The sequence below is a fragment of the Delphinapterus leucas genome, chromosome 3 (assembly GCF_059928025.1).
Source record: "Delphinapterus leucas isolate spDelLeu-1000000601 "Yukka" chromosome 3, BTC_Dleu_Yukka2, whole genome shotgun sequence".
NCBI classification, from domain to species: domain Eukaryota; kingdom Metazoa; phylum Chordata; class Mammalia; order Artiodactyla; family Monodontidae; genus Delphinapterus; species Delphinapterus leucas.
Window position 1 is genome coordinate 43,593,712 of NC_143131.1, and position 144,179 is coordinate 43,737,890.

General features: G+C 42.6%; 1 protein-coding gene across 1 annotated transcript; it reads right to left on the reverse strand.

Moving 5' to 3' along the window:
• Positions 1–18,961: 18,961 nt before the first annotated feature.
• Positions 18,962–83,576, reverse strand: LOC149749551 (chondroitin sulfate proteoglycan 4-like). The gene is given in 22 exon segments (XM_089908564.1): positions 18,962–20,707; positions 20,709–20,890; positions 20,893–21,881; positions 21,883–22,501; positions 23,153–23,336; positions 38,132–38,304; positions 46,585–46,657; positions 46,659–46,717; positions 50,228–50,426; positions 62,148–62,324; positions 66,833–67,003; positions 67,006–67,311; positions 68,709–68,957; positions 68,959–69,231; positions 69,233–69,829; positions 69,831–71,380; positions 71,383–71,977; positions 71,979–72,094; positions 72,097–72,271; positions 72,608–72,811; positions 83,258–83,372; positions 83,518–83,576. Coding segments are annotated over 22 exon segments (7,194 nt in total). The 3' UTR covers positions 18,962–20,578.
• Between the last annotated feature and the right edge of the window lie 60,603 nt (positions 83,577–144,179).

The following is a 144,179-nucleotide window of genomic DNA, read 5'->3' on the forward strand; positions in this document are numbered from 1 at the left end:
GCATATGTCCTTCATCCCTGAAGAGGGATCTGAGCCACACATCTCAACATCCCTATAAGCACTCATTAGTTACATGACCTTGAGCAAGTTACTCACCCTCTTTATCTATATGTTACAAATGAGAAAAACGAGGTACTATCAGAGTATCTACTTCGTAGAGTGTGACAGTTAAATGAGTTAGCACATGTAAGACACTTATTAAGTACTTGCTACATGCCTGGTACTGTCCTAAGTGTTAGTTATCACACGCCTCTCAAAAAACTGCACAAGAAGAGGAATGTTCACGTTTGGGGATTAATTGGGACTGTGGAGTCTTATGGAAGACCAGAAAAGGGGGGATGCCCCCTCAAGAACCTATCTGTGGCCCAGCCTATTGTTAGAGGTCCAGGCTCTCAGCCAAAATGCTTAGCATGAAGGACTTCAAAGCAGTTCACATTCATTCCTAAGGTTAAAACCATGAAAGCTCGAGGAAGTAATTTTACCTAAAATGTCCTTTTTAATGCTTCTGCATGTGATCAACTCTGATCTCTCTCCGATATCATAGAGAAAATGTTCTCTCTCTTTTAAGGAAGGGTTTTCAGAGCCCTGTCTTTTGAATTTAACCCCCAGATTCTCTGGATTCTTCAAGGTACAGGAAGAGTGTGTCAGATCCCCTGCAGGGACCCCCAGCCCCATCCCTGCAGGGCTGGGAGAGACATTGCTCAGGAGGGGATTTGTTCCAGGTGTGGACCTAGTTGGCAGAGGCTTCGCTGGGATCTGCACTTGGCGTGGGCCATTTGCTTAGGAACAGAATTATCATTAATGACAAAACATCTGAGGCCAGAGAACATGGGACCTGCAGAAACAAAAGGCAAAGGCTGTGTTGGGATGAGTGTTCTACCTTCCTTGTTGAAGTGAGACTGATAACTGGAAAGGTAATGGGATCTTTCCTTCTAAGGCTGGGAGGATATCCCCTGTATCTTCTATGAACTATCCCTATAGCTCTGTGAACTAGCCTCTACTTCTCCTCTTTAAAATGTGCATGGCAATGCCTATCTCTAATTGACTTGCTATAAAGAAACTAGGGTTCCTGTCCTGGACTCGCCTTCTTGCTGCCTGGATCTGAGACTATGTTGTTACTCTGAAAAGTCACCCAGCTTTTCTCATCCACGGTCTATTTTGCCATCAGGGCAGGTCAGACAGAAATTTGTTCGACATGGAAACCTCCAGTTATTTTCCTTCCTTCTAACCAATAAACCTTTTTTATCCCCCTGCCCAGACCCAACCACTATTTTCGCCTCCCCTCCTCCAAACCATTCTGCCCCTACCCCCTCCTTGATTATGTGCCAATGTTGGTTTCAACTTCCTGCACATTTCAGTAGAAGTAGAACAGTTGTTTTCAATAACATTCCACAGCATAGGCAAGCATTTCTGAAAGCGGCTTCCTAGTTTTCAATTGACTGTTGCAATAGCAGCCTCAGAGAAGAAAACTCTTTCCAGGAAGAATGCAAACCTCACTGACTCAGAAAGCAATTTGAGGCTTCTTTTTCCATTGCACACAAAAAAAAAAAATTATTGGGGGCTTTCCTGTGCTCATAAGGAGGGGTTTCTCAGCAAAGCACTCCATGTAGAAGGAAGTCCATCAGAGGTCAGGATGGAGGGGACATAAGATAGATTTCTGGCCTCCAGAGCTGGGCGGAAACCCAAGAAAAGCAGGAGTGAAGGCCCAGGTCTTTCATTACTGGACTGTGTAAAATGCAGGCCAAAGTGGGGCCCTCACAGTTTGCAAAACCAAGCTGCTCCTTCATCTGTAATATGAGAAGAACTTTGGAGCCGCTGGCCTAGAGTGACAGGAGAAAATGAGAAGAAGGCAGAGTTTTGAGGTGAAAGAGCATGATAATACAAGTCCGGAAAGTGGGATGCTAGGCCAGGCTTGGCCACAAACCATCTGTCTGTCTTGTGCTGGATACCTGCCTTGTGTTTCTGAAGATCCATTCCCCACCCTCTCCACCCTGCTGTCTGTCCTGGGAGGCTGCTCTCTATGGTCTAAATCGAGGGCAACCCGGCCCTCTGGCTTCCCACTGGGTTCAGTGGATGGCAGCCACTGGCAGGAGGTTAGAAGGGAGGAGGGTGGGATGGGGTGTTCGTTGGCCTCTTCTCACCACGACACAGCACTTTCTCCACCCCTAGGAACCACTCCTTCCTTTGTCCTTTCTGCCTGAGGGGCTGTGATGGCTCCCTGCGGTTGCAAGCCCTGGGACTACTGAGCCATACTTATTCTTCCTGAACCCTGCCCACATCTCTTAGAGTCCGTTATTAAACACTTCTCAGTGACCTAGCTTGGGTGTGCGTTCTGGGACCCTGAAGATTATACTCCCAAATTCATCTTTATGATGTTTTTAGAGGCAGGGACTCTGAATCTCCCAGGGCCCCTCAGTATAGTCTCATAGAGGAGAATGATAGATGAAAGCAGTGACTTTTTGTCCTTCAACTTGAAAACTGAGGCCCAGAGAAGTAAATCATTTATCTGGTCTACCTCTCTTAAACCATATTCTGAAGGGGACCTTGGCAGCCACTGGGGAGGGGACGGAGAGGCTGAGAAGGTGATGTGATAAGCCCCCCCCCACCAATGTTTCAATAACAGCTCTATTTTATCTGCTTCGCAAAATTTTAGGCAGAAACTCCAAAATATTCGAGAACAAAGATCACTGAAGAGCACTGTGTATTAGCAGAAGAGCCCATATGTAGACTTTGAAATGAATGCAACCTTGCGTGCTATTTTAGCAGTAGAACCCTTAATCCAAGAGGAGTCAAAGGAAAGTGAAGCAGGAGCGTTTTGCAGTGCCAGCCCATCATACTCCCGTTTTAGAATTCAGTCCTCCTTAGAGCTCTTACAAAGAGGTGACAAGATGATTATGGTTTTTACCAAGTAATTCCATCCCACGGCTGGCTGCAGCTAATTTAATTCAAGTGGACACCTGGCCCAGGGAGAATGAATTTATAAGCTAGGCTGAGAAAATGAGTTGTTTTCTCTTGAGAATTTGAGCCAGGCACCCCCAATTGTAGTTGGATGATGTTATGCCCTGGCGCTACAGTCACGTAGCCTGGAGGCAAAGGAGAGGGTCAGGCCACCTAGAGGCTTTGGTTAGTTGAAACCATGAGGAAAGTAAAACTAAGAACCTTGTAGCAGAAGCCAGTCCACTGCCAAGGGAATAGAGCAGGCCACAGAGAGCATCTCTCTTGTTTTCACCATGTGGTCTCTTGTCTCAGTTTGTAATATCTCTGTAGACCCTATCATGCTGGGTATTTTTCCTGCCATTGGGTCCTAAGATTTCTCTCTGAATTTTTACTAACAAATGCCGTTTTCTTGTGCTAGATTGAGAATTGGATAGATGCATACATACATATGTACATACATACAAACATACATACATACATACATAAATGAAGGAGAAAGAACAAATCTTCCTTACAGAAGAATTCCAAATACGTGAACACATGCCCCCTCCAGCAGATGGAACTTAACTTCCCTTTCTCCAAGTATGAGCTGGACTTAGTGACTCCCTTCTAACAAATAGAGTATGGAAAAGGAAATATAGTAGCTTCACAGTGGAGAAACCTGGCAGACAGTACTTTAACGAGCCCATCAGTGTTAATATCACCAGTGCTAAGTCATGTGGATATCATGTACCCCCTGATATTTAACACTTGAAGGAAAGAGACACTTCACCTCTGTAGTGTTTTTCCCCCAAACGCGTAATTCCAGTCAAATAATGAGAAAACATCAGATAAGTCCAACTTAAGGAACATTTTATAAAATAACTGACCAGTTCTCTTAGAAAACAAGGAAAGACTATGAGAAACTGTCACAGATGACAGGAGACCCAGGAGACATGATAACCAAAAGGAAAGTGGTATCCTGATTTGGATCCTGGAAGAGAAAAGAGATCTTAGTGGAAAAGTTGGTGAAATCCAAATAAAGTATGTAGTTTAGATAATAGCGTCGTTCCAACTCTAGTGTCTTAGTTTTGACAAAATACCATAGCTATATAAGGTGTTAACATTAGGACAAGCTGGCTGAGATGATATGAGGATTCTCTCTACAATCTCTGTAGCGTTTTTGTAAATCTATAACTACTTCAGAAAAAAAATGAAAAAGATGACTGAGAAGCTCATTGAATCTCCAGGAACACCAGAGAGTCAGATGTGGTGGCTACAGAGCCAGGAACTTTTGCCAAGCCCACATGGCAGAACTGGGCCAACAAAGACTCCACAGCCCCCTCTGGCCACAGACACTGCAGGTTCTTCAACCCACACCATAACACCAGGCCCTCTTCTCTCTTGCTGCTGCTACCACAGTCTGCCCAGAACGGAGTCCAGACAGCCCCTGCCTCCTCCCATTGCTGGCTACACTTGTACAACCACTGCAGGGAGGTTGGGACTTGAGTACCTGAAATTTTAGCTTCCATCCCTGGAGGGGGCTCTACTTCTTAAAATGGGAGATTTCCCAGACATAAGAAGGATGTTCCAATGCTCGGTGGCCAGAAAGAAGGACATATATCCATTGCAGTGATTGAGGTCAGCTAATTGGAGTGGTCAGACAGGGCCCCTTGGAAGAAATAGAATATAGATAAGGCATTATTATAGTGAAACCGAATTTGGAATAAAGCTCAATAGCATCTGGCACTCAGCCCTGTGGCCATGGTGTGGTTCTGACAAATAGAAAGGCATCATTCTCATGCAAACACTGTATTGAACAAGCAGTACATAGAGTGTCAGCAGAAAACAACTTCATGTTTGTCTTCCACAGTCCCCCCACTGTCAGCTCTGAGGGGCCATGTCTGCTGAGTTTTACGCCCAGGGTAGGAGAAGTCTTCAAGAATTTTCTGGTCACTCTTGAGTAATACACACAACTGTAGGGTCACTTCAAGTCATAAATCACAATTTAAGATTAGCATTAAAATGTCGAGCCTTATGGAATAGTCAAAATTTCAAATCTGCTTTTAAGTTGTGGCTTCTCCCCCTCCTACAGTTTGGGTCTGAAGTCAAGGAAGGAAAGGGTCTGTCTTCTCTCATATCTGTCCTTCCTCTGGCTTTTATGGTTTCAACCCCTCAAGAGCTGAAGTACAGTCAGGGTGAGTAGGCAAGGGGAGCAGAAAAGTTTCTACTTCCCTGGTACTGTCATAAAGTTTAGAAGTTGTGATCTTATTTCCCCACATGTTTAAAGTTGACTTTTTTCACGGGCTGTGACATGGTTCTTCAGAGATCTTAGAGGTTTCTCACCTGCACTTTCTTGGAGGGCAAATGCAACTCTTTTCTGACTGGTCACTTCCTTTTCTCCTCATTCCGTAGAAATCCAGTTTCCCTCCACTCAGGTCTTAGGTCTCCATGCCTCTCTAGACCACTGTCTCAAACAAGATAACCACATGCTAGCTTGCTCTCTGGATCCACATCTGGTCCACAAGAAACACTCATGGGCCAATCTTCCGTGACTTATGATAGGGTTACATCCTGATAAATCCATTATAAGTTGAAAATATTGTAAGTCGAAAATGCATTTAACCTATGGAACATCATAGCTTAGCCTAGCTTACCTTAGTGCTCAGAACACTTACGTTAGCCTGCAGTTGGACAAAATCACCTAACACGAAGCCTATCTTATATTAAAGTGTTGAAATCATGTAATTTATTGAATACTGTACTGAAAGTGAAAAGCAGAATGGTTGTATGGGTACAGGATGGTTATATGCATATTGGTTGTTTACCCTTGTGATCACATGGCCAACTGGGAGCTGCAGCTCGCTGCCACTGCCCAGTATCATGAGAGAATATGTACCACATATTGCTGACCTGGGAAAAGATCAAAATTCAAAATCAGAAGTATGGTTTCTACTGAATGAGTATCACTTTTGCACCATTATCAAGTCTAAAACTCATAAGTCAAACTATGATAAGTCCGGGACTATCTGTAGTCTCTGGAAATCTTGTACCTCTCCTTTTAACCAACCATGAAGGCAACTAGTAGGTCTCTCTCTCACCCTTTAGATTATTCTGTGCTCCTCAGATGCAGGAGACATATATTAAGCTCTCTAAGTAGATCCCTTGAAGCTCCTTTCCATAAGCTTGAAAGTTCAGATACTCCTAGATCTTCCTTTGAAGGTAAAGGTTGTGTAGAACTCATGGCAAAAGAACAGCTTTCTCTCAAATTCTTCTTCACCCATTTCCAACTTCTGACTATTTTCCACCCAAAATGCCAAGGAAGAGTTTAAGAGTCATCTAGCCTGTTTTCTATCACTTCTTTTGAAAAGATTTTATTGTGGTGAAACCCCTTACTTTGAACTGTGATATTGATTGTCTTGGTGTTTCAACTGAATGTTCCATTTTAGTATCCTGTGATCTTGAATCCATCCTCAAAGCAAACAAAGGTTGCCTTCCTCCTGGTTCTCCCAGCTTGCTAGAACATCCTAACCTTCAACAATCATGTGGGGTGAGCTGGGGAAGGGGCAGCAGCAGACACAGCCCTCTAGTGTAGAACGGTATATGGTCAACTTCTCCAGCATTGTTCTCGTGGTTACTCCTGTCCCAGAGGTCTACTCAAATAACAGTTACCTTTCCAAATGTGATCTGTGCACTAAAGCAAGACAAATATTTCAGCTTCTCCCTTACAGACTCAAACATTTTAAATGCCCAAATACATTCTATTTTTATTTCACAATAAAACAAACCTTCCTAGATAAAAATTGTTTGATGTCTATTCAATACACAGTCTTCTTTTGGAGCTCATGGCCCTGAAATGAGAGGCTTATAGCGAGAGTACTAATACCAATAGAATGCAAAAATCCTCCAAAATACTGACAAAATAAACACAGAAATCTATCTATCTATCTATCTATATATATATGTAGGATTATATATATAAAGGATTATATACCATGACCAAGTGGGATTGGTTGGTTAAATATCTAAAAATCAATTAATGTAATACACTATATCAGTAGAATAAAGGACAAAAATCACATGATCATCTCAATAGATACAGGAAAACATCTGACAAAACTCAATATCCCTTCATAATAAAAACATTCAACAAACTAGGAATAGAAGGGCGCTTCCTCAACCTGATAAAGGGCATCTACAAAAACCCTAAAGCTAGCAATATACTTAATGGCAAGAGAGTGAAACTTTCTCCCTAAGATCAAGAACAAGTTAAGGAAATCCACTCTCACCACTCATATTCAATATTGTACCGGAAGTTATAGTAAGGGTAATTAGGCAGGAAGGTGAAATAAAAGGAAAATAGATTGGAAAAGTAAAATCATCTGCATTTGCAAGTGAAATAATGTCTTATGTAGAAAATCCTAAGGAAGCCATTGAGAAACAATTAAAATTAAAAGATTTCAACAAAGTTGCAGGTTACAAAATCAATGTACAAAAATCAGTTGTATTTCTGTACATTACAAAATTAAGAAACAAAAATGAAAATTAAGAAGACAATTTCATTTACAATAGCTTCACAAAGAATAAAATACTTAGGAATAAATTGAACCAAGGAAGTACAAGACTTCTAGGTTGAAAACAACAAAACATTGTTGGAAGAAATTTTAAAAGACCTAAATAAGTGGAAAGACATCCTATGTTCATGGATCAGAAGACTTGTTAAGACGTAATAGTCCCCAAATTTATCTACAGATTCAATGAGATCTCTATCAAAATCTTTGCTGCATTCTTTGCAGAAATTGACAAGCTGATTTTGAAGTTCATATGAAAATTAAAGAAGCCCAAAATAGGCAAACCAATCTTTTTCTTTTTATAAATATCTTTACTGGAGTATAATTGATTTACAGTGTTGTGTTAGTTTCTGCTGTACAACAAAGTGAATCAGCTATAGGTATACATATATCCCCATCTCCTCCCTCTTGAGCCTCCCTCCCACCCACCCTATCCCACCCTTCTAGGTCATCACAAAGCTTTGAGCTGATCTCCCTGTGCTATGCAACAGCTTCCCACTAGCCATCCATTTTGCATTTGGTAGTGTATATATGTGCATACTACTCTCTCACTTTGTCCCAGCTTCCCCTGCTTCATTCCCTGTGTCCTCAAGTCCGTTCTCTATGTCTGCATCTTTATTCCTGCCCTGCAACTAGATTCATCAGTACAGTTTTTTGAGATTCCATATATGTGCATTAGAATACGGTATTTGTTTTTTCTTTCTGACTTACTTCACTCTGTATGACAGACTCTAGCTCCATCCACCTCACTACAAATAACTTAATTTCTTTCCTTTTTATGGCTGAGTAATATTCCATTGTATATATGTGCCACGTCTTCTTTATCCTTTCATCTGTCGATGGACATTTAGGTTGCTTCCATGTCCTGGCTATTGAAAATAGTGCTGCAATGAATATTGTGGTACATGTATTTTTTAAATTATGGTTTCTCAGGATATATGCCCGGTAGTGGGATTGCTGGGTCATATGGTAGTTCTATTTTTAGTTTTTTAAGGAACCTCCATACTGTTCTCCATAGTGGCTATATCAATTTACATTCCCACTAACAGTGCTGGAGGGTTCCCTTTTCTCCACACCCTCACCAGCATTTATTGTTTGTAGATTTTTAGGTGATGGCCATTCTGATCAGTGTGAGGTGATACCTCATTGTGGTTTTGATTTGCATTTCTCTAATGATTAGTGATGTTGAGCATCCTTTCATGTGTTTGTTGGCAATCTGTATGTCTTCTTTGGAGAAATGTCTATTTAGGTCTTCTGTCCATTTTTGGATTGGGTTGTTTGTTTTTTGATATTGAGGTGCATGAGCTGCTTGTATATTTTGGAGATTAATCTTTTGTCAGTTACTTCATTTGCAAATATTTTCTCCCATTCTGAGGGTTGTCCTTTCATCTTGTTTATGGTTTCCTTTGCTGTGCAAAAGCTTTTAAGTTCCATTAGGTCCCATTTGTTTATTTTTGATTTTATTGCCATTACTCTAGGAGGTGGGTCAAAAAAGATCTTGCTGTCATTTATGTCATATAGTGCTGTGCCTGTGTTTTCATTTATAGTGTCAGACCTTACATTTAGGTTTTTAATCCATTTTGAGTTTATTTTTGTGTATGGTGTTAGGAAGTGTTCTAATTTCATTCTTTTACATGTAGCTGTCCAGTTTTCCCAGCACCACTTATTGAAAAGGCTGCCATTGTATATTCTTGCCTCCTTTGTCAAAGAGAAGGTGACCATATGTGTGTGGGTTTATCTCTGGGCTTTTGATCCTGTTCCATTTATCTATATTTCTGTTTTTGTGCCAGTACCATACTTTCTTGATTACTGTAGCTTTGTAGTATAGTCTGAAGTAAGGGAGCCTGATTCCTCCAGCTCCATTTTTCTTTCTCAAGATTGCTTTGGCTATTCGGGGTCTTTTGTGTCCATACAAATTGTAAAATTGTTTGTTCTAGTTCTGTGAAAAATGCCATTGGTAATTTGATAGGGATTGCATCGAATCTGTAGATTGCTTTGCATAGTAGTCATTTTCACAATGTTGATTCTTCCAGTCCAAGAACATGGTATATCTTTCAATTTGTTTGTATCATCTTTGATTTCTTTCATCAGTGTCTTATAATTTTCTGCATACAGGTCCTTTGCCTCCTTAGGTAAGCTTATTCCTAGGTATTTTCTTCTTTTAGTTGCAATGGTAAATGAGAGTGTTTCCTTAATTTCTCTTTCTGATTTTTCATCGTTAGTGTATAGGAATGTAAGAGATTTCTGTGCATTAATTTTGTATCCTGCTACTTTACCAAATTCATTGATTAGCTCTAGTAGTTTTCTGGTGGCATCTTTAGGATTTTCTATGTATAGTATCATGTCATCTGCAAACAGTGACAGTTTTACTTCTTCTTTTCCAATTTGGATTCCTTTTATTTCTTTTTCTTCTCTGATTGCCGTGGCTAAAACATCCAAAACTATGTTGAATAATAGTCATGAGAGTGGGCACCCTTGTCTTGTTCCTGATCTTAGAGGAAATAGTTTCAGTTTTTCACCATTGAGAATGATGTTGTCTGTGGGCTTATCATATATGGCATTTATTATGTTGAAGTAAATTCCCTCTGTGCCTACTTTCTGGAGGGTTTTTATCATAAATCGGTGTTGAATTTTGTCAAAAGCTTTTTCTGCATCTATTGAGATGATCACATGCTTTTTATCCTTCAGTTTCTTAATATAGTGTATCATATTGATTGCATATATTGAAGAATCCTTGCATTCCTGGGATAAACCCCACTTGATCATGGTGTATGATCCTTTTAATGTGCTGTTGGATTCAGTTTGCTAGTATTTTGTAGAGGATTTTTGCATCTATGCTCATCAGTGATATTGGCCTGTAATTTTCTTTTTTTGTGACATCTTTGTCTGGTTTTGGTATCAGGGTGATTGTCACTTCATAGAATGAGTTTGGGAGTGTTCCTCCCTCTGCTATATTTTGGAAGAGTTTAGAAGGATAGGTGTTAGCTTTTCTCTAAATGTTTGCTATAATTCACCTGTGAAGCCATCTGGCCCTGGGCTTTTTTTTGTTGGAAGATTTTTAATCACAGTTTCAATTTCAGTGCTTGTGTTTGGTCTGTTCATGTTTTCTATTTCTTCCTGGTTCAGTCTTGGGAGGTTGTACTTTTCTAAGAATGTGTCCATTTCTTCCAGGTTGTCCATTTTATTAGCATATAGTTGCTTGTATATGCCCAGCATGATCCTTTGTATTTCTGCAGTGTCAGTTGTTACTTCTCCTTTTTCATTTCTAATTCTGTTGATTTGAGTCTTCTCCCATTTTTCCGTGATGAGTCTGGCTAATGGTTTATCAATTTTGTTTATCTTCTCAAAGAACCAGCTTTTAGTTTTATTGATCTTTGTTATTGTTTTCTTTGTTTCTTTTTCATTTATTTCTGATCTGATCATTATGATTTCTTTCCTTCTGCTAACTTTGGGGTTTTTTTGTTCTTCTTTCTTTAATTGTTTTAGGTGTAAGGTTGGGTTGTTTATTTGAGATTTTTCTTGTTATTTGAGGTAGGATTGTATTGCTATATATTTCCCTCTTAGAACTGCTTTTGCTGCATCCCATAGGTTTTGGGTCGTCGTGTTTTCATTGTCATTTGTTTCTAGGTATTATTTGATTTCCTCTTTGATTTCTTCAGTTATCTCTTGGTCGTTTTGTAGTGTATTGTTTAACCTCCATGTGTTTGTATTTTTTACAATTTTTTTCCTGTAATTGATATCTAGTCTCATAGTGTTGTGGTTGGATAAGATGATTGATATGATTTAAATTTTCTTAAATTTATGAAGGCTTGATTTGTGACCCAAGATGTGATCTATCCTGGAGAATCTTCCGTGTGTACTTGAGAAGAAAGTGTATTCTGTTGTTTTTGGGTGGAATGTCCCATAAATATCAATTAAGTTCATCTGGTCTAATGTGTCATTTAAAGCTTGTTTTCTTATTTATTTTGTTTGGATGATCTGTCCATATAAGTGGGGGTGTTATAGTTGTCTACTATTATTGTATTACTGTTGATTTTCCCTTTTATGGCTGTATTTGCTGTATATAATGATGTGCTCCTATGTTGGCTACATACATATTTACAATTGTTATATCTTCTTCTTGGATTGATCCCTTGATCATTATATAGTGTCCTTCCTTGTCTCTTTATTTTAAAGTCTAATAATAATCTTTATTTTAAAGTCTATTTTGCCTGATATGAGTATTGTTACTCCAGATTTCTTTTGATTTCCATTTGCATGGAATGTCTTTTTCCATCCCTTCACTTTCAGTCTGTATGTGTCCCTATGTCTGAAGTGGGTCTCTTATAGACAGCATATGTACATGTCTTGTTTTTGTATCCCTTCAGCCAGTCTGTGTCTTTTGGTTGGGGCATTTAATCAATTTACATTTAAGGTAATTATTGATACGCATGTTCCTATTACCATTTTCTTAATTGTTTTGGGTTTGTTTTTGTAAGTCTTTTCCTTCTCTTGTGTTTCCCAATTAGAGAAGTTCCTTTAGCATTTGTTGTAAAGCTGGTTTGGTGGTGCTGAATTCTCTTAAGTTTTGCTTGTCTGTAAAGCTTTTGATTTCTCCATCAAATCTGAATGAGATCCTTGCTGGGTAGAGTAATGTTGGTTGTAGGTTTTCCTTTTCATCACTTTAAAAATATCTTGCCACTGCCTTCTGACCTGTAGAGTTTCTGCGGAAAGATCAGCTGTTAACCTTACAGTGATTCCCCTGTATGTTATCTGTAGGCAAACCAATCTTGAAAAAGAAGGGTAAACTTGGAGAACTCACTTCCCAATTTCAAAACTTACTACAAAACTATAGTAATCAAGACACGATGGCACTGGCATAAGAATAGATATAAATATCAATAAGTTAGAACAGAGAGTATGGAAATAACCTCTTATATTCAACTCACTTTTGACAAGGGAGCAAAGATAATTAAATGGGGAGATAATAGTCTCTTCAACAAATGGTACTAAGACAAATACATATCTACATGCTGTAGAATGAAGTTGGACCTCTACTTCACACCATATACACCATGTATAAAAATGAACTCAAAAGGAGTCAAAGATCTAATTTGAAGACCTAAAACTATAAAACTCTTACAAAAAAGCAGAGGCATTAATGTTCATGATTTTGGATTAGGACATATTTTCTTAGATACTGCATCAGAGGTACAAGTGACAAAAGAAAAAATAGATAAATTAGACATCATCAAAATTAAAACCTTTGAGTTTCATAGCACATCATCAAGAAAGTAAAAAGACAATCCACAGAATGGGAGAAAAATTTTGTATATCACATATCTGATAAGGATTACTATCCATAATATATAAATATCTCTTATAACTCAAGAATAAAAAGACAAATAATGCAATTAACAAAGGATCTGAATAGACATTTCTCTAAAGAAGATATACAAATGGCCAATGAGTAAATGGAAAGATGTTCAACATCATTAGTCATCAGGGAAATGCAGATCAAAATCACAATGAGGGAACTCCCTGGCAGTCCAGTGGTTAGTACTTGGCGCTTTCACTGCCAGGGCCTGGGCCCAGGTTTGATCACTGGCCAGTGAACTAAGATCCTGCAAGCCACATGGCACAGTCAAAAACAACAAACAAGCAAAAAACACAATGAGATACCACTTCATACCCTCTAGGATGGCTAAAATCAAAAGGACAAATAATAAGTGTTGCTGAGGATGTAGAAAAATTGGAACCCTCACACATTGCTAGTGAGAATGTAAAATGTGGCAGCCACTTTGGAAAACAGTCTGGCAGTTTCCCAGAAGGTTAAACATAGAATTACCATATTACCCAGCAATTCCACTTCTAGGTATATATCCAAGAGAAATGAAAACATATAGCCACACAAAAACGGGTTCATGAATATTCATAGTATCATTTTTCACAATAGCCAAAAAACATGGAAACGACCCAAATGTCCATTAGCTGATGCGTGGATAAATAAATGTGGTATACCCATACAGTGAAATATTATACAGCCACAAAAAGGAACTGATACTTGCTACAACATGATGACCCTTGCAAATATTATGCTAAGTGAAAGAAGCCAGTCTCAAAAGACCAAATATTGTATGATTCTATCTATATGAAATGTCCAGAATAGGCAAATCCATAGAGACAGAAAGTATATTAGTAGTTGCTTAGGACTGAGGGACTTGGGGGTAAATGAAGAGTGACTGCCAATGGGTACAGGGCTTTTCTTTTTTTTTAATTTTTATTTATTTATTTATTTATTTTTGGCTGCTTTGGGTCTTCGTTGCTGCACACAGGCTTCCTCTAGTTGCAGCGAGCGGGGGCTATTCTTTGTTGCGGTACGCGGGCTTCTCATTGCAGTGGCTTCTCTTGTTGCAGAGCACGGGCTCTAGGTGTGTGGGCTCCAGTAGTTGTGGCACACAGGCTCAGTAGTTGTGGCTCACGGGCTCTACAGCGCAGGCTCAGCAGTTGTGGCGCACAGGCTTAATTGCTCCGCGGCATGTGGGATCTTCCTGAACCAGGGCTCTAACCCATGTCCCCTGCATTGGCAGGCGGATTCTTAACCACTGCGCCATCAGGGAAGCCCCCAGGGCTTCTTTTTGAGGTGATGAAAATATTCTAAAATTGAGCATAGTGATGGCTGTACAGCTCTGTAAATATACTATTGAACTATATGCTTTGAATGAATTGTATGGTATGTAAATAATATCTCAATAAAGCTGTAATTTATTTTTAAAGTGCTGATGTAGTCTTTGCTATGCAAAAATACAAGCAATGCTGAGATGAAATGCAGAGGAGTCTTTTTAAAATATTACAAAATGCATTAAATCTTGGACTTGCTAAAAGTTGTGGTGAACAAGTTATTGTTTCTGGGACCTAACATGACCGGCAGACTAACCGTAATTAAGAGTAAAGGGATTTTCAACTAGAAGGTGGTTTGGGAAAAGCCTAGTTTCTCAGCATGGTGCCAAAATGGCCAAGGCTCCCACCAGCACAAGGCCTCCTGGCTCCCACCTGCAGACCTGAGCTGCTGCCGATAAAGGGTCCTGCAAGGAGTGGTCCCTAGAGGCAAGTAATCCAGAGGCTAACTGTGTGCCTAAGACTCATGCAAAAACCAAGAGCCCCAGGGTCCATAGTCCTGGAGCACACAATACTAGGAGAATGTGAACTATTATTTTAGCCTAGGTTTCCTCCAAAGCAAAGGCTCCTCTGTGAGATAGACAGGGATAATAAATAGGACTGGAAGTGTCCATACCTATGTTTTTATGCTCAATCTTCTGGACACTCTGAGAAGCCTCACAGAATGCATTTTACAACTGTTTACCCATGGGATGAAAGGGGGAAGTATTTATTTGTCAGCTCCACTTTGCCACTGGCTAAGGGCTGTTTTGTGGGGAGTTAACTCTCCCTACTTCCGGGGTGTGCAACCAAAAGTTCCCACAGGCATGCTGTGAAGACACAGGGGCCCAGGGTAGAAGGCACAAGGCACACCATACACTCATTTATAGCTGTGAACACACCTGGAACTGGTAGCCTCAGCCATAGTTAGAGGAGGAAGCCAGTATCAGAGAATTTGAAACAATGCTTAAGAGGTGTCTGATGCAACTATCAACTAAGTTCTGTGAGGTCTCAGAATCAGGTACAGAATTTTCAGGGTCCAACATGAAAATGTGGGGTGTTTGTTCCAAAATTATTAGAATTTCCAGGTGGTGACAGCAGAGCATAAGCAAAGCCAAGGGTCCTTCTGAGAGTGGACCCTGTGTGACTGCACTGGTTGTACATGGCCATGAAGCTGGCCTCGTGTGGACTCTAAAGTAGCAAATTACCCTCACCCTCACTCCTACACACACACACACACACACACACACACACACACACACCACGTACTCCTGACTACATCTCCATAAGACACATTGACATTGAGGGGCTGAGTTCCCTCTTCTCTGCCTCTCCTTCGGCTCTGACCACACATCCATAGGCAAGGCAGGGGGGTTCCTGACCCTGCTGGTGTGTGCTAAGGTTTTTCCAGGCCAAGGTCAAGTCTGGAAAAAGGAGAGAATTTTTCATAAAGCTGCTTATTTTTTCCATAAGTTTCTTTATTATAAGATTCCTTCCTTACCTTAGAAATCATGGTGATCGTAAGCAGTACTTTTTTTTTTTTCTGCCAAGGAAGGATATTAATTTTTTTTCAGTGTCGGTCCTTTGCCAATTTTGGACTTGAAAATTACTGGCTCATGAATGTCTGAAGATACTGGGTTGGGAGGAAGAAGAGGAGGTAGGTGTTCAGAATCAAGAGGCTGGTCGATGTAGGGATTGGAGGCCACTTGGATAGGCAGAGAGCAGTGCGGGCATTTGATCAGCAGCTCAGCGCCCCCTACAAGATAGAGAACCATCGATACCTCCAAGCTCAAGTCTGCCCCATGTGAGTGTTCCTGGCGCGCTCTTTCCTTCATCCATTTTCTTGCCAAGGCTCTGTGTAAGGATGAAGGGGAAAGCCCTGCCTGTAGGTAGAGTATGAGCATTTGGGAAGCTCCTCTTCTTAAAAATATGAGCCTCTGGTTTACTCAAGTGACTTACTGTGTTAATTCTTTTAAAGTGCATTAAAACCCTAGGTAAGAAAATTCCTCTGTAGCACTTTGTATAGTGCCTGATGCATTGAAAATACTGTACACATATGATGATATTAACATCCAGTGATTATATCACTAAATCCTAACAAAACCCAAAGAGACAGGTGCTAATATTATCCCCATTTTTTGGCTGAGGAAACTAAAGTTCAGAGAGACTGAATAAGTTACTCAAAGTTACACTGCTTGGGAACAGAGGGCCAGGATCCAAAACAGACCCAGAGTCTATTGTTTAACCACACTGCCATGTCACTTCTTCTGAGAATATACAAGGTCGGGCTGAGAAGTGTGGAGGTCGATGGGCCAGTGAGCTTCCTGATTCTTGCTGCACCACTGGGTAGGCAGCATTTACCTAAGAGTGCTTCAAGTAAAAACACAAAGCCCTTTCTTAACCTCTGTCTCCTTTTGTCCTCTTTCTGTACCCTCTTTTCTCCTGGCATTCCTTGTGTGATTCTGGAGGAGCCAATAGAGGAAACAGACCAAAGAGCTCCTTTCAGGACAAAATCTTGCATCTTCAATATCTAGAAGCAGTATCAACTATCTAGCATCTCACATACAGTAGGTGAATAATAAATGTTTGCAGATCACTACGAGAAGGCAGCCTCTTCCTGGTCCCCATGAAACAGTTAGTGGTGTTCCTGAGCAGGCTAGCAAAGTCTCCAGAGTTCAGCATGCCACACAGTGGGCTCCATGCCCACTTTTATTCCCACATCTCTCCCTACGCAGGTCCAAATCAAACCTCATTATTAATTACAACACCTCTGAAAGATGCAGGAGGTGTGTAGTGTAGCCCCATCCCCAAATTCAGGGAATGTCATCTGATATATTCCATCACGTCCCATTACCTACCACCCGCTCTCCAGATGTGTCCACTTCAGCCTCAGAAATCTGAAGAACAGCTTCTGTGTCATCTCGATTTTACCTAATTAATGCACGACTCTAAGGAAGCACCCCCAAGTGTCTGAGCAGGATCTCTGAAAGGTTAGAATCTGCCAAAGTCTCCAGATATGGAAAAACATTAGACCCTCCACTCCGAGCCCACCCCAAAGTATACCTTCTCTTAAGCAAAATCAGCTACTCTTCTGATAGTACCCCTTAGTATCCACTTATTAAATCACCAGTCATTTGTTAAGAAGCACTGAATTCATTATGAATTCAGAATTGAGACTATGCAGTTATAGCTCTACATATGGGAGAAACCATTTCGGACTGATTTTCAATTTCCAACACTAAACAAGGCTTTGCCAAAATGTTTTATTTCATGTTTTATTTGAGCGAGCACCAAATGATAGGCATTGTTGCCTTTTAAATTGAACGCATATGCAAATCGGTAGACTATCCCAGATCCTCTGGAAGAAATCTGCCCAAGCTCCATATGAATTACATGATTAATGAGTGATTCTTGGCATCTGGGTCTCACACTGATGTTCTTGCTGTAGCAGGCACACTCATAAACAATGTGAATTATCATTTTAAAGCATTTGTGTGTGTCTCATTCCAATATGGACACCAAATTTATTGGCCTGGAGTTGCAGATTTAACAGGAAAAAGAGGAAGGAAATCAGACTTTTTTGTTTGGCCAGGCTGGTAGTCCTAGCTCCAGAGATTTTATGGCTGAAGCAAGGAAGAGGCCAACATGGTCACAAAGCCAAGTATGTCTGGCTCTTCCCCAAAGAACAGGTATTCTCCTTGCCCAGTCAAGGGAGAGCAAAGGCCCACTTACCAGATGCAAAGATGCTCCTCAGCCTTCTCTCTCTGTGTATAAGCTCAAGCACCGCCATTCTGCTTCTTCTGAGTGCCCAACTGCTTGGCACAGGCCCAAGAACAATTCTGAGTTGCACAGTGATCAAGCCAACCTTGGGTTAAGACTCTCATTCCTCCTCCTTTCTAAAGGGATCAAATACAAAAAACACTTGAGGGGGCTATATAAAATCGAGGAATCCAGAAATGCAGGAGGGAATCACTTTTGGAACAGGAGTAGAGAAGTCTTCTTCAGCAACAGTTGTCCATGGCCAGGGATGGTGGCAACAGTTGTCTGTGGCATTACATCCAAGGATCTAAGACAAGGGTAGTTGTCTCTAGGCCCACATAGGCTATGCTTCCATTTATTCTGTAGACTGTGAAATCTGTTTCCACAAAGAACATTTAAAATTGGGTTGGGAGAGAAAAGCAACCTAGAAGAGCAGAAAGGGAGAAGGTGAGAAAAAGGCCTTTTCCATATGGAACACATCAGGGGCATCAGAATTTTGGGGACACTTTGACCTCATCTTTACCTTTGTAAATATCCTACCCTGCTTTTTTTCTTTTTCTCCTGATGTGCTCCACCTGTTAACACAAGGCAAATATTTTTCCTTAGGCAAGGAATATAAAGAAATGAGTCTGTTCAAGTTTTGTTTGATTTTTAATACCTTCTCTAAAAAATGTTCATGTTTACCATTAGCCAATAACAATTTCAAACATACTACGGAATGTTCACCCTTCCATTCTGTTTTTAGAATACAATTTTTTGCCTAGACGTGGTAATGGGTTTACTAATCCTTCACTGGGTATACAAGAAAACTCTACATCATGGCTTTAACGAGAGTTTCTCAACCTTAGCATTATTGACATTTGGGGCCAGGTAATTCTTTGCCATGGGGGCTGTCTTGTACAGATACTTAGCAGCATCCTTGGCCTGTCCTCATTAGATGCCAGCAGCACCAGCTGTGAAATCCAAAAATGTCTCCTGACATTGCCAAATGCCCCTTAGGGGGAAGTTCCTCCCCCCACACTAGAAACACTGGCTTTAAGAAAATCATTAAAATATGAAAAGGAGATATTAAAGTAGATGCCAATTTGAAAGATTAAATAATTTCCCAAGTATTTCAATACTTGAAGAGTAGATTCTACACATTGCCTAATTGCCATTTCCCAGCCTTCCCTAATTACATGGTGGGCTGATTCATTGATCTCTGACCTGGCAGAATCCTCTCTCAGCCCCAGAAGAGATGTCAGTTATGTGAATCCCATTTCCCTTTGCCAATGGTTGGTCAAAGGATGGGAATCATGTTGCTCAGTTCTAGACAATGAGATGAAAAAGTGGGGGAAATATTTGGGAAGGCCTCAAGACTTTAAAAAATAGTAATAAATAATAATAAATAAGATCCTCTCTAAGAAAAAGTCTCTCCTTTTCCCCCACTAGGATTTCTGCCTTTGAGTGGGACTGTATTGCTTGGAGCTTCAGCAGCCATCTCACAATCACAAGGAGCTAAACAAAAGGATGAAATGCCAATAGCTTGAGGAAGGTAAGGCAGAAAGAACAAAACGGCTTCAGTTCTCAACATCTTTGAACTGTTGAACCAGCCTTGGAATGTCCACCTCAGGCTGCTTGTTCGTAGAAATAATTGAACACTTTTATTGCTTAGCTAAACCAATGATTGGCAAACTATGGTCTGTGGGTAACATTTAGGAAATAAGAATTGTGTTTACATTTTTAAAAGGTTGTTTAAAAATTTTTAAAAAGCAACCATATGTGTCCCACAAAACCTAAAATATTTTTACTATATGGTCCTGCACAGAGCAAGTTTGCCAATCTGCAACCTAAACCCCACTCGTGGCAGATGTCTTGTGATTTGCTACCCAAAGCATTCCTAACTAATAGAAGTACTGATGTCACCATTTTACAATGACAGAAACTGAAGCTGAGTCGGCCAATGGTAGGCTCGACTAGACAAGTCAAATACAAATTTGCCATTATTTCAGTTCATTGTAAAGTGAAACCAAATTGAGGTATCACAAAAGCATTAAACCTATTCTTTAGGGCTTCAAATAATATTTGTACTATAGGCTTGATGTTACAAATCAGAATAGACACAGCCTCTTGATGAAACTCAATGTATTCAATGAATACTTGCAAAGGGGGCCAGGCTATCGTACTATCTGGAGCACCAAGGCATTTCTTGCATTAAGAAGTCAAAGCTAGAGACTCCAAGGGGGAAAAGTCGTTACAGAAGAACACTAGAAACAAACTCACTGATATGACACATTACCTCTCCTACTTGCAGAAACAGCTCTTTACTTCCTCGTTGAATCACTCCGAGTGAATCCTCAGTGAAAAACAGTCAAAGCCTTCCTCCACTAACTCTAGCTCCCATGTTAATCTGCAGTCGGGCCAGCATGTTCTGTCACACCTTGGTAAAGGGTTTAAATAGTGGCAAAATCTTACGTACACTCAGAGCATCAGGTCCAGAAGAGGGTACACAAAGCTCATTGTGGACAGCCCATAACATGAGTGTTGTATAAAAGTTACAGTAAACACCTGCCAACACCTAACCATGGAGCTACTACAGAACACCAAGGGATGGCAGGGCTGGGCTTTTCTCAGTTGATCCAACCAGCATTTCTTTGTCTTTGTATCCCAGTACCTGACACACAGCAGGTGGTCAGTAAGGAACAAGCACCCTCAATCTACACCCAGTACTGGCTGTGCTTCAATGCTGGGTTGGTTTGTCGACAGAGCTTGACCATGTCAGGATCCAGATTCACACATGTCTCCCAAGGAACACATTTTTCCACTGGCTCAATGACTGGAGATTTTTTCCATGTGCTCGCATTGTTGGGCCCTGAAAAGACTGACCAGAGGACTGTTGGAGCTTTTTAGAAGAGCCATCACTGTGACAGTGGGAACAGCTATGCTCCTTTCCGGCCTAGGACCTGGGGGTGTGGGTTCCAATGGTATGATTATCAGAAGGAGGCTGCCCTCCCTGGGCTGGGTGGGTGCCCAGGGCTGGCTTTGGTGGCATCTGGTAGCCAAATGACTCTGGTGGGAGAGGCCTTGACATCCAGAGTGGGCTCTTCACCACTGTGTCGTCCCCAGGGATCTGCTTCCTGCCATCTGGTCTGGGTCAGCTTCCCCAGAGTTCCTGTCTGTGCTGTAGGTCCTGAGGAAATCACAAGCTTTTCCTGAGAGAGACCTGAAGTCACAAGGTTATCTGCAGTGACTAGTAAAGAAACATCAGGGGTAAAGGTCTGCAAAAGAAAGGGGTCAGGCGGCACTATGGTGAAGGGGAGACAACCTGTCGCTGGCTGTATGTGGGCTGCCCTGAGCAGGAACGTGAAGGAGTCATTCAGCCTATCGGTGCCGGTTAGACTGGCGCGTGGCTCGAGCATCAACAGTCCTTGGTCAACATCCTTCTGAGTGAACAGAGTTGTGTCTTCCATTGCGGTGCCCCGGGCCACTCTTCGTACAAGTCTGCCATGGACAGGGGGTTCTGTCACTTCAGATGTGGGATCACTGTTAGTCCTGTTAGCAAGCTCAGTAGCATCAAGGTCCTTCCTTCTCAGCTGATGGGCCACTCTGTTGGCAATTGTCAGATCTGACATAACCTGCAGGAAAGGCTGCACCCTGCTGTGCGGTGTTTGTCCTGATGTAAACAGCGAGAACCGTAGCTGGTCCTCTGAGGCAGTGAGGTGTGTCATGTGGTAAGAGAGCTTTCCTGAATTCAGATCCTCCTGTCCAAAGCTGATGACCACCTGGTTTTCGACGAGCAGATACCCATGTTGGAGGGGCCGTGTTATCTTGTACGTGATTTGGGGGCTTCTCCCATTGGTCACTGCTGATAGGTGAGCACTGGTGATGGGAACGGTTGTCTGGCCTTGTGGGAGAAGTAGGTCAGTGAGGTTCACGAGGATGATGGAGATGGGGATGACATCCAGGTGGAAGAGCTTGTAGAGTGGGCGGTGTTGGCCATCAGTCACACTGAAGTAAAACTCCGGAGAATGGGCTTCCACCTCGTATGAACCACACCTGAGAGTTATCAATGTGGGCTTGTGTGAAATGCTGAACAGGTATGTGTGGACGGTGAGCCATTGCCAAAAAACCATTATTAGGTTTACGGATGATCATATATCTGATCTCCTCTGGAGGACTGTCTGGATCTTCCACTTTTAGGTTTTCAGGTCCTAAAACCAACCTATTGCCCTGCAGAACTTTCAACCGAAGCCCTTTTGTCCTTAATTCTTGTGCCTTGTCATTTATAGGAGTGATGGTGATGTTAAACATCTCTTCAAGAAAGTCAGCCTCTGGCTTAGTGGTGGACTTGCTCTTTTGGTTGGGCCAAACGGCGAAGGTAAAACTGTCAGCTCGTGATTCAGAGTCATCGTGAAGGTATGTGATTCCAAGTTTATTAATTACATACTGAGAGAAATTGGGTTTGCTTTTGGTAATATTCCTCTCTCCAACCATAATAGTTCCATGGTGAGGAAGAGATGTAACTTGGAACCAAGTTTCATATGAAGAACGCTGAGGTTTGGGCAATTTAAATAAGAGGTTGGAAGCATCCGACTTAGATTGGCCAATGAGAACTTTGTCTCCTTCCTTGACAACAGCTCCTGTTAAAAACAAACGTAAAGACCAAAGTGACATCTCGTTAGAATTTTCAAATGACAGCTGTAACACTTTTTCTCCCTCAGATTTGCCTGTCCTAGTGGATAATTCACAATACCTTGGTATCTGAATTAGCACTGCTACCCAAAGCATACGAAAAAAGTAAATTTTAAATACACACGCCCACACTGTTAAGTCAACATTTCACGTAAGAGAGTTTTAAAACCTTGAGATTCACTTATAACGTGTTCATCTCCTAACTTACCTACTACCGCACTTTCTCTTGCCATGGAAACAGGTGCAGCTTTCAATACCCCTTTCCTTTTAAGAACTTGCCCTATTTGTTATTTTCATTTTCCATCAACAGTTTTCAGTCATGGGCATGGTGAAGTCCCCATTTGGAGGTACAAATAAGAATTCTGTAAAGCTAATTTGCCATCCTTCCCCACTACATCTATTGAGGCATATGAGAGGAGAGAGCAGAGGCCCAGAGAAAGAGCACACATAAAGAAATAACAAATTCTTATAGCCATATAAGTTTTATTTCAAAGGTGGATACATTGGCATTGACGATTAAAAAGGAAAAGATGTATTTCCAAATTGTCCCTACTTTAATAATTAGAGATAAGGTACTGACTATATCATGGTGGAATTACCTGTATTTGCGAGCAGACGACTCTGCCGACCAGGCTCATTAATTTCATATGAAATAGTTATAGGAAACTCCTCAGGGCCTAGAGCTGCTGGTGGGGAGGACACTGTGAACATGAAAGAGTCTTCTGCAGTCCAGCCTGTATTTTCCCGGTCTACATGCTGGTATAATACCAGCTGCTCACTGACCTGGCCAGATAGTAAGAAAAATCAGCCCCTGGTTTGAGGGATAATACGAGAATTAACGTATATCCTAATTGGAGGAGATACATGTCTTTTCAGGGTTTACTCTACCCCTCCTCAAACTTCTGCACATTTCCATGCAAATTCAGGAACATTAAAAGTGTGCTTATTGGTCAAACCTAAGTGATTCTATTACCAAAATGATCTACTTATCAGAGAAAGAAAAGTACATTGATTCTGAGATGACTAATGCCTAAGGTATATATATTATAAAAAGTTTATAATGAACCTTCACTTCCATGTCAGCATCGTAACTACCAGCTCCCAACCAATCTTGCTTCACATGTACTCCTACCCACGTTTCTGCCCACGAGATTATTTTGAAGCAAATCACAGACATCATGTCATTTCATCTGTAAATGCTCTAGTATTAGTAAAAGATGACTTTTTTCAAATATTCAGTTAGTGTTCAAATATCTCTCGTGGTCTAGTACATGTCTTTTTTTTTTTTTTTTTTTTTTTTAACATAGTTGCTTTGAGTCAGGATCCTAAATCCACACCTCACATTTGTTTGGTACTTCTCATTGGTTTCTTTTCATCTATAGGTTCCCTTTCTCTAATTTTTTTTCTTGTAATTTATCTGCTGAAGAACTTGGGTTGTTTGTCTTTTGAGTTTCCTACATTCTGGATTTTGCTGATTGCATCCATATGGTGTTGTTTGGCATGTTCCTCTGGTCCCTATATTTCCTATATACTACCGGTTAAATCTAGAGGCTTAATAAGAATCAGGTTCAATTTTTTGGTAAGAATGTTTTACACGTTGTATTGTATATTTCCTCTTGCATTGCATCGCAAGGCAAAATAATGCTGGGCTGCTGCTCTTTAGGATGTGTTAAGATTGATAAGTGGCTTCAAGTGCTGCCATCCAGCTATCTTAAGGTTCCCCATAAGCCTATCAACTAATAGCTTTACATACTCATTGATACAATTGCCTAAACTCATTATTTTTGCAGTGGCAAAACACTGATATTATTTATCTTATCATTCCTTCTTCATTCTTATCTGTAATTCTTCTATTTATAAAGAACTTTCTCTTATCAGCTATTTGGTTGCGCAGTACATGCAGGAAAGACAGGATTAAGCGTTTGATTCTTTCCCTTTATATATCATTTTTCAGAAGGTGAGTTCCCTGGCTCCAATCTCCAAACATTGTTCTCTTTGTTTAAGAATCATCAACTCATGAATTTTAATATACGATGTATTTCATTCCATTGCAAGTATTATTTTCATTGATTTTCAAACTGCCCCACCTGGCTTAAGATATTTTTCAAGATGTAATCCAAGTCCCTAATGCCTGTGGCCTATCAGTGTCCTTTTTATCTCATCGGATGGAGATGGGTTCTACCCAGTGTTGTGTTGTCCAGATACCATGTGGGCAGTCCTTCCCTCAACAGCAGTGATTGAACGTTCTAAAACTGCAACCACAGAAGGGAAGGCTAGAGAGAAAATATTCGACCCTTAATTCCTATAGGTCACATCTTTTTCTGACCTGCTATCTGTTATAATATCTGAACTTACAGGTAGGTTCTGGCGAAATACTTGCGTGTCCACGTCAAACGTGCCGAGGATAAGTTATCACGTAATTTAGAGAGAAGTTGAGTTTGTTTCATCAGCCAGTATCGGAAATACGGCCCTTCATATCCACAGGTTCCATATCCACAGAGTCAACCAACCGCAGATCAAAAATATTTGGAAAAACAATTCCATAAAGTTCCAAAAAGCAAAAGTGGAATTTGCCACATGCTGGCAAGGACTTACATACCGTTTATATTGTATTAGGTATTGTAAGTAATCTAGAAATGATTTAAAGTATACAGAAGGTTATATGCAAATACTATTCCATTTTACATATGGGACTTCAGCATCCTCGGATATTGGTACCCATGGCGGTGGGGGAGGAGGGGGCGGTTCTCCTGGAGCCAATCCCCTGCAGATATGTAGCGATGACTGTACTGTATTAATTAACAGAGGTTTGGTGATGCATTGCTCTGACTCTCTGCTTGTTACAGTGGATGTATCTAGAACCAGAAAGGCTTTTGACTAGTGAGTTTCATGGAAGAAAAGATCTGAAAAGATCTATGTTCCCAGAGTGGCCAAAACTGTTGTTGAGGAGAATTTTTTGTTTCTTATCCTATTCAAGGATAAAGCAAGGAAGTGCTGTCACTTGGGGATTTTAAGTGGGGAGAAGAATATATCATCTCTCAATATTTCCTAATAGAAAAAGCAAGGTTACTCGTGAGAAATTGGAGTTTCTCCAAAGATAGTAATTTCTGGTACTAACTAGTAACTTAATTCCCCAGAAGCTCCTGGGGAATAAAGTCAGTTTTATTTAGTAGATCTACCATTTCTATTCCTAGCTTAAGATTTATGACAAAAGATCAATCATAAATATATTCCTCCTCCTAGAAGCAGGTGACTGTGCCATGGATTTCAGACCAGAGGATGGTTCCTTAAAGGTTCCCATTATACTTAAGAGTCATAATATTATAAGGCAAAAGAGATCCAGTTTCTTAATATTAAAAGTAACAGCGTCTATTAACCAGGAGGGAAGGTTTTCTTGGATGCAGGTCATTCGTGCTCATTGCTCCTTTGGTGTTAAGTGAAAATTAGCTTCCCTAAAAAAATATAACAAGTTATTAGAATAATCTAAGGTCTTCTGATATCTACTGTAAGGAGAATGATTGTCCCAGGGAGAGAATGGTTCTCATAGATGGGAAGAGTGGTGATGAAGGTCAGAAATCTTCTGAAGGAAGTAACTGGGGAAGAGTCTTAAACATAGTTTTGTATTTCAGGAGCCTAGTGGAGGAGAGATCTGTTTTAGGTTCTGTTTTTGAAAAGTCATTTTAAGAGTGAGAAATTGTGGAAAACAAAGTGACTTACTTCACATGGGAGAGTGTGAGAGAGAAATGAATTAGATTCACCTTGAGTGTCTGAGCTTTAAGACCAGATAGCAGGTGATTGAAAGTGCTGAGCTAGAAGTCAAAGGGAGTAAGGGCGCCTTTGGAATGTCAACTTGCCAGTCATGCCCTGAAAGAGGTTTGAGGTGAGTAGAGTCTCTAATGTTTAGAAAACAGCTTTAACTTCACCAGCTTTAAGAGTCAGGTTTTATGGTGTGTGTGTGTGTGTGTGTGTGTGTGTGTGTGTGTGTGTGTGTGTGTGTGTACTGGGAGAGGGCCAGGAAAGGGAAAATAATAAGACCAAGACTTTATGAGAAAAAAGTATAGGGTCAACCTGAGGAGAGAAGGTTCTCAGAGAAGATTAGGAATTATTTGTTACCTTAAATAGAAAGCAGCCTTAGGAACAACTTCCAACAGCTCTGCCTATTTCCACTGTGTTAAATATAGACAGATAAGCCACTTAGCAAAATACCTGGGCTCTGGGATTAAGGAGAGGGGAGAGGGGTGTTTTTATTTCCTATGGATTTAGATTAGCTCAGATATTTTCTCTTTTACAGAGTCTTTCTGGAATGTCATTAGCAATTCAATGGGGCAGAATTCCAATGTAGAAGGAAAAACAGAAAACTAGAAAAATCACCATTTGGCAACCAAGTAGTAATAAATGCCTCAGGCAAGAATCCTAAAATGGCTGCTAAAACTAGTGAGCTAAATTGTGATCAGAAACAGGATGTTTAGATAGCTCTAAAGTATCTCCTCACAGATACTTATAGAATTCAAAGGGGAAAATACAACCTTCACGGTGGAGAAACCTAAAGGACAGCACTTGACCAACTGATGAAAGAAATCACTGTCAGTGACAGGGCAAAGAGAGCACCAGTGCCTCCTGACAGGAAGCTCTGGGAAGAACCCAGCCTCTCTCAGGGCTTTCCCGCCCCAAATGCATAACCTGAATTATGAGGAAACATCAGATAAAACCAAACTAAGAGGGCTTCCCTGGTGGCGCAGTGGTTGAGAGTCCGCCTGCCGATGCAGGGGACACGGGTTCGTGCCCCGGTTCGGGAGGATCCCACATGCCACGAAGCGGCTGGGCCCGTGAGCCATGGCCGCTGAGCCTGCGCGTCCGGAGCCTGTGCTCCGCAGCGGGAGAGGCCACAACAGTGAGAGGCCCGCGTACTGAAAAAAAAAAAAAAAACACCAAACTGAGAGACTTCCTACAAATAACTGGCCTGTTCTCTTCAGTAAATGGTAAGGTCACAAAAGTCAACACGACTGCGGAATGGATCCAGATTAAAGGAGACAAAGGCTCCTGAGAACTAAATGCTATGTTTTTTTTTTGTTTGCGGTACGCGGGCCTCTCACTATTGTGGCCTCTCCCATTGGGGAGCACAGGCTCCGGACGCGCAGGCTCAGCGGCCATGGCTCACGGGCCCAGCCGCTCCGCGGCATGTGGGATCTTCCCGGACCAGGGCACGAACCCGTGTCCCCTGCATCGCCAGGCAGACTCTCAACCACTGCGCCACCAGGGAAGCCCCTAAATGCTGTGTTTTATGCTATGGGTTTTTCCTTTGCTATAGAGGACATTCACTGAAACAACTTGTGAAATTTGACTAAGGTCTATAGATTATAAAATAGCATTGTATCAGTGTTAATTTCATGCTGCTGAAAATTATACTGTGGATATATAGCAGAATGGCCCCTTGTTTTTAGGAACGATACAGAGCTAAATATAAATGTACTAAGTATAGAGGTAAATAAATATAAATATATTACTAAATACAGTAGTAAGAGGGCATCATGTTTGCAACTGGCTCTCAAAATTTCAAGTTGTGTGTGTGTGTGTAGGGAGAATGATAAAGCTAAGTTAGATAAAAGTCAGTAAATGCTAACATTTGGTGAATATGGATGAATAGTATAAGAGAATTTTTTGTATTCTTTTGCGACTGTTCTGAGTCTGAAATTGTTTCAAAATAAGAAGTTAAAATAATAATTTAAAAAAGTAAATCCCATGGTGTTTTACTATACCAACTTCAAGAACGGACCAATAGTCCCTTTTCTCTGATGACTCAGTACATGCAGAATGGGAGAAGGAACCCACGAATGCCTTGGGCACTATGAAATCAGGAAGTGGTTATTGCCTATCCCAACATGGTCCACTCTTTACGACCTCCAGCTTGGTCCATTTCTCTAGGACTTTAATGAGGCCGTATTCCTACCTGACTTATGAATGGGTGGATATGTGGTTCCAAGTCCTAGACCTTCTCAGAGTAGTGCTTTTACTAGAAGGGATAATATGATAACATCCCTTGGATCGTCCCTTGATTCCTATAGAACCACAAAGAAAAACATTTGTCTGAGGCTAAAGAGACATATTTGGCTCTCAGATGGCCAGGGACCCTATTGACTTTTGTGTGATGGGTCAAAGTTTACAGCTGAGAGGCTACTGAGATGCTCAGAGAAGTTGGGATTCCAGGTAATTCCGATGCTGAAAGCTCAGCCTCTCTGCACTGGTGCTGAAATGAGTCTCAGAGAAAGAGTTTTGGGTGAAGCAGAAAAGAATAGCTTTATTGCTTTGCCAGGCAAAGGGGGACCCAGCAGGCTCCTGCCCTCGAAAACTATGTGTCCTAACCTGGGAGGATTTGATGAAGAGTTTTATAGCAATAGTTCAAGGGTGGGGTTGCTGACAGGATTAGGGTGTGTGCAGGGCCTGTGATGCCTTAATCTTGTCTCTGGTGGGCTCGTCTCCTAATCTGGATGAGCTTCTCTGGTCCCATTAATCTCACCTCAGGTGGTTTCTTGGCTGCTCCTCCCTTGATTAGCAACTGTTCGAATCTGCCCTTTGGAACTCAGGGAAGGTCATGGAGGCTGGAGTCTTGCCTACAAGAAACAGGGGACAAAAAAGGCTTCCGTGCTCAGGGGCCCCAAGGGTCCTTCTCGGTTTCAATTCCTCTCCCTCCACTCAATGGCAGGGTTAGCTGGGAGCAGAGATGGGACCAGAACCCAGATCTTCAGGCTTGTAGATAAGAGCTCTTTCTTTAGCGCACATTACTGGGGCCATTTTGGCTCCAACTGCTTGAATTACTACCATTCTTCCTCCAAGAAGGAAAAGGACATTCATTAATATAAAAATCTAAGTATAGGAGTGTAGTAGAATTTGAACCTTGGATTGATCAGACCTAAAGTCAAATACAAATGCTACCAACTGTCAGCTCTGTGGCTTTTATGCAAGTCATTTAATCTCACTGAGCCTCCATTTATGCACTAAAATATAGAATAATATCTCACTTGTAGATATGCATTTGACCTAATTGGTCTGTTGCCATATCAATGTTCAAAATGGCAGGCCTCGGGCATTTCTAGGTCTTTCAAGAAAGGATCTAAGTCCTCACTAACCAATTCCTTACAGTTGGAAAGCTATATTCATTTTTACAGTGAATCATGGCATGAGAATATTAAGCAATCAGAAAGTTCTGAAATATGCCTAATAAAATAAATATTTTCCCACAAAACAAAGGACTTTGTAGGCTGGAATCCTGGCGCATAGGTCAGAAGCTTACTTACAGTTGCTTTGTAAATGGGTATTAGTTCACCGTTCTACATCTGGCATTTCAATAAATATTTGTTTAATGAATAAATAAACTACTTGAAAAGTACTTTACAAAATTTAATTATAAAGTATACATTTACATCCTGAACTGTAGAAATAAGGCAATCCAAGACATTTCTTACCCATTTGTTTAACAAAACACACTGACAATACCTAACTTTAATTGTGCTCTGCTAGGCACATTATGTAACTCGTTTTATTTAATTTTGTTTTAGGCAAGAATTGTTGTGTCCATTGACATATTTTTTAAAAAACCTGAGGCTCAGAAAATTTAAATAATTCACTCTAGCCAATAGGTGCAAGAACCCAGTTTTTAATCTAGTCCTGTGTGACTCCAGAGTTTATACTTTTTCCACTGCACTGTACCTATGTGTGGAAAGCTCAGTGAGACTGTGGTCAACCAGAAATTCACAAGACATGCTCTCCAACCCCACGGAGTCTAGTAATGGGGAAAGTCAGTTGGTAGGTATGACTAGGGCAGACAAATGCCATTGTAGTCTGGCCTGTCTAGGACACAGTCACTATTGGCCAGAGCTTTTAAGGATTCAAAGAAATAGCTCCGCATATAGTATCTATTACAAATGGCAAGTTAAGGGAAGGTTGTATTCCAGTTCTTCACAACTGCCATTGTAGATCAGGTAGACTTTCTCATAGGACATTGAGGGAAAGAGGGTAGGAATGAGGGGAAAGGAGTTTCCATCTGGCTCCAGGCTGAGGACAATTCCTGTCTAAAAGTACATGTGGTCAGAACTGAGTGTTGGAGAATAAAATTGTCAAGCTTGGCCAAAATGCGGGGCTAGAAAGCTCTGGATTATATCTTCATTCCAGGGGTCTTTCTAAATATAACCCCCCATAATCCTGGTAAGAAAACCAGAACATGAGTCCTTTACACTGATCTATCCCAGAGCGGGGCCTAAAAGTCAATCACAGTTTTGAAATTCCCACTGGAGAAGAGAGTAACCAAATTATCTTAGGGTCAACTGGGTGAAAAGGGAGGGAGAAGGAGGGACACGCAGTCCACTCGCTTGATTCTCCACAACGTGATGGCTTTGCCAAAGGGCCAAGTCTCTAGCAGGACAATAATTGGCCAGAAGGAGCAAGGGAAAGAGAGCTGGCCAAAAAATCTCTATCTTGGGCAGATAATCATGGGGAAAGGAGACTACAGAAAGCCAAACAGTTCAAAAAGATAAAGTCTCTGAGGTTCTGTGTAGGTTAACCAAAAAGTCCTAAAGGCTAAGATTTGGAAAACAACAAGCTCCTGTGCTCCTGAACGATGAGCTCAGAGAAATGACTCCTTTCTATGTGCCCTTTCTTGTTTCCACCAGGACTGGTACCACTATGTTTGCAGAGAGCAGCCGGGCCTGGAGAGTTCAAGGTTCCCAGAAGAGGTTAGAAGTCCGGGGCAGTCCAGCGTGCCACAGGTTAGAGGGTGCCCAGGTATCAGGCTAAACAAAATGGGACTGGGGTAAGTCCCAGGAATAATTCCCCTTAGTGGAAATGGATAGAAGAGGCATTTTAGGAAACTTAAGTTCCTAAATGGTGATATCTGGAAATCTCCAGCTAGAAATGGGCAATTGAAAACCAGGTCCAAATAATTATCCATGCCCCTCCATACTGGGTCAGTCTCTGCATAAAAATATTAGAACAAAAAGCTTTTCAAGGAGCCTAGCAATATATCCGTCTACAGCCCCACCTGGCAGAGAGGTCCAAATCCACATTTATGTGAAAGTAGATATAGATTCTCGTAGGCTTTATACCATTACAAGCATGGAGCTCTTTAAAAACTACCAAGTGAGATCATGTAAGAGGTGATTCATTATAAAAGAGTATGGGACACCTTGCTTTTGTTATATATAAATGTAGTAGGCTAAAAATGTCCATCAAAGATATCAGGTCTGAATCCCTCGAACCTGTGAATGTTACCTTACATGCCAAAGACTTTGCAGATGTGATTAAGATTGGTTCCTAAGATTGGAAGAGTATCCTGGGTTATCCAGGTGGGCCCTGACTGCAATCACATACATCCTTTACAAGAGGGAGGCAGAGAGATACACGATACAGACAGAAAAGGAGAAGGCGATGTGACCATGGAGGCAGACATTGGCATGATGGGGCCACATGCCAGGAGATGCTGGCAGCTACCAAAAGCTGGCAGAGGGAAGAAGGAAGAAGGAGTTCTCCCCTAGAGCCTCCAGAGGGAGCATGGCCCTGCTGACACCTTGATTTCAGCCCAGGGAAATGGAGTTCCAACTTCTGGCCTCCAGAACTATGAGATAGTACATTTCTGCTGTTTTAAGCCACCAAGTTTGTGGTAATTTATTACAGCAGCCTTAGGAAATTACTACAAGGAGCAAGGATAAACCACACTCACTGAAATGGGATTTGGTTCTATCTGCTTCTTCAAAGAAAGAGCCAGCAGTTTAAGAGAAAGAAACATTGTTGGGTATTCAAAGCCATTGGACTAGGACACATCAGCCAATTTTGTTTGAACAATGAATAGGTAACTAAGTGACAGTGCAATACACTAATTTCTACACATGGAAAAATATGCTAGCACATAATTCAGTGAACTGTAAGGGCCGAAACAAAACTGCCAAAACAAAAACCTAGTGGAAAATGTTCAAAATGACTACTGAGTCTAGCTGCCATTGAGCTTGTCACTGAAGAGACCCCAAGAAAGCGGGGACGTGGGGCAGGAGTGATCACTAACACAAAGAAACTTATCCTTCTCTGTTCAGAAAAGTAAAGGGCCAAAGTTTAATGATCCCATTGCACTCTCCATTAAGTTGTGATAAATCAGCTTCTGTCCTATGGGAAATGTGTTTGCAATTTCTTAAAATGTACGTGTTGTCTTCAGAATCTAGAAGAGGGGGTAATTAGACAAAATTCATAACCCAGAATCGATTATATTATTTTCTAAATGTGACCCTGGAAACCTATATCTGTGTTGCAGCAGCAGGCAGAGACGAAGATGGATGATCTACCCACAACAGCACAATGGCTAAAATGCAATTACTGGCTTTATGGAAAAGCAAAACGGCCAGGCGTCATAAACCTCAAAACCAGAACACTTTGCTTTTTAATGATTCTAAATTATCTAAACAACTGCTGGAATAAAAATCACTCAATTAGCCTTGTGCTCTACAAGGAAGAGATTAGTGCTTTAGAGAATTCAGTGTATGTGCTTTGTTCATACATTCTTTGAAATGAACAATAATTTCTCTAAATTTGTAAAAAGCTTTCATTTCATTTTAAAATTTGATGATTCACCTTCTCTGTGTATTTGTATGTTTAATTCTTCAGGATATAAGATTTTCAGCACAATTTTTTGTGGTTTAGCTTTTTCCCTTTTAGGCAGATGTAATATTATGGTGAAAAACAAGATGTTACATGTTTATCTTGGTAGGTTGATATGGTATGGTTTGAAAATCATGAATTTATTCCAGGTTAAGAAAGTAGTTTGAGCTATAACATAACAAATGTTTTCCCCACAATTACTTTGCTAAAGGATGATATTAAGCATAATGGAGAACATCTAGATTTCTTTCACAAGCTATAACCATCCAGATCCACTGATTAAAATGGTCATTTTTGACAGAAACAGACTCATAGGCATAGAGAAAAGACTTGTGGTTGCCAAGGGGAAGTGGGGGAGGGAGAAGGATGGACTGGGAGTTTGGGGTTGGTAGATGCAAACTATTACGTTTAGAACAGATAAACAACAAGATCCTAATGTATAGCACAGGGAACTATATTGAATATTCTGTGATAAATCATAATGGAAAAGAATATAAAAAAAGAACGTATATATGTGTACAACTGAGTCACTTTGCTGTACAGCAGAGATTGGTGCAACGCTGTAAATCAACTATACTTCAATAAGAAAAATAATTATGATTAAATATGAAAACAGCTAGAGCGGAAAAAAAAATGGTCATTTTTGTTTATCCATCAAAAGCAAAAAGGGGTATAGGTTTTATGTGCAAATGATATGGTGTTCTTGCCTCCCCCAGCTGAGGGTGGTAGAGAGCTGGAAAGAAGTTAGTCCTTTAAGGTAAAGTGAAAGAGGACTCAACCATCAGGTGCCTAAAGCACTCTCCCCCTTGGACACTTGGCACGTTATGGGCTGGAACTGACACTTGAAATTAAAAAACTGATCTAGAAAAGCTAAAAAGCAATTGAAGCCATCTGATTACATGAGCGTGGCTGAACAGCTCTGAGCGCCTTTTACAATGAAAATTGTTTCCTCTGTTAATATCTCTTCTCACCAACTAGACTAAAGAGGACTAGTCAAAGCACATAATGTGTGTTCAATAAATGTCCTTGTTAAGTAATTTCAGAAAAAATGTCTTCATCATCTTCACTGCCTCCAAAACCTGCCCCACCCTTTCTTTTACTTCCCAAAATGTTCTGGAGCTGCTGGGGAGGAAACTGAGCCATCATAAAATGGCTGAGAGTTTGACCAAGGCCCTGTTTGACACAGGCCATAAAACTGCAGATTTTAGGAAAAGATTCGCATTCCATTTGCATGTGAAGAAGGAGACAGGACCTGAAAAGAGGGAAGTCAGGGAGATAATAATTTTCTTCTTCTTCCCAAGTCGCAAATTAAAATGTGCCTTCTGAACACACAAGCTAAACGGAATTGGAATGCCTTCAGGTGAACATCAATTGTACTGAATTTATTGATGATGCCCTAGTCTTTTTCAATATGAATTTTCTGCTTTACTGTTTTCTAATTTTATTTTTACGATAAATGCGTGATATTTTGGTACTCAAAAAACCACACACACTAAAAGAGCCAGAGTTAGCATTTGCGTTTATATCCCTGCAGAGTTTCCTCTGCACATTCTCCTCTCCCCACATTACTGATGTTCTTCATGACTACTGAAGTGGAAGGGAAGACAGGGTATTTCAATGAAATTTATTCATAGAAGTTTAGAAATTTAGCCAAACATATCCTGCAAAAGCACCTCAACTTTGTACAGCAGCTCTCAGCTGCTCTGGTGCGGAGTCCTGCCACGGGGTCTTCCTTGCCCTGACCCTCTGGGGTGGGATATTTGGAGCTGCCCCAGCCCCAGGCCTCATTGTGTCTCCAGCCTGTGCTCAGCCCCAGGATGAAGTACTGCTGAATCCAGGCATGAGGCCACCTGACATTTTCCTCAGCCACCTCCTCTTGTCATCACTCAAGGAAATGTATTCCAGAACACCAGGGACTCTCCAACAAAGGGAAACAGTAAGCAGGTTACAGGGTGAAGTAAATGTCGTTTTCTTCTAATGACCTCATTTCCATTCATTAAATTACTGCAGCACATTAGGGTAAACACAGCAGCCAATTCCAGTGTCCCAGAAAATTGCCTGCCCCGTGAAACTAGTCCTTTGGCTACTATGAGAGGAAAAGAATCTCTCACATTTTCAAGGGCAAAAAGATAATCACAACAGCCTTAGCTACTATTTATTTAACATCTGCTGCATGTGGGGCTGTGTGCTAAACGTTTTGTATTCACTTTCTGTGTTAATTCATTATGGCCAAGAGGAAAGTAGCCGAGACCCTGAGTTCAAATTCTGACTCTGCCACTTCTCAGCTGTGTAGCGGCGGGTGAGTTGCTTAACTTCCCTGTGCTTTAGGATCCAGGCCTGTAAAGTGACATAATGAGTAGTATAGAACAAAGCTTAGAATGGCGCCTGGGACATTCGGAATGTTCAAAATGATTTCAATTGTCATTACTACTATTTTCCCCCTTTTACAGATGAGGAAACTGAGGATTAAAAGATATGTCATTTGCCATAACTCACAGAGTTAATGCAGATCTTCTGACCTTAGAGGCCAGCCAAGGCACTGTCCTCAGTCATCAATGGTCAGCAGTGGATCAATGAGCAGCAACAGGGCGCCCAATTCCTAAATTATATTCTCTCTCCACACTCACACACCAAAGGCAGAGAGCGTGGGCTGCCGTGCTGAATTCCTACAGACTCGAAGAAATATATCTTAGACGCTGCTTTGGGGAGACAGGAATTGTCACATCCAGGAATGCACTTGCATAAACGGCCTGATATACAGTCTGATGCCTCGTATACCACAAAAGGGGCTCTCCTCTGTGTCCTGAGTCAGAGCACTGGGCCAGGCCGCTGGCACGGCATGCTTTGGAGAGGAAAGGGCTGTGTGTGTGGCGAGAAGGGCTGCTTTCCTGGTCCACTCGAGAAGGAGAACACACTCCTCTCTCACCACGCCTGGCTTGTGACATTGCCCAGGCTGTGCCTCCACACTGGAGCCTGCCCCTGCCTCCACGAGGACCGACAGTGGGTTCTAATGCCCCTCATCCCAGACACCCCTCTGCAGGCCCTTTACAGCCCTGAGCCCCAAGGCAACACATCACCCACTGCCACCTGCCATTGATGATATATTTTCTTGACACTCGCCTCTTGGTTCGTCAAGTAGAAGGAATAATGAGAGGAAAAAGAAAACCTTAAAATAATTGGATTCCAATCAATCAAGACTTTGCCTGCCCTATGACCTTATAACTAGCTAGGGGCTTTAATTCCTGCTGACAAATGTGTTGTCTGTGAGGGAGGTTTGTTTTTACAGGAAAATGTACTCTCAATGTATCATCAACTATTTTGTGATTACCAGGCTAGCCCACCGTGGTGGACTGTTCTATTGTTTCAGTGTCTCCTCCCTATGAGATGGTTCTCCTTCCCTACACCACTGACACCAGGCTTGCTCACGTGACATTCTTTAGTCAATGAGACGTGAGCACAGTGATACGTGGCACTTCCGAGCATAAACATGTGGGGTTGTCGCATGCTTCCACCATCACTTCTTTTCCCCCTGCTGCAAATACAGCAATGCCCAAGAGACGGGTTGCTCCTTCAACGTGGACCCTGGAATAAGGGACAGATGGAACCCACAGGCCATGTACAACATATGTGAGAAATAAGCTTTTGCTATTGTAAGCCGTTGAGACTGGGGAGTTGTTTGGTACTGCAGTGTAACCTAGTGGATCTCGGCTACCATATCCACTAAAGCCTATTTAGACCATATTAATCTAAAATATTATACATTTGCAATGAAAAGTAGTGGAAACTAACGCTCGAAATGATCATCATCAAAAAATACATATTTTTTTAAAGAACTAGGGCTAGACGTAAGGCATCTTAATATGACTGACATCATTCTTGCTAGTATTCAAAATGTAAGCTGAACCTGGGCAGGTTTTGATGCCTTTGGGCACATTAAGCTCCCACACACAATGCAGTTTTCACCCTAATCCCTTTTTTCTTCCTCCAGAGTTCGTCTGTGAGCTAGAGAATTTATACTTCCTCTTTTCAGTGTCACTTTCAGAACTTCTGCTAACCTCACGATCCGTTCCCTTAAATGCACCCCAGACAAAGGCGATAGCAGAGCAAAAGCTAAATTCAATTCTGCCACATCACCCTGGAGAAAAATGGCTCAACGGTTAAAGGGCCGACATGGGGTTTACTCCGGCTATTTCCTCTAAACTTGACTTTGGATTTTTTATTCCTTAGTCATGTAAAGCTATAGACAGATCAGCTGTCAGATCCCTGTACACACAGTTTAAGAATGGAAAAAGAAAGCTGAATGGCAAGCAAGAAAAGTTATATGCAGGAAGATGGTTTGGAAACATAGACATTTAGAAAATGAAATCACATAGACGCAAACACGAGTCAGTCAGATTCCTAGGATGCAAAAGTAAAAAATAAATAAATAAAAAAAATAAAAAGACTTGAAGGCTTATGCATATAAAGAGGGCATGTGGATGGTGGCAGTGGTAAAGCACCAGTGAAGTTGGAAACAGATGGCTCTGGGTGCAGCTTAAATACACACCCTCTCCTTATATATGCACATATTTATATAAGCACAGCAATACATGAAATTATGTATATAATTTTACATATTAAGCATAAATGGACAGACATATCCTGTAGGATTTACTCCTGCAACTCTGCTTTGGGTTTCCTTTTAAATTCATCTTTAGTGATAAAAGGATCCCTTCTTATTTATTAGACACAGCGTTTGAATTTGCTTGGTGCTTTCTGACAATTGTGTTCCATCCTGTGCTCACTACAAAGTGTCCGGTTTTAAAACCAGCACAGCGGGAATGAGTAACTGCCTGGGCAAATGGGCACGTCTGCTTGGCTTCACAGGATGAGGACAAGCGAGGGGTCCGCCCTGTAGAGACGCCCAGCCCTGCCCAGCTGCACGGACAGATGTCAGGACTCACCAGATGCTGCGTAAACATGGAAACATCCTCTGTGCTGTTGTCATAATTGACTCGCACCAACCTCCCGAGTCTAGGGGAACTTACAACTGTAAAGGTTATAGTTCTGTTTCCTGCACTGTCCATGTCATTGGTCACAGCTCTCAGGTCACGAGCTGAAAGGGGCTTTATGGGACCTAAGTGAAGACTGAAACATGCATGTAAGTATAAAGCATATGAAGGCTATGGTTAATGAAATGATCTCTACAGACCCCTGAAAACTGGAAAACACGTAGTTATGTACGGGGGGCTGGCTAGCTCGAACTTGAAATTGGGCTGTGAGGGGCCAACAGATCCATGCGGCTGCTGTTTGTGGATGTGCTTTGCTATGGGGGCCAGAGATGAAGGAGGAAAACCCCATGAAAAGAGCCCCTCAGCCCCCGCAGTCCTGCATGTCTAACTGATCTCGAGAGAAAGAAAGCAATGCCAGGCGAGTGACACCCAGCTCGGCTCTGAGCACAGGAAGGGGGCGCCGGCTAAACTTGGGAGGACAGACGCGTCCTGGCCTGACAGTGGCTGCAGGTGATCGATGGAGTGTCCATCTGTGGATGCCTGGGGGAGAGGTTGGCTCTGAAACAAATGGTGGCGGTCTCCAGAGGAGCCCCCAGATGTGCAGGTTGCATGGACAACGTGGGGAGGGAAGGGCCTGTGTGGATGTTAAGAAGAACCAGTGAGTGGTCAGTGTGCTAATGTGATCTCATTGATAACTAAGGGCCAGAGTGACTTGGGGACATTCAGGTTAGCGCAGTGCTTCTCAAATACTCTGTAGTGAAGGATCAGTGTTTCCCACCAAATCCATTGTGGACCAATAATTTTATAAAATACAATAAAATGTCACAACAATGTCAAATTGCTATAAAATTTTCTGAACACCTCCTTTCATTTCCCATTCTTATCAGTTCACAGACTAGAGGTCCATGGACCACAATTTGAGGAATATAGGGCTAGAGTTTCTATCGCTTTACTTTGCATGGGTTTAGGGAATATCCCCAACCTGATACGGTGGCAGATCTGAGAGAGATTTACAGTCATCCTGGCCCAATCTCACCTTCTCTTTTCTGTTTTAGCCCTTGCTAAAGGGCTTTAGCATTAGGTCTTGCACAGGGGCCTTGCACTAGCTCTTGGAGTCGGCACTTTATAAATTGTCTATGAAGTTGAGCCAATCACCCAATAACTAAGCCTCCTAAATGACATTCATTTTGCTTTCCCGACTGAACCATTATAGCCTTGGAGAGTGAGGGCCACCGACTGCAGTATTTAAACCACATCAAGTGCTTAAAGGCAGGACCTTGACGACAGCTAATACACGAGGAAGCCAGCTTTCAGTAAGATTTTCAAACATGCAAAGATTGTTCTGAGCCTTTCATTTAGAGGTTCCCTTTAAAATACCTGACAACAAAACCAAAAATAACAAGTAGGACTACATCTACTCAGCAAAGGAAACCATCAACAAAATGAAAAGGCAACCTATGGAATGGGAGAAAATATTTGCAAACCACATATCTGATAAAGGGTTAATATCCAAAATATACAAGGATCTCATACAACTTAGTAGCAAAAAACCCCAAATAACCCAATTTTAAAATGGGCAAATGACTTAAATAGACATTTTTTTCCAAAGAAGACTTACAAATAGGCAACAGGCACATGAAAAGGTGCTCATCAACGCTAATCGTCAGGGAAATGCAAGTCAGAACCACAGTGAGCTATCACCTCACACCTGTTAAGATGTCCATTATCAAAAAGACATGAAAGAACAAATGCTAGTGAGGGATGTGGAGAAAAGGGAACCCTTGCGCACTGTTGGTGGGAATGTAAATTAGTGCAGCCTTATAGAAAATAGTATGGAGGTTTCTCAAGAAATTAAAAGTAGAACTACCATATGATCCAGAAATCCCACTTCTGGGTATATATTCAAAGGAAACAAAATGATGATCTCAAAGAGAAATCTGTACTCCCATGTTTATTGCAGCATCACTCAAAATAGTCAAGGTATGGAAACAACCTAAATGTCAACCAGTGGATGAATGGATCGAGAAAATGTTGTAAAATGTGATACACACACACACACACACACACACACACACACACACACACGATGGAATATTATTCAGCCTTAAAAAAGAAGGAAATCTTGTCATTTGCAACAACATGGATGAAGCTAGAGGGCACCAGCCTAAGTGAAACAAGGCAGACAGAGAAAGACAAATACTGCATGGTATTACTTACATGTGGAATCTTTTTAAAAAAAAGTCAAACTCATGAAAACAGAGATTGGAAAGTGGTTGCCATAGGGCTGGGGGTGAAGGAAATGATGAGAGTTTGCTAAAAGGGTATAAACTTTCAGTTATAAGATAAATAAGGTCTGAGGATCTAATGTATAACATGGTGATTACAGTTAACATTGTATTGTATAATTGAAATTTGCGAAGAGACTAGAACTGAAAAGAAAAAAGTAAATATGTGAAGTGATGAATGTATTCATTAACTGGGTGAGGGGGAATCTTTTCATAATGTATACATAAATCAAATCATCAGGTTGTATATTTCAGATATCTTACAATTTTATTTGTCAATTATACCTCTATAAAGCTGAAAAACAAAAGACAAAGTAAAATAAAAGATAAAATAAAATACCGGAGCTCCTGAGATAGGCACTAGGTCCTGGGGCTCCTGAGGGGTAGGCAGGAGTACCTGGACATATCAGCCTCAGGAACACAGTTCTGCCCCAGATTCAGGACTGCCTTGGTACAACCTTGGTTGTCACACACACACAAAGATGCTTTAACTCCCTCCCACATTTCTCTTAGTTCTCGCTGCTGAAAGTTTTGCGGTCACTGCCACCTTCTAGCTTCTGGAGCTGGGGACCCAGGATGTGAGGTCACCCCGGGGAGGCCAAGAGGAATTATTCTGTATGCTCAGTCAACATTACAGAAAGTCATAACTGAGGCCCACTCTCTGCTGCTTGCCAAGGTGGCCCCCACCTGTCAAGTGGATTATACCTCTTTTGTGTGCAGTTTCTGGGCTCCCCTTCCTCCAACTTCTCATCTTCAGTTTTGCTTTGGAACTTTTCCCCACCGTGCCTCCTTAATTATTTCCTTCTTATAAAGGACTCTTTACTTTTCATTTATTCCTTCACCTCAAGGATTACCTTTGGCAGGTGTGTGTGTGGGGTAGGTGGGAGGGACTCTTTAAAAGAATCATTTCATTATCTTATTTAGCCTTTTGGGGTAGAGGCCACCAGAGATGTTCCAGGCCAAGAGTACTTTTCTCTCAGCCAGGCTATATTAATCCCTCATTCCTTTGTCGAGCTTCCTAACCCAGTAGAGTGTCTAGTTGCTAGTCAGCAATCACCTGGAGCATGCTCAGTCAGAAAGGCTAGCTGGCCCCATGTTGCCACTGCTCCATGAGCATCTCTTGCCACACAGCCCAGTTTACCAAGAGCCATCATTTCCCCCCCCCAACCCCATCTCCTTTCATCCAAGCATTGATATTTTCATCCATGAGCTTCAAGCACTTAATTTGGGAAAGGATTCACGAAGGTCCCACCTAAATCTATATTCCACAGAAGAACTGTCCTACAAGGAGTGTGGTAATAAAAGGACTCTAAGCATATCTGTTTGGCAAGCTCTCACTCCATATGTAACTCTTGGAGATTTGAAGAGCAAATCAGCACGTTAAAGACTCTAAGTCTTGGAGTAAAGACATCTTTTTCACCCTTCTTTTAGGTACACCTATTGTGTTTATTTCATGAAAAACAACCACCACCATAACAGCAAGAGTTTCATGGTCACCAGGCTAGGAGGTCTTGTGCATCTCTTCAACAGACATTATCAAGTGCCTCGTATGTGACAAGCCCTAGAATAAGGAGTAGAGATATACCAGGAAATAGCACAAACACAGTCCTGTCTTTTTTTTTGGATGTCATGGTAATCCTAAGAAGTCTGTATTTGTTTCCTCATCACTAAGAAGGGATGATAAGGCTCGGAGACATTAAGCAACTTGCCTAATGGTCAAACGTAGGTCTCACTGACTCTGAAATTAGTATTATTAAAAAGTTGACACTATATTGCCTACACTATATTACTTTGAGCTCAGTGCTGAAATGATATCTGAGTTAGGAAATGTGAGGAATCATGCAAGTAATCTGATAGATTCTGCTCTCCACCTTCCAGACACAGCCTGCCTCTTCCCTGGGCTTCACATCTGCATTTATGCTGTCTTCTCTGGTATGCTCACCCCTCTTTGTTGTCACGCATCATAATGCTACTCACTCTGCAGGGGCAGCCTAAGACCCATCTGGCCAACAAGATCTCCCTCAGCATTGCAGTCTATGGGAAATTTTCCTCCCCTGAACTCAAGTAGCTCACCCAGTCTGTGCCCTCACTGGACACTTAGCATAATATATTTTGCATGATTAGTGTACTCTCGAGTATAAGTCTCTTATTTCCCTACTTAGTAAGCCTTTAATTTTTTCCTTCAAGATTGACAATCTTTTCTTATAGCTCTCAGTTACCTCCTGCTAAGCCTTACAATATTCAATCCAGTGTTTCAACACCATCTGACTAAAAGGTTTCATAAATCTCTGCTCTAAACCCTTTAGCAACACGCTGTGACTTCCTTCTGCTTTCTTCTCTCCCTCAATTCCCACCACGGAGGATAGATGGCCCATTGGTGAGACATGATTCCCTCTATATCATAACCAAACCCCAAGGGGATTGAAGTCACACAGTTTGCTATGAATACCCTTCGCTAATCGGTTACTTAACTCTAGGTCTGTGTAAGCTTATATTCTAGACTAGGTTGACAGAACTCTCAAGGTCAACCCCTCCTCAACACTCTATGTGAAAGAGCCAAGTGCAACTTGGATACACAGAAAGACTAGGACCTAAGGCCATAGTTTGTTCCATCACTAAAGATAAACAAACACATTCAATGGTGGCATTCAAGGTGAAAAAAATTGGTTACAGAATTCCTTTCCGGGGAATAAATTTTCCTGAAAGAAATAGAATATATATATAAACACACACACGCATACACACAAATATATATGCACATATATATGTATGTGTTTTTATACAAAATAACAAAATGAAAATACACATCGAGTGAATTTCTTAGTTCACACGCACAAAAAGTTTGTTTAGAACTATAGTTCTTCCTGCTTTAAAATAACTGGGTTAAAGAGTGACTTTCAAATTTGGCAGGGCATACAAGCTATGACTAACCTTAAAACATTCACCCACTAAGTATCCTTATCACTACCTTGTCTAACGCTACAAATTCTTACAAGTCTAGAGCCAGGGCCATTTTTTAGGGCAGTATATGCAAAGGAGGCAGTAGCATGGCTGCTGGGCTGGTGGGGAAAGCCCAATGGGCATGGGATCACTGAAGGTGAAAAAAAAGCTGGCTAATTCTGGGTTGCAGTATTTCCATAATCCAAGAAAGTAAAACACACAAAATTTCCGTATAATCATTGTTGTTTATTAAATTGCTATGTATCTTTTCCTGGTTGTGTATATCAGTCCATCAATAACATTAAGAAGGAGACAAACTAAATAGCCGCCATGATGGCCTCATTCTCAGGGAACTGATATTCTAAAATAGAGACAGCCCTGGGACACAGGCACGTACAGAAAGGACAGGAGTTGTGATCTGAGCACAGGGTTTGGGGTTGGCATCGGCACTCGGCCTTGGGGCTTAGGATTCCTATTAGTTACATGACTTTGAAACTGTCCAAGCCTCAGTGTTTTTTATGTGCCAAATACAGATGATCAAAACTTGGTTTTCAACACATTATTTTGTTTAAATCCTTCTAACAACTCAGTTCAGTAGATAAAAAATATAAAACACTATAAAAACATAAATATCAATAGTATTTGAATATCTATTCTAGAATAGGAATAGATTTTCTCCTATTATAGTTCTATCAAATCCATAGCTCTATAAAAAGAAATAGATTTTCCCTGATATTTCAGAACATATAGGTCAACTCGAGTCTGACAAGAGCAGCAACAGTGGACAGCTGACAGCTGGAGTCACCCCAGAGGTGGGACACAGAGTGCCTCCCATCCCCCCACCAAGGGGCTGGCTCATAGATGAGGGCGGCAGAGGTCACTCAGGGTCTGCTCCCAGCAGGACCTGACGTGGGGGGTCCTGAGGGAAGAAGACTGGGGCATCTGTCGTCATCATCCCTGCAGCTTCACACAGCATCAGGGACCAACATCCTGGGGAGGCTGCTGGGCCAGACTGAGCAAGGCTCAACTGTGTCCTGGAGACAGGATGAGGAGATGTGGTCTTCAGAAGCATGTCCACACCTACGAATTCTGACACAGAGCAGAGGGGGCCACTGCTACTTGGGGGTGTTAGGGTAGGAAGAATGCCAAGAACAACTGGACCAAGTGACCCATAGTGTCCATCCCATCTCTAAAATCTGTGGCTCTATTGTTCTCATTCCACACTCATCCAACCTCAGACCAAATGTAAGAACCACCTGATGGAAACATACAATAAAAATCCATTTTCCTTCCTACTGGCCAGGAGCTGGAGTTGGAAATAAGTCACAGTCTGGGGATAAAAGGCGACACAGAAACCAAGAATAACAGACCTAACCAGCTAGAGGGAGCTGGAAAATGAAATAGCTCACTTTGGAATCTGAGGATAACATGCAAGTTCTAGTGGAGCGTTCTTGGATACAAGATACAGGGAGGCCAGGGCAGGGCAGATACAGCGCATGCTGGGAAGGGAAATGAGATGGTGGCTCAGGGCTGAGTCCAAATATTAAACACAGGCTAAGAAAACTATATGTTTTGCATAGTTCCCCAAAGGTGACAACTATGTTTTGCATAGTTCCACAAAGGTGACAACACATTTTTCTTGCTAAACTAATATTCAGTAAAGCAGGTGCCAGAAACTCAAAACTTTCTAAGCTGTAGCGGCTGTAACTCCCCTTTAATCTAATAAAACTGTCTTCAATTACTAAACCAGAGTTTAGCCAGAATAGATGAAAGGTATTTAATCTTTTGCAGCAACCAGATTTACTCTGATTTTAGACCCTCTTTTTAATAGATTGCTGTATTTTTCAGAATTTTAGGGTGCAGTAGTTTGCTTATTTTTTAAAACACTAAATGGCACCCTAATTGCCTTGAAAAACCCGATAGAAGCATCACACTTATTCTCAGAGAAAAATTATGGAACATAAAAAGGCTTCAGAAGAGAAGAATCTGGGTTAACATATCTTCAATCGGATTTTGATAAGGTTTCTTTTTGTGAGCTCAAATGCTTAAAGCACCTAAAAATTTCAAAATTTCTCCTTAAAATTCTTGTTTTTTTTTTTTTAAGTTACAAACAGTAACCTTTTTCTCTAGGGTTACAATAGAGGTATGTAAGCTTTATCTATTTCCTGGTTGCATAGCCAAGTTATATCATCTCTTTAAGCCACAAATTCTGACAACTTGCTGTGACTATATCACCTATTTCGCATAGATGTAAGGATTAAAAGACTAGTACAATGCTAGCCCCATGGATCTCCGTCCTGGCTATACTTCAGAACCACCTGGGACTTAAAAAAAATAATGATGGCCAGGACCCATTCCAAAGACTCCCATTCAATTGGTGTATGGTGAGGCTGAGACACTGGTATTTTTTAAATCTTCCCAGAGCTTGAGAACAACTGGCTAGAGTAACCGTGGAGTGGCCATAATTAATAAAATGATTAGTGTCTTTTTCCATCTATATTTGACTGAAAATGTATATCAATTAAACAAGTTACAATGCACAGGTTTTTTTTAAAAAACTGAAATATAAAATTTTATTATTTCCTGTGCCATCTACCTCAGTGCCTTTTTTGTGAAATAACAAGTTTTAATTTTTTTCCTCCTTTTTCATTACCCCTGCCATTGGGTAAATCTTTTTCTATTCCTGCAGTGAGGGTACTGAGCCAGAGATTCTACCTTAGATCTTTCCATTCTTGGCAAAAAGCAGTCCAAAGGCTTCAGGGCCCCGAAGCAGGAACTCAGTGAAATCCTGATGGTCCCCCTGATACACAGGGTTTTTATATTCAAAAATGAAAACCCCAAGATCTAGATGGTCAGGACAGAGCCTGGCTCTCCTGCTTCTTTAAGGACCCTAAGGAGAGAGCAGGAAGAAAGTGCACATGGAAATAAAGATTCCTCCCCCCATTGCCCTTCACCAACACGCCCTCTTCTGAGGAACAGGAGATAGGAGAGAGAGGGGTGGGGAAGACCCAGCCTTGCTTTTGCTAAATTCTTGCAAAGAGACAGTTCTTTCTGGGACTTTGTCACTGTTGTTGATATCACTCTATAGTAAAAGATGACACTTTATACCATTCAGGTAGAACTTTCTAAATAAATTGAAAAACACTTAAACCCAAACACTCAATGAAGTTAAAATCTTACCTGGAGAGATGCTCAGTCCTCTGTTTACTTCTAGGCTAATGATCAGAGCTCGAGCTGTGATACTAAAAATTTTATCGTGGTGCAAAGTTCAACCCATCAGTAACCTGAAAATTAAAGCCTCCTGACATTGCTCCTCTAAAAGAAGAAATTACATTCTGGTCAATTTGGTTGTTTTGCAAAAGCCACCCACTTCCACGTTCTCTCCCACCTGATCCTCCTGCAAGGTGACCCCTATCAATTTGAGAGAATGTTAACAGTCACTGAGCTCACCAAATCAAATATTGCCAAAACACAAAGTTAAAAGAACATCGATAAAGGTCTAAAATGCATATTCCTGCCTCACGCCCTCCTGAGAGTAATAAAAGAAAGCAAAGATGTTACCTCCAAGAAATTTTTTTAAAAATTTAAAACATGTTCATCACCTGCATTTTATTATTTTGGCATCAACTTATACCAATAAAAGTAATACATGCATGCAATGTACACACACACACAGCCCTTAGCAATTTCTGAACTACTGATAACACTTACTTGATAATAAGAAAAATGAAAACTAGAGGGAAGTAAATAACACTTAGCCCCTCCCCCCAAATAATTTCCCATTATTCATCTATCTCAAACTAGCTGTTTCCTGCGAAGAGGGGAAAGAGAAAAGTGGAGAAAGACTCAGCCCCAGTTTTGTTAAATTCCTGCAAGAAGAGAATTCTACTCCCACACTTCTGTCCAGGGATCAATTAATGATATCAGAAAAGTTCTAAATTAACTTATGTGTGAAACAGAAGTTGAGTCGGACCCCTCTATTGATCCCATTCCCGGGAGTGCTTTACCAATCTGACTCCCAAAGCACCAGGCAGGATCACCACGCAGACAGCCTGATGATCACAATCCCCTCACCCTTTGAAATTGTTCATCTAGCATAAATCTGCAGGCCCACAGGTCTCTGCATCATGTAATGGGTAGAAATGTCCTCTTTGTTGCCCTCAGGGACATGTGGCAGGGAACAAAGGAGGCATGGTTCACTCTGCAATTACCTACTACTCCCGTAATAACATGATTTAATAAAGGGCTGCTTGATGGCTTAACGGTCTCTCAAGTCTCTGTTATCTAAGCAAACCCAGGGAGTTCTGATTCCTCACCAAAAAAAGGTTACAGCCTTTAAAATTTTTTTTCCAAAACACTCAAGAGTCATATTTTTAAAAACAGCAAAAAAAAAAAACCCCACAAAAAAAACAGAGAAAGAGAATTCTGGGTCTGCCTAATTCAGAGCAGAGGCCCACAACGAAATGTTATTTTTCTTTGTCTGCTCGTTTTGACTAGAAATAGCACTTTGAAAATTGTATTTAATTAAATGTGAAATTAGGGAGAGAATGCTTTCTGCCATTAGGCACTTTGAACATTTCATGAATCTGGAAACAAAATAGAAATGGAATCGGAAGGAATTATATCAAAACAAATACTAGAATAGTGTACTGGGTATGTCCTAACTATCATACTAATTATGACCAAAGAGCGGGGAGGAGGGAAACATGAAAGCAGCTGTGGCCTGTGGATTTTCTATTGTACAACCTCAGATCTTCCTGACTTGACTGTACTTTCAGAAGGGCAACCTGAAATCACTTAGCTCCACCACTTCTCGGCTCTATCGACCTACTTAGGTTGTTATGTGGAATAATGAATTAGATTAATGGCAGAGCACTTTGCAAATATAAATGCTAAGAGAGACTAATTAAACCTAAGCCTTTGTTTGGGGCTGCTGATGGACAGATGTAGCAGGGAGAACCAGCTGGTTTCAGCAAGAGACTCATCCGCAGCTGGGCTCCAGCCACTTTGAAGGCTATTATTGCCTCCAAGTCCATTTACAAAATGTAATGATTCACTCTCAAAGAGCTTGACTATAATCCTCCTTCCTGCTTTTTAAGGAGAAATTATTTTCTCTACTTGCCAAAAGCAAATATTGACCTGGTAGTTTAACAAATAAATCAATCCAGAGAGCTAATTTATATCTTAATCCTTCACTGCAAAGGGTAACTTCAGTTCTTCAACCTACCCTAGCCTTCAATGGGTGGCAGTTAGTGGAGAAAGCCCAGCTTTACGGTCAGACCAACTTATATCTTTCTGAGCCTCAGTTTCTTCATCTCTAAAACAGGATCATCACTTCCGCTCGCACAGAGAACTTCTGCAGGTTAAATGAAATGGATCATGTGATTGCACCTTCTGCAGTGCCTAGCATGTGTCAGAGGGTCAATAACTCCTTTCCATTGCAAACTGCATCGTTTTAGAAATTCCAAACCTCCCCTGTGCAAGTCTCTAGAGTAGTTCTCACCATTTTGAAAATAAGTTAATCCTTTCATAGAGATAAAAAACTTCCTAGTCCCTTGCCTAATAATACCTGGGTTTTTAGTATCTACTAATCAAAACCACACATAATTGGCAAAAACATCCTGTCACTTCAATGCCCCTTTAAATAAGTTGTATTTTACTAATGAGCGCATCTGCACGCAATTAAAAAATAAAAACATACATATGTGGAAAAGATCATTCAGTCTAGAAATAATGCTTTGGTACATATGTGGGTGGATTTAGGATCTTGTTGCAATAAAACTAATCCCCAACAGGTCCCCAGGCTACAGGTTTTGGTACCACTAGATGACAGCAGTCACACAGTAAATGATTTTCAGATTATCTGGGGATTCTTTGTACTTAACTGCAAAGATAATCAGGAAATTACTACATTTGAATTTAGAAGATTTTAATCTTTATTTTCTTTACTGTATTTTCAAAGAAGATAATTAAAAATGGCTGGAAAGATATGGCTTTTAGCTTTCCCATCATGTGGCCCCAGCTCACGCTCCCCCCCATTTCCTCCTGCAGGCTGGGAATGGGTAGCTCCCTCTCTGCGACCACTGACAAGGGTAGCCTGGAAACAAAGGTAGGTTAGATCACCCCTTCTGCAGATTTACAGTGGCTATTTGGCCTACTGATTTACTGATGACCAGAAAGAAGAAAACAAAGTCTTTTAATGTCAGGGTCTCTTAAATTTACAGTTATATTTATTCATTCATTCGTGTGTTCATTCATTTAACAAATAACATTTGTTGTGTTCACTAATGTATCCCTCACATTTGGAACATTACCTGGCACATAATAGGTATTCAATATGATTTCATTCTTTCAATAAGTTTGTATTAAGCACCTACTATGTTCCAGTCACTGTGCTGAGGATATAAGCGCAAACAAAAGAAAGAGCCTATTCTTCTAGCCCTTGTACTCTAGTGGGGAAGACAGACAGGAAACAAATGAACAAATCAATCTATACTGCAATGTCAGGTAGCCAGGGTAAGGGATAGTGGGTGACGGAAGAGATGCTATTTTAGTGTGTGGTCAGGAAAAGGCTCTCTGAGAAGCATATATATGAGCGCAGGCCTTACACGACAGAGTGAGTAAGCCACGTGTGAGTTACAGGTACCCTCTAATGTTTGCCATTATGGACCTCACCAAACTGTGTCACTTTTTAAAAAATTATAGAGCTTGCAAAGTTTTTAGATGGCTTGTGGTTTTCCTTCAGCAGCTATTAGGTTTGACTACATGTTAACCTCTGATTGAAACACATTTTAGTTTCATGTTGTTTTTCTCAGTGACATACCAGTGTGTACAAACACTAGCTGACCCTCATTGATTTGAGCCTGGGTGAAGTTCTGCATGCTTAGGCCAGGAAAGGACTTGAGAGCCAAATGCCCATTGCTGGGTGGAGAGACCAAGTAGGCAAGGTCCTGCGGGGAGGAGTCCCCATCTTCTGAACAGAGCTCACCGCTGGTAATCTCAGTGACAGAATTCACCCACACCTTAAAAAGAAGAGAATCACAGATCTTGAAAGGACCAATTCCAATCATATAACACTAGTAAACTGAATAGCTATGAGACCCTGGCCCCTTGCACAAAGATTTAAAAACTGAAGCCATTCACCGACTTTTTAAAGCATGAAGATTCTTAATTCAAAACAGACACATAATTAAATGCCAGATGAAACGCAGGGCATGTTGTAGTGTTTATTAGATTTATAAGGTTTACGAGGTTTCAATAAAAAATAGGATTCATCGTTATTTATTCAAAATTAATTATTTACACTGCATATGCATTTATATAAAGTATAAAAGCAATAAAAGCTGATGGTTACTAAGTACCTTCTGTGTGGCTGGCATGTGCTAATACTCTGTGTGGAATCTCAATCACAGAACCTACCTCAAAGGGTCGATTTAAGGATTTCTATTCATTAAGAAGCGAATGATTTCATCAGCTTTTAAATATTTGAGGGCAAAGCACACACTGCACATTTTTTATTATTCTCCTTTATCCTACCTGTCTTGCAGGAAAACAAATATCTGGTCCCTACGGCCTTATAATGTTTGCTGTGCTGGTAGCTCACTGCAATTCTTTCTGATTAATAGTCTCTATTTTTCCAGTTACATTCAAAATCTATTCCCATTATTCAACAATTCATCATTTTTTGAGCATCTACTACATTCCAGGCAATGTTCTGGGGTTTGCAATACGTCAGTAAAACAGAGTCTTGTCCTTGTGGAGCATACATTCCAGCAGGAGAGCAGAAGGGAATACAGGGAAACAAAGAACAGAAATAATGAAGAAATGAATTACATAGTCCGTTAGAGGGTCACAGGCACTGTGAAAAAAAATTTTAAATGAAGCAAAATGAGGCACTCAGGAGTGGGAGAGTGTTAGATAGGAGGCTCGTCGGAGGAAACGTGGAAGGAGGCGAGCGGGGAGCCCCGTGGGCGTGTGGGGAAGAACATGAGGCAGATAGAACAGCCCTACGGTGGGAGCAGGCCTCAGCTGTCTGAGGAGCAGCAAAGAGGTCAGGGTGGTGGGACCAGAACAAGCAAGATGAAGAGTAGGAGGCGGCGGGTCAAACACAACCTGGAAGGTCAAATCCCACAGGCCCTTGAAGGCCACCAGAAGAGCATGGGCTTCACTTGAGTGCAACAGGGGATCATTGTGGGGCTTTAGGTGAGGTGTAACTTGGTCTGGCTTAAGTCTTAACAGATCCCTGTGGCTTCTGTGTCAAGGACAGACTCTGGAAGGCCAAGGGTAAAAGCAGGACGACAGTTAGGAGGCGACTGCAATGATCCTGGAGAGAGATGAAAGAAGAGGTGGGGGGAGCTGGAGAGGAGGTAAGAAGCGGGGAAATTCTGGGTGTGTGTTGGCCACAGAGCCAACAGTTTCTGACGAGCTAGGTGTGGTGAGGGGCAGAGGAAGGAAAGGCGGTGAGAAGAACCTGGTTTGCGTCTCAGCAGCTAGAAGGATGGAGCCACCGTCAGCCGAAACGAGGGCAGCTGCGGGTGGAGTGGATCTGGCAGTAAGAGCAGGAGTTCAGTTTTGAACATGCTGAGTCTAAAGTGCTTGTTGAGACGTCACACCAGGTCTGATGGAATTAGGCTGTTTCGAGTTTTTCTCTAATCCTGCAGTCACGTGATATTTCACCAAAACTAAAGATGGCGGCTTTATCACTAACTAGATTTTCTCATTTCTCTCTGTATTTATAAACGTCCTCCCCCCAGAAATTCTGTGCACATTCCCAAGCTCATGTGTCATTCTTTGCTCTCTGACTAGACCCTGATCATCTTCTACGCTTGTTACCAACTTGCTTAAAAATTCAATCCTAAGCAATTTACTAGGTAATCACTCTGGTCTAGGGGGCTGTTCTTCTCAGTAGAAAAGGCAGTTTATAAAATAACTTACCTGTAACTAAACAGAATTTGAGATAGGGAGATTAGAAAGTACATAGGATTCCTACATTTACCTACCAGACATGACATGCCACTTCACCTATGAAGCCCTGGGCACATTTCTCAATTTCTCTGTGCCTCAATTTCCTCAATAGTGAACTAGGAATAATAGAATTATTATGTATAATGAGTAAGTTAAGATCTGCAAGTGCTTAGGAAAAGCTTTATCTGGCACATAGTAAGCATTCAATAAATATTACCTTTGTGTTACCCATCTTCTTCATCAGATTTGGCTCTGAGCATAGATGTGATTCCTTCACATTACTTAAAAGTCATTTGGAGTTTAATGACTACCACTTTCTTTTTTTTAATATTTATTTATTTGGCTGTGTTGGGTCTTAGTTGCGGTGCACGGGCTTCTCTCTGGTTGCGGTGTGCAGGCTCTCTAGTTGTGGCACGCGGCCTTAGTTGTCCCGTGGCATGTGGGATCTTAGTCCCCTGACCAGGGATCAAACCCATGTCCCCTGCATTGGAAGGCAGATTCTTAACCACTGGACCACCAGGGAAGACCCTGATTACCACTTTTAAGGCTATTCTTTTTTTTAACTTTTTTTTAATTGGAGTATAGTTGATTTACAATATTAACTTAATTTCAGGTGTACAGCAAAGTGATTCAGTTTTATATATATATATAGTTTTTCAGATTATTTTCCATTATAGGTTATTACAAGATATTGAATATAGTTCCCTGTGCTACATAGTAAATCCTTGTTGCTTATCTATTTTACATATAGTAGTGTGTATCTGTTAATCACATACTCCTAATTTATCCCTCTCCCCATCCCTTTCCCCTTTGGTAACCATAAATTGGCTATTCTATAATAAGTACTGTACATTTTGTTTAATCCCACAGCATTCCTCCATAATTTGAGGTAAATAGTTTATCCATTTAATGATTGTGTTGTCAATGGATGCTCCTATATCTTGGCATTTGGAATATGCCCACTGAGGATTTTTCAGCCCTAAACTCTAAGGACATCAATATTTTAATAGCTACCAGAAATGTTAATCAACCTAATGTTCAAATTATAAAGTTTGGTCTTCAGTTAATCCATGGAAAGCCTATAGTTTCTATAAAATACACAAGTTGGACTGCTTAACAAAATTCCAAGTCCAATCATTCTAGTTTTTCACTGTTTACATTTTTAAATCCTATCTGTGTATTTTATTCTCATTTTTTCAGGAACTTGAACTGATTTGGAAATGTACTGCCATTTCTCTTCCCATGACTCGTAGATACTCATTTTTTCCAACACCATGCATACGAAAGCTGGATGAAGCATGTTTTCCACTGTAGTTACTCTTCTGTGAAACACTGCTTTTGCTCCTCTTGCCTCTGGAATACACCATCTTCCAAAACAAATGTAAAACCTGCCACTGAAAACAAGAGCTAGTAACCTCAGGTCTCCACTTCCACTCAAACCAAATTTAGTTCAATTAAAAGTCCCATTGCTTTCGGTGAGGCCTGATTTAATGCCTAGTCCTTGGTAATGGAAACTTCAAATGGGTGGGGACAAGAAAAACAAAGACTCCAAGCTTGAATTCAGATTTCAACGTGACCCAAAGCCCAAGAAATAATGGTTTAAGGAGTTAATATCTGAAAAAATTAACACTTGAACCTGGAATGATATATTTTTTAATTCGCCTTTAACTTAAACAGGAGGTTAGTGAGATTTAGAAAAATTATGATCCAATATATCCAAATTATGCTCTTAATATTTAAAAGCCCAGACCTTTGTTTTGAGTTTCATATGAGAGATGTGAAATATCTGTGAACTGATTATCCCACTATTTGACCCCTTCAGGCCTTCAGGCCTCCAAGTCACCGGCTCAGACTTTGCTGCCTTCATTCTTCCACTGTCCCCAGCTCTCAAAGCTCTTTTCAGTGATGGCAAGTGCTTATCGGAAACAAGCAAACAGTTCTATTTCTGGTATGAACAGCAACAATAATAAAACAAAATGTACAGTATCACTGAAAGCAAAAGTTGAAAAATAGAAAAATGAAGCCCCCTTGTGGACACCAATACATTTTATCGGGTATGCACGAAAATCACTGGTCATGCTTGAGTACAAAAGAGAGTATGTTCAGGAGAACATACTTCTGAGAGTAAAATGCAAAGGATTTACCTGACGTGGTCTAACTCCAATTCCTAACTCCAGTTGGTCATGACAGGAATGATCTCCTGTACCACTGAATGGCCATGATCAGCCAGCCACAAGTCCTGTGACTTAAGGCAATTTGTTAAAATACTTTCAGTACACTTGAAATGATGGGACCGAGGGGTTAACGTTCAGATTTCTGCCTCTGAATTCCCATCCAGAGTCTGAGATGCTCTTAGCAGCTCTGACCCTATCCTCCCACTTCCTTCTCGCAGGTAGACTGCAGATGACCCTCCATGCCATCTCCTCTAAGCTCCAATGACAAGTAAGGAGAGTGAGCAGTCATGTGGGATAGTCTGAAGGTCTTGAGAAAATGTTGTTTGAAAGTCAAAGCCTGGTGGCACAGGGGTTGAGAATCCGCCTGCCGATGCAGGGAACACGGGTTCGATCCCTGGTCCGGGAAGGTCCCACATACCACAGAGCAACTAAGCCCGTGCACCACAACTACTGAGCCTGTGCTCTAGAGCCCGTGAGCCACAGCTACTGAGCCCACGTGCCGCAACTACTGAAGCCCACGTGCCTAGAACCCGTGCTCCACAAGGAGAGAAGCCACTGCAATGAGAAGCCCACGCACTGCAACGAAGAGTAGCCCCTGCTCGCCGCAACTAGAGAAAGCCCGCGCACACCAACGAAGACCCAACACAGCCAAAAATAAATAAATAAAAATCAATAAATTTATTTTAAAAAAAAGAAAGAAAGAAAGTCAAAGACACCAGAGAATCTGAAGACTATGATGGTTAATTTTATGTGTCACCTTGACTGGGCCACAGGGTACCCAGCTCTTTGGTCAAATATTATTCTGGGTGTTTCTATGAGAATGTTTTTGGATGAGATTAACATTTAAATGGGTTGAGTAACACAGATTGTCCTCCCTCAGGTGGGTGGGCCTCACCAATCAGCTGAAAGCCTGAATGGAACAAAAGGACTGATCCTTCCCTAGGGTCAGGGCAGTAAAGAGAATCCTTTCCTGCCTGACTGCCTTTGAATTGGGACACAGGCTCTTCCTGGCAGCCTTTATATGGGAACTACACCATCGGCTCTCCTACGTCTCCAGCTTGCCCACTCACCCTACAGATCTTGGGACTTGCCAGCCTTCATGATCACATAAGCGAATTCCTTATAGTAAACAAACAAACAAATAAATAAACACACACACACACACCCTATTGGTTCTGTTTCTCTGGAGAACCCTACATAATACAGAGGACTTATTAATTCATATTTAGGATTGTTTTTGCCCCAGACTCTGCCACTGTCTAACTTGGTTATTTTGGGCAAGTCACTTAACCTCTGAAGCTTTCTCTCTTCTTTAAAATGGAAATAACAGCAATACTTGCTTTATCTACCTCACCAGGTCCTTGGGCTTCTTAACTATAACCATGAAGGAAGAGATAGTAGAGCATCATGGTTACGAGCAGAAACTTGCATTCTAGCTCTGCCACTTACTGTCTACCAGCAGCTCTTCCAGTACTGACCCTGGGCAGATGTCTGAGCCTCTCTGTGCCTCAGATTCCTCATCCTTAAAATAGAAATGATATTCCATAGAGTTGTTGAAGATTAAATGAGTAAATAAATATAAAATGCTTAGAACAATGCCAGAAACAGAGTAAGTGCTAGGTAAGCATTAGCTACCATTAAGATTATGTAAATGAGTTGTTATTACTGTTTGCTATGCTCTGAAATCTAGAAGAAGAAAAATCACTGTCTGAAATAATCCCCTACATTTGAAACTTTTGCCTGGAAAGAAGTAACTAGTAACCGTAGCTTTGGAGAAATTATCTGTTTGTTGGAAAATGTACTCCCACAGCTCTGCTATTTTCATGAAATGCATACTCTTTATACATTAGTTTTCAGAAAGTTAACAAGCCTAATGTGTGGCAGTTCTTTTGTATAACCAGTTATCCATTTGTGAGAATAACTTGCATTATGTTCAACACACACAGTTTTTCCAGGAAGTTTTCTGTGTTCATTTGCCGTTGTTATTACACATTCTCATGGATATGATAGAGATATCATACTCCAATAAAAAAAATTAGGGGCATAAAGTAAAGAATATCTTAGATGTCATAAACTGCCAATACAGGCTCTTGAAATCAGCAAAACCAATTCCTGACTGTCTCTCGGCTCTTTTTCATCAGGTCTAAATTACGCTGAGATTGGTAATAGACACTGTAGTTATATCATAAAATTTTAGTGCATAAGATTTCCTTCTTCTAAAATCCTTAAACCAATTCCATTCACGTTATGCTATATATAACAGGAAAGCAATGTTGTAATTATATACCCTGGTCTACATCCCTTTTTCTTCGAATATTTAAAATTTTATAATTTATGTTCTTCCTTTTCTATATTTGCCCTCCTCAACATTACTTTGGGCCATAAGAGCAGTACCTAAAGCGAATCAGCCAGGTTTGCAGACAATATACCTGGTCCGTCCACCCCTATCTCCTTTCCTGCTGGACGGAGCAAGGCAGATGGGCAGTGAATGGGCAGGCAGGGCTACCCTGGCCTGCAGCCCTATGATGATGGGTACTCACAGGGAGACTTCAAAGCTGAGGATGGCAATCTGTGCGCCTCCCCTAAACACAGAGACCTCTGGCATGTAGTAAAGTACCCTGATGAAGGGGTATAGGGGGGAGGCGGTTGTTACAGCCTGCATTAACTCTGTTATAACCTTCCAGTACATGTTTCTAGGTGCCCTGCTAAATAGAAGTTTCCAAAAATGAACTCCTAGGAGTTTACTCAACCTGTAAAAGCTCAGGTGTTCCTAGAAACAGGAAGAGTAATTTTAAAAAGTGATTTATCCATATAAAAACATTTAGCTTTGCTAGATCAGTGGCATACAATGTTCTCTGATTAACACCCAAAGTAAGGAATACTTTTTACAAAACAACCTATTACTCATACGCATATATGGATGTGTGTGTGTTTCAAATGACACAAAAGTTTCATATAACAATTCTGCCCTCATTACACACAGTGCATTCTGATGCTACCTGTTCTATTCTATTTTATTCTATCTAATTTGTTTTTAAAATGTTGGTCCTGATCCACTCAATTAATTTCACAGTCTATTAATAGTTTGCAACCTGGAGTTTTAAAACTCTCTTCCAGATCATTCTCATTGTGGATAGCAGAGTGGACTCTGCTCAGACTACCTGGGCTTAAAACTCACTCTTTTACTAATTGTATGACCTTGACCAAGGGACTTAGCCTTTCTGTGCCCCACGTCTACTATAGTCCTCATTCTATATCAAGGGTTGTGAGAGAATTGAATGAGAAGTCACATGTGATGCTTTTTGAAGTGAGCCTGGCTCACAGCAGAGGCTCAATAAATGCTGGTCCACTTCCCCTTCCTCACCTCTAGAAGCCCAGTGGAATGAAACGGTCTAGTGTAGGGGGTCCTTATGCCCAGAAACCAGCTCTCACCATGGAACCTAATGTCTGACCACTCTCCTCCCTCCATCTGCTCTGGCCACTCTGAGCTTCTCATGTCCTCAAATACGCCAAACCTGCTACAGACTCCCTGGATTATCCCTTTGCTGGGAATGCTCTTGCCTCAGACATTCATATGGTTCCTCACTCCCCCACACGAGCAACCCTACACCGGCCTTTATTCAGAAAAAGAGGTAACAAAGCAGGCTTAAGACTGCCTTTCCTTAGAAAGTCCTGCATGCAAGTTGGCACTTGGCTGGCTTCAACCATCTGGGAACTCGATGGTTAAACAGTTTTCTGTACTGATATAAAACTTTCCCTAAATAATAAGAATGGCTCACTGTATCTAAACAGCACAAACAATGTGGTTTGTGCAGGACTCCTGCTTTCCTTCTGGGAATCCGGGACTTTGGGTCATACTAGGCAGAGGGCACCTACCTGACCAGCCCCCAGTAAACATATTGGGTGCTCAGGATCTAATGATCTTCCCTGGTAGACAACACTTCCCACGCATTGTCACAACTTGCTGCTGGTGGAATTAAGTGCATCCTGTGTGACGTCACTGGAAGAGGACTCTTATAGCCTGACCGACTTTCCTCTGGACTTCACCCCACATGCCTTTTCCCTGTGCGGAGTTTGCTTCTTATCTCTCACTGTAATAAATCTTAGCCATGAGTTTGACTATATGCTGAGTTCTACGAGTCCTTGCTAACGAGCAAACCTGGAGAGGGCTTGGGGACCCCTGACATGCAGGGCTCCATGCAAACATCCCTTCCATGAAGAGACCCTCTCTCACTCCAATCTCTCTGCAAGGTCAGCATTCTCTAACCCCGTCACTCTCTGTCCCCTCAAATGCTCTGCAGAAAAAATACAGCAGATCATCACTCTATTTATCACATACTTTTATTGTCTTCTCCACTCCGCAGGGGGGCACTTAGACATTCAAAATTTATTGCCCCTACTACAGGCCTGGCACTGTGCCAGGCACTGAGGGCAGCATAGGAAAAGGACAGCAAAGTCCCTTCCCAATGGAGCTTATGTTTATGGGAGGTGACAAACAATAGATTGTTTATTTGTTTACTACAAAGGAGAATAAAGCAGGGTCAAGGGACAGAGGATGGCCTGGTGCTCTTTCTGCTGGTGTGGCCAGGGAAGCATCTAAGAGAGCAGCGTGTCTAGAAGCCTGGGGAGCCAGACTCCAGCCAGGATTCCCAGAGGGGGTAACATGCCTTTGCTTAAGGAGCCCTGGTACTACGTTCTGTACCGGATGGCTGGAATCAGTGAAATCTAGAAAGCCTCTATTCACAACAGTCATAATTCAAAAACAGAAAAACTCATTTTGGCAAATGAGCCTAAGTCTTTCTTGGTATAGAAAGATTTTCATTGATAGAGCACCATGACCATTACCTACAACTGAAGAAACAAATTCTTGAGATCTCTTCCATTTTAAAACAATCAAGCAAATCCTACCAAAACTATTTCTACATGTTTACATGACTAGTTAATATATCCTACCGTAGTACCTAGTCACCTCCAGATTTTAGACACACGGACTTTAAAACCGAAACTATTCATATGTTTCTCAGTCAAAGAGAAAAGGTTCCCCCAGTGTATACCAGAGTACGTCCATCCAATAGAAAAAGGTGGTTCAACACTCCCTCCATCCGTCTAAGTGCAGCTTCACCCAGAGAGTGTCAAGCAAGGTTTACAGTCATAAAAACCACAGGATATTAGAACTGGGAGGGACTGACAGATGACCAAGGAAAACACACACACATACAGACACATACACACACACACAGACACACACACACACATACATACACACTCACACACCCTACCCTGCAACCTGCTTATGGTTTTACTATTAAGGAAGGTGAGACCCAGAGAAATTTTGCTTAAATTGGGCAGTTTACAAGCCTTAAACTCTGGTCTCCTAACTTTAATCCAGAACTTTCAAAACAGAAATGAATTTCTTACTAGATAAATAAACGAATAAGCTCAGAAAGGGCCAGTGTCAAATGACCACATCCCTCAAAAGTTGTACCCTTCCTGGCCTGGATCCAGGCTATCTAGGGAAGAAGATAGGAATAAAGGAAGTGGCTCCTACTCCGGGCTATTCTTCCTTTTTCTCTTGAGAGAAACACTCTGGTATCAGGGATGGGGGAAGAGGTCGGGGCAGACTGCCTGAGCAAATTCAAGGTTCCTGGTAGACTGTATTTCCCTAATTTTAAGGGAAGACAGAAACAAAGTCTAGGTTACACTTTTTTCTCCTTACAATTCAATGTTCTGAACATCTTAAATTGACAGGTACATTTAAATACAATAAAGCTATTATTAAGTTGATGGTGCATCTTACAATCCATGGTACCTCCAGGCCCACAGTGGGGCTTCAATTCCTTTCCATAAAGAAGCCTGAGAGTTCACTACCTAATTCTTTGTTCTTCCTCTCCCTCTGCCAACTCCAGCTCTTCTCCCATATCTTTCTAGATCCTAGGTCCCTCCCCTGGATCTTTCTCATCCTGCAGTTCTGCATCATGCAGCAAAATGCCCAAATCCCCTGCCGAGGCTCCTGGGCAAACACACCGATGTCAGTACAACTGCTGCAGACCTATTCCCTTAAGTCCACTTTAGTAGAAACAAAGGGCACAACAGCTCTGGAGACTTTTTCTTACTAATAAGACAGCCCTGATCACACAGATGCACTGAGAGAGCTTGAGTCAGTCACAGGTAATGGGGGAAGTGTCAGAGCACAGTGGCAAGAGAGTCAGACTTGGGCACACTCGGCTTCAAATCCACACCTTCCCTTGTGACAGCCTGGGGCCTCAGTGCTCCCATCTATAACGAGGTTAATAATCACAGCAGTTCCTTTGTAGGGCTGTGAAAACGACACCAATATGGAAGATGTCCAGTACTCTACTCAGTAACAAATGTAAACTTTTATAACCGTGTTTAATAATAATTGACACCTACAATTCGTCATGCTGGTCTGCAGCCTCCTTCTTAGATCGCTTTGCTGAGAATGAGTCAATAGGTATTAATACAACAAGAATAAGTGTGAGGAGAGGGAGAAAGGCAGCTGAAAACAGAGGGGGGCAGCCCACGAGGTTGCCCAGCTGTAACACACCATCCTCAGGCTACCTGGGTAATGACTGTGAAGTAAACTAAAAGATAAAGGGACAAGTTCCAAAGGTCCAAACACCACTAATTTTTCCCTTAAAATGTAGAGGCTGCATAACAAACCGAGCTGTAATATAACTAAAAGCACTATAAAGCCTATTCCGAGATCCAATTATTTTGAGCGAATAAAAACAGATTTTAAAAACTCCAGTGATTGGGACTTCCCTGGTGGCGCAGTGGTTAAGAATCTGCCTGCCAATGCAGGGGACACAGGTTCGATCCCTGGTCCAGGAAGATCCCACATGCTGCGGAGCAACTAAGCCTGTAAGCCACAACTACTGAGCCCTCAAGCCACGACTACTGAGCTCGCGTGCCACAACTGCTGAAGCCCGTGCACCCTAGAGCCCGTGCTCTGCAACAAGAGAAGTCACTGCAATGAGAAGCCCGCGCACCGCAACGAAGAGTAGCCCCCGCTCTCTGCAACTAGAGAAAGCCCGCACGCGGCAATGAAGACCCAATGCAGCCAAAAAAAAATTTTTTTAATTAAAAAAAAAAACTCCAGTGATTTTTAACAATGTAAAATTTTCTAGTTTGATTAGCCCCTGGTGGGTTCCTGAGTATGCCTGCACAATAATTTAGTTGGTGCTGGGGTGTTTTATAATTAAGGTCAAAGGCTTACAGTTCCTTATTTCTTTGTTGTTCTCCTTGCTTTCTTCCTGTCCCTCCCTGTCACCTACCTGGCCACCACTCTCACCAAAGACCCTTGTTCTAGACATCACGGGTGTGCTGCACCATCTTGTAGCTTGGTGGTCTAGATCCTTTGCCACTTAGAAAACAGCATTTAAGATTACTGGGTTCGAATAGCACAAGCCGTAACCAACAGAATGTCTTGGTAATAACTAGCATTTATTTAAAACCAGGAGGAATATGCCAAGTATACATACGTAAGTCATATATCTCATTATTTAATAGTAGAAATACTACAAAAGAAAATCAAATTGGTAGTTCTATGTTATTATGATAAATCCAAAAGCATGGAGCACTTACCTGGAGGATTTTATTGGCTGTTATTACTGGAGCCTCATCATTTACTGATTCGACAGTCACAGAAAGAGTTTGAGGCAAACTCTGTTTTCCAAGCTCTGAGCTATTTGCAAAGATGGTGAAATTGTCAAGAAGGTCCTCACTATCATCATGAACATAGGAAATCAATCCATTTCCTACCTGTAACCAACAACAAAATATCACCAAACTACTGAAATATATTTAAAAATATGAAAAAATGCTTTAAAAGAAATCCTGATTTTTTAATATCTAAAACACAGAAGCATGTATTCATCCCATGAAGTATGATTCTGACAGAGTGCAAATTGTGATGGATGGTATAATTTTTATGAAGCAATGCTGCATCCCAGAAATAAGTTTCATGAGGAGCAGAGTGATCAAGCAATGTGGGGTAGTAAAGAGAATGCTGGACTGGTTATCAGAAGACCTGAGTTCAAAGGCTATTTCTAACCCTAAAATGTGTTGTAAGTGACATACTCCACCCTTTCTTCCAATGGAGCAATACCCATTAAAATTCAGACTCTACTTATTTAGAGTGACTAATTTTTGTAGTTGTGGATTGTTTTATTGGACAATTCAGAATGTCGGATTTACGCTCTGAAGTTTTCACCCACTGATTGGATTTCTGCTCTTTGGAGACATATGGACCAGGGCAACTCTTAAGTTTCCCCAGGCTTCTCTTTTCTGAGCTAAGCATGCATCAGTCCCTTAACTGCTCTTTGTATGCAAGGTTACACCTGCTACCTCCTAACCCTGCCCCTCCTCCTTCAAAATACAATCATTTCTGGTGTATCTCTTAACAGATGCTACCCATAACTAGCTATCATACATCTCCTGAGGACAGAGTATAATGAAATATATTGGAACTGAATTATTCTGTCAAGCCAGATTTCTCTCACTGTAATAACCAAAATGCAAATGTTAACTTTTTATCCCTGATAGATTTCATCTTTCTAATTTCCATTCTGAAATTCCTCTTGGATTTGTGATAGCCACTGATTTGATCAGAACGCCTTCCATGTCTTTAAGGCTCTGATGGAAATACGGAAGAGCTTAGCATTGAAATCAGAGACAAGGAGAATTTTAAAGCTAGAGGGAACTTGGCTTCAGTGAATATGTGACCCAAAAATACAACAGAAGAGAACTTCTAAAGCCTGACAGGAGTAGTTGAACTTCTCAGAAAGTCTCCGGGGTTGTGTTTGTTTTGATAAAATAGAGCCAACATTATTAACAGTTCAACTTTGCCCAGTCCTATGGCGCACTTCCTTTGAGCAAAGACTTTTGATCTCTCAGAGGTGTTTCTGACAAAAGTTGAAAAGTTAATGAACAGTCTCAGGGGAAAGTTGTGGTCACTTGAACACAGGTGCATGAGAATTTCTTTGGAGTTCTGTGGGAAGAGGAATTCCAGACCGTCGGCCTGAACACATGTTCCTGGAACATTCTGCTTTAAGCTATTGGAAAACAAATGTAGAAGATGGCACTCATCAGAGGACAGGAGAAATTCTAACCTAATATGCTTTAGGAAGATAGCATTTAAATAGAAGTCACCTTTTCCTATCTCTCCTGGAGAAACACATCATTTCCTCAATGAAGTGGTACTCCCCCACGTCGCTATTTAAACTATCAGTTAGTAGGTATTAATCTAAAGGCAAAGAGGTTTGGTGGGAATTTGTCTATTCCTAGTTCTAACACTAGAAGAACATCTGCTGACTTGAAATTAAAGTAGATAACAAATTTGTAGAAAATCTTAGAAGATTAAAAAGTGTTTGGGCTTCCCTGGTGGCGCAGTGGTTGAGAGTCCGCCTGCCGATGCAGGGCACACGGGTTCGTGCCCCAGTCCGGGAAGATCCCACATGCCGCGGAGCGGCTGGGCCCGTGAGCCATGGCCGCTGAGCCTGCGCGTCCGGAGCCTGTGCTCCACAACGGGAGAGGCCGCGACAGTGAGAGGCCTGCGTACCGCAAAAAAAAAAAAAAAAAAAAGTGTTTGGTCCCCTGTCATCAGTCATGTTCAGGGTATATTACGTCCCCTTTCTGTTTACATCCTCCCGCTCCCATTACTCAGGGTCAAAGGTGAAGTTGAAAGCCCTCCCATGCTGGACCTCCCTAACCTCACCTCCTGCCCACCCCGTGTGCAGCTCTAGTCACATTATTCCCCTCACAGTGCTGTTTGTTTGCTCGTCCCTCTGCCTGAATGCTCTTCCTCTATACCCACCGAGCTCACTATCCATCACATCCTCCAGGTCTCTGCTCAATGCTGCCTTCTCAGCGGGGTCCCCCCGACCACTTTATTTGAACCTGAACATTAACACACACACACACACACACACACACACACACACACACACACACACCACTCAAGTCCCCAGCATCTTCTATCTCCCTTTCCTGGTTTATTTTTCTCCATAGCACTAACCTTCGTTCAACTATCTTATTTACATAAATTCACTTATTTATTTTATTTATTCTCTCTCTCTGCCTCCTTGTTTCCCCCACTAGGAGAAAGGATCCATAAGGACAGGGATTATTGCTGGCTTAGTTCACTGCTTTATCCACAGTACTTAGAACTAGGATACCTGACACATAATGGACACTCAAAAACTACTGCTGAATGAATGAAGGGCAAAAATGACCAAGTGCTCTCCTTCTCTGAGTCACTCAAGGTTACAGCCACGAGTTGTTAGGTTATCACCGTAAGTGAAAATGATCATGTCTCAAAACCTAGAGACCTCAGAAGTCCTAAAGGAAGAGAAAGTGTAAAGGGCTCATCTGAAGAGCAGGAACACACAGCCTTGACTGTGAACAAGGCTACACGATAACATGGATACTACAGGGAACACACATGCTTGACACAGATTTCAACCAACCATGCTTAAATATACACTTCTTACAAAGCACAGACAACAATGAATTGGCTAAGACAGAACCAAAAGTTAGTGCTCAGCCTCTCACCCAGAGTGCACGAGGTGAACAGAATTAAATTCAGCTCACACGAGAGCAAGTGGTTATCTCGGACAGTTTGTCCAGCCTTTGAGAGGGAAGCTATGATTAAGAGACGGCTGCACGTAGTCACTAAAGAATCACCTTCCCTGGGTCCCCAGTTGAGAAGCACTGAGTTCTAAGGTCTTTTCCACCCTCAGCAATCTCCGCTTCTCCCCATGGCTCCCTAACACCAGCTGGTTAAGTCTAACCCTGTTGACGTGTAACTCAAGGCTCTGCGCAGTCTGGCCCCAAGCACCCTCTGGCACTCCTCTGCCCGTGCTAGAGCCTCGTGGACCATTCCGCAGCCCCCAGGAACCATGCCCTTCGGTGCCTCCATGCCCTTGGCCCTGCAGTCTGCTTTGCTTGCGTTGCTTTGTTTTCCGTCTCCACCTCCGTTATGTCCTTGCTCTTTCCCTCTCTCCTCAAAGCCTAGCTTAAACTTTATTCCCTCTGTGAAGTCTTCAGTTAGAGTCAAATGTGACCATTCTGCACTCCTGCAGTACCACTGTGAAAGTGCTACATGAAAGATAAGAAGAGTGTGCCTTATATTAAAGTTCATGTGCCTGATTCCCCCACAGCATTTCTTGAGGGCAAGGAATATGTCTACTTATCATGGCAACCTCACACAGTAACTTGAACAGAGTATGTTTTTAGTAAATGGATTCAAGTCACTTGATGAGGTGAAATCCTCACAAGCAAAATGAAGCAGCACACATGGGTTCTTAGCTAACTGGACAAGGACACCCAAAGATGCTAGGTAGCTGTTCATGGTTTCCAACCTGAAGAGTGTGTATTCCTAGGAACTTATAAAGGAAATAATGGGGATCTGCAAGCTACTTTGCAATATTTAAAAAGAAAGGATGGAAATCATTCTTTTATTCATGATAAGAAAGCAAAGTATCACAATAATACCATTCTAACCCAAAGCAAAAAACCTGATAGCAGCCCAGAGTTAAGTCTGGTTATTTTATGCTTATCGGACACCAGATTGTCAGTTGTGTCCAGCTGCTTGATTGCAGGGACTGCGCCATTTCGGCCATTGACAGCACTATGCTTAGCATAGGGCACAGCACAGAGTAAGCACTGATTGATAAGGGAATGAATGAATTAAAACATCCACTAATGATTAAAGCATGCCTGTATTAGATCCCTGGGTGTTATACTTTGAGAAGGGATGGTGTGGAGCTCCTCTAGATCCGGGCAGCCAGGATGGTGAAGGGGCTAGAAACCTACAGCATATAAGCAAAAGCTAAAGAAACTAGAGTTCTTTAACCTAAAGAAGATAAAATTCAAGGGACTTTGATAATTTTTCCTTTCAATATTTAAAGAGCTTTTATGAAAGGAGGTATAATTTGTTCTGTGAGCTACCAGAGCCAGGACCTAGGAGCAGAAGTTTCTAAGTGGCAGCTCAGCATAAAGAAATTTCTAACAACTGGAGTGTCTTTAAACTGGAAGGGCTCATCTCAGGAAGCAGTGAGTTCTCCATCACTGAGGACCTTTAAGCAATGACTAGATGACCTCTCTATGGGGTTACTGTGGAAGGGCTTCTCCATCTGCTGGGAGGTTGGACCAGATACCTTCTAAGGTCCCATCACTCCCGAAAGTCCATGAATCTAAATGATAAATAGCCAAGATTTTTCTCTTATCTAACATACCCAAAACCAAACGTATCAGCTGAGAGCTATTACCTGTTTCCTGGTAAATTTCATTAGCTTTACTCTTGGAAAATGAGAATTTTCAACATAACCGTGTTTTGGTGGTTTGAGTAGAACAAATTCACAGTCAAGTCCCTCAAAATGTTTGCTTGGAATTTTGAAGTAGTCTTCTGGAAGTGCTTTGGAACCACCTTCCTGGACTGTACTGGACTGAAATTTTGTACCGCCAGAGGAATCCACTTAGGGACAATATCCACCAAGATTTCAAGTCTACTCACAGCTTGGAAGCCATTCATCACATCCAGTAAAAAACAGTCCTGTTGTTGGTCAGGAGTCGTCTGTACATAATGGATATAACCATCATCAATGTCCTGTTGTGTAAAAATCAAAGGTGACTTTTTATCTGTACCCAAGCTGCCCTCCTCTGATAAAGATCTTTGGAGGTATCCATGCACTGGCGGAGTTCTAAGAGTGAACATTGCCTCTGACGGAATATCATCTTCATGCCCAGCCTGAGTGCACATTCACAGCACACAGACAAAAAGAAAAACATTAACACATGAAAGAGTCAAGACCCCTGATGAACCAAATTGTTTTGTATTAACGTCCACAAGTGGCTTAGGTTACCATCCAGGCAGATACACAGTTTAAGCCCGGGTCTGTTCTGGTGACCATGCTAATATTTTGAATTTCAGCCCCGGTCACAAAGGAAAAGCAACATTTGAACAGCTACTAATGTACTAACAAGGCATCATTCACAGTGGCAAGAAACCTAGGACTCAGAAAGTTGTGCTGAAAGAAATAAAATGGTATAAGGAGAAGGAATAAAAGATGGTAGAAGAAATAGCAGCTTGCTCACTTGAAATTGCAAGACTTTAGAGGAAAGCTTATTTTTTAAACTAGTTCAGTGTTTTCAATATACATTTAATTTTACGGATTCAGCAAAATCCATCTCAAAACTGTCATTGTTACTGATTTATAGTCACTGAACTGTATACGCCCCCTTGTGGTGAAACTTTAGCTCTCTCATATCCTGAAAAAGAATTGAGGAAAGCTGGTAGGCCACGTATTCTCTTAGTCAACTCATTATTTAGTAAACTGCTTCTGATTTGAATGCATTTCTACTTGATGTTATGGGCTGTATTTAGCAAGCAGGCAAACTCGTTTGCAGTCCTGAGGGTAGATTCAGAAGAGCCTGCATTTGTGGCCAATTATCATAAATCACAGTTTACATACCCTGCACAGATTACTCACTCTCTCTTGACTCTCAGCAGCAGGGCTGTGCTACTGGAAGCTTCCAGGTTGGAGTCTCAGGAAACCAGGCAGCTTCTGGTATGAGGTCTCACCCCTGGCCTTCCACTGGTCTAGGCCAGTTTGATCCATCAATTTCAAGAAATTACACAAGGCCACATTCACAGCTAAGGAAATAAACTGTGTAATATAGTATCCTCTTCTATTTTAGGGATCCTTTTTATGTCTGTTAAATTACCCTACTCGTTTATACCCTGCTTCACCACATTACAAATGTAACTCAGACCAAATGAAATACTGGCAGTGTTGCCATGACAAATGAAAAAAGTAATGACCTCTTCATTTACTATAATATATACATTCCGTCCTCCTTCTCAGGTCATCCTACACCAAACATACATGCATACGCGTGTGATCGTGTGCACATAGCTTTAAAATGAGGCTTAGGATTATTTATATTCCATTTCTCCCTACAGCACAATTAGCAGTATCAAAATCATGAAACCTTCTAGCTTTTCTTCTCAATGGCATCTACATTTTTTCAAAGTCATTCCAAATACCAGGAGAGAAATCAACACAAAAATACCTTTCAGAAGCAAACATTTGCCCCTGCGGTTCTAGGAGAGTGAAGATGCTTGGTGCTGGGACCACTACCTACCTGGAGCCTTCCTCTACTCAGTTTTACTGGTTTTCCTTCTTCAACCACAAGGGTCTTGCTGTGCAGAATTTGGGTGTGATGTTGGTAGCTTTCCGAGTCCACTTGCACGTACACGCCCACTTCTAAATATGTGTCTTTAACTTTCACCGTCAGGTTGAACACATCGAAGCTGCCACTGCCGTCGTGTCTATAAATCACACGTCCTTGCTTCAAGTCATGCAGGGAAAATGAGCTGGGCCCTGAGCTGGTTGACCAGCACTCTGCCACGCTTTGGGGGACACGGGGTGTGGAATTTGATCTCGTGGTCTGTTCTGACATCTTGGTTTGTGGTGACACTGAGGTTGGTTGTCGTGAGGCTGCTGTCCTTTCTTCTCTGTACCAGCAGTCCTGTGTTGTTGGCTACGCGGACACAGGGATCTGACACACTGACCTCGAGGAGGGACGATGTGTAGTGGACGCCATCTGTCACAAACAGCACAAAGCAGGCCGAGTCTGCGCCCTGATGCCTGAAGAGCCCACGGCCCTTCCCGCAGGTCTTCTTGCCTGAACTGGTAGAGTTTCTGAGTCGGGTCACTGGCTTGCACCAAGTCCCCATTCGGGATGCCCCACCGGCTGCAGAGCAACTGCCCATCATCAAAATCTGCCTCGGGGTCATGGTAACAGAGATTAGCTAGGGTCAACAAGCGCTGACCGTTCCGCACGCCGTGAAAGACCTCATCCACCGCACACACTGGTTTCTCATCGTTCCTTAACTCCACAGAAATGGTGACTTTAATTTCTGTAGACAGATGTTCTGTATCAAAATCCCTGGCCACTCCCTCTTGGCCTGGTCCTGCGGTGGAGGTCATGAGGAGGAACTCATCACACTGGGTCTCAGAGTCATCGTGCACGTACATGAGCCGCTCACCCAAGATGTCTTGATCAGTGAACGTGGTGATACTGTCATGACTTCCCAGAGAATCTGAAGATCAAGTCAGTTTCAGCTTCCCATGTTGAGGACTCTTGGTGATTTTATACTGGAAAGTCTGACTGTCCGAGGTTTGAGCAAATAACTCCAATTTTGTGATTAATTTCTCTTCTCCTTCTTTTACAAATAATCCTCTGTTCGTTACAATAATTGCACCTCTTATCTGCTTTAAAATTTATTCTGAACATATAATCTTTTGATTCCATGTGTTCTGCAACCATCAAGAACCTAATAGTGTCTTGTGAATGTGCCCTGGGCCTTCCCTGTGGTTCATAACTTATCTTAGAGTCTGTAACGTTTTGTTGGCTGAAGACTGAGTTTGTTTTTAGAAATTCTGTGCCAAGTAGCAATTTTCCTTTCTTAGGTGGGGTCAGTAACTTAAAATTAAGTTCCCTCTCAGCTACTTCCACACCCTCTGTCACAGCCTGCAAATGATCAGAATTCAGTACGTGCCTGTTTATTTTACTGATCTCAAGAGGAACATTTTTCAGAAGGGTGAACTTCAGCCATTGTACCATAACCGGAAACATCAGCTCTTCACTGCTTTTTCCTTCTATGTTAACTTTAAAGTGATCCGTAACATTTTCTAGCTGCAATTCTTTGAATTTACTACAGTACCGGACCTGACCCCAATCAACAGAACGCTGAGAGAAGGTACTAGTTTGTTTCCACTCGCCACTTGACCCCTGCCACTGAATCTGGCCATACCGAGGTGGATGAGTGATAACATAGCGGGTGTCCACCTCGGGGCCTTCACCGTTAACCTCCACCAACAAGTTGCCCTGTGTAATCAGAACCGTGCCACCCTGCCGTACGACCACACTGGTTCTACTGGCCACTGCAAAGTCCCAAGGAACAGCCATGACCCGTAACACCACTGTATTGCTAACCAGCTCTCCATCACTTGCTCTCAGAAGGATCCGGGAGTTCCGATGGCCCCTGTGCACATACAAAATGTTGCCATCTCTTAAATCCCCATATGTAAAACCATTAATGGCTCTCCCAGGATCATTGGTGTTTTCTAAAAACCCAGCATCTGAATTGAAGTTGCAAGAACTGAGAAACTAAGACAAGGAATCTGTGTCTGGGTCTGACACATGTATGATATTTGGAGTCAGTCGTTTCTTAGAGTTCTCAAACACGAGAAGCAAGTTTCCTTCGGGGAGCTTAAGATTTGGGGGATCATTTACTGGAACGGCAATAATGTTAAACACATATGAAACATGTCCTTGAAGATATAATGGCACTTCCTTCTTGCTGTTGGAAGAGACGGAAAATGTGAAATAATCCCTAGGTTCTTCTGAACCGTCACGGACATACCAAACTCTTCCTTGCCCCAAATCTAACAGAGTAAAAGCCTTCTCCATTTCCTGTTCGGGGGAAACATCTAATCGAAGGAACCCATGAATAGGCATCTCCTTTATTTTAAATAGTATCTGAGACTGATGGATACCCAAATCCTTCAACTCCACATCCACCTTCATATGCCTTTGTTCCAGTAGGGCTTGCCCACCTTCTTGAACCTTCAAGTTATTCAGAACCAAGAAATAGCTACTGGCTTCTTGAAGAATAGGCTTGCCTACCTCAGGGTCGGCTGTGGAAAGGGGAACTTCTGCCTGAAGCAGCTTTTCTGTGGTTGTTACAGAAGGGTTTTTGTTATCACCACTCTTCATTTTACACCCAGCAGATATATCTTTGGAAATAGGGCATCCTTTAATGCTTTCTTTTCTGAGTTGGCTTCCAAGCCTCTTAAGCACCCTTTGAAAGAGATTCCTTGAGCACATTTCCTAGGCACAGAGGCAAGTTCTAACCTTTTAACTTCTTCTCCCTTGCGGCTATCAAGACCTCCCACGAAGAGAGGGCCTTCAGATACAAACGGTTTGCTTTGTAAAGGCAGCCATGTCCTTACTCCCCGTTCATCCACCATCAGGTCCAGATACCTTTCAGTGAATCTGAGTTGAATAACGTGCCTCTGGTTGTTACTAACTAAGCAAAAAGAAGAGAGCGGAGTGTTACTCTTATTCCTTCCTACATGAGCCTTCAATAAACCTTTAACTATTTCCAAAGCAACAAAATCTCCTTCTCTACCTGACTGAAATAAAAGCAAGGCTTGTTGAGTTCCAGTCTGCAAAGCAAATTCAAATAGCCCGTCCCCCTGCACCCTCCATTCTGGGAAGGAGACATAGGACCTGGAGCTAAAGAAATTGATGGCTTCATCGTCCGCTGCAAAAAATTCATCATTGCATCCTAGTGACACCTCATAAACCTTCTTACAACCAGGGTAAGGCCTAAGGGATGTTAAGGATCTCTCTCTGGTTAAACACCACATCCTCCGTACATCCACGGAAATTGGGGATCTCTCCATCTAGGCACGGGACATCAGGTCCACCGTGGCCTGCTACGTAGATTCCACACTGACGTGCAAACTGTGCATCCCGCCGGTGATCTGGCCAGTCATCTCATAGTGTCTGTCAGTAACCAGAGAGATACTATCCTTAAAACAGTACAATTCCACTAAATGCCAAACCAAGTCATCCACACGAAGTCTTCTCTCAGAAAGGAGCCCTTGTTCACCTGTCCCCAAATTAACTCTCACCTGAAAGAGAAAGAATCATAATTAATCAATCTCATCTCATAGTGTTTTATTGAGAAAACAAGGCCATTCACAAAGAGAAAGAGAGAAACTTGGACATGGAAACTCTTCCCACATTTATGGACTACATATTGAGGTTAAAAAATTTCAGAGTTGGAACAGTTAAGACATGCTGATAAAATTGGAAAAGATCTCAACACTTACATATGGCACCTGATTTTATTCTAGTGAAATAACAGTAATCAAATGGATAGCTATCTTGTTCTCTTTTCTCTCACTGTTTTTCCCTCCAGTAACTAAAGGCTTATACATGTTTAAAGATTTTGTTTTTAATCTTACCCGTAAGTTTCCTGATAGAAGTTCTATCATACAGTAGTCATTTTCCCCAGCTGCAAGAAAAAGTAATCCTTGTGGTTTGCTGGTTTGAAACTTTAATTGAAGAGATAACTCAGAGGAAACTTCTATGATGTTGAGCCCCACATAGCTTTCACCATAAAAAGATGCTGGGGAAAAAAAAAAGTTAGTAAAGTCATTACACAATGACTATTCCACTTATATTGTCATCTCCCTTCAGAAGAGACCCTGCCAAAGATAGCTGCCTTGCACAAGCCCACACCTGCTTCCTGGGGTAGCCCACAGATCTGTTGTGGGGAAATAAAGTCTCAGTGTCCTCCTGCTCCAACTCAGGATACCTCTGATGGGTCAGTCCCCTCTTCAGAACTCTCAAGGTGGGGTGGCCGAGGCTTCCACTGAAACTGAATTGCAAATCTACTTCTCCATCTACCCAATTCTGCTTCCTTCCCTTCCACAGGGGTTAATCCCAAGTCACTGGTGGTGAACCGGTGTCACGGTGGAAGGGAACACATTAGCCAGTGCTGAAATATCAACCTATGAGAAATATAGGGCAAGTACTAACTATGAGGACAATGGAATTGGGAGTCTATTGCTAAGTCTGAATGAAGCTTTGGAAAAGATAAGGAAAAACTAGGAGAGATTAGTTGACAATTACAAGCCAGGGGTGAAAGCCAAAGGGCTTCCATGGTAGTACATAAAGTCTTTCTCATCTCCTACAGTGGGTGGGCAGGGCAAGTTGAGACTCCCACCCAGGAATTAGTCATCGGAGTATTCAGCATCAAACTAAGTCAAAGTGCCAACCATGCCAGGCTACCTCTGACAAGTCTATGGCCTTGTTTGGTAAAGAACGGAAACTTGACAAATGGAATGGGGACATCTGGATTGGTGCATTCAAATATCCTGGGTCCCTAGACCCCTCTGAACCCTCTGAGCCTGAAGAAGAGACCTATCCCCCTGTTAAGGTGATACTCCCCTTGCTTAAAGCGGATACAGAAACCTCTCCCCACGAGGAACATGTAACCTCTGAAGACACACTGCCATCTCTCTTCCTGGCCACTAGGCCAAAAACAAAGCCTAAGTCATGATATAACCTGTGTGGAGACATGCTGGGCTTGATATGGGAGGAAAAGGACGAGACCCTAATGGAGCTGTGGGACCTACCCAGAATGTAGTGCCAGCAGCTGGGGGAAGGCACATGGGACTGAGGGTACCTGATCAAGGGGGCAGGAACATAAAGTTGAAAAAGGGAGAGTTTATACTAGATTTGGGGGCACTCTCGAGGGATGCAGGATATAACATGCTAACACAGACTGCTGGAAATGGTGTGAACTCACTGCTAAGGTGGATCCTGGAAGCATAGAAAGTGCAGTGACCCACTCTAAGTGAGACACACATGACAGAATTGCTCTGACGGATGGATGGTGAAAGTAGAGATTCAGTGGATGGTAGTGGTATGTCCAGGATCGAGCATGAATAGGACCAGAAGGTGCAACGAGATGGTGGCCTGGAGCGCCATGTCATCCCCATTCTTGCGCCAGCACGAATGCATCCTCAGCTCATGCAACTGGCTGCATGGAGAAACCCCTTATTACCAGCTGGTGGAAGGGCAAAACACCTGAGCTTGGTTCGTGGCCGAGTCAGCTTCATCACATGCATGCAAGCTGAAAATGGACTCCAACTGCACTACAGCTCCTCTTAGGGGTGGCCATGAAAAACACGGTTGAGGGAAAATTCTCCAAAACGTAGAACTGTGAGTGGTACACCTAATCGCCCACTTTATATGGAGAGAGAAGAGGCTTGAGGTTAGAATAAATAAAGACGGATAGGTAGTAGCAAACAGCCCGGCCAGATGGTCAGGAGTCTGGAATGAGAAAGATTGAAAGAGCAGGGCCGAGGAGGTCTGGGAGAGACGCGTGAGTGTCAGTAGGAAGCGGGAAGATCTTTATATTGCATGTTAATGCCCACCAGGAAACATCCACCACACAACAGACACTAAAACAACCAGGCAGAAAAAATGACTTGGCCAGTTGCCATCAGCCAGCCTCTGTCATTGGCCAGCCCTATGCTGACACAATGGGTGCGTGATGAAGTAGCCAGGGTGGTGAGGGAGGAGTCTATGCCTGCACCCAGCAGCCTGGGCCCCCTCTGACCAAGGCTTCCCTAGCGATGCTACTGCTGAATGCCCAGCGTGCCTCTCACAGAGTCCAACACCAAATCCCCAGTAGGTTACCATCCCTTGAAGAGGGGTGGCAAGGTGATGTCAATGAAACCCTTTCTTCTTGGAATAGCCAGTGATTCATTTCAACAAAAACAGACATATACTCTGGGTATACATTTGCTTTTCTTGCTTGCAGGGCGGCACCAGGCACCACTCTGAGAGCTTCTGGAGTGTTTAATTCACTAACACGGGATGCCGAATAGCATCACGTCAATCCAAGGCACACCCTTTACTCCAAAGGAGGTGTGGTGATGGGCCGAAGACCCTGAGACCCGCTGGTCCTATCACATAGTGCACCATTGAAGCTGCAGGCCTGAGAGAGTGTGGGAACAGCCTGCTAAAGGTACGGTTGAATCACCAGCTCAGAAGCAATACTCTATCAGGGTGGGGTTCCACCCTCCAGGACATAATCTACACTTTAAGTGAAAGATCTTTACATGGTCTTTAAATTAAAAATCTTTACACACCTCCTGCTATGTCTCCAGAAGTATAAGCTGTGGGTCTGAGAACAAGGGGCAGACCAGGAGTGGCCTTGTTGGCCGTCACTCTCAGTGACCCACTTAAGGAGTCTGCGTTCCCATCCCCATCAACCATAAACCCACGGTTTCAAAGCTCCTGGCTTCCAAAGGGGAATGCTTCTACCAGGGGACACAACAAGATTCTCTCTATATGATAAGTTACAGCTGCTGCCTGGACATTTCAGCCTCCTTATATCAAGGAACTAGCAGGCAGGAAGAGTCATGCCTCATCTGGCAGGTAATTGAGCCTGAGTCATCAGGAGGGGGTAGAACTATTGTTACACAACGGGCTCACAGAAAAATAGGTTGGGTGTCCATGTGGTCCCCTTGGATGCCTCCTGGTACTTCTTTGGCAGTCAGTAAATAAACACAGTCACCCTGTCCTGAGAAGAGTGTGTTGACAAGAGCTCAGACCCCTCGGGGATGAAGGTCTGAGTCACATCATCAGGTGGCCACTGAGACCAGCAGAAATACCAGTTGAGGGTAAAAGGAATCACTGGATAAGGAGGAACATGAAGATTATCACTCAGGTACTGTTCCCAGGATTTACATGAAGTGGATCCAGGTGATGCAAGGGGTGGACTGTGGTGGATTCCGTGATGCACCCACTACCCTTCGAGAACAAAGGACTTTCTTTCTACCCTGGCTGCTATGAATGCTGCTGGCAGATAGCCCCAGCATCTTCAGAGCTCCCCACAAATTCAGCTGTTTGCATTGAGACTACATTGCAGGTTGACTCCTCTTCCTAAACCAGTTCCCTTCTCTTCTATTCTCTTCCTTTCCTCAAATCTTCCTCCCAGGAACATTCCCTAATAAAGTTCCTGCATGTTCATCTCCATGTTTGATAATGCTTCCTGAGGATCCCAACCTGCAATGTCTGCTTCTCAGTTTTGTTCCTACAACACTGTGCATTCCTTTGTCCTAGCGTTCACCGTGGTGTATTAAAATTACTTGTTTATTCATCTAGCTCCTGCACTAGTCCATAAGTTTCCTATGATCAGGGACCATATCTATTTTACCTTCCTCTCTCCAATACCTAGAACAGTGCCTGGCACACAGGTGGTATAATGGATTTTGTTGGTGTCCCATTTAGATCCCTTTTAACAGGTTGGTGCATGCATCCTCTAGCTGATTAACTGTGTTATCCAGAAATTTCAGTGAAATTATACCCTCTGTCCCGGGGTACAACCTCCAGCCAATGACTGAAAGAGGTGTATGTAGAAAAGTATGTAGAAAACTGTGTTGCTGTTCATACTTCAGAGCTTTCTCTGGGATCAGGCTGAGATGAGACCACATCCTTGCTTGGTTTCTTTTCCCGCCCTATCCCACTTCCCTCACTTCCTTACAGTTCTCTCCTGGTAGCACTCACTCAGATATTCACTCACACGAGAATCCCTCCCTAAGCCTCTCTCTCTAGGGAATCCAGTCTAAGCTAGGTAGGTGGCGAGCAAGCATTTACTGAACCAAACTGAACTAACCTAGTAAACCCTCATTTTATAGTTGAGTAAACTCAGGCCTAAAGAAGCTTATGGACTTAGTAAAGTCAGCAGTTAATTAGAAACAGAGCTAAGACAAAAACTAAGCATTCCCAATCACCAAGCCAGTGTTTACCAAGATACGAGGTTGATACAGAGATGAACATGATCTCTTACAGACTTTCTCAGATATGTATAAGCTCCCGTTCTCTCGTTAAAAACAGCCATTAATAATTAAATTCAATAAAACTAGAATGTAGGGACATGGTCATACAGTTTAAAGAAGCAGCTACAAACCCACTAGCTATCCTAGTTTATCCTCCTGGCCTTCCCATTACTGAATCCCCCCACTCCAATTTCTGACAGACTGAAAGGGTATATTGTTAAGTTTTCAAAACCAGGAAATGTTTTCTAAATCATAAAATCTACTGCTGAGAATGACTAAGTAACCTTAATAAACAACATCCCTATATTTTCCCACATTTCACCTCTGGCACGAAATCAATTCCAGTCAGCTGGTGGCTAGAAATTTCCATTGCCTCAGGGGAAAAACAGGGAAGCAGGGTTAAAACTTCTGGTGTGACAGCCTGAAGCCAGTTCGGGTCCTCACAAACCTCCAAACTGAGCCTAATTTTTGTGACCCCTAGTAAATGCCTCCAAATCACAATAAAAGGCAACAGAAGCACACGTAAAACCGGTTCCTAGAAAAAGAAAGGCGATCTCGACCTGCAGTGAAGGAAAAGGTGTGTTTGGGCATTTTATGGGAAGGTAGCAAATCAAGCTGAACAAAAATCAGAGCAACTTCCTGGTTTTGTGTGCTTAGATAAAAGGTGAAAGGTTTGAATAGAAACCAGAGTTTGGCAGTGAGGTGGGTAAGATACTTTGCATGAAAGTTAAGAACTATTTCTCTGTAATTTCTTCCAGGTTGGTAATTATATGATTCATTCTATCTGTCTTAGAATTGGCTCCCATTCCTTCCTCCAAACTACATGTTTCTGGTTTTTTGTTTGATTTTGGTTTTGTGTTTAAGTTTTTTTGGCACCTACTATGTGCCAGGTACTATCACGGGTTGGATTGGAGAATTAATAAGACAAAGGGGCTTGCAATCTATCCAAGGAGAGAGCTGCTCAGAAAGAAGAGGGTATCCGAGCGATAGTAGAAAGTTGGTAGAACAGAAGCCTGATGTGGGTCCAGTGGCGGTATGAGAGAAGGAGCGATCTAACTATTAAGCGTCTCTCCCTGGCAGATTTCAGTGTCCCATGCCATGTGCATATTCTGTCCACATATACTGCTTGTTTCGTCCTGGGGATTCAATGGTGACTGAGAAAGACTGTAAGTAAAGCAATTACAGTTGCCTGATTATTAACTGGGAAATGCAGACCACAACAGAAGCACTGGGCCTTGTCAAAGAGGGTGGAGGGAGGAAAGGCGCTTCAGGCAAGGCACTGGCTGCTAGGAAGAGCTGGTGAGGGCTGGGGCAGGGGAAGAGGAGAGAAAAAAAGGAGGGAGAGAGAGAAGAGAGGTGACTGCAAGGAACCAAAAGCCCAGTCTGGCTGAGCACAGTATAAGGAGGGGGCAGCCAGGGTAGAAGCTGCAGAGGCAAGAGGGCTCAGGGGCAAACACCATTGCATCCATCTGAGGCCTTCCTTGAACTTTCAGTTCCAGGTGAGTGTGTACAGTCACACACACACACACACACACACGCATGCCCGCCTGCAAACGCACACACCCAGTGCCTGGTTACTCCTTTCAAGGCTCTTATTATAATCTGATTACCTTCTTAATTTGTTTTCTGGGTTATCATTCAGCCCCAATACCACACCACCCCAAACAGAATATAAGACTCCGAGGTCCGGAGCCTTTGCTGGTCTCGACCACTGCTCAGCTGGCAGTGCACACAGCAGTGCTCGGCACATTAGGCACTCCGTAAATGATGGCTTTGGAAGCCAAGCTAAAGAGTTCAGACTCTTTCAAAAGAGGGCCGTAAAGGGATCAAACAAGGAAATGAGATGGTCAGCTTGCAATTTAGAAGCTGACTATGGCTGAAAGGCAGAGAATGGACTCAAGGGGATGGTGGGTGTGGAGAAGCAAACAGGGGGGAGGTGGGTGGGTTCAAGAGATATTTAAAAAGTGGGACTGTCACAAGAGGGAAGAAGAGGCCAAGGGGGCAATCCAGATTAATTTGCAGATTTCTGGCTGGGTAGCCACTTATTAAGAGGCGGACTCTGGGAGGGGAGCTTTCATTTTGCGTTGTTTTGCTGTGTATACATAACAAGAAATTCTCAATGAACGTTTGGGGAGCAAATGGCTTACGGACCACCTGGATCCCCATGGGCAGGGGCCCACTTACGGGGGTGGGGGGCAGCTTACAAACCGTACTAAGAAGGCTGAACCTTACTCTGCAGACAGTAAGGAAGCATTATGGTGTTAGCTGGGAAAAGACATAGCGGTTCTGTGTTTTAGAAAGATCAGTCTGGTGACCGTGTGAGGGCAAAACATGAGTAGGGTGGAAACTAATTAGGAGAGTATTTCAAAGAAAGATTTCAGAACTGTTTGCTTTCACTGAAAATTAGAATTGCTTTTTCATAATACAGTATTTTTGGTAATTTTATTTCGTGCCTTTTTATGTACTGATTTTCTTCCAAATACGTTCTACAGATGATATAGCATAAGTGTAGAAGCTTATTTTTTTTAATTAAAATAAAAAGCAACAAAAACAAAACTTCTCTGCTAGAGTACTTGCATTATACAAACTCCTAAGATGACATCCTAAGAGGAGGGCTAACGTTATAAAACAGCTCTTACTCATGCTGTATCATTTGAGTGCAATAACTTCACTTGGAAAGGAAAGCCACATTTCGCCCCACAAATCTATTCTTAAGAGTTTCGACAGTGTTTTACTATGGTATTGACGGCATGTGCTTTGTCAAACTGAAGTTGAATATTTATTCAAGAGATAACTAACTTTATCAGAGCACTCTAAGAAGAAAACTTACAACTTTGAAACAAATTAGCACAAACATCTAACGTGCCCTGGAGACCCGACTTCCTCTATTCACTGAAAGCAAATCCCAACAGGGAAAGTTCTAAGAGTCTCTCCCACGAGGGTTAGGTCCACTAAAATTTAAGTTGGGAAAGAAAATCAATGAGCGAATAGATATTTGCTCCACAGCTGCAGGATGGGCAGTTGACTAGAAGGGTGGGAGGGGTCCCTGGCATCACATCTCTATGCTAAATGTGTTGCTGACACAGTTGGGAGGGTGTGGGAGAAGCCCGTAGTAGGCCCAGGGCCACCGTGACAATGGAAATCTTAGGTTTCCAGGTGGAGCCTGAGCAATCCACAGCCCTGGAATCCTTGCTAATGTAGAACAGGATTCACCGGCCTCTCATTTTTCATTCATCCCCCAAACATCAGTCTCCATGCCAACTGCTCAGGTTGCAAAGAGAAAACCAGCACTTGCCCTGCCCATACCCCCTCTCAATGGGGCAGTCTCTAGGCCTGCTGCAAATGGTCAGGCAGACTGCGTCCCGCACAACTCCAGGGGGAGCTACTCCTGCAGATGCTGTAGATTGCTGTAGCACCTCCTGGAATGAAGCAGTGAGGCTGTCCTGGTCCCCAGCCACCCCTGGCTGAGCTGACGACTCCCTCCTTAGTGACCGCAGAGCCTGTGTCCTATCATAAATGTTCCACATGTGACATTTATACATTTTTATGTTTGCTACCCCTCTGTCTGGGAGTTTTCCAGGCCCGGCCACAGGCTTTGGAGTGAGTGCTGGAGCCAGGCTCACTGTGCACAGGAACAAAACCTTCCCTAAAGCTCCCAGCTCCTCATTCCTCTCTGATGGCACTGCCATCTTCTGACCATCAGAACTAAATGGCCCTTTATATGATCTCTTTTACTAGGACAGACACTCCCTCTATAAGCTTCCCATCGCTGCTATAACACATTGCCACTAATTTAATGGCTTAAAATGACACACATTTATTGTCTTACATTTCTGGAGCTCACTGAGCTAAAATCAAGGTGTCTGCAGGGCTGCATTCCTTCTGGAAGCTCTAGGGGAGAATCTGTTTCCTTGTCTTTTCCAGCTTCTAGAGACGGCCACATTGCTTGGCTTAGGGCCCCAGCCAGCGATCACATCACTCCGATCTCTGCTTCCATCACATCATCTCTTTTGACCCTCCTGCCTCCCTCTTATAGCACTCCTATGATTGCATTTAGGGCCCAATCAGATAATCCAGGATAATCTCCCCACCTCAAAATCCTTAATTTGATCACATCTGCAAAGTCCCTTTCACCATGTAAAGCAACATGTTCCATGTTCTAGGAACTAGGATGTGAACTTCTTTGGGTGGACATTATTCTGCCTACCACAATTCCCAGGGGTGCTCTATCACTCAGTCACTCGTATTTATTGAGCACCTATCATTGTTAGGTACTGGACTCAGTATACAGAATACAGAGGTAAATAAAGCAGTGGTGTTAGAAAGGACCCCAGAAGCAGAAGGCATGAGTTTTGTTTGTGCTTTGTATGGCCTCTAGAGTTCTATTTTTACATTAAAGTTTTTAAATTGTAATAAAAGACATTTTAACTAAAAACCTGGACTTTTTGACTTCCCTGGAAAAATCAGCCACTTCGGCCATCCTGGGACCTATTTATTCCCACAGCACAACAACTGTGAAGGGTGTGGAGGCTCCAGCTCCCAGCTCCCTCACTCCACGTCACCTCCTGCCACACCACCGTCGCTTGGCTCACCATGGCTCTCGGGCCACCGGAAGCCTTTGGGTTTGGGTGCCACAGCTTCAGGGAGAAATGACAAAGTGGCGTGCCAAGGTAGTCACTGCAGAGCCAGAAGGAAATGTAGTTACAACTTCATGGGTTATTTTAGTCTAAAACATAAGAACTGAGGCTTTATTCATCTCTGCTTTACAGATTGATTGACATCGCGCCACAGGTGGCATGTGAGACTGGCAGTGTGTCTTGTCTGCTGGGTACACAAGTCTCCCTAGGGGAGTAGCGCGAGTTCTACAAGGTGGAAGGATGGACAGTGGTGCCCTCACTCCCTCTCTCTTTCTCCATTCAGTGACACACCACACGCGGGTTTGCCTGCTTAACTGGGTCTACAATTATGTTATCTCACTGTAATTAAACAAACCCTCACAAAAAGGATCAATTGATTAAAACAATTCCTACAAACAAGCCATACATTAAAGATATATACAAATAACGCAAGGACCAGTAAATGCAAAGGAACTGGGGGTGGTGGCCCTTCTCCTCTTTCTGTACAAGCTCATTAGCCCTGTTACAAGGTCAAAGCAATAATACACTAACGAGATCTGATAAGAAGGTAGTCAAAAAATGAGAAATCATTGAACTATTGACAACATGGGTCTAGAGCTAAGAGTATATTATACCTTGAGAAAATTGTTAGTGACAGTAGTACTGAGACTTGATTTACAAATAGAGATATACTGGGGGTGCGAGCTACAGATATTCTTACTGAGACAATCTGCTTACCAGACAAAGGTGACTTCCTGCTGTGGTGAGACTCCCTGAGGACACATCACCCTGTGTCCTGTAAGGGCTGAAAGCAGCATTCACCTGAGTCTTTGACAGTTAGAGTCTTCAAAGCAACAGCTTGAATCACCCAAGGAGGTAAGGAAGAAACCTAAATTTAGATTACACAACTGGCTATTCAAGAAAAGTGCCCCAAAGCAGCTTTTGGTAAGACCTCGGTATCTGATATTTGTCATGCTATTAGCGCCAAGGGTGAAGAACAGTATATATGTTAAATTATATATGCTATGTGATTCTTTATTCAATAACTCTCCTCTAACCACATTCTGTACCCCTCAATGCATACCTAACCTGCTGCTCTTTGCCTCATGCCCAAGTTAACTGCACAGATGAAGAGGAAAGGAGAGTAATGAGTAGGAAAGGAGGGAAATGAGCATTTATCAAGTAGTTCCCAAGCAGGTCTTACACATGTTTTATTCAAGTCTCTCTGAAGAAGTGATTATCATCCCAGTTTTACAAATGCAACATCAAGACCAACAGAAGTAAAGTAATTTCTCCAAAGTCACTCTGAGAATGCATGGTGGCACCCAGATTAAAGCCCAAGTCCACCTAACTCCAAAGCCATGGGCTTTCCATCACTCTACACTGACCACTTGGATCCCTGGCTCAGGCCCCATCGTCATCCAGTCTGTCCCCCAATGCCACTCACTGCCCTCTCAGATCTCCCCGGCCTGCAACCGGCAGCTTCCCTCTCAAAGCCACCGTCACAGCGTCCCCACGCGTGGGCCCTAGTACCCGATCCACCCTGCACGCCAGGCCAGGAAGGGGCCGGGGAGGGGGCAGAGGAAGAACCAGGAAGAAAGGAGGAAGATAAAGAGGGAGGAGCTCGGAAGGGCCCCCGAACATCAGGATTGGCGCAGAGCTGCTGCTGGAGCTGGAAGGAGGGCTGCGCAAGGGTGAGAGCGAGGCGTCCTCCACGCACCACCGGAATGTTACTCCAAAGCTCCTCGTGAAATCGCCTAAAGTGAAGTAAATAAGCGTCCAGAATTGAATCCGAATGCCACAAAGATTTACAAGGCCTTTGATTGAGAGTCTGTTCTCTGGTCTCGAAAAGTCTTTTGTTAAACTGAAGTAAATCTCAGAGAGCGGGGGGCAGGGGGGTACGTCCAAGTGTCGAGCTCAGTTATGTAAAAAGTCTCAATAACGATGCTTTTATTAGTCATCTTTGACTTCTGAAAAGCGCCATGGAAATGTAAAGCACTTCCAGCGAAGCAGGTCCAGAAAATATAAGCGGACGCGTGGAGGGATCTAGGGAACAACAGGCCAGCCACCCAAGAATTTCGGCGAGGAGTTTAAGGCCCCCGTGACAGTCACGTGCAGCCGAGAAAGGGCCCGAGTAGGAGCTGAAAAGGATGAGAAGGGAGGACAGCAGGAAGCCTTCCTTCTGCCAGTCCGAGGGACACCAAGAGTCGGCCCTGAAACCCCCAATCCGCGGCGAAGGCCGTGCCGAGGTCGGCGCAGGGCCCGCCTCCGAGGCTCGCGAACTGGTCGGGACCCGAGGGGCCGGGCCTCGCGGGGCGGGAGTCGCAAGTTTTTCGCGGAGGAGCCAGAGACACTGCTCAGAGCCGAGCGGATCCCGACCCCGGCTGCCCGAAGGCCCTGCCTGAGAGTCCAAGTCGCGGTCGCCGCAGGGCTCACCCGGCCGCGGCGTCTCCCGAGGCCCCCGGAGTACAGGGGAATCCACGCCCCCCGAGCCGCCCGCCCTCGCTCCCCCTCTTCTAGCGGGCTCCGCGCGTGGCCGGCCGGGGAAGGGACGGGGAGGGGAGGTTGGGGGCACGTACCTCCGAGCGCCCCGCGCTCCCCGCAGAGCCCCAGGCAGGCGGCGAGCAGGACGTGGCGGCGGGCCCGGAGCCACCGCATCCCGCCGCAGCGGCCCCAGGCTCGTTCCTGGGCGGCAGCCGAGCTACCTGCGCCGGCCCCTCCCCGTCCGCGGCCGGGACCCGGAGCCGACCCAGGGGGCGCCGCCCCCAACCAACGCGGGGGGCTGGGCCGGGGCGGGGAGAGCCGCTTGCAACCCGCAGCTGTTGCGCCCCATCACGTTCTGCCCGGCTCCGGGGTCCGCAGCGCGGCCGAGGGGGGCCCGCTCCGGGGGCCCCAGCGCCCAGGCAAGGTCGGTAAGCAGAGAGTACGCGTCCCCCGCCTTGCCGGGCGAGTTCTGCAGTGGAGTTGAGTGTAGAGCGGGCGCTGTTGAGAAATGGAGGCTGGAGGGAGAAGCGTTCCTGGCGGAGGTAGGACCCAACTTAACACGGCTTTAAGGCACCAGAGTGAGCCCCTGTTTATTGCTGAATCCCCAATGCATACCTGGTGCATAGGCACCGGCAGTCGTGTTGGATGAATGAGTAAGACTTAAACACAAACTGGACCTCTGTTTTTTCCTTCTTAAAACATGGAGAGTGCACCAAATCTCTAAGGTCCTTCCAGCTTTACCATTCTCACGTTCAAATTCTAAACAAATGCAAAGTCTCTCCACAAGGAATGTATTAGCACAGAGAATGACCCCACCCAGGGCTGGCTCTGTGTAGCTTGTGCCTGGTGTCGGAAGGCCGGGCCGATCCAGGCATGCGGAATTTCTCCTGGCAGGAGAATGTAAATGTAAAAGCACAAGCAGTGCAGCGCAAGCTTGCCCAGAGAGGCCGCAGACTGTCACCAGTGTCCCCAGGGAGGCTCTACTCAAATGTCATCCCTGGTTAAGAACATAAGCTTGGTACCTTGAGAGACGTGAAGGCAAATCCCAGCTCAGATATTAATAAGTGAACTTGGTATGTGACCCTGGGCAAATCTCTTAATCGTCCCACCTTCAGTCTTCTCATCTGTAAAACGAAGATAATGATGCTGATCTCATAGGTGGGTTGTGAGGCTTATCCAGCCCATGAGGATTGAGTGTTAAGCATGGTGTCTGGCTCATGGTTAAGAAACCACTGGGCAGTCTTGTTATACCTGGGAGCCCAGCTAGGCCCACAGGGCTTCTCTGGCCAACCTCTGAACAACTCTGGCTAGACACACTCCTGAGAATGAGCCATCTTTTATCTTTCCTTCAGGATGGAGGGCTATCTCATTTTCCTTCCATGGCCTTAGCCATATGTACTGCTGAAGACTACATACATTATCCATATTGGTAATCTTCAGCATCCCCCAATGCCCACAGTCGTGCTGATTTTCTTGAGGCTGAAGAACCCTGGACCAGGTGGGTGGGAGTGATAGTTCTGCCTCTAGATGTGTGACAGCTTCTATTTCCTCTCCTATAAAATGCAAGGGTTGGATTAAATGACCTGTAAGTTCCCTCCAGGTTCAAAATTTTATGATTCTGATTTGTCATCACTGGCATCAGGACAGCTCTGCCATTTAAATAGAGCCCTCTTAATTAGTGCACAGAGAAACATGAAATGTTTGAGTTTCTGTACTTAAATCAGTGATTGCCAATAAACTTGGAGCTTTTAATTTAGAGAAATCATTCAAAGGGTCAAAAAGAGACTAGGAATTATCTCCCTGCAGAGCACCACTTGCTCCTCTTCTTTAAATTAGTTCTAATCTATCACATAAATGCCTCAAAAAATGAATGAAGTCTCCAGCCAATTTCCATAACTCTTACGGTGGCTCTAGAATAATGAGAAATTAGCATGCTCAGTTGTTAGGGAAAGCCTGATGATAAATATGGTGACTCTAAGGGTGTTTATAGTGTCTGATCAGGAAACCCACCTGTGTAACAGTCGCTCAAATCTAATCCTCTAGTCATTCTGACTGACACTCACCTGCTATGCCCCAGCAACAGGAATTATTCTACTCAAATGTTAACCTGCACACTGTTCACTCAGAAAGGAAGGTATAAAGAACAGAGAATGAATATAGAGATAGACATTCATTCAACAAATATTCATTGAACTCTTCCAAATGCAAAAGGCGCACAAAAGATGTCATGGTGCAGAGCAGAGATGAATTAGAGGTCTGGCTTTCAAGGAAGTTACAATATAGAGAGGAGCTGGGACTTCCCTGGTGGTCCAGTGATTAAGACTCTGCACTTCCATTGCAGTGGGCACGAGTTCTATCCCTGGTCGGGAGACTAAGATCCCACATGGCAAGGCCAAAAAATAAGATAAAAAGTAAAAACATAGAGAGGAGTATAAGACAGGTATAGCAGTAATTTTAATAAAGGTACATTAGAAACTGGGCTCAAGACTCTTCTCTGGAACTGTCCAAACCATACATCTTTGGTGGTATGACTGGCTTGAACAGCCATGTCTCATTTACATGACCACTCACCCTCTGACCCCACATGACTGGGGCAGGGTGGGTTTCTGGTCGAAGGAGCATGACCCTGGAGAAAAGAGTGTCAAAGCTGATTCCTTCTCAAAACTTCCAACCAAGAGGCATTAAGAATGCAATGATTTGGCGGTGATCACAGACCAGTAAGTCATGTGGAGATGGCTCCTTAGTGAGCACCAGCCAAAGACCCATGTCCACAAAGGTCGTGAAGGGACCATGAGTCAGGAGAGGAAGCTGTCTGCCTCTGTCTTGGTCTTTGCAGAGAGAGGATTGGCACCATGTCCCAGAGAAAAGGTGATTATGAGGGACAGAGCAACAAGACAGTAGCTGCCTGTTGACTTTCGTAGCCCCATGAAGCCCAGCTGTACTTCCTGAATTTTGTTTCCATGAGATTGTCCTGGGTTCTTTTGATAAATCCACATTTTCCCGAGCTAGTATACAACTCTAGCTTCGCAAATTCAGGTGTGCGTGAATGATAATTTTCTACATTTTCCCAAAACTCAACTTAATTTCTGTTTCGACCTCTCAATTTGCTGTGGATGGAAAACTGTATCTCAGTCAATTTAAGTTTCTCTCCTGCATTTCCCTGTGTTGTGTTGTGTTGAAGTGCCATGGGACTTACGTAGTGCCAAGACAGCGGTGACTGGGAGAAGGGGTGTGGCAGTTCTCTGCTCCTGGATGCCTTCATGCGGGCACCCATGAAATTTTGCCATTTGCAACAACATGGATGGACCTGGAGGGTATTATGCTCAGTAAAATAGGTCAGAGAAAGACAAATATCATATGCTATCACGTATATGTGGAATCTAAAAAATAAAACGAATGAGTATAACAAAACAGAAACAGACTCAGATACAGAGAACAAACTAATGGTTACCACTGGGGAGAGGGAAGGGGGGAGGGACAAGAGAGGGGTAGGTGGATTAAGAGGTACAAACTATAATGTATAAAATAAATAAACTACAAGGATATATGGCACATCCCAGGGAATATAACCAATATTTTATAATACCTGTAAATGAAGTATAACCTTTAAAACTTGTGACTCACTGTATTATATACCGGTAACTTACGTGATATTGTACATCAACTGTACTTCCATTAAAAAGAGGAAAGAATGACCTCCTCAAAATAAATCATAAAACATTTAGGGCTTCCCTGGTGGCGCAGTGGTTGAGAGTCCGCCTGCTGATGCAGGGGACACGGGTTCGTGCCCCGGTCCGGGAAGATCCCACATGCCACGGAGCGGCTGGGCCCGTGAGCCATGGCCGCTGAGCCTGCGCGTCCGGAGCCTGTGCTCCGCCACGGGAGAGGCCACAACAGTGAGAGGCCCGCGTACCGCCAAAAAAATAAAAAATAAAAAATTTTAAAAACTACTCTGCCACACTAGCTTGTTTGCAAGGAACAGAATCCCACTACAAGGGCCTTGAGTAGAACAAACGCCTGTGTACAACAAACATGAGGAGAACAAGAGCCCTTTCTGGTGTCTGAGCTAGACTTTGAAGCGCGGGTCAGTGGAGATTACCTAAGAGCCCAGGAAGAAGCAGGACATGAAGGCCTTGAGGTCTGCTTCTGTAGAGAGTGAGGGCAGAGGCAGTTGGCAACCGGCTAATAAAAGCGGGGGATGCTGGTGGTATAAAGAATACACCTTCACAAAACCTTCATGTTGCACTTGGTTCTCATTTCTTGTTTTGCTGTCAGCAAGGAAGAGCTTAACGTCGAAGGAATGTATAACGTTTTGGAATCACATGACTTGATGCCATTACGGGGGTCAAGCCACTGTCTGTATTTCGAAACTTAAAAAGAATGAGAAGCCTGGGCTAATGGGTCTCTGAGGCCCCTGTCAGCTCTCACATTCCATGATGCCTTGAACAAATGAACTTTTACAGAGGCCTTTCAATAACACAGAACACACAAAGATGACTCTTGTCCGTAGCCACAATGGGAATTCTTGCAACCTTCCCACAGCTGGGGAATACTCTGCTTCTGACGGTCTCGTCTCCTGCTTAGCTTCACGCAGAACCAAGGCTCCATCAGGCCACAGGCTTCAATGTAAAACCACCCCCCGCAAGGGGTCCACACAGCCAGCTCAGAGTGGTAAGCTGCTCCCCGTAAGCTGACTACAAGGCCCCGCGTGGGGTTAGGCCTCACACGGAAGCTCTGCACTGAGTCCCTGGGTAGTTTATGGCCATTTAATATGTTTACAGGATGCCTATGTACTTCTCAGCAACTGGAAAATCACCCACTGAACAGGCCCAGGGGCTCACACACAATACCGACAGGCACCAGGCCTCATTAGGGAAAGACATGTTTCTGCTGAACTTGCATTTCCAACACAAAACTGTGTTCCGGTAACCCCAGTTAAAGAAATAGAATAAGCCACAGGAAACTCTTTTTGGCTATCTTAGGACTAAAAAATTGATTTTAAATTGTTGAACTCTGCTTTCCAAAAAACTATTTAGTGCTGCATTTGGCCTCCCTCTTAGGCAAGTTACAGATGTGACTCACTCCTGCCTTCACAGGTCGGTGGGACTTGAAAAGAAAAGGATGCTGAAAGACCCCTCGGTCACTTGCTTCTCCAGATCCAGATCCAGAGGATTTTCAAGTCAGAAATAAAGAGCATCACTAGCTTTTCTGGAGCCCCGGCTCTGCTCACCTGCTCACGACCCTGTGTATGGAGCCATCTGCAGGAAGTAGAAATGGCCAAATGTTTTATATCTTCATATGGTATTTAGTCCACATAATATACTGGTATCGACTGACCATGGGGGAGACAGCAAGTGAGCAGCCTAAGAGAGGCACCAACAGATCCAGGGAGGTGCTGTTTCATGGAGGATGAGGGAGTCAAGAGAATTCACCAGGAAGGTTCAACAATGCTAAAGGCATCAAGAGAAGTCAAGAAAGATAAAGTTCGTCCAGTGGTTTTGGCCACCGGGGTAAAGCTAACCATGACGAGAGTCACTTTAAAACTCAGCGGGAGACAGAAATTATTCAGCCCTGAATGGCTGGGACACAAAGAAGAGGAGACATCACATGCAGATGGAGCTCCAAAGGGTTTGGTTAGAAGAGTAGGAATGAAGTTAGATTATTGGGTGAGGGGATCAAATACCAGGAGAGGGATTTTTAGGATTAGAGTTGACGTTTAGGTGGGGAAAAATAGAGAAGGAGAGATGGAAGATTACAGGACAGAGAGGGGAAGCTGGAGATGGGTCCTGGAGAGGCAGGAAGGAATGGGGTTCAGATGCAAGTGGAGGTTTGTCCTGAACAAGGGGAGAGGAGGGGAGGATGAACTTAGGCATATGGCAAGTTTATAGGTCAGAGCACAGGGAATTGAGCTTGGTAGCCTCAATTTTCTCTATGAAATGGGACGAAAGGTGTCTACTAACTATAGGTGAGTTCAACACAGGCCTGGAAGATTTGGAATTATCCTTTTTTTGTTTTTTTGTTTTTGTTTTTGTTTTTTTGGTTTTTTGTTTGTTTTTTGTTTTTTTGCGGTACGCGGGCCTCTCACTGCCGTGGCCTCTCCCATTGCAGAGCACAGGCTCCGGACGCGCAGGCTCAGCGGCCATGGATCACGGGCCCAGCCGCTCCGCGGCATGTGGGATCTTCCCGGACCGGGGCATGAACCCGTGTCCCCTGCATCGGCAGGCGGACTCTCAACCACTGTGCCACCAGGGAAGCCCTCGGAATTATCCTTTTTTAAAAAAATGTATCTCCCCTCCCCCCCGCCCCACTATCCCCTTTGGTAACCATAAGTTAGTTTTCTATGTCTGTGAGTCTATTTCTGTTTTGTAAATAAGTTCACTGGTATCATTTTTTTTAGATTCCACATGTAAGTGATGTCACATGATGTTTGGAATTATCCTTGACCTGATCCTCCTTCCCTTTTCTCTGGTTGTGTAAAATTGTTTATAAGTAGGTTGGCCATTACTCCTTGTGTGTTCGAGAGAGTCCTGGTTTATGCCTACAGTATTATCCTCGTGTAATTATTCACCGTATCCATTCACTCTCAACAGTGTCGCAGTTGGAACAGTAAGTTATAGATAGGTAGGTAGGTAGATAGATAGATAGACAGACAGATAGATAGATGACAGATAGATAGATAGAGAGATAATTTGTGTTTTTTCAATCTGCACCATTGAGTCATTTTCTCCTGTGGTGCAGAGCCCTGCATCCAGACACAGAGGTGGCAGAGTTGTGATTTCTCTCGGTTGGTGAAGTGCAAGAGTAGGAATTCAAGAGATTTGAAAGTTCTGGTAATTGGGTAGCATGGAGATAATGACATCCATCAATGCTGCTTCTGTGACACACAGGTAAGAAGACAGAAAAAGTTTGCGATTTTAGGCATCTCTCAGAGGAAAAGCCAACATCCTCCCAATTCCCTACAAGGCCCACGTGACCTATGCTCACCTCCAGCCCTCTACCACTTCCCTCTCATTTACTCCTCTGTGGAAAAGAAGACCAAAGTCTCAGAATTTACAGTGAGGACTGCACTGTGGGAAGGAGGGAGGGAAGTGCCTGGAAGGTGAGTGAACACCACAGCCCAGATCCTTAATACATCAACATTACAGACTTCCTTTTTTTTTTTGTGGTATGCGGGCCTCTCACCACTGTGGCCTCTCCCGTTGCGGAGCACAGGCTCCAGACGCGCAGACTCAGCGGCCATGGCTCACGGGCCCAGCCGCTCCGCGGCATGTGGGATCTTCCCGGACCGGGGCACGAACCCGTGTCCCCTGTATCGGCAGGTGGACTCTCAACCACTGTACCACCCGGGAAGCCCCAGACTTTCTTTTACACATGGAAAAGACACACCTGCCACCACTTGAGAATTGCCTTATGCATCAGGAGGCATGTGGGGATTTCGTGATACACAAATGGGGGTGGAGGGACTTCTGATAAGCAGGGGAGGGGAAATCTCAGGGATACCAAAGGAGGGAAAATATTGTCGTTCTGAATTAGCAAACTTCAAAGGGCCATATGGAAGGAGTGGCGATTGCATACTTTTTAAGGAGATGGCAGTGCTTCCTAGTCAACTGTCAGCAACCTTCACTTTACCAGACTTTGCTTTCTTTCTCTAAATAGCTGTTTGTGAAACTTGAAACTCTGAGGAACAAGAAGACGCCAAGTATGTCTGGAGTGGATTCCTAAGGAAAAGTCAATGCCATAGCAGACAACCACCCTAAGTACGTTCCCTGTTCTGGGCCTTGACACTCGTGTCCTCAGCCTGTGGTGTTCCTGTGTTCTCCTGGTCCATCCCTCTCTGCTTACAGGTCTCTGCTTAAATGTCCTCAAGCTAGGGAGGCCTTCCGTAGTCACCTATGGAAAATAACTCCTCCACCCCACTTCCCCTGCTTTATTTTTCTCCATAGCATTTGTCACTGCCTAATATGTGTGTGTACACATTTATTGCCTGCCTTCCTACACTATAATGTGAACTCTGTGTGGCAGGGACTTGGTTTGGTCCCTGCAGTAACCCCAGTGCTTGGGCCATAATAGATTTTCAATTACTATGTGTTGAATGAATGAAAAAATAAGTGAATGAGTCGTTACTTAGAGTATTACTGCAGTGTCTGTTTTAATGGAATTTTGATACATCCTCATGATCAAGTTGGGGAGATACTCTATGAGAGTGACTAAATCTTGATTCTTACAATATAAGTAGGTGAGTTGCCTCTGTCTCCCCTCAGGAAAATTTCTTGGGCTGTTGAGCTATGCTCAGTTTCTTGAGATTAAGGGCAAAAACCAAATATTAACATTTAAAGACCAAAAACAAAACAAAACCCCATGGAGCAGGCAATATTGTCAAACCCACGTTCAAGATCATCCAGCCGATGAGCCTCAGTCCTAGGATTCAAGTCTTCTAAGACTCCAAATTCCATCCTGTCCTTATAGCCCAACGCACTTCCCTTCTGGTAACACAGAAAGGAAGTTTTGCGGGGGCAGTTGTCTCCTTTCACTGTCTCCACTTCCCCATCTCCCAGATTCCTTTCAGGAACTCCAGCCTGGACTCCTCATCCCTGCTCCCCTGCATCTGGTCTTATCCTGCTCACCAGTCACCGCATCCAGTGGTGCGTCTCCGTTCTTACCTTCCCCGGCCTTCAGTAGCATTCAGGATGACTACTCCCTCCTTGAAACCCTGCCCTTTCTTGGCTTCCATAAAGCACAGGCTCCTGGTTAGCCTCCTACTTCAGTAACCTCACCTACATGGTCTCCTTTGCTGGCTCCAAGCAATCTCTACAGGCTGCAGTGCCTTAGAGCTCAACCCTGACTCCTCTTTTCTTCTCTACCTGCAAACTCTTTCCCACCGCCATGGTCTTAAGTACTACATGGAAATGACTCACATATTCACATCCCTAGTTATGAACTTGCCCCTGGATTTCAGCCTTACTTTTGTTTCCAAAAGTTTTGTTTTGGGTGAAATGTGTCTGTCCCTGCACTCCAAATTCATATGTTGAAATTCTAACCCCCAATGTGAGGGTATTTGGAGGTGGGACCTCTAGGAGGTGATTAGGTCATGAGGCTGGAGCCCTCATGAATGGGATTAGTGCCCTTATAAGAAGAGACATGAGAGCTTCTTCTCCTCTCTCTGCTCTCTGCCATGTGAGGGTACAATGACAAGACAGCTATTTGCAAACCAGAAAGTGAGCTCTCACCAGACACTGGATCTGCCAGCGCCTTGATCTTGGACTCCCCAGCTTCTGGAACTGTGAGAAATAAATGCTTCTTATTTCAGTCATCCAGTTTATGGCACTTTTTTACAGCAGCCCGAGCTAGGACAAGCCTACGTACCATCTTCTTCTGGCTGTCTGATAGATATCTCAAAATTAACATGACAAAACTAGAACCCTTTATTTTGCCCTCCCACCCAAGCCTGATCCTCCTCTCATATCCCTCCTCTCTGTAAATAACGCTACCATCTACTTCGTGGTTCAAGTCCAAACCTTAAGCATCAATCTTCATTCATCTCTTTTCCTCACATCCAAAGTTCTGCAGTTCTGCCTCTAAACATGACCTGCTTCTCTCCATCTCTGTGCTACCCTAATCCACCTAGCCATCATCTCTGTGCTGTACCCCCAGGATCTGCACCAGTGACTGACACATAGCAGGTACTCAATAAATATTTGGTGAAAAAGTGAATTTGAAATTTTTTTCAATTTAGAGTTATCAGTTTGTTGGAGAATACTTGCGATCCAGGAATTGTTTCACAGCGGAACTCAGAGACACCCAGGAAAAATTTAGAAGTCAGTGAAGTGTACACCCTATTACCCCTAAATGCCAGTCCTGCCATTGCTCCCATGGGACCCTTCTACTCCTCTGCTGTCTTCATGATTTCTCATAATGAAAACCTGTTCTGAAGAAAGTAGATGAAATACCCCATACAAAAGTGCAAATCAGTGATAGCCACTTCAAGGACTGGTCTCCCAGAGCATTTGGGAGCAGGGCCTTAAACCGAAGACATAAAGTATTAAAGCAGACATGAGCCAGTGGGGATTTTCTTCTATTTCCTCTAAGAGACAGCTCTGGAGACTCAGGGCCATGTGAGGCACTTCCTTTGGCCAAGATTGGATTCAAGATTAGTCCATCAGCACAAGTCACACAGAAGTCCCCTGTAGGCCACAGAGTTACAGGAAGAGTTGCTAAAGCTGTGTGGAAGTTAGCATTCTGCGTGACACCATGAAAAATACCTGCTTTTCTCTCATTCCTCTAGCCCTGTAACCCCATTGTCTCTTCCTAGTCAGCGACTGGGTGACAGCTCCTGTTTTTACATCATGAGGAAGGACACGAATCTAGAGGGAAACAGATCGAGAAGATACAGGCTGAGGAGTGAATCTCTTTCCTATTTCTCTTCCCCCTTCTACCTGTAAGAGTGTCTGGCCTTAAAGCCAAGTCTCTCTGAAGCTAAAGCCCTCAGGCCCTGTGCCCTAGTGCCTCTGTACCTGCAGCACGGTGCCAGGTACTTTGTTAGAGCGTCTGCAAGGCATGTGCCATCTTCAGCTGCTCGGAGATTGTCACCTGAGGAAGCAGTAGCCAAGAAGTAGCTGTAACATAACCACAGCGTCTGTTCAGAGAGACTGCTGCTCTGTGGCTCCTCACTGAAGCTTTCCTAGGCTTCAAGAGATCCAGCTGATGGTGGGTCACTCCATCACTCACTTCACATCCATGGGGGAGCCCAGTGTGCCCCCTCCTCAGGAAGCCTGTATTCCCAAATGAGACTTCAGAACAAAACGTCTTGACCAGCTCCATGTGCCCAGAGCTGCCCCTGGAGGGCTACTTGCCCTGCTGCAAACTGGCCTAAGTCCATTTGGTCATTCAGCAAACGTCTGGTTCTTTTTGGCTGGATTCCGGAAGCTAACTCACTGGTGGTTCTAAGTGGGTGGGGTTAGACTTTCGCTTCACTGTAACCTCACTACCAGGTGATAGAACAACAAAAGGGACAGATTCCACCCAGAGTCCTAGTGCAGTCCCCAGTCTGTGTGTGGCTCTCTACCCTGGCCACACGATCGCCCTCACATGAAAGGTCCATTCCAAGGTGTGTGGACAAGTCCAGTGACAACGTTCTCCTTGTAGCCAGCAGAAGCAGGGACAAAGGGATTGCAGATCTGGAAAGCAGATATTTAAGTCCTGGGCTTGACAGATTCTTAAACATCGTTCATTCAAGGACAGCGAGCCCTGTACTATACTCCCAATCAAACTCTATCGCACACCATGAATGTCATCACTTAAACTTATCTGACATCCCTTATGCTAATTAACATGCCCTCTTAGGTCTTATTTCAATAAGAACACTTTAAGAGCCGAGAAATCAACTTGAGGTTTAGATTGCTCTTTAGGATTCTCCATGACTAATTAATAGCCCTGTGAGTTTCAAAGACTGTTCATCACCTCTGGGATGAAGATTGGAGTTAATTTGTACACAAAGATCACACCATTTATACAAATTGTTTTAAAGGAAATTAATCCAAAGGCAATATTACATTAACTCTAAAATAGGAGTAAACACTAATGCTCTTACTCGAGGAAGCCCTCATCTTCCTTCCAATATAAAGCAACTGGCCATCAATACCTCTCTTTCTCTCTCTCTCTCTCTCTCTCTCTCACACACACACACACACACACACACACACAGAGAGAGAGAGAGAGAGAGAGAGAGAGAGAGAGAGAGAGATCTTCAGCGTACTTTGTACTTCTCTGCTTGCGTTGGAAGGAACTGAGAAAATTGGGCAACAGCTGTGCACTTTCATGAAGGCTCCTATTTCTCTGGCTCAGCAAAACTTGTGATTTAGACCATTTACTCTCCATGGAGCATTTCTCATTGAGAACATAAATGCAGGAAGCATGACTGGAAGGTTCAGAAAAGACTATTTTGTCTTTGTGTAAGTTTGAGGTTTCAGAGTCTCTAGATGTTGGTGGGAAGATGGCACACATGAAACTTGCAGTGCGTGAGTCTAGGACCCTGGGATTGAGGGGCCAACTATTTTGTCTTTGTGTAAGTTTGAGGTTTCAGAGTCTCTAGATGTTGGTGGGAAGATGGCACACATGAAACTTGCAGTGCGTGAGTCTAGGACCCTGGGATTGAGGGGCCACTGCTTCCTGGTAACACAATAATACCTGGGCCCCAAATAAAGGCTCACGATCCTCTTCCCCTACCCAATCACCAAGTGCCCTCCCCACCAAACTGCTGTGCGGGGCCCATTCTCCCTCCTCTCCACTCGCATACACCTTACACTCTACTCTCACTAGCCAGGCTGTGTCCTGATGATTTGAGTGCCTCGCCTGCAACTTTTTTAACGATGCAATTATGTCTAATATTCTAGATAGCTTCATGGCACCTTGCATAGCGTAGGTGCTTCACAAATATTTGTTTCTATTTTCTCTATAGCTCATTTATTCATTTATTCAATGATATTTAAACTCAGGGTGGAATATTCAAAGATGACTTCAAAGGGGAATTTCAAAAGGGAATTTACAAAGCTTTGTTAGTTTCTGGAGTTCAGCAAAGTGATTGAGATATATATATATTTTTCAGATTCTTTTCCATTATAGGTTATTACAAAATAATGGATACAGTTCCCTGTGCTATACAATAGGACCTTGTTCTTTATCTATTTTATATATAGCAGTGTGTATCTGCTACTCCCAAACTCTTAATTTATCCTTCCCCCTCTTTCCCCTTTGGTAGCTGTAAGTCTATTTTCTATGTCTGTGAATTTGTTTCTGTTTTGTAGATAAGTTCATTGGTATCATTTTTTTTTTAGAGTCCACATATAAGTGAAATCCTATGATATTTGTCTTTGTCTGATTTACTTCACTTAGTATGATAATCTCTAGATCCACCCAAGTTGCTGCAAATGGCATTATTTCATTCTTTTTTATGGCTGAGTAGTATTCCATTGCATACGTATACCACATCTTCTTTATCCATTCATCTGTCAATGGACACTTAGCTTCTTTCCATGTCTTGGCTATTGTGAATAGTGATGCTATGAATATGAGGGTGCCTGTATCTTTATGAGTTAGAGTTTTCTCCAGATATATGCCCAGCAGTAGGATTGCTGGATCATATGATATCTCTATTTGTAGTTTTTTAAGGCACCTCCATACTGTTCTCCGTAGTGACTGCACCGATTTACATTCCCACCAACAGTGTAGGAGGGTTCCCTTTTCTCCACGCCCTCTCCAGCATTTATTGTTTGTAGATTTTTTTGATGATGGCCGTTCTGACTGGTATGAGGTGATACCTCATTGTAGATTTGATTTGCATTTCTCTAATAATTAACGATATTGAGCATCTTTTCAGTTGCCTGTTGGCCATCTGCCTGTCTTCTCTGGAGAAATGTCTATTTTGAAGACAAGGGTAGTTTTATAGGAAGTGTTTCAGGCTAAAAGCTAGCCCACCTCTTCCCAAACATGTCTCTTGGATAGATAATAAAAATGGTAATAATAACAATAAAAGCAACTGGTATTCTTAGAGTGTTTACTTTTTGTCAAACACTGTTGTAAGTGCTTTACTTATTTAATCCACATTATAACTTTATGAGATAAATACTATTAATATCCGCATTCTATAGATGCCATGGTACCTGGAATTCTGTTGTTAGAGACTCATTTGCTAGATTTAAACCACATCCTCCTTCAGGCAGTTCTCTCATTTTAAACGTGCGTATCCCGCAGCATGATGATGCCCAGAAGTATTCCAGATGAAAAAGGAAACTTGTGTAAATTAGTTAACAAAATACCTCCCCTCTGAGTAGTCTGCACTCCGGTGGAGCTGGGAACGAGGTTTTGAAGAGAGACAGGTGCAGAGAAAGAAGGCTGGATGTACATCTGTGTCGTATCAGACTGGGAGCCCTGGGTCCGGGGTTTAACTGGGAAATGGCTGCAGATGTTGGCCAGAGCAACTTTTGTGTCTATGCAGTTGTCCATTGAGCCCAGGCTAAACAAGAGTTTAGGGAAGGAGAATTTGACCTTAGAACAATGGTCTGACTGATGTCTAGACCCAACATTCAGTACACAAGTGGTTGTCACTGGAGGGTGATTTTTGCCCCACGTGGACATTTGGAGATATCTGGGGATACTTTTTGTCATGACTGGGCGGAGGGGTAGCTCTCAGGGCCACTGTCATTTAGTAGTCAGAGGCCAGATATGCTGCCACACATGCTACAGTGCACAGGGCAGCCCCCTCGCCACAAAGATTGTCTGGTCCAAAATATCGACAGTGCTGAGGCTGAGAAACCCTGCAATATACATCTGGACCTGCGACGGAGAGGTCTTGCCTGGGCTTCTGGGCAGTGACAACTCACGGGCGCCCTCCAGTGGCCAGTGTGAATCACGAGCCTAAATCCCAGTGAGTGTGTCCAGGTTGCAACCCTTCCCTCACCGTCGGCTCAGAGTTCTTTGGAAGAGCTAGAAGGCAGGTCCTGTCCTTTACGGGGCTGTCCCCTCCTTCCAGGCTCAGGCATTTATGAGAAAGCATGGAGCATGAAGCTTCTCCCTTCATGATGAAACTCCTCCAGTCTTCCAGTCTTGTAACTTTATGGGAGCAGCTTTTTGTGGCAAGAGTACACAGTTCCCTTCCCAGAAGAGGGAGCAAGAGAACCAGGGAGCTCTTTTTTTTCTTTGGTGCCAACTAAGCACACCTACATTTGTGTTTTCTCTTTCTCAGCTCTTTCAGCCTCTTTTCATCTCCCAAGTCAGTGTGGCCACTTGTACTCCCATAATTAGCGGTGCTCTCCTGGAAATATCTCTGAGTTTTAGCAACAATAACGACAACAACCCAGTTGGTGTCTCCGAAGCTGATGAACCCCCTGACTCGTGTGTAAATCTCCATGACACCCTACTGAAATTCACCCCCCATTCTCCAATTAATGAAGAGACATTAGTAAAGCTTTTCTTTCCTACTCCTATAGTTTTTAAGCTCTCAGATAATTGCTTTGACCCTTCCTTTGGACCTGTATAAAATGCCAAGATTATTGGGAAAGCGTAAGCCCGAGAATCACTCTACGTTCTTCCCCTGACAGACGCTGTGCGAAGCAGTTTGCCCTCCCAGCCCCCAGACCGTGTCTGCACGTGCCAAGCTAAGTCTGCGCTGATTGTCGATCAGACCGCTCATCCCGGTTGAGTAAGGGGAGGGGCAGTGCCTCCCAGCTCTTAGGGGGCTAGTTCTTTGGGCCAAGTGACTAATAAAACACCCATGTAACAGATATTGGACTGTTGGCCACAGCCCTTGGCAGGCCTGTCTCTCCTGTCAGCCACGTCACTCCTATTGCACTGGGGCATGTGAGCAGGTCTGGCAAATGGTTTGCCAGTGGGTGGGAAGCTCTGAATCCATCTCCTTAGAATGCCTCAAAGATTCTTCGCTCTAAGTCAGCCTTGAAAAATAATGACCAAAATGGGTTGTTCATCCCCCCAGTAACCTGACCACTGACACTTGAGAGAAAACCAAAGAAATCAGCATTATTTACTACCCTGTAAAGTATACATCACTCCGCTTTCTTGAAACTGCGTGTATGGGAGGAATAAAGGCAAGGCTATGCTTAGTTTCCAAGCCTTTACCTATTTTCTCAAGTCTTCTCCCTTGCCCAAGCCTTAACTCAGCACAACCACTGATTCTAGAAGTGAACTCACCCTTCCCGTGAGAGCATCCTGAGAAATCATCCATCAACCGTGCTCTGTAGCATCAGTGTATGCATCTGTGTTCTGTTATCATGACAGCAGTTAGCAAGAAGCATCTCAAGTTCTCCAGGAATCGAAGCCTAATCCAGGAGAATTTAAATAGTCATCTTAAAAGCTAATTAACCTAACCGCAGCTTTGATCACTGAAAAAAAATCATTTCTCAATTTCTAAGAAGCGAAGCTTCTGAAAGAGTTGCCATTAGGTTTAGGGCCTTGAAATGGGATGTGCCGCTTGAGGGCGCCATTAGGTTTGAAGAAAAGAGCTTTCTGCTACTTTAAAGTGCCCAGATACATGTCCAACAAGTTCTATGAAATAAGACTGAATTTAGGTCTCGCTTCTAGGAAAAGGAAGGGAAACAGTAATCTATTGTCTTTAAACTCAAGAGAGATTAACCAAAATTCAGTTGACAAGTTCTAAATTCCCTTTTACAAAGCTGCCTTTCCCCAGCCAAATGAAATAAAAAGGGATATTGTGTTAAAAGATGCCCTGTGTGTTTTTGTAGAAGAGACAGTTGCTTAAGATCAACATTCCAATGTGAAGTGAGAAAAATAGTGGGAACAAATTGCATAATAGGAACCTTCTGACTTTAAACTGGAAACCTAAGCAGTTTGGGTTCCATGGGGAAAACTTGGCTTTACTTGGGTGTTTGAAAACTCCCAGAGAAAAGAAAAGCTGATAAGTGACCCCAGCTTCCTTATCAGACTTTGTCTGCATGATACAGATCCTACTTTCAGCAGGGGATAGTAGAAAATGACAGGGAAAGCTGAAATTCCCAAGCTAGGGGCTTCAGAGGCTCCTGCAGGAAGGAATGCATAAAGGCTCTAAAATGAATTTCTGAATTTAATAGAGTATGTCAGTATTAATGCAGATTTTTCAGAACAGGACATTTACTAGGCAAATAATCTATAACAGAGAGCTAGATAAGAGAGCAGAGCATCATCGATCCAAAATGGACTTTCCTCTCCCTGCCTTCCGCCCAGCCCAATCTATTCAATCTTTGGTACTCAATGCGAGCTCCACGGTTTCCATAGAGCTTTATTTTATTTTTTCAGATAATCATCTCACTGCTTAGATTTTCTCTTGCAATTGTATTGCTCTGATTTTTTCATATATGAATCCAGTCTCTCCCATTGGACTACAAGACCCTTGAAAACAGGGGACAAATATTATATACCTGTAACTCCTATTGCCCCACCCGGGAACATTTCAGGCACATAATAAAGTGCTTTCTACTTTACTGAGTTGTCCCAAAAGAAATGAGAAAAAAGTTTCCTTCTATTTGCTTGTCTTTAAAGGAGGAGAAGGTGGTTTCTATTGGTGAAAAGGCTTGAGGATGTCAAAGATCTAAAAAGAAATACTGATTAAAGTTTAAAAACACATACATTACATTCCTTGAGGCTTTTCTTTTAAGGTAAATTACTTGGAGGCAACATAACAATCCAAGAGCTGTATTTTCGGAGAATGAATCTAGTGGTATCGTAAAGATTTGCCAGAAGGGGGAAAACCCAACATCCAATATTCATTACTGTTTATCAAATGCTGACTCTGCAAGCCACTTCATATTTACTACCTTTTTTTTCTCTCTTTTTTTTTTTTGTGGTACGCGGGCCTCTCACTGTTGTGGCCTCTCCCGTTGCCGAACACAGGCTCCAGACGCACAAGCTTAGCGGCCATGGCTCACGGGCCCAGGCGCTCCAAGGCATGTAGGATCTTCCCGGACCGGGGCACGAACCTGTGTCCCCTGCATCAGCAGGCAGACTCTCAACCACTGCGCCACCAGGGAAGCCCCATATTTACTACCTTTGAACTCCAGGAATCTTGCTCAGAGAGAATTAAGCAGCTCATCAAAGGCCTGCAGTGAATGGCGGGTAGAACTGAGGCTCAAGCTCTGAGCATGTGAGTCAGAGTTTGTGGTCCTTCCCCTACAGCGAGTCCTGACTCCCTGGGATAATGGCTGTGGGTCTTGTGAGCTGCAGACCAAGGAGGCACTCAGCAAGAGCTGGGATATAAGAGAGATGTGATACAGCTCAAGCCCTGCTCTGCCAGCTCAGCATTCATGCGGGCTGTGAGCACCAACCCCTCCCCGGTGTGATCAAGGCCCTGGGGGCCAAGCCTTGCAGGTGCTGTTTTGTGACCAGACAGAGGCTTCCTATCTCTCTACGGTCTCATCTTATTATTAGCAAGCCACCTGGAGGGCTAGGTTGCATCCAACCCCTCCTTGCATTTCCAGCAGGGCTTTGTCCATAATAGACACTCAGTATCTATGGAATTGAATCTTCAGGAGACAAGAGAAGTCTAACTACAGTACGACAGTAGATCTAGAAAGGAAATGTGGATTCAAATGGCAAGGCAGAAAGAATCTTTAGAATTTATCAACTATTAGACGTGAGAGTGAGGAAGACTTTTAGATGATTCTAAGTTTCCGTGTCCAGGGGAAAAATATTAAGAAGAGATGTGGATAGAGGGGGATTGGTGTTAGGGGTATGATCAATTTAGATTGCTGAAAAGTCATCAGGTGGAATTGTCCAGACGCAGATTAAAATTGTGGGATTGGTACTTGGGAAAGAAGCCAACCAGAGATGCCCATTTGGAAATGTTCCTGCCCATCCTGTTGGCCATGACTTACAAGTCATCTCCAGATTGATTACTTTTCACTTCCTCTAATACTGTTACGCTGGTCCAAGTCACCATCACTTTTTATAGATGCATCTTAACTGGTTTGGCGGTTTCTGGTTTTGCACCCTCCCACCCCTCCTATCTGTTCTCCCAACAGGCACTGTGGTCCTTCTAACACGTAATTCAGATCACTCTTCAGCCAGAATGCTGCAGTGACCTCCCTTCTCACGCAAGTAAAAGCCAAAGTCCTCACAAAGGCCTGCATGACCCCACCTGCTGGGTACCAGCCCTGTCTTGACCCCACCCTCCTAATTCTCAGAACTCGTCTTCCTCTGCTCTCTTCCCTGCTCCTTCAGCTGCAGCATTACCCTCCTGGCTGGACCACAAGCCCACCAGGCTCACTCCTACCCCAGGGCCTTTGCCCTGGCTGTTTCCTCTGCTTGGGGCACTCTCCTTCTGAGGGTCCTCACGGTTTGCTCTCCTCCCTACTTTAGGGCTTTAGGACTTTGCTTCAAGGCCATTTTCACATTAAGACTTCCTCCAGCCTCCCTTTCGAATGACAGGAACCCCACCCCTCATTGGCTCTCCCTGCTTTAATTTTCTCCCCAGTGCTTATCATCCTCTGACATTTTACATATTTTCTTTGATTGTTTATTAAATTGTTAATTGTTTATTGTTCATGTCTTACCACTAGAAGCTGTGTGTGTGTGTGTGTGTGTGTGTGTGTGTGTGTGTGTGTTTCGGCAAGCATTAAGAACAGTACCTGGTACATAGTGAGCAGTTAGTAAATGTTTGTTGTAAAAATGTTGAATTATTGAACCTGTGCATGCTAACAGCTGGAGCCATGAGATTGCCAAGGGCAAGAAGTGAAGAGAGGAGAAGAGGACTGAGAACCAACCTTGGGCACAGAGAGGCTGCGTGTGTGTTCACCCAGGGCTGCACAGCTGAACTGGGACATAATAAGTTCATCCTCTGACTCCTGGACCAGCCTTTAGCCAAGATACCAAACAGTCTCATCTCCCAGAGATTTGGAGCCCCAGTAAGGGTGACAGAGGTAGAAGGAGGGGGCACTAGTGATCACATGTCAGACCCCAGACACCCTTGAAAAACATAACATTATTTTTCTATCTGTGGCAATGGGCACCACTAAGGATCTAGTGACTTTGCTTGTGGAGGCTGAACCAGGGATTATTTTTTTACTGCTGTAGCCTTGTTGTACCTCCTAGAGAAACAAAATTTCCTTTAAAATAAGGCAGGAATAAAACTAGTCCCCAGATGGTAATTGTCACCCAAACATTAGTTAATTTATTGAAACATCTCAGTAACTTACTCAATTGCATGCTGGCAGCGTGAGAAGCTCAATGTACTTTCTCCAGGAGCTTTAATTGCTACCAGAGATGTCTAAAAGACTGCGGGTTAGTATTGCTTAATGACGTGGTGACTATCCCATTCCCCCTGGCTTTCTCCTAAAACTCATCTGGTTATTTCCCTGGAAATTTGACTGTATTGTCAAGGTGGTCATGCGTCTTGAATCATGAAAAGTGGCCCATTGTTCTCTGTCCAAATCCACACGATTATTTCATAAGATGTCAGCTTATCATTGAATTCCTGGAAAACTGGTTCATTGAAAGAGAGCTGTGTAGTTCATTGCCTGTGACCCTCCAGACACAGCTGTCAGGCTTGATGCTCAGCCAACCAGCAAGATTCCACTGCAAACATCCACTGATTAGCTCTGCACTGAGGCAGTAAATTGGAAAGCTAAAAAGGAGAACCAGATCAGTGGAAAATAATTGCCCATTCATCAGTGAATCTAGACATGAGAAGACCTCCAGAGAGCACCATTAGAAAAATGGCTACATCTTTGCAAGCATCAATACCACTTTTATATACCAACCTTCATATGTGCAATGACCTTTGATATGATCATCACCATCACCACCATCGTCAGCATCCACAGAGGCAGAATGCATTCATTAAGTTCCCACAGTCGGTACAGTGCTGTTCTGATCACCCACAAAACATACTGTCCAGTGGCCCTTTAGATGTTCACTAAATCATCTATGATTGTTGTCTGAAGCTAAAGCTGCCTTTCACAGGGACCAGCTTCCACCTGGCTGATATGTTTTGTTGCAATTGTTTTTTTAACCTTTCAATAACATGATTCATGCTTTTATCATACACAGGCTACTTTGGAGTCCCTGACCAGGAAGAGTAATAAGAAAACTATCTGAATACTATTTTTGTGAATATAAAAAAATTTGTTCCTTACAATAACTCTTCGAGGGGGCAGGTATTATTTTTCCCAGTTTATAAATAGTGAAGCAATCTCAAATAAGGTATGTGTCTTATTGACTTATAATCTTGGATAAGTGGTAGAGTCCATATTTGATGACTAAAGGGGAAAAGAAAACCCCAGAGAGCCATAACTTTTGCAAAGGATTACCCTAGTGGTTTGAAAAGAGAGAGAAATAGCAAACTCTTCCTCTGACTCCTGGCCCAGCCTTTGGTCAAGATAAAAAACAGTCTCATCTCCCAGAGATTTGGAGCCCCAGTAATGGTGATAGAGGTAGAAGGAGGGAGCACTTTTCAAGTCAAAGTCTTGATTTGAAAAGACATTGTGGACACCAGTGTGTGTGTACGTGTGTGTGTATATGTGTGTGTATGTGTGTGAGAGAGAAAAATAGAATGAGAGAGAGAGACAGAGAGAGAGACTGAGACTGAGTTCACATGTGCTGATTCAGAAAGGAGACTGAGTTCAGGGATACAATAAAAGTTTATGTGACCAGAGAAAATGAAAAAGCTGGTCATGGGATCCCTGTAAGCAAAGTCTCTGACTGAATGGGAACATCAAGTCCCCTGAGGAGCAGAGAGAATCAGAGCAGAACCCACAGCCAGAAGGGAAAGAGGATCGGACTAGAAAGAAATGCCCACACAGTCATTTCAGGCTCTGAATGGCCTTTATATAAACTTCTGCACACGGGGTAATATCCCCAGAGATCAAGCACCGTGCCTACCCCAAACATCAGGCCAGTGAGTGCCTAACCAAATGGAAGCAGAACATGGTCCTGTGTCCCTCTATGCGCCAGGTCCCTGAAGAACAGAGAACAGTGCCTCACAGCACCCAGCAGACCCATTTCCCAAGGATTACTTTAAATCACAGGTTGCAAAGGGCTGTGTTATCCAGCGGCATTCTCAAGCTGCTGAGCCGGCAATCACCACCTCTTCGGCAATATCCATATCACTCAGGGTATCCTGGAAAGCTCTCTGGGTTCAAGATTCATCACTGCTGTTTCTTCATTGGTGATCTAAGGCTCGTTGAGCCTCTGTGTCCTCTAAGACCTCTTGGCAGCACTGAGGCAAGATCAAATGAAAAAATAGATGGGAAAAGTACTTTGTAAACTGCAAAACACTTGTATTCTTGATAATTCTTTCAATTACAACATCTCCCAGCATGGACACACTCAGCCACAGCGGTAGATGGATGACACAGCTGGACCAAGGCTGTAGAAGTGCTTGCTCTCCTTCCTATTGCACCGACGACTGTTCTAAATCTACATATTAACCCATTTTCTCCTTACTGTCATGCCAGAATGTACTATTATTATTCCCATTTTGCACATGGGGAAACTGAGGCGTGAGGCAGTTAAGTAGCCAAGTCCAATGTGTCCTAGTTAAGAAAGTGACAGAGCCAGGATTCTAATCCAGGCAGTCAGAGTTCATGCTCAAAACCACTAAGTAACACCATTTCATCATAAACCGTAACTGGCCCAGGAATAGGGCTACAGGTCAGTCATTATCAGAATAATGAGAGCTGTTTCAGTGTTGGCATGTGGACACAGAGAGAAGGAAGCTCTCTTTCTGTTGGAACCAGGTCAGTCTGGAGCCAGTGGCAACCACTGCGACTGACCACACAGAAAAAGCTGTCTGCAGAATGAAGATCTCATACCAGGTGTGTTGGTTAGGGAGGCTACTACCAACCCAAATAAGTTTATCTGGGGCTCTCACGGTGGTCCAACATCAGTAATCTTGATTGAGTAGCCTACCTCCAAGCAGCAACTCTGTGACCCATTTTCCATGTTTTTGATATTAAAAAAGCTGGATGGTTTTCTGTTGTGGCATGCCACCTGACACCTCTAGATTTAGTTCAGATGTGTGGTTGAATAAAAGACAAGGGAGGTGGGCTTCCCTGGTGGTGCAGTGGTTGAGAGTCTGCCTGCCGATGCAGCGGACACGGGTTCGTGCCCCGGTCTGGGAAGATCCCACATGCCGCGGAGCGGCTGGGCCCGTGAGCCACGGCCGCTGAGCCTGCGCATCCGGAGCCTGTGCTCCGCAACGGGAGAGGCCACAGCAGTGAGAGGCCCGTGTACTGCAAAAAACAAAAACAAACAAACAAAAAAAAAGACAAGGGAGGTGTGGCTAAAGGATCCCAAAGTAGGAGATAGAGTTCTCCATTATCCTATCATCACACTAAGGATGTCTAAGGAAACGCCTAATGTCAAAGAGAAAGGAGTTTGCTGCTGGGCATCCCCTTCTTTACAACTTTTCTCCAGCTCTCTCCTGGTTCCCAAATTCAAGCCACCATCCTCTAGTAGGAGGCAGGTGATGCTCATTAGATCTAGGTCTAAATGAGAGACCTAGACAGAGGATTCTGCCTCTCTGAAAACAAAGGCAACAAATGATTTGACCGCTTTCTTTCCATTTTAACACAATGTGCTGGACACACTCCAAATCTGGAGGTACTCATTACCATGGTGGATAAGACACAGCCCTGCCCTGTAAGAGCATCAGGAAGATGCTGTATAGAAACAACTAAATGTGATAAATCTACAGTAGACATCTGGGTAAAATGCTTGAGAAACCAAGAGGCAAATGAGATTGAGAGCCTCTCAGAGATGTTACCAGCAATAAGCCCTTTGGTGGCTCTTTGAAGGAAATCCACAGGAGAAAGCCCAGGGGTAAGCTCCTCAACACCTCACCACGCCCTACTGAATGGCAGAAGTCTTGCCCCGTGGATTCAACAGCACCAGAGCTTAGTTCAGATAATACCCCTCTGATGCATCATTAATATCAAAGTGCTTCCTGGAGGAGATATGGGGTTATATGTATATGTATAGCTGATTCACTTTGTTATAAAGCAGAAACCAACACACCATTGTAAAGTAATTATACCTCAATAAAGATGTTAAAAAAAAAATACGGATCAGAATCAATACTCACTGACTCCTGAGCTTCCCTGTAAGCCAAACTCTTCTGGGACCATTTCCCCTTTTTCTTCTCTGATTCACATCTCTGAAAAAGACCAAGAGCTATTTTTTTCTTTTTACCTGTGACTCAGGGCTGATTCATTTCTTCACTCTTTCGTACAATTTCCTTTGTTATTCTCTTTGGCTGAAGCTTATCTACTTCCTATAATTTCCTGAAGTTTAGATTTCCCCTGCCGTGTCACTTATTCAATTCAAAAAGGCACAGGCATCTCATAATCAGATCATTTTATTAATTGCTATAGAAGTATGGGATCAAGTTTGAAATACTGGCTGTATAAAATGAAACTTCAGGCTCTATGAAAATGTAACTCACTCCAGCTGACAAATTAGTTGGTGCCCAGGCCCCATCTCCTTGCCTCCTGCTTTCTTTCACCCTTCTACAGCTAAACAGGCACCATTAGTGTTTTGTGTGCGGTGATGGCACAGCTTCACACTGGGACACTTTTGGAAGTGAAAGAAGGTGCTAAAATCAGCGACAAGCTTTGGTTGAGCTACAACGTGTATGTATTAGGACTGCCCTGGGCAAACCAAGCTATAAGATCATCCAATTAGATCCAATTAGATCATCCAATGTTAGACATTCCCATGGTGGCCATCATCTTGGCCAGTCAGCCTGATGACTTAGTTCGGATGGTAGAGAAAATATTTTCCTTTTCAGCACAGTTAGGACTTTCCATGCAAAGGAAACTAAAACTTGGGTTCAAAGGCAAACCTTGGGGAGGTCCCTGGTGGCCCAGTGGTAAAGGATCCACCTTCCAATGCAAGGGACGTGGGTTCGATCGCTGGTTGAGGAACTGAGATTCCCACATGACGCGGTGCAACTAGGCCCGTGTGCCACAACTACTGAGCTCCCATGCCTCAACAAGAGAGCCTGCGTGCTGCAAGCTACAGAGCCCATGCGGCCTGGTCCCCGCGCGCCATAACTAGAGACAGAAAACCTGCACACCACAATTAGAGAGAAACCTGCATGGCTCAACGAAGACCCGACACAGCCAAAAATAATAATAATAAGAAGAAGAAGAAGAAGAAGAAGAAGAAGAAGCAGAAGAAGAAGAAGAAAGAAAAGAATGTCATTTTTTTTTTTTAAAAAAAGGCAAACCTTGGAAGTTAAAGGGTGTTAGACTTGAAGCCAACAGCTCCTATTTGTAGGGTAACCAAACTTATCTCCTCAGGAGCCAAATGCTTGCTTGCACTCCAGGGTGGGGACTTTCCCCTTTACTTCCCGAGAGAATTGGTTTACATTCAAAAGATTGTACATGACAGGAGAGCAAAGTCTTTTCTCCCTCTCTCAGAAGCAGAGTTTCAATTAATTGCTTTTTTCCTGTGTATGGATCAGACGTTCTTGTTTCTCTGCATGTCTCATAAATTTTGTTGAAACCTGGACATTTCAAATAATATAATGTGGCACCTCTGGAAATCAGATTCTCCCCTCTCCCCAGGGTTTGTTTTTGTTGCTTGTTGGAATTGTCGTTTGTTCAGTGACTTTTCTGAACTAATTCCATAGAATATGTATTCTTTGTCATGTCTTACCACTGAGGTCACTGCTCAGTTAGCTTTATAATCAACTAATGAAATGACTGAATGGAGAATTTCTTAAATGTCTGAATGAGTAAGTCTCCAGCCTTTGCCAAGGGCCTCTGTGTGCAGGTTGAAGCTTGTCTTCCACATTCAACCAGGCAGTTTATAACTCTGCCTTAAACTTTACTTCTTACTTATACAGAGCCTCAAGGTCAACCAAAGGTGAGGACACAGGGCCTTCTGGCATCATTCATAAGCATGCACGCAGCCCTACATGTGCATATGGTTGTCTAGATTTTCAGAAATATGTTAGAGCTTTTCAAAGCACCTATGGATAATTCATTATTCAGTGTTTCATTTCAAGCTTGTGTTTAATCTATTGTTTGCCTTAATTGTCGTGTTTCATTTCAAGCTTGTGTTTAATCTATTGTTTGCTTTAATTGTTATCCGTCGCCTGAGGCAGCTGTGAGGTACCTGTACTTGCTTATAAATGTTTTCAACAAATGACGCAGGGAAAGGGTTTTAGCCTTGGGTGAGCTCAAGTCAAATAAAGAAAAGTCTTTTCAGCTGCACAGCACAGGGAGATCAGCTCGGTGCTTTGTGACCATCTAGAGGGGTGGGATAGGGAAGATGGGAGGGAGACCCAAGAGGGAGGAGATATGGGGATACATGTATATGTATAGCTGATTCCCTTTTTATAAAGCAGAAGCTAACACACCATTGTAAAGCAATTAAATTATACCCCAATAAAGATGTTTAAAAAAAGAAGAAAAGAAAAGTCTTCTGGTTGAGGTCTTCTGGGGAACCACCAACCAAAGCAAATAATAACAGTTCTCTGGGGATGAGGTTTTGAAAGAGCTCAAGCTCCATTCTGCTGTCTCTAATACCAAGCATGCAGACCCTGATTTTTCAAGGCTACCACTGAGCTGGGGAGCAAGGGATGAGAATAGGGCACATTAAATGCCTCAAATGTCAGTTTTCTTACTGAGATTCAGTCATTTTTCTCTACTAAATGATCCACAGTTTTCTGCAAGCTTTTGGTTAACGTCTAGATTTCTGAAAAAGTTTATTTTATCCCAATCAAATTCCAGCAAGTTACCTTATGGATGTCCACAAGCTGATTCTAAAGTTTACATAAAGAAGCAAAAGACCCAGAACAGCTGACAAATTATTGACTGAGAAGAGCAAAGTTGGAGGACTGATGCTACCTGACTTCAGGACTTACTATCAAGCTACCAAGACAGTGCTGTATTGGCAAAAGAACAGACAAAAGATCAATGGAATGGAGTAGAGAACCCAGAAATAGACCTATGTAAACATAGTCAATTGATCTTTGACAAAGGAGCAAAGGCCGTACAGTGGAGCAAAGACAGTCTCTTCAACAAATGGTGCTAGAACAACTGGATATCTAGACACAGACCTTACATCCTTTACAAAAATTAACTCAAAATGGATCATAAACCTAAATGTAAAATACAAACTATAAAACTCCTAGAAAATAACAGAAGAAAACCTAAATGACTTTGGGTATGTTGATGCCTTTTTAGATACAACACAAAAGACACAATACATGAAAGAAATAATTGACAAGCTGGACTTCTTTAAGATTAAAAACTTCTGCTCTGTGAAAGACAATATCAAGAGAATTAGAAACAAGCCACAGACTAGAAGAAGATATTTGCAAAAGACACATCTGATAAAGGACTGTTATCCAAAATATACAAAGAACTCTTAAAACACAACAATAAGAAAAAAAATAACCGGATTAAAAAATGGGCCAAATACCTTAACAGACACCTCAGCAAAGAAAACGTACACATGGCAAATAAGCATATGAAAAGATACTCCAGATCCTATGTCATGGGGAACTGCAAAGTAAAACAATGAGATACCACTACACACCTATTAGAACGGTCACATCCAGAACACTGACATCACCAAATGCTGGTGAGGAGGTGGAGCAACAGGAACTCTCATACATTGCTGGTGGGAATGGAAAAAGGTATGGCCACTTTGTAGGACACAACGGTTTTGTATTTAGAGGTTTCTTACAAAACTAGACGTACGGTAGTGCCCTCTCTCTGGAGTTTCTCTTTCCATCATTTCAGTTACCCGTGGTCAACCATGGTCTTGAAAATATTAAACAGAAAATTCCCAAAATAAACAATTCCTAATATTTAAAATTTCAGGTCACTCTGAATAGTGTGATGAAATCTCATGCCATCCTGCTCTGTCCCACCCAGGACGTGAATCATCCCTTTGTCCAGTGTACCCCATACATTAGTCATTTAGTAGCCTTCTCAGTTCTCTCAGCTGCTCTAGCGCTGTGCTTGTGTTATTTTACTTAATAATGGCCCCAAGGCACAAGAGTAGTGATGCTGGCAATTTGGATATGCCAAAGAGAAGCCATAAAGTGCTTCCTTTAAGTGAAAAAGTGAAGTGCTTTTTTTTTTAAGTGAAGAGGTGTAAGTGCTCAATTTAAGAAAAAAAAATTGTATGCTGAGGTTGCTAAGATCTATGGTAAGAATGAATCTTCTATCAGTTAAATGGTGAAGAAGGAAAAAGAAATTCATGCTAGTTTTGCTGCTGAACCTCAGACTGCAAAAGTTAACAGCCACAGTGCTTGGAAAAAGCATTAAGTTTTAAGATATTTTGGGAGAAAGAGAGAGAGAGACCACATTCACATAAATGTTATTACAATATATTATATACTGTATTAATGTATATACTGTATTAATGTAATGTATTAACATTATAAAAAATTGTTCTAGCTTATTATTAGCTATTGTTTTAATCTCTTACTGTGCCTAATCTATAAATTAAACTTTATCATAGGTGTGTTTGTATAGGAAAAAACATAGTGTACATAGGGTTTGGTACTATCCAAGGTTTCAGGCATACATTGCGGGTCTGGGAATGTATCCTGCATAGATAAGGGAGTACTACTGTACTCTTACCATATGATTCAGCAAGCACGCTCCCTGGTATTTATCCAAAGGAACTGAAAATTATGTCCACACAAAACCTGCACACAGATGTTTATAGCAACTTTATACATAATTACAGAAACTTGGAAGCAGCCAAGATGTCCTTCAGTAGGTGAATGGATAAATAAACTGTGGTACATCCAGACAACAAAATACTATTCAGCACTAAAAGGAAATGAGCTATCAGACCATGAATAGATGTGAAGAAACTGTAAATGCATTATTACTAAGTGAAAGAAGCCAATCTAAAAAGGCTACATACTATGTGATTCCAACTATATAACATTCTGGAAAAGCCAAAACTATGAAGACAATATCTAAATGCTACCAACAAATTAATAATTTAAGAAGAGCAGTCTGCTAACTGAACAAAGTCTACAAATTGGGAATAAACAGCCCGGAGGCAGGTTATAATCTCTAGTGTGGTGTAACAGTGGGACATAGTGGGAAACATTTAATAAGGTTGAGTTAGGGCCTTATTATGAAAAAAAAAAAAAAACTTGATTTCTAGGCTTGGAAATGTGTACTTAAATTGGTGTACATTGGAAAACCACTGAATATTTTTGAGCAGAAAAGTGGAGTGATCTGAGTTCTGCTAGGAAAAGATTAATCTGGAGATGGAGTGGAAAATAGATAGGAAAGGCTCGGGTAGGGGGAGTGGAGGGCAGGCAGACAACTTACAAGTCTACAGCTCTATTTTAGGTAGGAAATCATGTGCAGGATTTGGGTAGAAGCTTCAAACAGGCGTTCAATAGCAAGGAGGCACAAGGGACAATAAAATGCAGATGCATCAGTACAAAAAAACCACTATACTCCTTTTGGAAAAAAAAACATACATAGGGTCCAAGTCACCCTGAAAGTTTAAGAGCTGAATGAGAAAAGCAAGTGGGTTGTGAATGCTAAGCAGTTTTGGAGCTGTGCCCCCTGCCCAGCCATATTGTGGAAAGACAGGTTTCACACACTTAACCCCACACCCACACAGGTGTACCAAACAGCCCATGGAAAAGAGCTCTAAGGAACCAAGCAAGCTAATGATGAGTCATGCCCAAGGGTGATCCCCCTAAGTGAGAAATCAGTCTTGATGGGGCTGGGAGAAAGACTTCATAAAACTCTGCCTCATGCGTAACTCTACTCTCTCATCATGTTGACAGAATCTCCCAAGTTCAGAAGGACCCAAAGAGTCAGGGAAGGTTCCAGACTAGCTATGAAGCGTGTCCTCTAGTTTCCATGTCTCAGGGTTTCCAGACCCAGAGCTTCCGACTTTGAAGCCTCACTTCAATTCTCTGTCTTCAAGGAATGTCATCTCAACCCTCTTTCACTTTCTTCTTCCTCATCCTAGCCTCTCTCCCCAAAACAACTCACCTGATCTCTGCTCTGTTCTTTCATACTTTTATTCTAGATCACAGGATAAACCAACCGATGCAGACACTGGTGATGCCCATGCTCTCTCACCCCACCCCTGAGTTCACCTGCATCTGCAGTGAGCAGTCCTGTCCATCGCGCCCACATTAGGTACACGCATCCTGCTGTCTTCTGACAGGGGCTTTCTCCTGTGCGTTAGAAGCTTGCTCAGCCCTTGCACACGGCGTCCTGAGTGATCCAGAGATTAAACACCCCCAGAGCAACCCTCACCACCAGGGGATGGATGTAAGAGGAAGTATTTGGTTTTCAAATAGTCCTGATGTGCATTTCTCACATTTCCTTAGAGAATCTTCAGCTAGAGGGAGGCCCGGTTGCCAACAGCAGTAATTCTCTCTTTAACAGAACTTTTATTGGCTTTTCTCCCTTCACTGTCGGACTTGCTCCTCTACCTTCTCCCACCTTCCTGGAATCAAGCCCCAGATAAACTGCCTGCATCAGAACCCTTTTCTAAGGGTCTGCTTTGGGGGAAAACCCAAAAGAGACATTATATATTCTATCTGTCAACAGGTCATTGTGTTATTAGGTTGCCCCGTTTAGATTACACTTGAGTGCTTACAGATGCCTTCTCTAGAGAAATAAAAGAATAACCTCTTAATAGAAAGGTGTGACACTTGAGTTGGTGATTTGGGGCAAAATTGTATGCCATAGAGGAGACACTTTGAGGTACATGGCACCTATAAATACCCCCAAACATACCACCTAAACTCTTACTTATGAGCTTTTTGCCCCATATGAAGATGAGAACATGCCCTTCCCTACTTACATCAGCAAACACAGTGGAACAATTTGAGATTCCATGCCTAGACAAGCTGTATTGTTCATTAAAGATATAAGCTTCTTTTTTCCATGAGGATCAATTTGAACTGCAAATGTTGAATGTGGTAAAGGCTGAGGGAAGTAAATATTGGTACCATTAAATACAACCATTGATTGATAACCTTCTGTGAACGAAAATGGTCAGGCAGCATTCAAAGTATGTTTACAAGCCCTATAATTTAATTTAAATGGAAAAACTTTTAAAAGCCCTAACCATCTTATAGTTTTCATTGTATTTATATAAAGAAATCTTTTTAAATTAATTTTTATTGGAGTATAGTTGCTTTACAATGTTGTGTTAATTTCTGCAGTACAGCAAAGTGAATCAGTTGTATGTATACATATATCCCCTCATTTTTAGATTTCCTTCCCATTTAGGTCACCACAGAGCACTGAGTAGAGTTCCTTGTGCTATACAGTAGGTTCTCATTAGTTATCTATTTTATACATAATAGTGTATATATGTCAATCCCAATCACCCAGTTCATCCCACCCACCCTTCCCCCCTTGGTATCCATAAGTCTGTTCTCTACATCTGTGTCTCTATTTCTGCTTTGCAGCTAAGTTCATCTGTACTATTTTTCCAGATTCCACATACAAGCCATATTTACGGTATTTGTTTCTCTCTTTCTGACTTACTTCAGTCTGTATGACAGTGTCTAGGTCCGTCCACATCTCTGCAAATGGCACGATTCCATTCCTTTTAATGGCGGAGTAGTATCCCATTGGATATATGTATCACATCTTCTTTATCCATTCCTCTGTTGATGGACATTTAGGTTAATTCCATGTCCTGGCAATTGTGAATAGTGCTGCAATGAACATTGGGGTGCATGTATCTTTTCGAATTATGGTTTTCTCCAGGTATATGCCCAGTAGTGGGATTGCTGGATTGCATGGTAGTTCTATTTTTAGTTTTTTGAGGAACCTCCATACTGTTCTCCATAGTGGTTGTACCAATTTACATTCCCACCAACAGTGTAGGAGGGTTCCCTTTTCTCCACACCCTCTCCAACATTTATTGTTTGTTGATTTTTTGATGATGCCCATTCTGACCCGTGTGAGGTGATACCTCATTGTAGTTTTGATTTGCATTTCTCTAATAATTAGTGATGTTAAGCATATAAAGAAATCTTGAGTATAATGTAGAAATAAACTGCAGTTACCTTTAAAATACATTATACCCAGCATAGGGAGAATGGGACAGTAATGGTCCGAGTATCAGCAAGAGTGTCATTTTTCTTTGTGTAAATTTATACTCCTACATTTTACGTCAGTTTTTCATCTTCTGGATTTCTTATAATCCATCAATTCTTTAGAATATTGTGTTATATTTATACGCTGAGCAGCTAGCATATTAAAAACACAATGCCAGACCCACAGAGATGCGTTGGATATAGTTCTGGCCTTCCACAAGCTTATGGTCTAATAGGGAATTGAGTTAACATAAAGGATCAGATTTTCAAATCAAATTTACACGAATCAGAGATCTTATGCAATATCAAGCTTTATTCATAATTCAAGGATACAACATTCAGGAAGCACAGACAAAACAGAGAGAGGTCTGACCTCTCCCACGTGGCCCTCGTCCATCCTCCCACATCAGACATGTGCATTCTGGCCCAGCACAGATAAAGTTTCTAAGTGAGAGCTGTGGGTCACCTTACATAGCAGGGAGCATAGGTGTTATGATATATCTTCATTTTATACCCAAGAAAGCTGTATAGTTCATAAGACATTCTCCAGGGAACCATGCTTCATAAGCCCATAGATCACAGATATGTTTTCCCAAGCAAACCAAAGATATTAGTTAATTTTCCAGAAACCTAGTTACTATGTTGACAAGGAGATTCAACCAGGTCACGTGCCTCCCTTTCCTTCTCTTGGAAGCATCCCCTAGTAACAGGGAGAGAAAAATGCATCACAGGCCAGCTGCTTCAACTCCTTCCTCCCCAGGGACAGAGGGACATGTGCCCAAACAACTACAGACCCAACAGAAATCAGTTACTGTTATAAGGGACCAGGCAGTGATGGGTATAGAATTCAGAGGATAGTAGAGCATTGAAAACTCTACTGTCTATGAGAGATCATCATGTACATTTTAAAGTATCTGAAATCATGCCTCCTACTTATGACATGTATATGCAGGGAGCCCCAGAGACCAGTTGTGTCCAATATTGGAAGACCTGAACCAACAAAATGGAGATATGAAAGTCTAAAATATTCAAGGACAGGAGACTGGGATGAGTAGTTAAGGGGTTGAAAGCTCTGGTTTGAAAGGCAAGTGCTATTAGATTGTGACATACCTTAGGTAACACTTTTAAGAGGGTTGTTCCTCCTCTCCATCTCCCCTTCTCTCTCACTCTCTTACTCTCTCCCTCTCTCTGCTTTTCTTCTCCCCTCCTCCTCTTCTCCTTCTCGCTCTTTAATTCAGTAGAGGTAGCAGTAGGCATAAATATATTTTATATCATATTATAAAGATATTTTAAATCTATTTCTTATAATATAAATAAGCTCTAAATTATATATGCACAGACGTATGTGTTTCTATATAACAGTTGATATTGATTATAGCAAATACTTATTGAATGCCCCCTGTGTGGTGCCAGGCACTATTCCTGGTGCTTGTGATACATCCAAACACAAAATAAACAAAAGCCCTTCCATGTGGAGATTACATCCTATCAGCAAGATATAGATAGCAACCAATACACATAATTAATAAGTAACCTATATAGTTTGTTAGAAAATCATAAGTACTATAGAGAAAGGAAAGAGGAATAGGAATGCTGAGAGGGAGCAGGCTGAAATTTTAAGTCGAGTATTCATCCTGCAATTAGAGGAATAATGGGGTGAGGGAGAGGGGCAGACGATAGAACCTTACAGAGCATTTTGAAAACCTTGGCTTTTCTTCAGAGAGAAAAGAGGAGTCATTAGAGGGTTTGGGACAGAGTAATTCTGTAATCTGATTTGTGTCTGCCACATTGAGAAGACTTTGGGGGTCAGGAGAAGCAGGGATACCAGTTAAAAGACTATTGCAACAATCCAGACAGGAGATGAGGGTGGTGGCAGCAATAGAGGTGATGAGAAGTAATATTTCATCAAAGATGAAAACAACAAGATTTCCTCATGGACTGGATATAGTATGTCAGAGAAAAAGAAGTCAAAAGTATCATCAAAATTTGGGGTGTGAGCAACTTGAAGTTTGGAATTACCCTCATCAGAGAAGATAGGGAATAAAGCAGCTTTGAAGTGTGCCTTGGTTATTAACCGTTGTCTCTCAGCCCCATGCCTGCCTTTCTATACTCTGCTCTGTACTTCTGAGGACTAGGAGTCTGCAGACTACCTTTTCCAGGCTACCTTGCTGTTTGGCTTCCTCTTAGAAGGTACAGGTGGGAGATCACAAGGTGGGAGGAAGAGAGAATCTTCCTGCTTCTGACACAATATGCCAGTTGCTAAAATGAGAACAGGTGATTCCAGAAGCCAGCAGCCCACTCAGGGGCAGCAGATTTCTGGCAACTTCAGCACCGATCCAGCAGCCCTGACACAACAGCATCTTCAGCAGTGCAGGCTTGTGACTCTGGGATGGGAGAGCAGGCAGCTTCTGACTTCTGCATGTCACCTCTTCTTCCTTTATTGCCTCCGGACCCCTTCCATCCACATTTTGCATTTCCAGCCACTCCAACACCTATGAGAGTTCCCTGTATGAAAAAGTGCACAGTGTTTTTGTTTTCCTGGCTGGACCTGATTGACACAGGGGAAAGGCCAGGAATTCTGTTTTGGATGTGGTAAGTTCAAGAAGTCTAGCAGATATCCAATAGCTGATGACATGTAGCAGGTAGGCAGTTGGATATATAAGTCTGGAAGAGGTGAGTTTGCCCTCTTTTCTTGGGAAAGAAATCTGGGTTGGAAATATACTTTCGTTGCATATTAATGGTATTTGAAGTCATGAGACTGGATTAGATGACCAGGGAGTGAGTGTAGATGGAGAAGACATCCAAGGACTGAGCCATGGACACTCCAACATTAAGAGAAGATGAAGATCTAGTAAAGGAGGACAAGAAGGAGCCCGGTATTATTGTTCACCATATAATGACCTCATTGAAGTAAACAATCTTCCTGAATCTCATTTTCCTTACCTGTAGCAAGCAAATAATAACACTGACAGCAGAATATCCAGGAGGATAAAATCATGTATTTGTGAAGTCCCTGACATGCAGTAAACTATAAAAAAAGTTAATTCTACTGCCTACCCCAAGTTCTTAGAAATCCAGTAGGCAAATGATCATATTTTAACATCAAATGATTTCTAAAAATATAGAAAAGCCTGAATTATTTTAACTTGATAAGGCAGTGAGCCATGAAGTTATAAACAATGTTCTAAGGAAGTGAATGCTAGAACAACCAGAACCTCAATTTGTCTGTTAAACTTGACCCAGGTCATGCCTAACCAGCAGGTTCAAAGGTTAGGCAAAGAGACAGCATTGGTTACGCTGCTTTGTTTGTTTTATTGTTCGTGATCTGATTGACACATTTCAACTGAATGGATGGATCCACACCATGCTTTCCTCTCTGCGTGCCCATTGTCTTTCAGAGTTATCTTTGGCTTGTTGGGCTCAGGTTATTTTTGGAGGCATCTCACTTTCTTTGACTCAACCTGGCAAACCTACTCTTAACCTGCTTCAAATTTTCTTGGCGACAATGAGCCCAGGGGTTTCCTGGGTCCTGGGGGAGCTGGAGCCTGTTGTTGCTCTGTGTAAGGTCACAGCCGAGCAGCTTAAACTTTGTTGCTGATGCCTCTGTTGTATGTATGGGGCAGTGCAGGGGGGCTGTACTTGTTTGCTAGGGCTGTCGTAACAAAGTAACACAAACTGGGTGGCTTAAACAAGAGAAACTTATTGTCGCACAGTCCCGGAGGCTAAAAGTCCAAGATCAAGGTGTGGGCAGGTTTGGTTTCTCCTGAGGCCTCTCTCCTTGGTTGTCATCGGCCGCCTTTTCCCTGTGTCTTCACATGGTCTTTCTTCTGCACACATCCCTGGTGTCTCTGTGTATCCCAATTTCTTCTTCTTATAAGGACACCAGTCAAATTGGATTAGAGCCCACCTTATTGTCCTCATTTTTACTTAGTTACCTCTTTAAAAGCCCTGTCTCTAAATATAGTCACATTCTGAGTTATTGGGTTAGAGCTTCAACATATGTATTTGGGGACACAGTTCAACCCATAACAAGAGCTGACTTAGAAACTTAGGAAACAGAATTTCATTTAGGCCCTTAAGATATTATGTGGCTAACAGGAAGAAGCAAAAAGGGTGCCCAAAAGGTAAGACTGTAGGAGTCCAGAAGGAGCGTGCTGTCGTATGAATGGTGGAGATCTCAGAACCACGTATTCTTATGAGGATGACATGAGCCGGCTTACACACAACCCTCTGTTCCTCCTGGGCTTATTGATTGTCATATGCTTACTTTTTAATTTTTTTTATTTTTTATTTTAATGGTTTTCTTTTATTTCATCACGTCTGTTCCATAATGCTTTTTTTTAAACATCTTTATTTGAGTATAATTGCTTTACAATTGTGTGTTAGTTTCTGCTTTACAACAAAGTGAATCAGTTATACATATACATATGTTCCCATATCTCTTCCCTCTTGCATCTCCCTCCCTCCCACCCTCCCTATCCCACCCCTCTAGGCGATCACAAAGCACCTAGCTGATCTCCCTGTGCTATGTGGCTGCTTCCCACTAGCTATCTATTTTACGTTTGGTAGTGTATATATGTCCATGCCACTCTCTCACTTCGTCCCAGCTTACCCTTCCCCCTCGCCATATCCTCAAGTCCATTCTCTAGTAGGTTTGTGTCTTTATTCCTGTCTTGCCCCTAGGTTCTTCATGACCTTTTTTTTTTCCTTAGATTCCATATATATGTGTTAACATACAGTATTTGTTTTTCTCTTTCTGACTTACTTCAATCTGTATGACGGACTCTAGGTCCATCCACCTCACTACAAATAACTCAATTTCATTTCTTTTTATGGCTGAGTAATATTCCATTGTATATGTGCCACATGAATGGCACATATATACAATGGAATATTACTCAGTCATATGCTTATTGATAGATATATATACTCTCAGGGTAAAAGCTACTTCTCTGCTAGGTTGGGACACATGTCTCTTCATCCAGGGCCCTCCTCATGGAATCAAGAGCTATCAATTGATTAATAGCTGGAGTTCACCAGTGGAACCTGGGAATTACCCTCTGATGTGATCATCAGTAGTGGCTAGATAGCGACTGGCACACTTTCATCAGAGCATTCAGCACTTTCTAATGGAGTGAAATATGCTGCATCCTTGAACTTATCTTGCAGTTGCCAGATGGGGAGTGGAGAGAGAGACAGCAAGAGCGAACAAGCCCAGAGTCTAGAAACCAAAACCAGAACACTGAGGGTAACTAAGAAAGTGGCCTTTGTGTCTCTTGACCATCACACACTCCTTCTTCCAAAGGGTTTTCTTCCTTAACCTGCCTTGACCAGGGGAGGAGTTGGTATTGTCTTGGACACGTGGCCAGAAAACCTATATATCACCTCACTTTGTTGTCTTTTCAATCTCTCCATATCAACTCCTTAAAAGAGGTTACTCAACCTTTCCCGCAAATGGACACCTAGTTCATGCAGTGTGGTACTGTTTAAGGTAAGTAATTCTAGCTGCCATGCCAGTTAACCCCTAAATCTCAGTTAACACATTAGAAGTTCATGGTTAGCAGGTGGCCTCCACATGGTCCTTCAAAGATCCAGACACCTTCCATCTGTATTTCTCTCCTCTAGTGTCTCAGGGTTGTTTACATTCATATGGGGAAAAAGAAAGAAGGCGTACAGGTAGCCAGGCCTAAAAGTGGCACTTTTGATCCAATTTCCCTGACTAGAACTCAGAACTCAAAGGTCTACAAGAAAATACCAGTTGTTTCCTAGTTTACTCCCAAGAAGAATTTGGGCACATTATGTAAATTAAGCAAATATCACAAAACAACAAAAACTAAGAATCTCCAATTCGTGATGTAATTTGTTTGCAGGGATCAGACATTATTCCAGCACAAGATCTTTTGGAACGTCTTTTAAAGTATTAATTTCCTGTCACTGAGAATCAGGATTTTCTAAAAGATGTGAACCAGAACATTCTCATTATGGATATTTAATTAATATCACTACTGTTCTTGTTAATAACTAAAGGACTCATTTTTATTCTTGATAAATACAGGATGGAGAGTTCCTTAAGAATACAAATCGAATTCAAAGGTTATAGAAAAAAAACTCTATTGTATATTGTTCCAGTTGGTAGTTCTGGAAAAATGCAAATTCTCCTTCTCTAGCTGCTTTTTAACAGTGATAAAGAGACCAAAATAATGTTCTAGCATCTGGAAAAGAGCTCAGTTCTATGTGATTGCAATCTACAAAGGGCTGGCTGGCTGAGTGGCTTCTGCGCAAATGACTCTGGTGATCTTGTCACAGTATGTGGTTGAGTTCCACAGCCCCTAAACATGGCCCACGTGGAAGCTTTGTAGCAAAGAGCCTTTCCTCCAGAACTGCATTTCCAGATGGACACAGGGACACCTGAAGTTAACCTTCCCCTGAGCAGAAAGATTACCTGCGAATGTGCTCCTGGAAATGCTGTCTGGGGAGGAGGAGAATGTTTTCTCCTATCTCTGAGTCTGGCCGCAGAGAAGCAGCTGAACACGTGGTGCATGGATTTGCAGGAGGTCCAAGGTGGAGAAACCTTAGGGCATGATTGTGAGTATTTCACAAGCTTCCCACATTGACAGGAGGAAACTGGGTTCTGAAAGGCAAAGTGGCTTGTCCAGGATCACTCAAACACCACACCCTACTGTCTCCTCCAATTTTCAGGGAGCATGGCCTTTGGATCATACAAGCTTCGACTTAACATCTGGTTTCACCATTTTCGAGTTATGTTCCCATGGGTTAATTTCCTCAGACCTCTCTAGACTTCAGCTTTAACATCTGTAAAATCTAAAATTAATCAGTGTAAAATTGATCATAATGGCACCCTTTTCCCAAGGTTGTTGAGATGATTACATGAGATCATCATTATGTGAAATACTCAGCCTAGTGCCTAGTAGACAGGGAAGGGGAGCTGTTACTATTAAAATGAGTGGCTGAGCCAGGATTAGAGCGCAGTTTGCCTGGCACCAGTACAAGTCTCTTTCTACTGTGAGAGTCACTAGAAACAGGGCCAGCGGGGATTTACAAGCAGTAATTCCATCTTTCTCTCAAGAATTACACAGGCTCAGGGGGGAGTGGGGTCTTTTCTGTGCATCACTCCCTTGACTCTGTGACACCATCCCTGCTATATACTGTATGTCACTCCACACCTCTTTTACACAAGTGCCAGAACTGTTGTCATAAAGGGTCCTGGCTGGGGGAGTCATCCTCGGCTGCATCTGAATAGAAACTGAGACCCAGAGGAGGCTTTGCTTCCCAGGCACCCACTCCCAGGGGATGAACCTTGTTCAGATGGAGACAAAAATCAAACGCAGCATTAAAGACCAAAGAAATTAGACTGTGCTTTTTACTGCCCCGGCAGCAGTGAAATGATCCTTTCATTTTTATTGATCCAAAGCATGTTTCCTGAGTTCAAACAGCAAGAGAACATACAAAGGAGGTAGTCCTTTAACAATGGGGTTCTCATCCTTAGATGAACATTAGAATCATCTGGCAGCTTTGTAAAAATACCAGTGTACTGCCTCCACTTCAGACTTCCTAAATCTAAATCACTGGGGATGGAGCCCTGGCCTCAGCATTTTTTAAGTGTTCTAGGTGATTCTAATGTGCAGCCTAACATTAGAACATAAAATAGTCTAATATTAGGACATAAAATAGAGAAACAATTTTACAGACCTAATACTGCCATTGAATGTAAAAGCACATTTGAGATCTATATTACTTTCTTATTGCTGCTGTAACAAATGATCAAATATTTAGTAGCTTAAAATAACACAGATGTATTATCTTGGGCTTCCCTGGTGGCGCAGTGGTTGAGAATCTGCCTGCCAATGCAGGGGACACGGGTTCGAGCCCTGGTCTGGGAGGATCCCACATGCCGCGGAGCAACTAGGCCCGTGAGCCACAACTACTGAGCCTGCGCGTCTGGAGCCTGTGTTCTACAACAAGAGAGGCCGTGATAGTGAGAGGCCCACGCACCGCAATGAAGAGTGGACCCCGCTTGCCGCAACTAGAGAAAGCCCTCGCACAGAAACGAAGACCCAACACAGCCAAATAAATAAATAATAAAAATAAAGGAATTCCCTTTAAAAAAAAAAAGCTAATGTATTATCTTACAGTTCTGGAGATCAGAGGGCTAAAATGGGTCTTACTGAACTAAAATCAAGGTGTTGGCAAGGCTGCATTTCTTCTGGAGGTTCCGGGGGTAGCCGTTTGTATTTTGTTTTCTCCAGCATCTCTAGAAACCTCCTGAATTCCATGGTTCGTGGTTCCTTCCTCCATCTTCAAAGCCAGCAGCTCATATGATCTTCAAATCTCTTTTCTCTCTGCTTCCATTGTCACATTTACTCCTCTGTTGCTTGTAAGGACCCTTGTAATTACATTGAGCCCATCTGGATAATCTAGAATAATCTCTCCATCTCAAGGTCTTTAATTTAATCAATTTAATCTCATCTGCAAAGTCTATCTTGTCAGGTAAAGTGATATATTCTCATGTTCCTGGGATTAGGAGTTGGACGTCTTTGGGGGTTCATAATTCTGCCTACCATAGCATCTTTTAAGAATGGAGAAATGGTAGTAGGGACAATCAAAGAGAGGTTACCTTTGGCTGCATATCTGGGTAAGTTTTAAAAGCTGCTTAGACCCTGAGAATGAGACTTCCAGAATTATCCTAACACCCAGAAAAAAGCAGAGAGATTTCAGGTGAGAACTTTGTGCTGACTCTCACTACTGCTCACTCTTTCCATTCTTGCCTCCCACCAAACTCCCCAACAAAACTTTAGATTTCTCTGCAGGCTACTAGACAAAGTCCTTAGTGATTGCTGTAGTAAGTAGGCTCTGAAAAAAATAGAAAATTATGATCTCAGCACTTTTGTCAAAAAAAACATCATTTATAATAAAAAGAGAGGAAAAGGCCCTAAATATGGGAATGAAGTTGAGCAGTTGAAGCCTGGCCACACATTTCTTTTCTTAGCTGCAACATGCATGCACCCATGGGCATGCAGTTACAAGCTGACACTGCTCTCCAGTTGGAAATCTTTTTAAAGAAGGAAGGAGACCCTGTTATTCTCTCTCTTATCATCCATGGGAATAAAACCCTGAAAACAGATAGGTGTCATGAGGCAGAAACCTTTTCAGAAATTCTCCAAGATGAATATTCCATTTTCTCCGCCATTTCTAATCACCCAGGGGATGAGAGATTCTCTTCCTCTTAAGGTCCCACCTTGTACTGCTTGCAGTTGCAAAGGAGATACTTTGATAGATTACAGATTGTTTTCAGTAGCTGACCTAGACATAGCATCATCACTTCCTGATTATATTGATATGTTTCTATAATTTGCTTATTTGTGCCTCCAGGAACAATACTTTTTTGTTGCTTTATTGTAAACAGCATTGCAAGGTCTCTGTATTAAATCATAATTATTTACCCATGCAGTTCATGCACCTTTGTCCCTGGGGAATCTGGTGACGTGAATTTACAGGAACGTCAGGGTATTTCTCACCAACAGTTTCCTGTTATTGATATGCTTTTGTTTAGTTGTGATCTTTTTTTTTTACTCATTCAGTTTCTCAAGGGAAAAATAAACAGGCACGTGACAATTATCACAGTCGTGGGATATCATCTGGGGACCTCACAAATGTGTTTTCATCAGGGACTGGGCACTCTGGCAAGGCCAAACACTGTGGAATTGTCTAGACAGACAATTGGTTATCATTCATTTGTTCTCTTGGTTTTCCCATGTGCTTCAGATAGCAATCTTGGTGAATGTGCGTTACATTACGTAGGAGAACTTCCAAGTCTAGAAAGAGCCTGTGCAAAAATAGAAAACAATACGAGAGATTTATCAATGAGAAACAATCAATTTTTCTGAGCTCTGAAATATAGGAATCCAGTTTGATTTTTTCATCTGCCAAATAACAATATAGTCAGTCTCATCAATAGAGAAGAGAACTCCCGTGAGCTGGAGTATTTGTGCCAATTAAAGTGGAAACCTGTATTATTTAGTTACTGAATTGAGACTGCAAAACTTGGAAAGATACGACATGTACCCGAGTTTTTTGGTCTTAATACTTAAATACACATTTATCATTATTTTTTAATTAAAATATAGTTGATTTACAATGTTGTCTTAATTTCTGCTGTACAGCAAAGTGATTCAGTTATACATATACATACATTCTTTTTCATATTCTTTTCCATTATGGTTTATCACAGGATATCGAATATAGTTGTCTGTGCTATACAGTAGGACCTTGTTGTTTATCCATTATATATATAATAGTTTGTACCTGCTAACCCCAAACTCCCACTCCATCCCTCCCCCATGGGCCCCTTCTCCTTGGCAAGCACAAGTCTGTTCTCTATGTCTGTGAATCTGTTTCTCTTTCGTAGATAAGTTCATTTGTGTCATATTTTAGATTCCACATATAAGTGATACCATATGGTATTTGTCTTTCTCTTTCTGACTTACTTCACTTAGTATGATCATCTCTAGGTCCATCCATGTTGCTGTAAATGGCATTATTTCATTCTTTTTATGGCTGAGTAATATTCCATTGTATATATGTACCACATCTTTTTTATCTATTCATCTGTTGATGGACATTTAAGTTGTTTCCATGTCTTGGCTACTGTGAATAGTGCTGCTATGAACATAGGGGTGCATGTATCTTTCTGAATTATAGTTTTGTCCAGATCATTTATCATGATTTTTAATGTCTATTTGAATTGAAAAACAAGAATCTTTATCCTTGAAAACATTCAGGAAAACAGAGCTAGTTTTATAAATCCTCTTCTCTATACCAATATACTTATAAAACATGAGCTGACAGCTGACATCAGCAAGTGAGTTTCTGGAGCTGTGCTGTTCAATACGGTGACCATGAGCCACATGCCACTATTTAAACTTAAATTAATTAAAATTTAATATCAGTAAAAATGCAGTTTCTCTGTCACACTAGTCACATATCAACCATTCAATGGGCATGTGTAGCTAGAGGTTATTGTATGCACGGCACGGACTGTTGAACATTTCTGTCGTTAAACAAAGTTCTATTGGACAGTGATGTTCTAAGATAAGATTCAGATTGCATTAAAATCTAATAAATAGAAATTTACTACTTTTCTTTTTTTTTTTTTTTTTTTGCGGTACGCGGGCCTCTCACTGCCATGGCCTCTCCCGCTGCGGAGCACAGGCTCCAGACGCACAGGCCCAGCGGCCATGGCTCACGCGCCCAGCGGCTCCGCAGCATGTGGGATCCTCCCAGACCGGGGCACGAACCCGCGTCCCCTGCATCGGCAGGCGGACTCTCAACCACTGTGCCACCAGGGAAGCCCCCAAATTTACTACTTTTCAAGATGAACATTTACTAATGGAAATTGCAGCTAAACTTTCCTTAGGTTTTCCTTATGTTCCACTTTTTTATTTCCTCTAATGAAAGTAGCCCTCTTAAATCTAACATCTCCTTTATATTTCTCTAGCCCCATCAGTTTCTGTTCATTTCAGAAACAAGTTAATATAGTATATAGGTCTGGTAACCTGAAAAATGAATCAGGAATATAAAGAGGATTGTGAAGTGATGTTGTATCCTGGGGCAATAGTGCTTTACTGTGGCCAGCTGACAATTTGCCGGATGCTCGTTCACTTTCCTTTCCCTCCACCCCTGTAAATGCCAAACTAAAGTGCAGGGTTAGGCAGACATCATAGCATGAAAATATAGAAGTCAGTTGCTTGAAAATTCCCTTTATGATCTCTTTGTCCTTAGTATTGAGCCCCGTTTCTCAAATTTTATTACCCATCTCCCCACCCCGAGGCTCACCTCTAGCCTGTTGATCATTTAAATATGCTAAAGAGATGAACAGGGAGAAAGTCTTCCGCTCAGATTTTGAGTTCTGCATCTGCCACTTATCTTGAACCATATGACCTTGGGCAAGCTATTTCTTTCTGAGTGATGAACTTCTCACTCCTACAAAATGAGGGATGCTGCTAAGAATCTCTGCTGCACAAGGTTGCTGTGAAGGCCCCAAGGGATGATAGATGTGAAGGCACCACATGAGAGGTAGAGCCAGTGTCTGTTATCACTGGTTATTTTACATTATTGGCCCTATGGGAGGCTTTGAAGGCCACAGCACCTGGGAGTCACGCGAAAGGAGAAACTGAATCATTGATTCCTTCAGGGTATTGAAAGCGCGAGAAATCTTCACGTGTCGACTTACTGTTAACTCCACTCCAGGATCCTATGTCAGCATTTTCCACCTTGCTTTAGAGATGAGAAAGTCAACGTTCAACATTAAAATGCTAGTCCAGAACCGCACAAGTTTTGGCCAGTCAGGGCCACTGGACGTTGCACACTGAAGTTCCTTATCAGGAACGAGTGTAATTGAATTTATATAATCTAATTAATTAAGTCATCTAATCTGGGTATTTTTTCCAAAACTCTATTCAGTAAGAAGTAATATAAATGTAAACATAACAGAATAAGTAAAATCACAGTGTAACCAGAAAGAACAGAGGGGAAACATCTACCCAAATATAGTATTTATAACATAAATAGTTGGTTCTATTTTTTCACTTAAGCTTCACTAGAAGATTCTTTTCCAAGCAAAGAGAAAAAATCACTTTTGTTCTACCCCTTTTGTCCTAGTCATCTCAGATTTGATTCTAGGGAGAAGGATTTCCTTGTTGATGAAAGAATGATTGATTTTTAAGTTCATGAAATGGAACTCATGCTGGGACTCTACCAGCCAAGGCAGTTCATGCAACAAACCTCTGAGCAGGCTTCCAGCAAACCCCTGCTGTTCCCCCCACTGTTTGGGGATTTACTTGGTCAGTGGGATGTGAAAGCCCTGAAACCATCACAGAGCCAAGCTCTCTGTTGGACACTTGAACAGGGCAGTGCTTTGCAGTTTCAACAGTTTCTCTTTTCCAGTGTAAAATTGATCATTTGGAGGCAATTAACCTTGCCGTTCCTCAGTTTCTTCATCTGCAAATTGCCTGCCTTACAAGGGGTATTGTGAAGACTATGCACATTATTCCATTTCACAAACCAGCACGGTGCTGGTGCATGGCAGAGACGCAACAAATATGAGCGGATCTTCTCCTCCCTCTTGTATTTGCATCGTCAATTCAATTTAACCAGCATTTACTGAATGTGCAAGACCCAGCCAGCACTGTGAGGGAAGCAATGATAACAAAATGGTCTCTACTTTTGAGTTATTTACACTCTAGGAGGGGTGATGAAACAAGCACGCAAATAACTGTAGCACAAGGAAAAATATGACACATGAATAGAAAGGTAAGAAGCAAACTTCTAAGGAAGCACAGAGGAAGGAGAAAGGGATACAAGCTGGGGAGATTTCTTATGATTTCATAGAGGAGATGGCATGGGCTCTATCTTTTAAAGGATCACAAGAGATCCACTGCACAGATGAGGAAGAAGGACATTCTAAGTGGAGAAAGTGGAAAGAGCAAATCATGGAAGGCAAAAATGAAGGGTTTTAGGAAATGATGGGTAGTTCAGGGAGCATGAAAAGGGCTGTACATGTGGGGAGCTGTGAGAGGTCAGGCTCGAAGGGAAGGCAAGATTGCAAGGCCTTGAATGCCATGCAAAGAGTTTAGATCTTGTGACCAGGGCCAGGGCATCTGCCCATTCCCTGTCATGGCACACATAGAAAATAACCACGTTTGTACAGCACACTGGAGTAAGTGGATGAGACTGCCTTTGGCTGGAGGCCACAGCCTGGAGCTCCCCAAAGGACAAGGGGATCAATATCTCAGCACATTTATAATTGACTTGTGGCACAGCTGGATCCCATGGCACATGGGCAGGAAGTGAGTAGGTGATCTCTGCTAGAATCAGTGGGAGCTTTAATTTGGGGGTTCAAATTAGGGAGGCTTTCTGAACAGAGAGATTACAGCACCAGAGCGTCCTATTAAATAGTCAACATTCCAAGCCATAGGTACATATGTCCTGGCTGAAGTCCAGAAAGTAGTGAATGTCTGCAGGGGAAAAAAAATCATTCTACATTGAACTTCTGTTTAACCTTCTATTTACAAAGCTGATTTGTTTAAATAAGGGTACCTGATTAATAAATACCTTAATACTTAGAAGTACCACTTATAGCCAGCTTCCTGATGGGAAATGCAAGACTTATGAAATTAAAACATGTTCATGTCTGAATGGCCTAAATCAACACATCAGCCTTCCAAAATAGGAAGGTTACACAAATAAACTTGGTAATTGTTTTTCCTAACTACAAACCTTTGCTTAAATTTGGTTCTTTGGCTGTAACATACATTCTCAATTTTTCGGACACTTCTCCTTGGAGAAACTTTAAATATGTACACAAAACTATAAAGGAAATTACAAAGGAAAAAACTTTGTATCCAGCCTGAAAGAATTATCCAAGCTTTGCTTTTTCAGCTATTAAGTGTTAAGTAACTTGTGTCTGGCTAGGCTATTGGAAGGTGGTCCAGTATTCCTATGAATATTCAGTCATTTTCCCTTTTCTTTTCTTTATGTCATGCTCCACTGGCATCTTATAGGAAAGCCTGACATACATAAATCTAATGAATCAAAGATGGAAAACAGAGTTGAACTCCCAAAGTAAGCAGGCAGTCATATTTTATTTTTGTCTGTATGTTATCTTTAATGAAGATGGTGAAAACTAAATTAAACTTTTTAATGCAGAAAGGTAGATAATATATGACAATCTCTTCTCTCTCACTCACTCTTGCTCTAGCTCTTGCTTTCATTCTGGGGGAAGGAAGTTAAATTCCTACTTAGATGATGCTGTCTTTCCTTATTTTATCTCAGAGGTCAAAGATAATTTTTAGTGGGTTTGAATTGCTAGAAAAAGAGTTATTATGAGTTGCCAGAGTGTTTAAACAAATATACTAGTAATATATACGATAAAAATACATAGACATAAACGTGCGTGTGTGTGTGTACATATGTGTATATATTAATGTATCTAATAGTGCTGTGCTGTAGGCAGCTCCCACTGGCTCAAGAAAGCTGAGAGTATGTATCTCTTCCCAACCCCTAGTCCCCTGACATGCCGGTAGCATGAAATCAGCTGTGGTGAAATATTTGTATCATGGAAATCAGAAAACACTACAAATTGAAGCCTTCCCTCATCCCCAGAAAGCCTGTTATTAAACATTTATCAACATACATTGAGCATATATGTATATGCGTGTGTTTATGCACAAAAATATGCATATGTATATATATACCCATAGACATATATAATTTTTGAAGATTAAGTAGTATAAGAACAGATGAGAGGATGTAAGAGAAAAGGCTTCATTATCAGGAAAACAAGTGAGCAGTGACGAGGAGGTGGCAAGCACAGTGTGTATTCCAGGAACACAGAATCTTGCGTTTCGGTCAGAGTGAAAAACGTGAGGAAGAAAAAAGTAGGCGGTCAGTCTGGAAAGGTTTCTTGGGGACTGAATGTAAAAGACATGGAAAGCTGATATATTGGGGACTGAAATTCCCAGTACGTCTTAAGAGTATTAATGATGTGAGTAACTGGACGCATGGATTGAAAGGAGGGAGACTAGTCAGAAAGCAAGATGTTTGAATTAGTGATTTTGAAGGTAGAGTAGTTATGAGTGATTACGGTCTGAGGTGGTGGGTAAAGAGAAGGGGAGAAGGCATTGTAGATGAGGAGGTGGTAGAACTGAGAGGCCCTGGTGTTGGATGGCTTGTCTGGATGGCTCGTCCAGATGGCTGTAAAGTGGTCCAGGGTGACAATTTAAAGGAAGCCTATGAGCCAAGAGCCCAGGTCATCAACAATTGAAGGGAAGTGAGCCAGAGGCTGGTAGGTGACCAGTAGGAGGGAGAAATGGTGTCATAGTTGAAAGGCATGATCTTGAAAGGCACAGCATTTAAGCCTCATTTTCATAACCAGAAGAGGAATGCTCCAGGGCATCAGGTTGCCAAGATTAAGAGGGGCTAGAGCCTCTAAATTTCCTAGCCTATATAATTCTAAGATGTCTTTGATTTTGCAGGTAGCAAAATGTTTTGTGATGTTTTGTGATCTCCCTGCCTTTTAGGATACTGATTCTGCTTCTACTTGAATTAACCCAGCCATAATATTAGCTCCTTCTCTGTGTTCCACCTGGTAAAATTTCACTCTCCCTAGGGATTTGAGAGCATGGTAGACTTTCCTAAAGATTTTGGGTTTGTTTGGAAGTGATGGAGAACACATTTACAAAGAAGCAGCAAAAACAGTTGCAAATTAAATCCTAGGTATCACTGTCCTTGAAATGCCCCCCAACCAATCCAGTGGTGAGTTTGAGTTCCATGCCCCTTCACCTTACCTGGCCTCAACCTCTCTCAACCTCATTGGTTCCTCTCTCTCCTCTGTTCTCTCACCTCTCCAACCCCATCCAGTCTGAAACACGAAATACTATTTTAATTGCCTACATCAACTTACTAACATCTCCATTTCCCAGAAGGGAGGCAGCAGGTTTCATTGACAGGTGGAGAAGTAGCCCAGTATCACAGAGCTGAAATCAGATGACCCTCTCTCTCCTCACCTAGAGAAATAAGAAAATTCCTTTCCTTCTGCATGCAGAGGGATTATTTTCCCTAAAGTTATCAGCCCTTCCAGCCTACATGGAGAGGCCATGTTTCGCAGATTGATTCTTCCCCAAGGGAAATTCTGGTGTCAGATGTTACAATGGTAATATTTTGTTCTACATCATCACTCCTATTTACTATCTCTTACCACTCTTCCATCCTAGTCAGATGTACTTCAGGGCTAGTAGGGGGTAATCCTCCAGTGCAGGTGTGCTCCACAGTGTGCTCCAGCCACATCAAGAACTAGAGAGAAAAGCCAGATTGTACTAGAAAGGTCACAAAGCATTAACATGCCTATCAGTACACAATCTCTTTTAGGAAAAGAGACTCCAAATGGCATTTTTCTGTCCAAGTGGCTATAACTTTTACCACTGCTCCCGAGTGAAACCAAGCCAATTACTATGGCCACAGCTTATGTGGCCAGAGGCCAGTGCCTGAGACAAATGAAAGGCCAGCATGAATGGGCTGGACAGGAGGAAGCCAGTCTCCTAGGCGTGATGTCACTAACTCTGCCTGCTGCATATTGGGTGGTGGCACACTATCCCAATCAAATCCTTTCTTCAGACAATCAGCCAAGAGAAAGCAAATGTTCTGAAATGGTTTTAATGTAATTTTGGCAGTTTCTATTCACACTGATTATCTTCCTTTCTTACCACCAACTTGAATTCTCCATCCTCCTCCTAAATTGCTTTTTCTGTTTACTTACAGGGTGTAAGTTGCTGTAGGTTCTCATTATTCAAATAGAGGGCAAAAAGGTCTAAGTGTGTAAGTTGGGTGGGTAATCCAATGATCAACTCTATCAAAGCGGTCCTCTATTTTAACTCAGGTAACTTGTAGCTGCTGTGTAGACTGTTTGAAGATGTCTTCTCTGAAAATGCAAAGTTAAGATCTGTACCCAGCACCTTGTGAACCATCTCAGATCCTCTCTGCCCTCCTTTATTTCAGCCACTGAAGGGACAGCTAGTTCCACAGGGACTCTGACAAGCTCCTTGAGGTATAACTTTTAGCACTTTCCCCTCAGACCCATGCTAAGTACCTCTCGCATCACGGCCTGGGGCTTCTCCATCATTTCGAAGTTGGATGTAGACAGGAATGAACACAGCCTAGAAATGTAGGAGAGGTTACCCCCAGGGGTTTCCCATGACTAATGGAGAATGGAAGCTAATGGATAAATGCTTCACCGTGTCATCTTACAAGAGTACCATTCTGAGATATATTGAGTAAGTTTTCTAACAAGGCCTGTGGATGGAGGACCAATTGCCCCAAACCTGTCAACTTGAAAACACATTCTAACAATGCCTTTTCCTGCTTCCCTGTTTTCTTCTCTACACCTCTCTCCTGCTCCCTGAGAATACTTAAAAATATCCACATGCAAGACTTTATCTTAGGCTCCACTTTGGGGGAAGCACACCTGTTGTAAGGCATTCACTACACCCCATAACTATTTGTTTTTACGGTAAGAATTCTGTCTTCCCTAATATTATGATTTCATATGCATGATGTTCTCCTCAATGAATGGATATATGGTGGTGCATTGACATGTCCTCAGGTCCCAGTACTGCTGGGGCCAACTTAGCCCTCAAAGTCTGAGTCACTAGGAAACAGCCCATTAAGAGCTGAATAATTCAGAGACAATATGAATAAATTGCATCTTCCTTATTGCATGGGATGATATATGGTATGGTATGGTACATACAGTTTTTTGGTGAATTGAAGAACATATTATTTTATACATAAAACTATCCTTGGTGATATGGAGAGAGGAGATTACAGAAATACTTTCATTTTCACATTAAAGTTTAAAATAATCCTAAAGTATATGAATGTACAAGTATTAATTTCCATATTTGCCCAAGATATCATTTTTCTATTCCTTTATTTTCAATATTTTTAGTATCTTTTTATTTTAGAGGATGGCTTTTGAAAGCAGGTAGATTTTGAGTTTTTGGCATCCAATCTAATAACCTCTATTTTTTTAATGGAGAGGGAGGGATTCCACTCACATTTATTAAACTTACTGATATATCTGAATTTATTTCTTCTATTACCTTTTAAAAGTTTTTCTACTCATAAATTTAACAGAGGGCAGAAATAATTCTTTAAAAGGATGGTAAAGTTTCCTTCATTCATTCTCTTTTTTCCTCAGTAAGGTTTGAAGTTATTGGCTGTATTTTTACTTTTTGTGGTTATTCTTAAGCATGTATATTTTTAAAACTAATTGAATATTTCTTCCTGAAGTTATTCTATCCTCCTTCTGAACAAATGAAAGATCTCAAGATACTTTACTCTTTCAACATTATTTCCTATTGTAATATTGTCAAAATTTAGTTTTACCCATTTTTAAACACATGTACACAGACGCCCATACTCACACACATAAAATGATCATTTATTTGTATGTCAATTTTTAATAAAATTTACCAACATAAAAAAATTGAGTCCTGTGTTCACAGCTGTGTCTTTAATTCCATACATTTTATTTGGGTTTGCTCTTCCTTTTGTTGAAGTAGATACAATAGCATTTTTTTCACTGAGGACCTATAGATGGTAAATTCCTTTAGTTTGTATGTCAGAAACTGCCATAACTTCATCCTCAGCCTTGAATAAGTGTTTATTTGGATGTAGAAAGTCTTGCTGATAATCACTTTTCCTAGAACATTGATGATATTATTCCAATTTCTCGTTGTATCTGTCGCTGCCAATAAGAAATCTGCTGTTAGACCAGTGGCTATTCTTTTGAGAGTAACCTGCCTTTTCACGCTGGAAAGTTAATTTTTTTCTTTATTCCTACTGTTCCACAGTTTCATTGTAATGTATCTCAATGTAGATTTATGTAATTTATTTTTACCCTTTGGAGTACATTTTCAATATGAGAACTCATGTTCTTTTTCAATTTGGTTTTTAACTATTTACTGCCTCTGTACAAATCTTGATCTCTTCTTCTAGAATACCAATGAAGGAGAGGCTCAGAGTCTCCAATATGGGCGCTTCATGGCTCATTAAGGTTTTTATTTGTCTCCATATGTTCCATTGACTGAATTTCTCAGTACCACCTACTAATTCATAATTCTGTCTCTGTATCCAGTCTAGGGGGTTTACCTCACTTGCTAAATATTTTATTTAATAATTATATTTTATATTTCCAAGATTTCTAACTGGTTCTCTTAACCATCTATTCTTTTTTTTTTTTTTTTTTGCTGTACGTGGGCCTCTCACTGTTGTGGCCTCTCCCATTGCGGAGCACAGGCTCCGGACGCACAGGCTCAGCGGCCATGGCTCACGGGCCTAGCTGCTCCGCGGCATGTGGGATCTTCCCGGACCATGGCACAAACCCGCGTCCCCTGCATCGGCAGGCAGACTCTTAACCACTGCATCACCAGGGAAGCCCATAACCATCTATTCTTAACACATTTCTTTCTGTTCTATTTACATTCATGTATGTATTTCTGTGTAAAAATTTTAAATGTCTGTTGAAGTCCTCAGGTTTTATAAAATTAACTTCATTTTTAGAAAATTCATGCTCCAACTGTTGATTTTTATTAGATGTTTTTCTTAGCATGTATTTTGGAACTCTGGTGTGCAGGCATAATTTTGAGTGAAAGGTTTTAGGAATCTGTTTTTGTGGATTTTTCTCTCTCTCTTCCTTCTCCATGCTCCTTTCCCTATTTAGTGGTTTTGTAGTTGACTCCCTCAGGTGCCACTGGCCCTCCACTGAACCTCGCCAGGCACAGAGTTTGCATGGAGACGGTTTTGGAGAGACTGCAGATCCAGCCAGCCAGCCAAAGGGCATCTTGGTGCATAGGACTACATCAGCAGGATTTCCCTAGTTCAGAAACTTCCTTAAATCACAGCTTCTGGCAGAGGTTTCAGCCCCTTTTCATATCTGCCGAGGCCCACCCTATCTTTTCATTTCAAGGGAGTCTGAATTCTGTCCCCTGTCTTTCAAATTGCTTTTTTGTCCCCATTGTCCTGCAGAAGCTAAATCTCCAGCTCCAACCCAGAGCTCAGCAAGCTCATAGCTTTAGCCCTGCTCTCCGCATTCAAGCGTCTTCCGTTTCATGAGGATTGTTCATGAGGGTATTTATCTTGTTTTCTAATCTGGCTATGTCTTTTTTATTTTCTCAATATACGTGTTTGGCACAGAAGGGATTACTCAAACGTGAACTTATTGAGCCATTTTGACAGAAGTCTTTTATTACTTTTATATTCAAGAACAAAAAAAAAAACATTTACTTTAGTTTTAAAGTAACATATTCCTTTTAAATTTTACCTCTATTGAAAAAAACCATATAAAATGGGAACTCAGGGCTTCCCTGGTGGCGCAGTGGTTGAGAGTCCGCCGGCCGATGCAGGGGACACGGGTTTGTTCCCCGGTCCGGGAAGATCCCACGTGCCGCGGAGCGGCTGGGCCCGTGAGCCATGGCCGCTGAGCCTGCGCGTCCGGAACCTGTGCTCCGCAACGGGAGAGGCCACAACAGTGAGAGGCCTGCGTACAGCAAAAAAAAAAAAAAAGGGAACTCATTTTAAATTGTGAAAGATAACCATAATTTTAAAATTTTAATGTGTTTTTATTCTGTTAAAAGTTTTTGCTCTCTCTGGAGACATTTTTAAGATGGTGGTGGCAATGTAACCACATTGTAATTTTGGTTCTTGACTATTAAGTTATAAGTATACTCTATTTTCAAAAAAAATGAACATCCAAGATAAAATAAAAAACTGTCCTGGCAATATATTCTGTATGGACTAAATACTAGGCTGAACATAATAAATGTAAAGTTAATGACTGGTTTGGAGAGCCGCAAAAACATATGCCAAGATTCTCCATTTAAACTGTAGGATAGGAAATTTGAAATATGCCTATCTATGGATCCTTGGTCCAAACTTTTAAAACTGCAATCATTCCTTTGGCAAATACTCCATTTGAAAAATAAAAATAAAAAACACTCAAAAGTAATGCAAAAATCTTCATCTTAATATTTGATCCCAAACATATTTTTAGGTTTTTTTCACTTTGCTTACCCTCATATTTGTGCAAAGTGCTAAAACAAACAAGCAAATGAACTCTAACTACAGACTTTGGAGCCAATGACACCTGCTTCCTTCTTCATGAGGCATTTTATTCCTCCCCAGAATTACTGCTTTCTTTACTATGGCTGGCTACGCACCCTCTGTCTCCCTGTTAGGGAATCTTGCCAAAGAAGACTCTGTATTACTTTGCTCAGATCCAATAAAATTTAACATGGGCTGCAGATGAGTAGCTAGAGTACCAGTAACAGGCAAGTCTGGGGTCACGAAGCACCCCGAACCCACACATCTTCGGCACTCTGAATTTCGGGTCACCTTACCCTGACACATCTCCTGTTTAGGTGTGTTCCTCAGTGGGTCTGCTCGTCCAGGGCCACATTTCCACAGAGATTATTAACTAATAGTGTGGAAAGGCCCACCTGCAGGCTTCTGCCTTCCCAGTAGATGGATCACTTCTGGCAACCGTCAATTTCTACAGAGAGGAGGTATCTGCCATAAATTGTTGTGTGATTTTAGATATACTGTTTAACTCCCCACTGGAGAGTCTAGGACATCTCTGCCCCTGCCCATCTCACAGCCTCATGTAAGGATCGAAATGGTGTCATATTTAGAGGAGCTTTGAGGACTGAAAATTCTCTATACATGTAAGGGTCCTATCTGTGTTTCTCCAGGTCTGGATATGAGGTCATCCCATCACATAATAAACAGCCTGACAGCTCAAACTTCCTGACGCTGGTACGCATCATTCTCATTGTTTCATCACTGAGCTATCTACCTTGACAAAGCTAAGAGAACACTTCTTCACCTTCATTCTGTGTCCATCACACCAGTATACAATTGAATTCATCATTATACAATTGAGCACAAAATTGTGCACAGTTTGTACTTGTTTGCTACAGGAGAAAAATCAACCTCCTGTATACAGCACTGAAGACCTTGCATAATCTGCCTTGAACCTGCTTCTACAACTTTGTCTTAAATTCCTCCATCCCTTACATCCATTAACCATATGGAATTACTTAATATTCCCCAGATGTGCTATGATCTCACAAATCTCCATGCCTTTGCATATGCTGTTCCCTCTGCCTCAAATTTCATTGACCTACATTGTGCCTCAACAACCCTCTACATATCTCAGTTCTCCTTCTCTGAGATGCTTCCTTGAGTCCCTTGTAGACCTGGAAACACCTCACTTCAGAGGTTAGCCCACTGTATTATCCTCTCTCTATAATAGTCTGTCCTCTCCCTCTGTAGATCTAGGATCTGGTTCATGGAGGGAAGCTAGTAAATTTATTGAATGACTAAATCAGTGAAAAGGCATCTAGTGAAAAGACCAGGGTTGATCAGTAGGGGCTGGATTCATTCATTCCTAACTATTGCTCTTGTTGTACTAGTACATGTGAAATGTTGGACCACATTTATCAAGGATACAAAATGACTTACCCTGTCTTTAAAGAGCTTACATTCTCTCCAGGGAGGTAACACATCCAAATAATTCAAAGCAAATCTTCAAACCTATCTCACTGTCTCAAGTCCTCTTTACAAAGGAATTTTTCTATTTTTACTCTGTGAACACTTTGGATGTTCCATCTAGAGTTTCTTTTACTTGGCCTAAAATTAAATTTAAGTAGTCCTGATGGAATTGTGGTGCCTTTTCTCTGGTTCCTGCCTATTGTTTGCCAAGAGCCCATGGTATTGTGGTGAGCTATTGCAATACCCAGGAGGTGCCACACAACACTGAAAAATATTTTTGATTGTGCCATTTAGGCACAAATAGCAATGGACTCCACAGCCATTTTCCTGCCACCTCAAGAGTCGCCTTTAATTCTGAAGAGCGATTTCCGTTTTGCATTTTTCCCCTTCAGATTAATAAAATCCCAAGGACCTGAGCTCTGATGAACTACCTATGGAATTTCCTTTTAGTTTATTTTTTTCCTCAAATTCAAGACACTATATTTCACTTCCTCCCTGATTTTTTTCCCAGAAATATTTTTATCTTTTTTGTAGTTTATCCAAACTTAAGCAACAGGCCTGCACACTGGCAATATGGAAAGCTTGGGTTGGCAAAAGACACTTTCTAGTGGCTTAAGGCAGATTGCAAAAGAACACCCACTAGGCAGATAAATTACAAAAGTGGTTACTCCCAGCTGATGAACTACACAAAGGCGCCCCCTGCAGGCAGAAGAGTTACCAAAAAAAGGCACCCACTCAGGGCAAATGGTCACAAAAAAAGCGGCCGTTGCACCACACTGGCTACAACTTGGTGAGCGAATGCAGTTATGTGGAAACCCCCAGTACCCTCTAGGCTGGCTGCTTTTCACAGGTTGAGTTCCCTGGGAAGCTAACTCTGAGATGGAGATGAATGTGCCAGTGGTTTATTAGGGAGCATCCTTGGAGCAACACCTGTGGGAGGGAAGGGAGGGAGGGGTGGGGGAGACAAAGGGAACAGGATTAGACAGAGGGAAAAGCTGACCTGTGATGCTGTCTCCACAGAAAACTCAGGGGAGCCTTCTGGGAGTTTTAAAGCTGGGAAGACCATTCAGAGCTGTCTCATGCTGGGGCAAGGGGACTGGGACTTTAGACCCCCATGTTGGCTAGTCTATGTATGCAGGCAGCCCCCCGCAGAAAGACTCTCCTTAGCAGAGGCAATTCTGAAAGGAGGCTGGCAGCTGAGGGCATCTGCCTGCTGGCAGCACTCCCAGCAAATGATGAGTCAATCCTTCATTCCTGAAGGAGTCTCTGGGCAGCGTGCTGGAGTTTCCAGCGCAGACCTGCATGGCTGTATCCGTCCTCTCCACATTAGCGAGCTCCCCCCTCTCTTGACTCTCTCAACAGATTTGTCAGTACCATAGTCAGTCCTCCAGGATCTTGAGGAGAATGGAAGGAAACGAGGTAAAGCCCAATGTCACCATCCTATTCTGCTTTGGGGTCTGTCCTTGAGCTGGCACAGCCCAGGTGTCAAGGACCCATGGAGGTTGCAGTTCTTTCTTACATAGTGAAAAGAGGTGTGGATTGAAAGATGGATCTGCTTCCCCTCTTATGGCCACTGTTAGCAACAACCAGGCTCTATCTTTGATCACTGAACACTAGCTAACACAGAAGCATGCCCTGGGTATGTGAATTCAGAGGCAGGGTGGTTTTCACATCCTGCCAAGTGAGGGTTGGACATAGCGTCTCCTAAGAGAGTCTTTGGTTCTTCATGGTGCTTGGTGTTAAGGGTTTACATGGAGAGGGTAAATGCCAAGGAAGAAAAGCCTGATCACACCTGCTATCTCCTGACTAAGTGAGAGGGTGGGAGTTCCAGGTCCTTTTCCCCTCACCTATCACTTTCTTAGTCAACCACAGACCACACCTCTAGAATGTAAGTTGAAGAGAAATGCACAGAAGGGAAACTTCACTCTCTACAATTTTTCCTGATGAAGCAAACCAGCTTAAGACTAAAAATTTAACACACATTTATTGACTCCTTACTATATGCCAAGCACTGTGCTACTTCCTAGAGATAAATGGTGAGAAAAAATAATTAGATGCAGTTTGTACCATCATGGAGCTTATGGTCTCAAGAAAAGACTTAGTGTGCCTAATTGTTAGATAATTGCATCTCTCATAGATGCCTGCAGAGAAACTGCATGATGCTTGGAGAGCATACCAGAGAGTAATTTAGCCAAGTCTAGGAATCTAGGGAAAGTTTCCTTAAAAAAGTGGACAATTAGAATGAAATTTAAAGAACGACTGAGTTAAATCAACAAAGGAAGGGGGTCAGGGGAGCATTATAGACAAGAGAACAAGATGCACTAAAGTCAGTGTGATTAGAGAGAACTGGGCAAGCATAGTGCAAAATAACTTGGGTCTCTGACCTAAAACCTAAATTGTATCAATACTGGAGTTTCAGGCACTGTGCTAGACAGTGGGAGAAACTGGAGGGCAGGTGAGAGCTCTGTTATCGAATTGCGTTGTATGGGAAGCCAACTCTGCAGTATGCCCGTGAGTCTCCCTGCTCACACACGTCCTCGCTGGATTCACTCTTCTGCTCTCAATCATTTTGAGTAATAAGATAATCATTGTGGCTCAGAGGAACAAAGTATAATTTAAGATCTTTAAGATAGAATAGTAAACTTTTAAAAGTGAAAGGGGTCTCTAGAGGTCAGTGAATCAAGATCCTCATTTTCCAGACGAGGAAACTGTGGCCCAGAGAGATTGAGTTACTTGCCCAGTTTCACACCTTTCACTGGCTGTGCAACACGGACCAGATTCACGTCTCCTGGCACCTAAGTGTTTCTTTCTCCTAAGGTCAGGCTATTGGGAAGTTCTGTAGTCACTACATTAGACCAGCAATCGCTGACCCCTGCTTCTGAGAGATGGGGAGTGAGACAGAACCCTGATGACATAAGTGTAGCGCCTGGATTAAGCCAGACCTGAAACTAGCAAGACCTACTTTCTGGGCTTCTCAGTTAGGAGAACTAATAAATTCCCTTTTTTAGTTAAATGATTTTATACTGGGTTTCTGTCACTTACCGTCAAAAAAGAGTTCGAATGCATAGTGAAAGAGCTACAATAGATAATATTTTTTCAAAAAGATGAATTAATTGGCCTGTTGACCAAGCAGAATTTTTCTTTCAAAAATCTGTGCTTATGTACCCAGAGACTGCTCTATAGTCAACCAATGAGTTTGAGCTCTAGAAATAAAAGGTTATGTAGAGTTGGGGGAAAAAATTACTGCCAAAACATGGCAATACCTTGTGCAAGTCAAAGTAGAGCTGGAGCCAAATCGGAGCCAAAATGACTGAGTTTGAGACCCAGCTCTGCCACATATTAGCTGCTAACCCTGGGCAAGCTACCCTACCTCACTATGCCTCAGAGTACTCATCTAATAAGTGGGTATAAAAATAGTACCTGCCTCATGGGGTTGTTGTGAAGCCTAAACAAATTAATATATATAAAACTCTTAGAACAAGGCTTGTGCAGAATAAACACTCAAAAGTGTAAGCTACCGGGGCTTCCCTGGTGGCGCAGTGGTTGAGAGTCCGCCTGCCGATGCAGGGGACGCGGGTTCATGCCCCGGTCCGGGAAGATCCCACATGCCGCGGAGCGGCTGGGCCCGTGAGCCATGGCCCCTGGGCCTGCGCGTCCGGAACCTGTGCTCCGCAACAGGAGAGGCCACAGCAGTGAGAGGCCCGCGTACCCCCCAAAAAAAAAAAAAAGTGTAAGCTACCATTGATATTATTGATATGATCCAGAAGAAGCCACTTAGAGAGGACAGTGCACCAGGCATAAACAGTGAAACAAGATGAGTAACAAAGTGACCACAGAGGGAGAGAGAGGAGTTGTCTCTATTCCAGATACCTCTCCAGTCCCATAGGGCCAGACATACTTTATAAGATTTCTATATCCTTAAAATAGCCCCCTGGACTTCCCTGGTGGTCCAGTGGTTAGGACTCCACGCTTCCACTGCAGAGGGCACGGGTTAGATCCCTGTTTCGGGAAACTAAGATCCCGCATGCCTCAAGGCATGGCCAAAAAAAAAAACAGCCACCCACTCACCCACCTTTTTTTTTTTTTTAACTTGAACTTGAACCCCTTTGATTGGATCTCTTTTCCTTGTCATCAAACAAGCCTAGACCAAAGCCCAGCATTAGCAGAGCACAGTACAGGCCGGACCAGGTGGCACTTCCCTGCTCAACACCATCGACCGCTCCCCAAGCAGATCATTTATGTATACTCTCTCCATCGAGATCCATGTTACTTCTGGAAGAACAATTCGAAAGCAAACGTCTCTCAGATGGCAGGCGCCAACATTATCTCAGCTTACTATGCTCACCAGGAAGCCCTGGTCCGGTGCTGTGTAGAAGGACAAGAGGGAATCCTCTTAATTTCTACCTTTGAAGAGCAGGTAAATCATCTCCTTTGTTGGGATCAAGCATCCAGGATTGCCCTGCGAATCCAAAGTGTTTCTAACACTCTCTTTGCTAAGTTCTATTCATAGAAAACCTTGGCCGGGCTCCAGGTCCATGTCACATTGTTTGTGTGGAATGAGGATGTACTCTGCTTTTTCAGAATAACAAGCCCATGTTTTCGAGTCATTAAGGAAAAAACTTTTCCCACAGCATAATGAGTAGAGTTCACTTTAACACCCCCAAGGTGTGTCATTCCAAAAGACACAAATAAAATGTCCCCCAAAGCCACACACACTTCAGCTCCCTTGTCAGTGAGTAAACAACTTGTCTGAGAAGATTTACCCCAGTGCCCTCACATGCATTCTTCCCTAGGAAACCGACTCCCTCTCAGACATTTTTCTCCTTACTTCAAAACACATAGAAAACTAAATGAGGGCAGCAGAGCCAGCACTTAAAGGAAAGAAAACAGACACTTAGAAGAGGTGAAAACATCTGGCCCAGTTTTTCCCATCTGAGTTTACATCCATCAAGCAGTCAAAATTCACATTGATCCTGAATTTCAGAATTACAACCCTGACATACCAGAGCAGTCTCAGTGACTGCCGCCAACCTATGAAGATGGAAATACATAAATATAATCATTTCCCCATCCATTAGAGTGTTTCTCTGAAAATGGAACATTAATCTTGCTTGAATAGGAACAACTAACCCTAGTTCATTAATTCTTTTTTAATTGAGGCATAATTGGCATATAACATGATATTAGTTTCAGGTGTACAGCATAATGATTCAATATTTGTATACATTGAGAAACGATCACAAGTCTAATGAATATCTATCACCATACATAGTTACACATTTTTTTCTTGTGATGAGAACTTTTACTCTCTCAGCAACTTTCAAATACAAATAATAGCATTAAATATAGTCACAATGCTGTACGTTAATCCCCATTATTTTATAACAGG